Here is a 144,179-nt window from a genome sequence, read left to right on the forward strand (position 1 = left end):
TAAAAGAAAAATCTCTTTCGTGAGGCAAATTATCATTTCTTCACAGAGCGCAATATTTACCTTGGTCGCACATTGTACCTCGGTTTCAGACTTCACCGATAACACTATTGGCCCGTGGCAATGTTCCCTCTGATTTTCCACGAGTCTGCGCGCTTGCGCGGTCGCTTGGAGAACAACAATTAAAAAATGAAAAAATCATCCCTACGGATTTATTGTGCGCAGCCAAAATTTTCTGTGCGCAGAGACCAGTTTAGCACTGCGCATTTGCGCACGTGCGCAGCTTAGAGGGAACATTGTCGAATACCTATTCAAAACAATAAGAATCTAAACTCGACCATATATCAAGAAACCAGAACACATTGAAGAATGAGAATAAATCAAACGAAACAGAGACGGTACGATAAGAGAGCTTACGTAGCTGAATTAATATGTAACAATACTGTGCCAGTAGTAATTGCAACCATATTGAAAGATCTCGCGGGCCGCGGGTTGAGAACCCCTGGAATAAATGTATAGATAAATCATCTTGCAGAATGCAATGGCTTGAATCATGCCTCATAATTCGAAAATTAGACACGACTTTGTGACTCTACTCAAGTCACCTTCAAAATCTAGTGACTTGACTTTGGTCAAAATGTGCAGTGAGTCGATGAGACTTGTGAAGTTATTGACTTGTCCCAATACTGCCTCCTTGTCTATTACTATTCCCCATGACACGCAAATATTAGTTTGGTCCAAGGCTGTAACCAATTCGCTCCGTTTTTAGCTACAAGTCCTTCTCTGATTTGAGCATTTGACCTAGCATAGAAAATTTGGTTGATAGATGTAACATTACATATCCATTTAGTTGACCCCTAATTGTGCTAAAAATTCCTTATATAAGAGCATTGTGTGCCCGTTATGAAAAGCATTTTGTAAATTCACGCTCACCTGGCTCAGTATTGCCATAGCTAACATGATGATCCCCAGCAACCACAGTCACAGAACTTCCTATAAATTTCTGTTTGACACATTCACCAACAGCCAATGTTGCAGATCCTGAATATAAAAGATCATCTTAATGTGTGACCATTTCAGATGCATAACAATGGAACACGAGAAACTTTGATCATTGCATTTAATAATCTGTTCAGCAGCATGACAACATCATTCACTGAACAGCAATTTCGTGACTTTTTAAGTAAATTTATAGAGACAACGGTACGGCGTTGCCCAAACCCGGAGTCTCTTTGGTACACTTTACAAGCAAATATTTCTAGTTTATATATCTTACATCAGATCTGGGAAAAGTGCCGCCCGCAGTTCTATTCTGAGCGGCTCGCGTTCCCGTTGCTTGGAATTCAAAACATAAAACCTACTTTTTAAATGTGCTGTGTGGAACAAAACCATAGACTGTATAAACTGAGCCCGAACGGAAATTGGATAACTTTGAAGCCCGTTCATTAATATGCCGCGATTATGCAGCTTACGCCCCTCGTAGGCTCGCACACGTGATCCAGATTTAAGACAAAGATACTGTAGCAAATTATGCCGTAATTATCAAACTAATAAATCAGTGCTCGTTTTCAGTATGAGACATCATCATCCGTAAAGGATGAACGGCCATGTCAAAAAAAAGAAAGCCGAGAGCTGATATTCAAAGACGGTATAGGGAACACTAATCATCTGTCTCATGGATTCAGGGGCGAACCCATCCGTCCAGTTTGTGCCGAGCAGGTTACCGTGCATAAGGAGTATAATTTAAGTCTGTCTCATGACAAAAATACAAAGAGAGACACCTGGCCAAGGAACGTATAATTTCAAAAGAACTTTTGAAGCTTCGTTCAACAAGGCGATTTCACCAAACCGCAACTATTCGGAAGGTAGCGATCAAGACCATAAGCTTTGTAGTATCTCAAATGCCCTTCAATGTCCTAATATACCGTAAATTTCCATGTAGAATGCTCAAAATTTTAACGATTTTTTGCCTTAAAATAGGGAGGTGCGTATTATATTATAGGGGTAGAACAAGCTTGGGGAAAAGTCTCACTCAATAAAATAACTTGAAATCACACCTTTCTTCGTGTTTGTTTCCAATCGCGCATCACTTTCAGCCATTGAGCCCAGTAATTCGTATTATCAGTGTAACGCGTTGCCAATTAGCAAGAAGCGTGTTGCCAATTAACGAGCAGCACAGCACGCGGTCTCCTGCTGAGTCGTTTTGCCGTTTGTACGCTCGCGAAATTAGGTCATTGAGCACGGGCGTTGCTGCACGCGCGCGTGGCAATCCTCGCTAGTTAATCACGTCCACGACAGGCCTTGAAAATCGATATACAACAGGCCATGTACGCTAGATATAATTGCTGGCCTAATCAGTCGCATCTCCAACAGACCCGGTGCGCACGACATAACCGTTGGCCTGAGCAATCACATATGTTATAGGCCTCGTGCGCAAGATGTCGTGTCGCTGGCCTAAACTATCGCTGCGCCGGCCTCGCAAGCTTTGGCTGCTATATCCACTATCGTTTACAGACAATCCCGTTAATTGCATAATGATTAGCGATGGTTATGTCATGATTGTTGAACACTGAAGTGACATCGCAAAACAAAACGACATCGTATGCTAAAACACAGCTATTCGCGTACTGCGAATGCAGGGTGCGTACAATACATAGGTACAACCTTTTTCCTTGAATTTGCATGCTATTTTAAGGGTGCGTATTATACATGGGGGCGTACTATATTCGGAAAATTACGGTAATACGGGGATTAGAACAGAATTCAAAAATTATCATGCTTAACTGTTATGTTCGTGTATTTACGTTAGTATCGTTTCACTCTATTTGGTATAGGACTAGTAATTAGCGCCAATCATTATTTCCTCGTGTGCCTTGCGTTGTATTTATACCCTGTGTTCTGTTAACTCGTGGTCTTTCGTTTAACTGCACTCTGGATCGTGTCGCCTGTATTAAAGCTATTCTGCTGATAATATACTGATTTCGTATTGCAACCTCGTCGTACTGAGTTATTGTTCAAACAAGATCAAGAACATAACAATTGATGTCAGAAGTGGGATTCGAACCCACGCCTCCATTCGGACAGTGCGCAAACTTTCGACGCGTTGACTAAGAAGTTGTCTACACACTTCAAGGACTCAATTCACGTGCAAGCTGCCAGGTACGAATTTTACAATTGCAAAATGCAACCGGGACAATCGTACGCCGATTGGATCGCAACTCTACGTGGAATCTCAGGATTGCAACTTCACATGTTCAAGAGAAGGCTGTGATCAGAGCTCCGTTGATGAGCTAATGTGCGATCTCATTATTAAAGAAACGCCGCACGCGGATGTGAGACGGCATGGTCTAACACAAACCAATCCATCCCTTGACGACGTTCTTAAAGTAGCCGCAACACACGTGAGAACGCTGGAAACCGATAGGGTTATCCAGGGCGAGAGCAGCAGTAAAGACACTTCTATCGTCAACAAGATGACGGGAAGTTATCAGAAGGGAAAAAACCTTCCAAATCCAGCCAAGGCAACTTCCCGGAAAGACTGAAATCCTGCAGCCGCTGTTTCATCGATCACCAGAGAAAAGACTGTCAATATCGACATGCAGTATGTCAGAAATGTGCTCGTGAAGGTCATATCAAACCTGTGTGCATGTCAACCAAACCTAGTATCACGCAACAGGTCACATCCGTCAATTTCTGCTCAGTGCCGCTCCTCTCCTTCAACATCGATCAACTATATCGACGCGTAGGAAACCAGCTCTGGATCAACTCCAGCATCAACGGCATTCCGTTGCCGACACAGTGGGACACTGGTGCACCCTACGCCATGGTGGGATTGAGTGGGTACAAAACTTTGGGCTCTCCGAAACTCTCAGCATATTGCTCTTTCGTAGCGTACGGCGACAAGCCACTGAAAGTGAAAGGTATTTGCACTGTAACCGTGCAGGTGGGTTGCGAAGTTCGAGTTGGCTTAAAATTGGTGGTTCTCGACGAACACCGCGGGCAAAACATTGTTGGTTTCGATTGGAGCGATGCTTTCTCCATGACCGCTAAGGGAACGTCTGCTTTGGATGCAATTTCCTCTCAGATGGTCAAGTCGCAATCATGTAATACTATCGACATTTCTGATTCGAACGACAAATTGGTATCTTTTCAGTCCAAATTTCCCTCCGTTTTCTCTAATGTATTAGGACGATGCACCAAGACAAAGGTGACAATTCACTCGAAACATAATGCCAAGCCCATATCTCACAAGCCACGTCCTTTGCCTTTCGCAAGGCAAATCGCTGTTCAAACCGAATTGGATAGATTAGTCAAGGTATTCTCGAACCAATCAATTACAGTGATTGGGCAGCACCAATTGTTTCCGTCACTAAATCAAATGGATCGCAGTACGCATTTGTGGTGACTTCAAAGTATTGAATCAACAAATTCAGATAGATCAACATCCCCTGCCCTCCTTGGATGAAATTCTTCACAAGTTACAGGGTGGTTGTATTTTCTCGAAAATTGATCTTGCCGATGCTTATTTTCAGCTAGAATTAGATGATGATGCGAAGAATTTGTGTGTCATCAACACGCAATTCGGTCTATTCCGTTCTCGACGCATGTGTTTCGGAGTCGCATCTAGTCCCGCAAATTTTCAACGCTGTATTGATGCCATGATCGCCGGCTTACCGGGTGTTGCTAGTTTTATCGATGACATAATCGTTACTGGCATTGATGAACGCGATCATTTTCGCAACTTATCGCTACTCTTTGAGCGCCTCACCGAATACGGTTTCACCGTCAACTTCGCTAAATGTGAATTTTTCAAAAGTAGTATCGAGTACCTTGGTCACATAATCGACAAGGACGGCAAACGCCCGTCTCACAAATCCGTTGAAGCAATCAAACAGTTGCCTAAACCCCAGGATGTTCGCCAGCTACAGGCATTCCTGGGCAAAGTCAATTATTACCGCGCGTTTATTCCTAATTTCACGAATAAAGCCGCTGCCTTGTACCGACTTCAACAAAAGACGCGAGATTCATTTGGAATACGGAATGTGACGCAGCCTTTCGCATTCTCAAAAACGACGTAATCGATGCTACGCAGTTAGCTCATGATGTAAACAAGCATCTCATTTTGTCAACGGATGCTTCTCAATTCGGAATCGGCGCTGTCCTCTTTATCGAGCGCGATGGCGAAGTGAGACCGATCGCGCACGCATCGAAAACGCTTTCCGATTCGCAAAAATCCTACTCTCAAATCGAGAAGGAAGCTCTGTCAATCATTTACGGAGTCACTAGATTTCGTCAATTCTTGTACGGCAGAAAATTTACGCTCGTAACGGACCACAAACCGCTTTTAGCTATTTTCTCGCCAGACAAGAAGATTCCCGTAATTACAGCGCAACGCTCACAACGATGGGCACTAACGCTCATGGCTTACCAATACGATATTCGCTATACACCGACTAATCAGCACGGAAACGCCGACGGTTTATCTCGCCTAACAAAGGGTCCAGACCCTGAGTTTGACGAACTGGAAATTCGTGAAAACGCGGAGATCGTTCACGCTATTAATATGTCATTCGATGGCTTACCGTTAACTCGCAATGAAATTCGCGACGCGACGCTGTAGGACAAGGGTCGGCAACCTACGGGCGCGGGCCGGATCGGGCCCGCCAAGCGAAATCGCCCGGCCCGCGACATGATAATTAGTTATCACAAGAATACGGCCCGCCGTTTCATAATGAGTTTCAATCTGCAGTGCAGCACTGCATGAAAAAAATGCGGCATTGCTACGATATAATAGTAGCCCAGAGATGCCACTGAGATATTTTGGAAAAACCCAGATTTGGACGTTGAAAAAACCCAGAAAAACCCAGATCCTATATTTCACTCAAATTGCTATGATATAGCTGTAAAACAGTGACTGAGAGTCATCAATGACAGTGACGGACATAGAAGAAGTTTTAGCCCTTTATATTGGAATCCCAACTGTTCATTTTCATACTATACATTTTGCTCAGTTAAATGAGAAAATCCATCGAAACACGGTGTTTTTCTCTCGACACATTGCTACGGGGCATTCGGTATGGGGGGTCAATACGTAGATTATTATATATTCGTAACAATGCTAATCCCCATCTATGATGAGGATGATTTTAGGGTAGTTCTAGTGAATGTGAGCTGACCAGATAGATTAAAAATAGCTTTCGATTCATTAAACCTGGGACAAGCACTTTTATCTGGAATGTTTAGTCGAAAAAGAAACTGCCAAATCAATGAAATCATGGAATTAAGTGTACATTTGAATTCAACAAACTCCTCTCCCTCTGAATAACTTGCCCGGGTGCACAAACTGTTTCTTTGAGTGTCCCTGTCGAAAGTGAATATACTCTGATGTCAACATGGTAAATTAGTTAGATCAACATTTGGTCTTTCCATGTTCATTAATTGGATACTTTACAGCAGTTACATACTATTTCCTGACACACTCGAATTTGTTGCAGCGCTAGCATTCAAGTCCTAAATCGTTTCGAATTGCAAGACAAATGCTCCAGAGTTGCAGTGTGAAAATGACTTTCTGCGACCTAGTAGTCAGTATTCAATGAAGCTCTCTCATCACGCCAAGACCTCTCATTCTAATATTAAATGGGTCTCTTTAGACTCTGCCGTTTCAATCACAGTAGAATCCGTCGACATTATATGATCTTACTAAGCTAATAATAAATTTTGCGCCGTAAAATTGACCTGACAAATATGATGTTGAAAAAAAACCAGATTTCAAGCACAAAAACCCAGAAACCCAGGTGATGCTCGAAAAACCCAGATCTGGGTGGAAAAACCCAGGAGTGGCATCTCTGTAGTAGCCTACATCGTATTAGTCTAGTGTTACGCCATAAAACGAAGGCCATAAAACGAAGGTGGTTGAAGTAGGAGATAGACTAGACTGGGTCAGTGCTTATCAATCGGGTGTATCTCGCAACCGAAGGTGTTCCATACTTTTTTTAAGGGTTTACCACTTTAATGGGGTGTGACAATAAAAGTGTCCTTCCTTTGCTTCAAAAACGTTTGGAACATCTCAGACGCAATCTCAAACTGTTCAATTAGAGCTAACTAGCCTCCGTATGTTAGTTAGCCTTTCTATAGCTTAATTTTCCAGAAGGCATTGTGTGCAATACAACAAACCTGAATAGTGTTTTGGCCACAATGGTGAAAACTGTTAATATTATTTTTGTCTCATTAACAGAATCAGTTACGCCAGATATTACTAGAAGCAGAGAATCAATATGGCGATGTCATGTAGGCCTATATCTGTCATGTTCGCGCATTAAGTCGAGCAGCTATGCTTACACGAGTGTATGAACTGAGAAATGAAATAGCAACTTTCCTCGAAAACACAAATATCGCCAACTCATAATATTGTACTCGAAAATGGGTATCTCATCTTGCTTTCCTGGTACATTTAACGTCACATCTGAACAAATAGAATTTGCAACTCTCAGGGGGAAAACAACTAAATACATGAGATGTTGAGGCGTATTCGAAACAAATCTGTGACTGTGGAAATGCCAACAGTACAAAGAAAATCATGCTGACTTTCCTCTACTGGAGGAGAGTAAACCTAGTACCAGATCTATACATTTGTAACTGTGATACGAAACTTAACTACTGAATATTCACCCGCTTTTCCGACATTCCTTCTCTACAAAATGAATTCTGACTATTCAGTACTCCGTTTAATGTGGACGCCAATACCATTGCCTGAAAATTTCAAATGGGCCTTTCTGAAATGCGATGCAGTCGAATTGAATGGCAAATTTCATACAAAGAGCATATCGCTGCATGACTTTGACAAAGAGTAATACATTCTTGAAATTGGTCTTTATCCCAGCTTGACCAACAATGCTGAAGAAATTGCATCGATTTTTGGAAGCACGTACGCATGTGAACAATAGTTTTGAACAATGAAATTCACGAAGAGCAAGCTAAGATCACGTGTTTCGGACGTCCATTTTGAATAGGGTCTGATTCTTGTTTCATCTGACTTGTTACCAAAAGTTGAAAACCTTTCCCAAAGCAAGCTGCGTCAAATGTCACATTTTATTTTGTGTTGCTAAAGTGTAAATTCACGTGTCTTCTCATTGGTATGATTGAGATTGCAGCAATGTAGGATAATATAACGAAGTGACCGTAAAATATAATACTAAGAAAAATTCCGGCCCGCCAAAAAGTTGTACACCCGAAATTTGGCGCGCGATTAGCAAAAGGTTGCCGACCCCTGCTGTAGGACAAAACCATGAAACTAGTAAAATTATCTGTCACTCATGGTAATTGGAATCCAAAGACGCACATTGATGATTTTTCTTGGTTTTCGACTCGCAAACATTCGCTTTCTCTGCACGAAGACATAGTCATGCTCAATATTGATGGTTTTCAGCGCGTAGTAATTTCGCAGTCACTTCGCTCACGAGTCTTGTCGTTGTTGCACGAAGGACATTGGGGTATCGTGAAAATGAAGTAGATGGCTCGACGTTACATCGCATGGCCTTCCATTAATCGCGACATTGAAAATCTCGTTAAGAGTTGCGACGCTTGCCGTAAGGTAATGAAAGCGCCTGATCGTCAGTATCGCGAATGGCCTAAAACTTCTGAAAGCTTTGAACGAATTCACTTGGATTTCGCAGGTCCAATAAACAAAATGTTTCTTGTCGTCGTCGATGCGCATTCGAAATATCCTTTCGTTAAAGTAAAGAATGTCGGATCTACCACAACCTTGTGTGTAGTCAACGCTTTGCGGGAAGTCTTCTCTATTGAAGGCTTGCCCGTAACAATTGTTACGGATGGCAGGCCGCAATTCACATCGAATGAATTCGATGCGTTCTGTTCTAATTTGGCAATCAGCCATATCGTATCACCGTCTTTTCACCCTGCCTCGAACGGGGAAGCGGAGCGATTCGTCCAGACTTTGAAAGCTGGATTGATAAAAAATTGCGACGGGGGAAAAGATCTCAACTTTGCGCTCCAAACACTCCTAGCTACGTACCGATGTGCACCGCACCCGGGCATAGACTGGAAAACGCCTGCCGAGATTTTACATGGTCGACAGCCGCGCAATTTGCCAAGTTTGTGCTCGCCCTTCGATAAATCGAAACCCGTTGCGCCTAGACAATCAGTCACTCATTTCGAGATTGGTTCCTCGGTTTACGCTCGCAGTTACCGAAGCGGACCAAAGTGGGTTGCTGGCGTGGTGACGGAAATACTGGGGCGTGTTGTGTACATTATAAAAACAGATCATACTGGGTATTGGAGAAGGCACAAAAACCAACTCCAACCACGCTTGATTTCAGCTGGCAATGATACAGCCACACAGGAAGTTGCTCAGCCTCAACAGTCCCAAGCTGAGCAACCATTGGTCAGTAATGGGGCACAACGTCCTGCAGCTAGTTCTGCTCGTACGTCGGGTAGACGTTACCCCGTTAGAAATAGAAAACAAACAGATTTCTATCGGCCGACGTGAATCCCCTTGTACCCTTTAACTTAAAGGGGAGGACTGTTATGTTCGTGTATTTACGTTGGTATCGTTTCACTCTATTTTGTATAGGACTAGTAATTAGCGCCAATCATTATTTCCTCGTGTGCCTTGCGTTGTATTTATACCCTGTGTTCTGTTGTCTCGTGGTCTTTGGTTTATCTGCACTCTGGATCGTGTCGCCTGTATTAAAGTTATTCTGCTGATAATATACTGATTTTGTATTGCAACCTCGTCGTATTGAGTTATTGTTCAAACAAGATCAAGAACATAACACGAATTATCACGGGAAATAAATGGATTATTGTTTTCAGCTAATTAACCATCATTTTCTCACGATCTAAAATTCTAATACCAACGCATCCACCGAGCACCATTTATTAACAATGTAATTCACTGCTTTCACACTTGAAAATTTACCCTAACATTTTGACTCGGCCCGTCACCGTATATCCTGTTTCTCATTGGAATAATTGCCCACCCCTTTCTTACATAATATATATAGTTGTTGTTTGCAATCCGGAAATAACCTCCCCTGCTTCGTAAGAATGTAATGTAATATTCGAAATCAAGTGTCACTGTAATGCAGTGGTTCTTAACCCTTTTTCCTCCAGCGCCCCCTTTCAAAGATCATCGTGCTCCAGCGCCTCCTAACTTCATATTGTAAGGGATGTGATAAAGACAATGAGTAAGAGGGAGGACTGTAACAGCACTTCGTCAACCCCCTAAAAACGATTGCCTTGCGCACCCATAGCGTGATAAACCAAACTTCTGAGGGCTTCGCCCCCAAGAACCCCGCCCGTAGCATGATTTTGATGGTCAGCAAAGTTTGTGTGGCCTGGTCGCCCTATAAGGTGCCAAAATTTTCTATAATGCATGAATGGATAGGTGGTAGTTACATATAGAAGCCGCTATAAACTTTTTATCCTCTCAGCCCACGAAATCAGATTTACCAGTAGCGCTGAGTAAGATGTTGTATGGGAAACTAAAGGGCACGTAATTATTAATTAAACATATTCGGGCGTGCCCGTTGGTACAATTAATTCGTTACCACGGACGTAACAGGACTTCGTCATCCCCCCCCCCCTAAATAAAAAACGTTGGTCTTGGGCCCCCATCGGGTGATAAACCAAACTTCCGGGGGGCCAGCCCCAAGAAAAGTTTCAATAATTAATGATTGAATTGGTCAATATGATCGGGGATTGCATGTATATTGATATCAATTTTTATGCTCTCTCTTCTCACGTAAACGGATTTACCGGTAGAGCTGAGTGATGTGTGATTGAAACGGTAAGACCCCTCTATAATAAATATACATCTTCGGGCGTATACCCCTTGACAGGAACGAAACGGCACTTTGTCGGGCCCGCCGAAAAACTTGGGTCTTGGGATCTCATAGAGTGATAAACCGACCGCCCCCCATCACGTTGTTCGCTTTTGCCACGAAATCAGCTGTACTGTTTAGCGAGCTGGTGCGAAGCGCGAAAACTTTCAATAATTCATGATAAAATCGGTCAGTAAGATCGGGAATTGCATATATATTGCTATCAATTCCTTGCCCTCTCTGCTCACGTTACCAGATTTACCGGTAGAGCTGAGTGAGGTGCAATGTTCCCTCTAAGCTGCGCACGTGTACAGTGCTGACACGGCCTCTGCGCACAGAAAATCTACGTTGCGCACAACAAATCCGAAGTTATGACCTTTTTTTAGTCGTTACGCACTGTTGTCCAAGGGTCTGCGCAGTGAGTTGTTGAGTGTGCGCAGACTCATCAAAACGTAGAGCGAATATTTTGAGGTATCTTGGAAACTGTAGGGCCCGTAACTGATAATCAAACATATTCTGGCGGGCGAACTCGTTGGTGTGACTTCGTTATATGATGTTATTTCGTGACCTCCTGTCTGATATATCAAAAAATATAGAATCGCCCAACACGATTATCTATGTTCTAGATATCCCTGTCGCCCAATCGTACTAAACTAAAAGACGCACACGATTTCAAATTGGTATTTCTTCACTGGCATATAATTTTTCCCTGCCAGATGGAATTCCTATTCTGGGGTTCAGATTGCCAAGACAGGAACATTCGGTGCCAGTCATTTAGGCGCCCATGGACAACTAAACCTATATGTCTTTGGTAGGCTATATATAACGAAGTTCTCGGTGTTAATTTTCTCTGAATACTCATTAAGGATATGTCCTACCACCACACCATGTACTGCGAAGCCATTTTTCTCTAGCGCCCCCATACCGCCCCCTGAGCCCAGCGCCCCCTATTTCGCCCCCTTCAAATTCGCCAGCGCCCCTTGGGGGGCGCTGGGGGCAAGGTTAAGAACGACTGCTCTAAAGGAATCTGCATAAACGGCGTAAGGAGCAGAAATTCAACACGATTCATGTTAGCAATTGACCGCTGGCTAACAATCTGCAAACATAAGACTATAACTCGAGATATTGTGTATAGCCTAACCGGAAAGGTCAACGAGTTCAGACACAAACGCCATTGTTATCTCATAGATTGGACATGTCATATTGGATCCAACACATGATTTTAAATTTGAAGAAGTAAGACGAAAGCAGCCTCGAAATTTCGGTCTCGGAACAACATAGGAGATTTTGACCCTGAAACTGGAGACTGTGACATAGGCTAACACAAATTGCTCTCTGTCTAGAAGTCTGCTGCTAAATCGGCATTGGAAAATATATTACCGAATAAATACGTGAATGAAAGCTGTAAACTTAGTACACTACATGACATCATCGAGAAGTAGCCTCATGACCCTTTTCGGTATGGTACTGTCAAAATTAATACGAACAGCTTGTTCGGAACAGACCAACACCGAATTTTGCATAAAATCTACTGAGGAAAAGGCTGATCAAGGGATCAGCTGTTAGCCGTCATCGAAAACGAAATAGCTTTCGCGCGTGACTGTAGATAACTGAGGTTTACCTTAGTTATTTATAGCATGACAGGGGATTGTAAGCAAATGGCTTGAAGACCACAATTTCACGGTGAAATTGACATTGGAGAATATAAAATAAAAGTAAATACTTGAATGCGAAACGAGAATGTTAGTAAGCTGTTTCATGATACCATCGTCTCATCACCTCTTAGTATGGAACACAGTTAACTTTAGCACGGACACACCGGCTTTTGCGTGAAATACGTAATGCGTTAGGTAGGTCAAGTGGGCACACATATGCAGAGGTGGTCAAAGTAGTCACCGTCGCTACTCAAGTAGAAGTAGAAGTAACGCCGGAATTTCTACTCTAGTAGAAGTAGGAGTGATGGTTCACAAGTAAGTAAGTAAGTAGGTATTCTAAGCTTATTTTTGCCTACAAAACTGAAAATTGCCAAGTAGAAGTAGAAGTAGTCTAAAATCATAACTACTTAAAAAGTAGTGTGAGTAGGCAAAATCTACTTCAAGTACTTCAAAAATTAGAAGTACTTCGTTGACATACCACCTCTGCACATATCTACCATACTCGACCTCGATAACGAAATTACGTATAAAAGAGTTCAGTGACAAACTTAAAACTTGGTACAGCGTTCGATACTAACATTAAGACATACCGTGTCAAATGTCATGACCGATCTCGGTATGGAACATCGTCAAAATCAATGGACACCAATACCGGCTTTTGAGTAAAATGTGTTTGCGATAAATGACGGATCAGCACACACTCAATTTCAGAAACGGAATTACTGCCCTAATCTTGAAGGACCAACCCTGAAACTTGGGGCAATGTTAAATACCACCATCACGACATAACATACCAAGTTTCAAGAGTTATCATCGTCTTTGAGGTACAGAACTTCAATATACAATTGAATAGTATATTCATATTAAAATGAACCCGAATATTTTCGGCTGGCACTCGTCAGGGGTAATCGTCAGCAACTAGTAGAGAATTCGAAAGAACAGCGTATATCAACAATCGTAACACAAAATATGACGTCACCAGCACGAAATGTCGAATACGAGAGCGTTCAATGTACTATTTTTAGATGATACACGAACTCTTTTTGTTGACACAGCCTTGGCTGGTGTATTTTGATAAAAGTCGACTCCAAGGCGCACAAATGAAAGTGTGAGCGACCCTTTCCGAGTATGCGAAATCTGTCGTCTCGATAATTTTTCGCACAGGCGGGATTATCCAACAAGTGTTTGCCAATTCTGCAATTGGAACATTCGGTGCCAGTCATTTAGGCGCCCATGGACAACTAAACCTATATGTCTTTGGTAGGCTATATAACGAAGTTCTCGGTGTTAATTTTCTCTGAATACTCATTAAGGATATGTCCTACCACCACATCATGTACTGCGAAGCCATTTTTCTCTAGTGCCCCCTGAGCCCAGCGCCTCCTATTTCGCCCCCTTCAAATTCGTCATTTAAGCTATGTTGCCCCATCTGCTCGGTAATTTTATGAATATGAATTTAAGTAATCTAGAATATTCCATGCTAGAGTATTCCTAAATGTCCGGAATTTATTGAAATCGTATTCCAGGTTATTTCTATGTTGTCAGCTTCCACCTCCACCCGACTGTTCTATGTCGCGAAAATTCTCAGCTCGTCAAAAATGCTGTGTACAACGCCCTTATGATGTGCAGATTATTGTGTATAGTAACTTCCAAGATAAATGGCAATAGGGTTTGGTTTATTTATTCTATTGCAGGGGTTCTTAAAGTGTTGAGCGTGGAAGTGGGGAGGAGCTGTTTGAAGACGAGGCGTTACAACCAAGACCGTAACTGTCGCACCTCAACCCCCAAGTCGGAGGGGGCTCGAACTTATTTTGTAAATCAACATAAACATATTTGGGAAGATTTGTGCTATATAGCTTATGCGTTGCAACTACGTGCAGTTTAAACCTCAAGAGAATTTCAGATGCACCCAGGGTCTCTGTGACTTCTTTCCAAGTCCTCGCGAGTCGCAACCCTTGATTGTGTTGAATTGCGTCCGAATCGTTCGCAGCGACTCACATGCAGAACATCGACTGAGAACTAACTACAGATCTCTCAGTACGCCTAAATCACCTGATCTGCTATGCGCTCGGCTAGCTCCAATTTAGTGCACACCTATACATAGTCGATTTCGATGAGGCAGCTACTACCCTGATGATTGTGTGACAAGCCTAGACCGTCAATGCATAAGGATATCTTTCCCTGCAAGTCCTCGTCGAGATTGTTGGCAAAGCGACGAAAGATAATGATTTTATGAAATCAACATGCATATTTCGGCATTGTGGCCCGAGTTGTCACTAGGTATCTTGAGGTACATTAATGTATCACTTCACGGAAATGTAGGATTGAAATTACCAATAAGACGACACCTATGACGTCATAGATTCCTGTTCACGTTCGCGTTCACATACAGGACTTTTCAAAAAGATTCACGTTCATATACGAAAAAGAAATTCTCATGGGTTTGAACCATCCCTATTCACTACCCAGGTTTCGAATAAGCTTCGATAAAACATAAGTTTGCGTTCGACAGGGCTGTGGAGTCGTAGTTGGAGTTCGGCTAATTTTGGCTTAATGGAGTTGGAGTCTCTTTTTAACAAGACTTGGAATCAAAGTCGTGAACACTGAACATTGTAGTGGTTGGAGTTGGAGCCGTGGAAAAAATACTGACTGGACTCGGAGTTTGTGAAAATGACCCTGACTCCGACTTTAGATTTTTAAAAATACCTAGTATACGATTTTCATGTACCATCAATCACTGTTATTAGTAACGATATAGATAAAATTGGAAATTATTTGCAAATTGCAACTCAGTTGCATAAAGGAAGAAAATCGCAATATGCATCTTCGCGATGCAGTCACAAATTGATGCATTTTTTGGAATAAAACCAGCATGATACTGTGACAGAATAGATACATCGTCTGGTTTTGTAAGATAGATGTGTAAATATAACCAAACGCTGCTTTACACTTGACAAAATTAAAAATATTCGTAGTGTAGCTAAGCTGCTTTGTTCGAACAAATGATTAAGAAAGTCTGCATTTCCCAGTCTATGAATACTTGAGTATGTGCAGTTAGACTAGACATATGCTATTTCACTACTTCCTAAATTTCGTTTCTGACCAATGTTTATTAGTAGTGAGAGTGTGTGTGCTTGTATAATTAGTATAGTGTGTAATGATAAAATTAGTAAGTTACATGTATTAGTTTCAGACTCTAACACAAGAGCTACTATTCGATTGTTGTATCTACATTTTAATTATACAGGATTGGATATGTGTCATGTTTGAATGATTCATACATATTAGGATATTAGAGAGTCCATCTAATAAAAACTTATAAAATATGAAAAAATGAATGATATTTTGAAAGGCATTCTTTCATGTTAATTGCATGGTCAATAATTCGAGCTCGGCCAAAATGAAACAATTTTGCATGCCATCATTAAACATATGTTTGCATATGTTAAATGTTTGATGTTAATGGGTATATGATAGTCCTTTGAACGTCACTGTGGCATATAATTTTTGAAGTAAATTGGTAATACTGTTGGAGTGGGAGTTCTCTTAAGAAAACAGTCGGAGCCGGAGTCGGTACGTTCAACGACTCAAGAGTCGGTATATTGAAAATGTGCGGAGTCGGTATAATGAAAATGTCTGGATTAGGAGCTGGAATCCGTGGTAAAATTTACCGACTTCACAGCCCTGAACGCGTGCCTTGTTAAAGTGACTGTCCTGTCAATCAATCATAACACATATACGCAAATTACCCACAGTCATGAACGTACTTTTGCACTTATATGAATGTATAATCAACTTCATGGTCACTACACCACCCTGATTTTAAATAAGGTTATTGCAACACCTCCGTATTTTCCAACGGCATGTAGGGCATTCTTCTTTCGTAGACTAATCGCATTTCTCTTGCTCACCGGCGGAATCTTGCATCGCGGCCTCGGACTTGGTCGAATCTCCTCCAGTTGCGATCGAACCGTTCGAAGCAGAATCGTGAAGAGACACGCCTTGCGGTTGGCAATCAACTGCCGCCAATTCGGCAGCAGATTTTTGCGAGAGAGAACTTTCTTTCCCAGTATCGGCGTGTTCTATTGGCACATCTGACTTGACGCTACTCGCGTATTTTAGAGAAAGCGCGGGTTCTTCCGCATGTTTACCGGGTACGGAATGGTTGAACACCGATTTTTGCGACGGAGAACGTTCGACTACGGCAGAATCGTGTTCTATATGTACCTGTGACTTGACGCTGGTCGTGGATTTCAGCGTGAGCGCGGTTTTTAACGCATCTTTACCGGACTCGGAACGGTTCTCAGCCGAGGCTGATTTCTTGACCTGAGACGCCGGAACGGAGACGTACGTCCAAACGGATTCACGAGAAGATCTAACCTGAGCTTCTTGACACTTGTCTTCGACAGCATCATATTCCCCGTCGTCCAAGTACCATTCGCTCATTGCTATTTCCCTGCTCTCGTTCATGGCCAGACATTCCGGTTCACTCCCGTCGTCGCTGACGTGATGCGCTTCAAACAGCTGCGACTGTGATGCTTCCTGCCTCGAACTTTTACCACTGTTATTAACATCGTGCCCTGATTTTGACGTTACGGTAACCTGCCGGATTTCGCGCGCAGTTTCTGGAATCAAGCTTTCCTTCTCTCCGACTGTCGAATCGTCGAGACCGTTTTCAACCGCCTGCTCCGATGCTTCGTCGTGATATTCCTGCGCGTATACTTTGCTGAAAGCGGACAATGCGGGTATAAAGTAAGAGGTGGTCAAAGTATAAGTAGAAATAATGCCGAGAAACTCTTCTCAATTACAATTAGGAATAGCTGTTTAAAGGATACGTCAAGACTATTTTGAGTGGAAGGTGAAAATGAAAGGGCCTGAAAAAGGAATCAAGTGTATACACTACGGTCTATAACTCACGTTTGAACATGCAATGGTCAATAATGTAGTACTTCTATTATTTTGTAGTACCCAAGTATGGGTATTGCCTACTTGTTCAACACAATCGGCAGGTTATGTTTAAAAATAATTCCACTTCGTAATAACTGAATATATATTAGAAAATTGCACCTATAATATGACGTGTCATTATAATTCTTTTGTAATAGTCGAGAAGATGCCCATTACAATTTCGAAAAAGCCACCCAAAATCAGCTGCTAGTAATAAGTATGCTACTTGAAACTACTTACTCTTCGAAACTCTTTTTCTACTTCAGAGTAGCAACACTGGGGTTACATGTGAACCAAAAATCAATTTAAAACAAACGTGTCTACAACACGGCTCTTGTTTAAGACATGTTTTTTATTGTTTTTTTTTTATGTTTTTCAGCCATGACGTCACAAATATTCAATTGTGGCGTCACAGTGGGTTGACATTGACAATTGAAAATATAGGGTAAATATCGCTCCTTCGACGAAAAGAGCTTCCAACCACTGTCATAAACAGACCAAAAATATCTTAAACAAGGACTGCATCGTTATGCAGCATTTTTACCGTCGGCGGTCTTCATCATCAGAACACCAATTCCGTACCAATGATCTATACCAGGGGCCGCCAACTCAAAACGGGTCGTGGGCCGCAAAAATGCAATATCGACACAAAATAGATGCCACCCTTTTAGCGAACGCGTATTCATAGGTCAGTACAACTCAATGCTCTCTAACATGAGCGACGGGCAAAGCTACTACAAAAGAAGTAATCTTTTGATGAAGAAATGCAAATATTCTACAACAAAAATATCACTATCACCAATTTCATTTTATTTTGAACTATGAGCTGCGTATAATAACTGACATTACACATTAACGCTTTTCGGTGACGATCGTGTGGGTTCGCCCTAAGCGTCTCGGCCTTGGAAATTTCTGGAACATTACGCGTCACGGCAATATGCCTATACATATCAGCTGACTCTCCCTTGATGGAATGCTGTTGCCATCGCCGAAGACGTTTCAGTTAGTGAGGAGTATGGACGTTGGGCACATGAGAATAGCTTAGTTTCATACTACAAGAGCAATATTTTTAAACTGAAATCAATTTCAGCATTTCAAAATGCTTGACTTATCGTTTTCCTGAAATTTGAATTGAGATCGTGGACCGCAAAATACGACGTTGCGGGCCACATGCAGCCCGCGGTCTGCGTGTTGGTGACCCCTGATCTATACCTACGTGCTGTACATATTGTACCGACGACGATTTCGAGGGTTCCAGCCACCCCATATCGAATATATTGGGTGCAAAGCGGCCGTGGGCTCATACCACAGGTTTTGTCTGAAGTATTTGCATTATGGTATTATTAGACAACGTTTGAAAACAAATGTTGTTTTTAAAATGCATTTGCTTTAAACAGTTATAAAGCATCGTTCGTTTTAAATGCAACCGGAAGCAAAACTGCCTACTTTGATCATCTCTGATTAAAACTATAACCATATCAATGAATAGCTGCTTGAAAATCTCTCAATAACGGTGGTAAGCCAACTGCACAAAGATGCTGAAACTGCTGTTGAGGCAAATCCTATATCGATTACATAGAGTGCGAGTTCATCCAGTCAGATTATGCGAGCCACTTTTAAAAGACAACTGCTAGCGAACGACCCCCCAGAATTATGTTGCCATTTGCGTCTTCATGGCTATGGGAATATGGAGTTTCTGTTATGACTGAAATTAAAAGCTGTGCACGAGAGAGACTTTTCAATTAAAATCGACGAACAAATGAGGCGTGTTAGTCAACAATACGGCCTCGTTTCAGTCGTATATCCTGGACGTTGGTATAAATAAAAAAACATCGCAAAAACACATGGAAATAGTTTTTTTCGAGCAACTTTTCTTGTGTTGGCTACCACAAGCTGAAAAGGTTTGGGAACCACTGGTTTGGAATCTAAACTTTTTATGCATAAAATTGGCCGCGAGAAAAGGAGTTCTGGGAGCACTTAACTCTGTATACTGATTTGTAGAACGCTGTGCAAAGGATTGCGTTAATCTTTCAATCATTGGAATTGACAATAATCAGCTATGAAAATCTTGCAGATTTTAAAGATCACAAATATTCAAAGATATAGAGAAGTCGAAACAACAGGATGGAACGTCCCCGCGAGAATATCAGGGCAAGCTTACTTTTTCCTAAATATCAGTACCAAAGCGATCATGACCAAGAGAACAAAGATTCCAACAAGAAGGCCACCCAGGGCCGCGCTCGACATTTCCGCACCAGAACCTGAAATATAAATGAAGGATAATAACATGGCAGAGCAGAACATGAATTTCCAGAACGTGGCCTGGATATTATTCCATGATGATTGAATGTAAAGATAAAAGATAATTTAAGACAAACGGTTCAACCTATTTCCGAACCAAGTGCTGTGTTAGCCTCCGTATAGTTGACTGTGAGCCCGTTGTAAGTGACGATGTCCGTAGAGTCGTTGGCAATGCTGTGTTGACTGCAGCAGACTTGGATCAAATCAAATAGACACGTCATCATTTGGAAATTATTCATTCATCAGGGAGACATCGCTGACCTTCACAAACGGATACGATTTTTCTTGCAGTGCCGTTCATATTTAAAATTTGAGGGGTCAAAATCCATACACATGGCATGACAATCTTCAATCAACAGAAAATCAAGGGTGTCAAAATAACGGCTCAAGAGGTAATGTGATGAAAAATTCTCACCGCCTGCTTCTGTTAATTTCAGAGTTGTAGCTTGCGATGGCGATGAGGTAATGGAGACAGCAGTTGGTTCTACGACGGACTGTGAATTCATTATGGGGATAGCAGTTGGTTCTGCGATGGAATGCGTATTAGTTACGGGAGAAGCGGTTGGTTCTTCAGTGGATTGCGAAGTGGTCACATGCACATCAATCGGTTGCGCAGTAGTCGCGGGACCAGCAACTGGCTCTAAGGTGGATTGCAGTTTAGTTACAGGAACAGTAATTGGTACTGCAGTAGATTGCGTATTAGCTACAGGAGAAGTGGTTGGTTCTGCAGTGGATTGCGAAGTGGTCCCATGTACATTTGTCGATTGCGCAGTGGATTGCGGAGTAGTTACTGAACCAGTAACTGGCTCTAACGTAGATTGTAGTGTAGTTACAGCAACAGTAGTTGGTGCTGCAGTGAATTGCGGAGTGGTTACAGGATCAGTAGTTGTTTCTGCAGTGGATTGCAATGTTGTCGTGAAATCAGTTGTTGGTTCTGCAGTGGATTGTAATGTCGTCACGGCAGCAGCAGTTGATTCTGCTTCCGTCGTCAAGGCAGCAGTAGTAGTTGGAGGAACTAAAAATCAAAAAAGTCATAATTATAGAGGGGCTGTTGGCGCGATTCATTACTAAATTGCAATACTGCACCGTACTACCGTTCTTCTGCTTACATGAAGACTAAAAAGCCACCCCAAAACAAGTTACTTACCGACGACGCATTTATAATTAAATGTGAGATACTCATCCACCTCAGGGGCGCAAGGAGTGCCAAAAATTGCGTTAGTAGCAGTAACGGAACACTCTTTCTTTCCTCGACAAATTGACTTCAAAATAGAATCAGGATTGGAAGAGATGCAAGTGGTGTTGACTGCGTTGCCACTACACCTAAAATTTAATTGGTTGTTAGGTCGATTTTTCTTTACCTAAACAACGGAATATTTTGACCTAAGAAAATTCTGGCGGACCGGCGGACTTTCAAAAATTGACATCAATAAAAACTCTAAGCAATCGTTTTTTCGCAAGTATATGGTGCTAGAGCGTGACGTTTTGAGGGTTTTGATCGTAATTCATGATGGCATTCATGTGAATTTACGGTAGTGGGTCTATTTCAAGTCGACCACTGAGAGTCGTGTTTAGTCTTTCGCCGCAGATAAACCGACTACGCCAACTCAAATGATATTCTTCTCTTCGACAATATTGATGGAAGAAACGTTTGGTGTACAACCAAGTATCACCTTTCCACGGAATAAAGACAAACGACCTGCAAACGGCCTCAACCAACTCTAGGAATATACCGTTCTCTTTCAATTGAGATTACATTTAAACTTATTTCAGTAATTAAATTACAGTTATTATAATTTATTTTTTATCGTATTTTTGCGAGGGCGGTGGTCCCGATAATAGAATCAATATACATAGCATTAAATTGCGCCACGCGCGAAGAAAAATTTCAAGTATCATAAATCTGCTTAAAAATATTATTGTTGATGTTGATTTACGAAAAATTTCTCAGCCTACTGGAAGCCTTCAAAATTATGGATATTTACGCATATTCTAGGATTTCCTCCCGGAGACAGTATTACCAATTTATTTCGAAAATTATATCCCACAGTGACTGTTAAATGATTATATCATAACTAGAGAATTTTTTTTACATAAAAAAAACGAAAGATTTTTACCTGAAAAAATTTAATTTTGAATAAATTTTGACCTTACGTAGCTCTTACGTGTACGAGTTAGCAACCAATACAGAGATGTAACTTACTAATTTTCTCATTACACCTTCTTACTACTAATAGACATTGGTCAGAAACGAAATTTAGGAAGTAGTCAAATAGCATGTCCAAGGTCGACTTCAGAATTCCGATACCTAATTGTTGGAGGTTTCCCTAGGCTCTTCCTCGCCACTTCATCTGCGTTAGCAGTGCCTTACAAAAAGCCTATAGAGGTGGGCCGTGCTGTAAGTCGGCAGTTAAGGAAAATAATGAACACTATCGGCCTGCTGCAAATGACCATAGTAGTCGACAAACACCATAAATACCACAAACAAACAAACAAAAGCATCTCTATAACTTACACCAGGGGTGGCCAACCTTCGGCCGTAGAAGGAAATTTTGTGCGGCCGTGGACACGTAATTCAATTAGTACGTGTTGGCGGTCGTCGACATGCAATTTGAATTTACGAATTGACTCTCAATTTCTTGAGCAATTTTAATTTTTACTGATTCCAAATTCGCAGTTCCACAAGCATTTAGCATCAGTCAGCGGCCCAGACAAACGCTGCTGATTGCAATAGGAAATGGTCTACAAGTTATTGAATAAATAGTACTTCAGACATGATTTTTATTTGCTCCAAAATCCAGGGAAACCACATTGTAATATAACAACTTTATAGAACGTATTAATCATCTATGGCAGCGGTTCTCAACCTTTTTTGACACGCGCCCCCCTTTGGCGATGGTCAAAAAAATCGCGCCCCCCTGACATTGATCGTCATGTCAAAAAGAGCACATCATCTAATACAGAGATGGGCAACCTTCTTGCTAATCATGGCCGATTTCTATTACTTATGTAGCCGAGAAGGCCGCATTCCAGGGCATAGCCGCAATGAACGATCTGGACGCAAAATACCTATGGTAAACTGTCCATATCCATTCCTGGTGAACTCTGGACTATTCTACTTTTCACAACGGCCTATTGTACGAAAATTTTGCAGAGCCGCTAATGAATTGTTATTTTTTGAGGATTCTTATTCCTGCTCCAAGTAAGAAGGGCGCTACTGCATTAAAATCGAAAAATGAAGTCTTGTTGAATTGCGCGGAGCCCGAAGAAAATTTCAAGATTAAATAAAATCTCTCGAAAATTTGGGAGTGAGTTCGTAATTGCAATTTGCATGTATACGGCTGCCAACACATACTAATTGAATTAGGCGTCGACGGCCGTACAAATTCCCTTCTACGGCCGCATGCTGCCGTACGGGCTGCCCACCCCTGATCTAATAGTATACACGAGGTATATCTTATACCAATTTTTGAATCCGCATTTCAGTTGTTTAGTCTTTTACATTGCTGACAAACTTCCCCAAACTTCTTCGAAAATAACAAACAAAAACATTGAAAAGGACATCAATTAATTTCAAGGTAGGTTGCACTGAGACTAATCCTGATTCTGGTAGTGACTACAGAGAGAACGGCGTCGTTCTGTCCTGCCACGCTAAATTAGATCAGTTTTGGAAATGAGTTAAATTGTGTTCATTTATAGCCAAATTGAGGGCGAAACCGGGCGACCTATATTGCATCTAAGTCTGTATTAGGCAGTGCAGTTTGTCAGCTATCAACAACAGCTACCTAGCGCACAGAGATTTAGGCTACTGCCAAAGCTATCAAGTAATGAATGACTTGCACGTAGAAATTTCTCTAAATCTTCAAAGAGTATCAAAAATTTGCTCAAATGAAGTTGAAGTCAGCCTATACTCCGTTGAGCGCGACTGCTGGAGTTTGAGTTTGGCAAGCTTTGTAGAATACGAATTAAGTTTAATCTTCAATAATCGTCTCTTCAGAATGGTTGTGAATCACATGTCTAGTCCCAATTTATACAGACATTTACAAAATTGACAAAAATTTCTCGCGCCCAAAAGGGGGGGTGCGCCTCTCAGATTGAGAACCCCTGATCTATGGGATCTTTCACCATCAGCAAAAACAAAACTCTTTTTGCAGTAGTGCGACAAAGCGTATTGCCGTAGGCTATTACTAGGCCAAGTGAAGACAATGATCAATAATCAGGAGATTGTATCCGATCAAGACACACACAATGATATGAAATGGTTCAGAAGATTTATGGATATGACGAAGATATGTCATCATTATTATCAACCAACAGGTTACATGACATATACCTCAAACATCCCATTGTTCATTGGCGCGAGTTCACTACGGTTCATATAAATGCCCTATGATGATGCGGATCCGCTAAAATTCGATAATATAATGACTCAGCATTCGTAATTCGCCTTGTAGAGGTATAGAGGAGTCTTGAAAAGCAAATATAATAACGCATTGCGAAGAAAACAGCCACAACGTCGTCAGACCTACATCGGCTCGACAAAAGATACCTTGCAGGGGTCTCCAACACGCGGCCCGCGGGCCGCATGCGGCCCGCGAGGTCCTATTTTGCGGCCCGCGACCTGATTTGAACAAATTTCAGAAAAACGCTTAGTAAATCATTTTTAAACGCTGAAAATTATTTCAATTGAAACATAATGTTGTTGTTGTTCGAAGTAAGCCATTACACTGTGCCCAATATCACTATTCCTTACTAGTTGATACGGCTTCGACATGGTAATATCATTGCATGGATGAAGAATTTGCTGGTACGAATGGGCATAATATTGCCTTGATGTGCAATGGCCCACCACTGCCAAGACCGAGACGCGTGAAAAACGACTTCGGGCTCTCCAAAAGACCATGTTTTACGAGGAGATAGTTGTTTAGCAAGTAGGCCTACCGTGTCTAGCTAATCCAAATATTGATTCTTTAATCCAGGGGTGGCCAATCTGCGGTAGTAGAAGGGAAATTATGCGGCTGTCGACACTTTTGATAACAACCCTACGTTTTCTAAGATAGCCCCTGCATCAGCTCTATCGGTGAATCTGATCACATTGGCCGAGAAAGGATAAATATTTTATAGTAATATGTGAAACCATACGAATATTGACGAAATTCACTAATAAACATGAAAAATTTTTCGCGCTTCGCGCGACTACAGACCGGGGTGTCCTGTGGCTATTACAACATAACTACTAACGATTTCGGTCCGCATAGTAAGCCGATGTGCATAAATTGATTAGTTCGGAGTGTACCGGCAATGGACATGGACAGTTTAACGTGGGCATTTTGCCCCAGCTAGTTTATCACGACTATAACAACCGGTATGCGGCCGCAGGCTACATGAGTAATCGAAAAGCGGCCATGAAGAGCAAAAATGTGGGCCACCCCTGTTTTAGCGGCTACAGAGTGTCAGGTATCGTGTACAGCTCATAGTTCAAAATATAACGAAATTGGAAATTGATGATCATGATACTTTTGTTGTATTTGTGTTTGTTCAATAAAATATTATTTCTTTTGTGGTGACTATAACCGTCGCCCATGTTAGAGAGCACAGCATTGTAATAACGAAGAGTTATCAGATGTGGTTGCTGAACTGCTTTGCCTACTTTTATATCGATATTGATGTCCTGCGGCCCGCGGCATCTCGGCATTCGGAAAAGTGGCCCGCGAGCCATTTTGAGTTGGCGACCCCTGCATGGTATCGATATTAACGTGGGAAATATATTGTACTGTATTTTACCTGTGCTTCAGTTCATTTTTTCTTCATGGTGCCCGATTTCAGCCTTAAAAGTATTTTATTTGCTAATATATCACCATCGTTTTAACGAGACTATTTTAATTTCGTTGACTCATTTCCAGCAAATCAGTGTCAAATTAATTTTTCCTTCAGCAATTTCATCATCTCAAATCTATTATAGGTCAGTATCAAGATGAAAAGCCTTGAAAAATGCATCACTTTCCCTTCAGGCATGCCTGGAAGCAGGAACACGTTGTTTGGTCATATCGAAGTGTCGAAATTTGCCACCGTAAATACTATAAATTCAAAAATGGTCGAAATTTCAATTTAGGATTGGCCTTTACTGGTTGGAATTGACTGAAATTTGGTGTGTAGCGTGTGTAGTAAAAAAATGTGTAGCATTTTTTTGGGCAACCTGGCAATTATATCACTAAGCGAGTGAAATTTGGAAAAGAAAATATTTTTGAACAGCCCCAATGTCACGTCCACGGCAGGTCATTTCGCGCCATAGATCAGGAAGACAATGTGCATTTGAAAACTGCGTTGTGATATGGGCATTGCCATGTCTGCTCCACTCTTTGATTTATCAACGTATTCCACAATCCAAGATTTCAAGTCGGGTACATAAAATTCGCGAGTGATATTGGTCGCCTGCGTGACAGTACCTTAAATTTGAGGATTTTGAGAAGATTGGTCTGAGCCGCTAATTTCAAAGACAGCATTGTCTTTACCTCTCAAATACATGCTTATACTGCCACAAGAATGATTATTCTGGCCATGATGAAAATTTGCTATAAGTCGTTGCAATATTGATCGATTCAGTACAAAAACAAATATTCGGTAAAAAGACATATCTTATACCCAATAGAGCCATATATGGGGAGCGAGCCATAGGTACCTGACCACACTGCTATCATCGTAGCATGATTTTCATATAAACGGAAATAAAAAATGAGTCACCATGAACATGAAATACAAAATGTGATAAATCTCCAATCGTAGGACTATTATGAGTAGTTTCTCGACTAAGATATAGCTGAATATACTAGCACTGTCGTTTTAAGTCAACAGAAATCACATCCACATCGATAAAAAAGTCATGTATGAATTGCGCTGATGAGTAGCGCGTCTACATATTTTCCAATTTCAAATAAAATCATCCAAGACCGTTTTCCAAGGACCACTCTGATTTTAATATACTCATCTAATTATATACTTTAAGATAAAAGTAAATTAGGACATTTTTAGGTACGACACGATGTCCAACTATCACTTTGAATATGTCCTATCAATGCGCGTAAATTGCGATTATCAGCCGCGCCTATGTACCATTTTCAAAGTTAATTTAGCAATACCCCGGACAGTTTCCCGCGGACAAATATGGTTTTAATATACTCCAATGATCATAAACGTTGATATAAAAGTAAATTCAAATAATTCTAGGTCCGAGACGATGTCCAACTATCACTTTGAATTTGGCCTATCAATACGCATAAATTGCAATTACCAGCCGCGCCTATGTACCATTTTCAAAGTTCATTTAGCAATACCCTGGACACTTTCCCGAGGACCAATCTGGTTTTAATATACTCCAATGATCATAAACGTTGATATAAAAGTCAATTGAAACAATTCGAGGTCCGACACGATGTCCAATTATCTCTTTGAATTTGGCCTATCAATACGCGTAAATTGCGATTACTAGCCGCGCCTATGTACCATTTTCAAAGTTCATTAAGCAACACCCCGAACAATTCACAATCCTTCGATCATATACAAACAGTAGAATTCAGGCAAAGCAAAACAAAGTGGTTTTAATAAAGAAAACACAAAATTTAAAGAACCGATTCCGACGCAAATCAGTTCTCGGAAGCACGTGCTTGACATTCCTCATGCCTAAATGGAATTACATAGATGAACCATAGGTTGATTGAATATAATACATGTGACTTCACATTACCTCTCGTAGTTCAGAAATATGTTCCCAAAGTGTTCCCTATATTGGTCGCAACTCTTTTCGTCATGGGGGAAGTCAGTTGGGAGACCTCTCAAAAGACGCTCCGCAAACTGTGTAATATTGAGATAGTGTGGAAATTAATTTCGTTGTACACTTCATATCATTAGATTACTTTCAACACCAATACTCCACAATTGAATCCATCCTGTTGTTGCTCGTGGTGATAAATGTTCGTTTGCAAAGAATGGCGATGTGCAGTGTAGAGGTTGAGAAAGTTCCTGATAAAACGAAAATAGTTTAAATGGTAAATTTATATTGTATAATAAATGTACACCAAATGACCATATTTCATGATTATCTTTATTTTATACGTCAATACGTCAACTAACCTGAAGTTTTTCATAATATTCTCTTCATAATTTTCTTCATGGTCCATGGGATCGTAAATTGTTATTTTACCGCAATCAAAATCAATTCCCTATTAAATGCAATAACATATTGTTCGATGTAGGCCTACACTATGCAGGTCACAAGACAAATTCAATGCACAATGCTCATACCAAGAATATCCAATGGTTTCCATGGACATGCAGTAACGTGATCAATGGACGTGGACGTTTCAACATGCGATCGATCTGCAGCATACAGACAGAATCGCGTTATGGCATTTGCAGCATTTTATACGTGATACTCCAATCACCACATACCAAAGACTTGTGATGACATGCTTGAAATTGGCCTCTGAACCACCATTCAGTTGCGTATTGACACGACACAGATTGGTAGCAACCCTGCCGAACAAATGTGCATATGCAGTTTTCAAAATGCTATTTATAATATAATTGTACTCACATTTGCGAGGGTGGATGTAAAAATCGACATGGTGGAGTCCATGATCTGTGAGAAATGTGCAAACAACATATCAATGAGTATCCGATGACAACAGCTACTAATTAGCTTGCTGTCAGCATTTAAAACCTGATCATCCAGCCATCCGTGACTCTTTAGTGTGAGCATGGACTTCGTGTTGATGGTTTGTCCATTTACTACCAACTCGGGTCTGCTTTTATGAGTCGAACGCCAGAGCTCATAGATATCTACAATTTGTACAATTAATGCTTAACTCGGTGATGTAAACGTAGTGTGTAACTCGGTGATGTAAACGTGACGTGTAACTCGCTTCCTAAAGTAAATATGACTGACCTGTAAATTTGAACGCGCCAGGTAAATCCTTTTCAGAAGAAGTGTGAGCAGAGTCAAGAGTTCCACCGATTTGCTTGCTTTGGCCACGAAATTTGACTTCAGTTTTTGTACTCATTTTTCCGTATATAGATTTTCGGTTTTGGGTTCTCTTTTTGAATTTGCCCTCCAGAATCATATTTTTCGACTTCGAAGCAGCCATGTGGTGCGAATCGTTTTGCTTTCATTTGCGAGATGGTCGTCCATTGTGATGGATATAGTCCGCAAATATCTCCTCCGAGCGGTGAACCTCTCTTTGATATATTTCAACAAATTTATCCAGCCTTACACTTTTGCAATTCAAATAGGTATTTTTGAGCACTTTGAAATGTTGTTCGATCACTCCCTGTGTTGTATTGTTTTTGTACATTGTATTGATACCCTCTTGCGACGACAATTTGGTGTAGCGAGCAGTAGCTGCAATGTACGGGTCTGACTTCTTTCCCATCTCCTCCCCATGGCGGCCCAAATCCCCGATCATCAGATTTGATGTTGCGGCGATTCTGCTGAGTACCGTTTTCACAATCGTCTCACAAAAACTAGGCGAGAATTATGGTTTTTTGCCTGAAGAAGTAAAAGCATTTTGGTCCTGTAACGACTTTTGGTGTGCGGAATGCTTTTTCATTAGGGTATGATATCTTATGAAAACGGCGATCTGCTTTCTTGCCTGTAATCAATGGTTTTCAGACTGAGTTGAAATATTGTGTCATCTACATCCGATGCGCATTCTGCCTCATTAGGTGGACCTACTTGCAAGCACGAGCTGGAGCAGATAGCTCCATGGCGTTTGTGCAGGATGTTAAAATGATTTTTAACAGAATCCTCCAAATATGGGCAGAGCAACACCTCAAAAATGCTATGAACCATGTTATCCAACTCGCTGAGTGTCTTGCAGACAAAGAGACTATGAATCCAGCACATCGCCGTGAAGCACAGTTTTGCGTCATAATGCTTACGACAGAAGATTTTTGCTGCTTTCATGGAATGACTTAAGTAGTTGTGTACAATTGTCTTCTTGAAATCCTTTGCCGATGCAACTCCGGTAACGATGCGGAAACACCGTTCGTAATATTGCCATCTTGTTTCGGAGCAGAACTGAGATAATGCAGCATTCCACAATACTTTACTCCCGTCAATTATCAACATGGCCGGAAAGACTGGTAATGAATTTTTACACGTATATTGAATAAATCGATTGAGAAATCGACTAATTGTCCCTGTATCATGCAAGGGAGTTATGTGCGATACGATCGGCATCGTTGGCCCTCCTGGATAGGGATTCCTTACCAGCATGGTATAATTCTGGAATTTACCCTCATCGTCTTCCTTATTTCGAGTAATGCCCCCGGTTGCATCAAGATATAATGAATCGTAAGGTGCAATGTCTTGGTATATTTTTATTTGATTTTCACTAAGGAGTGTCGCTTGTCGAGGCTTTCCGGACCAAAATCAAATGAAATGATATCCTTCGTTGCGATAACGAATTTGAAAAAGGTCCATGTTCACCATCCAGTTTTGCAGAAAGTCTCAGTTAAAATTAATTTGTATTTCATATTGCGCAACACTCCTTGCGTTGGGACAAAAGAATGACATCCATGAATCCTCCCAGTGTCACTCAAAGATCCGTAGAGATTCCTAAAAACCTTCGATGCCGAATTGGATGCCAAGTCATAAGCCAATTTTTCGCCGAGTTGTTTGCCGACTCGTCGACTCCGAACGCACGATTTATCATGATTCCTATTACCACTCATGATTAGCCGACAATCTACGTCATTCAATGACGAATAAATTAGTATCTCCCAGACAACTTCACAGCCACAGCAGGTTTTGTGAGCGCAGTATATAGCTACATGTCCTTCATAGTAACTAGCAGACCAAATATTTAATTCCATAACATCTTCCGGTCGCCGAAGATAGATTTTTCGGATGCACGGAACGCAACAATCATAAATTTCGGTAGCTCTTTGAGAGAAATAAGTTACATAACCAGATTCCTTAGCGAATTGATGATCCTGCCTGTTCTTGACAAGCATTTGCCAATCTCCGACAGGGATGTGGAACCTCTCCTGGATTTCTACTGCACTCGATCGCTGTGGTGTAATTTCGGTTTTGAAATAGCCTGCTGCCTGGAGAGCGCTGGTACGAATCCACGGAATTTCCTGGCACGGTGAGCCAGCCAGCCAGGGTCCTTCCTTTCATTGTCTTCGGTTGGTGGCGAAAATCGCACGTTCGAATGTGTTGACTGATGGCTATTGGGTGGTACTTCGGCGGTGCTGATCCTTCGCGACGGCGTGTCCGTTTTTTGTTCAGGTTTATTGGTGCCTTGGTAGCTACACTCGTACGTGCTACTGTTTTCGGTTGTGTTGCGAGTCCACGGAACTGTCGGATTTAGTGAGGCAGGGCCCTTTTCCGCGACGCTATCAGTAACGTCATTGGCTGGTTTCGAAAATTGTACTTCGAAATTCGTGGTCGACTGGGGACTAGTACATGGTACTCTGCGATGTTGCACGTGTCATTCCTTCTCGGCGCCGTGTCCGTTTTTTGCGCGAGTACATTTGGACCTTGGAAACTACTATCGTACAAGCTATTGATTTTGATGATGCCACGATCCTGGTCACGCGCAATTTCCCAATCATCATTAAATTTCACATCGTTCTCTGTACACATTAGGTGGCATCTGTTCCACTGTTTGCCCCTCCTGGCTTATATTTATTAGAACGTACTTACAGTGCCTTGACAAAACTTTTGACTCACGGCAGATACCTACTTAACATAGCCGGACGTGGAGATTTCAGATTGTTCTTATAAAACATCTAACCATATATATTGATGAGGATGCAACATCTTCATATGTCTTGTTGTTTATTATTGTAATATGTGCAGAAAACCTTTCGCTTAATGATTTAGATGTGCGGTGGCGGTGGGTAGGTCGGGACACGCTGGTACTTTATTCGTTGCCCAGGTGGCGGTAGCTCAAAAAAGTTTGGGAACCACTGCCCAAAATAAGAGCTATTTTGCGCATAAATATAAAAGTGGGTGTGGTTAGGGAGGGGGGTTCCCACAAGACTTGAACTTCAAGATTTTAACACCTGTTACTACACACCTCAAACATATTGGTGAGGAAATTTATTGGTGACAATATAGTTCACAGATTTTCATAAGTTTCCCTTACTAATAGTATTTTTTTATTGATGTCGCGATAACCCGACCTCGCTCGTCGCGACCCATGCATATTGAAAGGTTTCAAATGCTAAACAGCACCGAAAGTGAAACATAAATGACTTCATTCGAACCACGAGTGTGATTTTAGATTGCAAACACGAGCAGGTATATTACTTTTAGTGCTGTACTTGGAAAAGCCTATTCGCTATTGTATTAGAAAGAATCATTCTTTGTATGTGTAATATTTGAAGAGCTTCTTGGCGGTACAGAACTTCAATATACAATAAAATAAGTAGATTGATATTAAAATGAAAATATTCGGGCTCATTTCAATATGAATATCAGTGGCGGCTCGTCCTATAGGGCAACTGGGGCATTGCCCCACCTAAAATTCTGTTCAATAACAGTTCTTTACCATTTAGAGACGCACAGCAATCTATATATACCGAAATCACAGCAAAAATCGTATTCTTCTTGTCCTTTCGCTTGTAAATGCCCATATATAGCGAAGTCTGCGAAAATCGAATTCTCTTCCCCGTGTTTTCGCTTTGCGAATGCCTAGCCGGGGCATGCCCCGGTAGCGCTCATAACAAGCTTTCACTGTCTATTCTCTCAAAGCCGCGCACAATAAAGAAACAGTGATTTACTCTCTCCTGTTCATAAAATTACCGAGCAACCGGGGCAACATAGCCTAGTCGCCCTTAAGGTGTGATGTAACAATCGTATCTATATCTGAACTCGGTTACCGTCATATGCGTTTAGTTGACCTTTGCTGGTATAGGTCGATTTTGATGGTGTTTCACACCATGGTAATTCTTGAAACTTGGTTTGTCATGTCGTGATGGTAGTATTTAACACTGTCCCAAGTTACAGGGTTTCTACTTAAAGTTTAGGATAGTAATTCCGTTTCCGAAGTTGAGTGTGTGCTGACCGTCATGTATCGCAAACAGATTTTACTCAAAAGCCGGTATTGGTATCCATTGATTTTGACGATGTTCCATACCGAGATCGGTCATGACATTTGGTACGGTAAGTCTTAATGTTAGTATCGAACGCTGTACCAAGTTTCAAGTTTGTCACTGTACTGTGTTTGTGGTAATTTCGTTTCCTAAGTCGAGTGAGAGCTGACTCGTCATTTATCGCAAACATATTTTACGCAAAGCCGGTATTGGTCTCCATTGATTTTAACGATGCTCCTTACCTAGATCCGTCATGAGCTTTTGCATGGTATGTCTTGATTTTAGTATCGAACGCTGTGCCTAGTCTCAAGGTTGGCACTCAATGATTAGGGCAGCAATTTCGTTATTAAGGTCGAGTATGGTAGAGATGTGCGCTGATCTGACACTTAGCCCACCTAACGCATTGCGGATTTCACGCAAAAGCCGGTGTATCTGTGTTAACGCTAACTGTGTTCCATACTGAGATAGGTGATGAGATGATGATATCATGAAACAGTTTACTAACATCCTCGGTTTGCATTAAAATTTTTACTTTTATTTTATATTCTCCAATGTCAATTTCACCGTGAAATTCTGGCCTTCAGGCCACTTGCTTACAATTACAACCCCTGTCAAGCGCGATAGCTGTTTCGTTTTCGATGGCGGCTAAGAGCTGATCGCTTGATCAGCCTATTCCTCAGTAAATTTTACGCAAAATTCGGTGTTGGTCTGTTCGTATTAATTTTGACAGTGTACCATACCGAAAACGGTCATGAGGCTATTTCTCGATGATTTCATGTAACAGTGTACCAAGTTTTCGGCTTTCATCCACGTATTTATTCGGTAATATATTTTCCCAAGGCGATTTTGCAGCAGACATATAGACACTATAGACCGTAAGCCGTATGTGTCGTGTGACAGTCTCCAGCCTCAAGGCCAAAATCTCCTATGCTGTACCGGGACCGAATTTCCGAGGCCGCTATCCGTAGTTCTTCAGAATTATGTTTTGGATTCAATATGACATGTCCAATCTATGAGATAACAATTGCGTATGTGTCCGAACTCGTTGACCTTTCCAGTTAGGCTTACGCAATCTCTCGAGTTATAGTCATTTCCATTGCTGCAGATAATTAGTCAGGTATACAGTGCGAACATGAACCGTGTCGAATCTTTGTTCCGTACGCCGTTCACGAAGTTACCACACTTCAAGTCACAGCTCACCGGCAGACCTCTCGCGGCACATACGTTAAAATCACTGTTGTCGGGAAGTTCGTGTTACCGTACGTAGTCCGTACCACCACGTTACTTGTTTACGTTGGAAAACGCCATTGTGACGTCATCTTGATAAAAAGTCGCTTGCAGCCCTTGCCCCACCACCCGATATTGTCACGAGCCGCCACTGATGAATATATACTGTTCAATTATATGTGTAATAGTATTTATATTTATAAAATTTATATACTGAAGTAGCGTAAAGGTAACATGGTTAATATGCATACAAGATATGCGGAAACTAGAAATCGACAAGTTTACGTGTCAGTTTCACTGCGGTCGTTGTCCCGAATACTTCAATGACTTCTTTACCTCTGAATCAAAAGCGCACAAGTACAACACACGCGCGTCCATGTCGTCCAAATATCATATGATCGACCGAAAAGATCATCGCTCTATCAAATATGCCGGACGTGATGTGTGGAACTTTGAAAATGGTACATAGGCGCGGCTGATAATGGCAATTTACGCGTATTGATGGGCCAAATTAGTTGGACATCGTGTCGGACCTAGAATTGTTTGAATTTACTTTTATATCAAAGTTGATGATCATTGGAGTTTGTTAAAACCTGATTGGTCCTCGGGAAACTGTCCGGGGTATTGCTAAAAGAACTTTGAAAATGGTACATAGGCGCAACTGGTAATCGCAATTCACGCGTGTTGATAGGCCAAATTCAAAGTGATAGTTGAACATCGTGTCGGACCTAAAAATGTCCTAATTTACTTTTATATCCATGTTTATGATCATTGGAGTCTATTGAAACCAGATTGGTCATTGGGAAACTGTCCAGGGTATTGCTAAATGAACTTTGAAAATGGTACATAATAATGGCAACTTACGCGTATTGATAGGCCAAATTCAAAGTGATAGTTGGACATCGTGTCGGACCTAGAATTGTTTGAATTTACTTTTATATCAACGTTTATGATCATTGGAGTATATTAAAACAAGATTGGTCCTCGGGAAACTGTCTGGGGTATTGCTAAATGAACTTTGAAAATGGTACATGGGCGCGGCTGATAATGGCAATTTACGCGTATTGATGGGCCAAATTCAAAGTGATAGTTGGACATCGTGTCGGACCTAGAATTGTTTGAATTTACTTTTATATCAACGTTGATGATCATTGGAGTATGTTAAAACCAGATTGGTCATCGGGAAACTGTCCAGGGTATTGCTAAATGAACTTTGAAAATGGTACATAGGCGCGGCTGGTAATAGCAATTTACGCGTATTGATAGGCCAAATTCAAAGTGATAGTTGGACATCATGACGGACCTAGAATTGTTTGAATTTACTTTTATATCAACGTTTATGATCATTGGAGTATATTAAAACAAGATTGGTCCTCGGGAAACTGTCCGGGGTATTGCTAAATGAACTTTGAAAATGGTACATAGGCACGGCTGATATTGGCAATTTACGCGTATTGATAGGCCAAATTCAAAGTGATAGTTGGACATCGTGTCGGACCTAGAATTGTTTGAATTTACTTTCATATCAACGTTGATGATCATTGGAGTATGTTAAACAAGATTGGTCCTCGGGAAACTGTCCGGGGTATTGCTAAATGTACTTTGAAAATGGTACACAGGTACATAGCCGCGGCTGGTAATCGCAATTTACGCGTATTGATAGGTCAAATTCAAAGTGATAGTTAGACATCGTGTCGTACCTAAAAATGTCCTAATTTACTTTTATCTTAAAGTATATAATTAGATGAGTATATTAGAATCAGAGTGGTCCTTGGAAAACGGTCCTGGATGATTTTATTTGAAATAGGAAAATATGTAGACGCGCTACTCATCAGTGCAATTCATGCATGACTTTTTTTTATCGATGTGTATTTGATTCCTGTTGACTTAAAACGACAGTGCTAGTATATTCAGCTATATCTTAATCGAGGAACTACTTATAATAGTCCTACTATTGTAGATTTAGCACATTTTGTATTTTCATGTTCATGGTGAATCATTTTTTATTTCCGTTTATATGAAAATCGTGCTACGATGATAGCAGTCTGACCACTGCATAGCAGAGATGAGCGGATTTGAAATTTCTATGTCCTAATCCAATCCAAATCCGAACCTTCAAATCCAAATCCTAATCCATAACTTGTTCATATTTAAGTCCATGTCCAATCCTAATCCGATTCCAACTGGAAATTCAGAAAAAATATTAATTTATGCAATGGAGGGATTCGAAAATTTTCTTTCACAACCAACGATTCACTTGATTCAAGATAACTTAGTAACCATAAGTACATTAATAACTGATCTGAATAAAGTTTGTCGCCATTCGCCACACGACATTTCAATCTCCCAGAAAATAGTTCAATCCAATCCAAATCCTAATCCGTTCTGAAAAAAATGTCTAATCCAAATCCAATCCAAATCCGACAAAATTTCACAAATCCTGTTTTTTCAAAACCTAGTCCTAATCCATGCTCATCTCTGCTGCATAGGTAGTCGGCGTCGGCAGTCGCTGCCACGAATGCATCCCGACTACAGCCCCGGCGAAGCGGAACTAAGCAGAATGGTCGATACTATTCCATGTTAACATTCGATAATGTGGTGGTTGGCAATACTGAGCCATATAAACAGACATACCATGCCGTATCGCCTACATGAGGAGTTTTCACAGCATGGAATCAAGTGGGCAAAACAGAACTTGTCAACCGATGTTGCATAAACAGATGAGCTTCTAAGCACCGTAGGTATATTGTTATACTCACCACTTATTTCCACGATTTCTTCCCCACAAAGCCCACGTGATGTATATAACGTCACTTCCATTGCAACTTTTTGTCGACACAGTCTCGTCAAGGCATGCGTCTAAAACTTCCACCATACCGAAACAATTTTTTATGATAAGTCGACGCTTAGCCGCTTTGCTGGAGAAGTCGGTCGTAAGATTAACACTGTATGCCGTGTACCATATTCTACCGTTACCGCACAAGGCGATGCATTGCCTTCGTAACTTGATAGAAGCCGGTGAATAGCGGCAAGTCAAAGAAGACAAATCATCAACCGATTTTGTTGCTAGGATACGATAGTGACATCATATTGTACAGTAAAGAATTGCTAATAAACTAATATCGATGATGATGAAAGAGATATCGACACTCCACGGAACTATGATAACTAGCTGGTTCCAGGGATGCCACTGAGATATTTCGAAAAAACGCAGATGTGAACGCTAAATGAACCCAGAAAACCCCAGATCCGATATTCCACTCAAATTGCTATGGTCATGGTCATTGGTCATAGCCATTCTAAGATAGGCGTTACACTCCATTGTGAACTATGGCGGAACAGCAACACCTAGTGGTCGCAAGGTATCGCGAGGCAGTTTCATACAACTTAGCGGTGTTTGCCTATAGCTTGCCTACTGCCGGAGATTTGTCATTAATGTTTACGATGGGCCCTGTGGATATAAAGCTGTATCAGCTGTATCACCCTGTGGATATAAAGCTGTATCAGCTGTATCAGCTGTATCAGCTGTATCACCCTGTGGATATAAAGCTGTATCAGCTGTATCAGCTGTATCACCCTGTGGATATAAAGCTGTATCAGCTGTATCACCCTGTGGATATAAAGCTGTATCAGCTGTATCACCCTGTATCAGCTGTATCACGTCTATACTATGTCTGGGATGCGCGAAATAGTCTAGTAGTCCATCACACATTTAGTGAGTCAGCTCTTCTTGCGTAAACGCGCGAAGCAAGAGAAATTTATATATTTCATGATTGAGTTGGTCAATATATGATCGCGAATTGCATATAGATTGCTATCAATTTTTTTCCTCTCTCTACTCACGTAATCTGATTTAGGCTACCGACCGGTAGAGCTGAGTGAGTGTGTTTGAAAAGGTATAAGGACCCCTCGTATAATAATTAATTAAACATCTCCGTGTTTATACCCGTTGGTAGGAACGAAAAAGCACTTCGTCAGGCTCCCCAAAAAAACTTGAGTCTTGGGCTCCTAGGGTCATAAACAGAGGTGATCATGATCAGTAACGAAGTACTTCTACTTTTTCGAAGTACTCAAGTAGTTTTCCTCTACTTCTGGCACTTACTCAAGTAGATCTGATTTTCGCTACTTCTACTTCGTAATATTTTGTGATTTACTTACTTATTTTTCGCTATTTTCAGTTTGTCAAGTAGAAGTAGTTCAATCCTCCAAGCAGGAAGATAGCCTGAGCAATTTCGGGCTGTTTCACGGAGTATCAACATTTTATTTTCATAAAAGTTGAGTAAAGCCCAGAATTTTCGTCGCGCTTCGCGCGCAGTGTGTCAGGATTGTCCAGTATAATTTCACGATATTATCGGTGAATATAATTAAAGTAGCGGCTTGGCGTGGTTCCGTTCACACCACATTGTCGCGCTTCGCCCATATGAAATAGTTCATCACAGTATATATGGCTCATCATAACGTTTTGGGGGGTTTGGGATGCGATGCGGCAGTTGTATACGACCCTACTTATAGCAAGGCAACAAGACGATTTGTGCGATGATGAAGTATATATAGACCAAGATTCACTCACTCAACAATGATCACTCATATAACACCTGGCCATCATGTTCGAACAGATATCACAAGTATCTAGTATCATATCTAGACTGCTTTCAAACCTGCATTTAAATTTGATAATCCCAACTACTCCTGTGACAGCTTTATATCCACAGGGTGATACAGCTGATACAGCTTTATATCCACAGGGTGATACAGCTGATACAGCTGAAACAGCTGATACAGCTGATACAGCTGATACAGCTTTATATCCACAGGGTGATACAGCTGATACAGCTGATACAGCTGATACAGCTTTATATCCACAGGGTGATACAGCTGATACAGCTGACACAGCTTTATATCCACTGGGTGATACAGCTGATACAGCTGATACAGCTGATACAGCTTTATATCCACTGGGTGATACAGCTGATACAGCTGATACAGCTGATACAGCTTTATATCCACAGGGCCTTTACGATGGATATATCAGATGAGGAGCGTATGGAATTGTTTTGTAACGTGAGTACTGAGTATATGCGTTAACTAGCAACAATGTGAAGGCATCGTTTGCTAAAATATTGTAAATTTGTTGTCTTTACAACGACTATTGATACCGTATGGCGTACACCAGTACCGATAATACCAACTGTTACCCTTTGGTTGGTTTGGTGCTCTTGCTATAGCTGCTGGCCATTATATTTTGATTCGTCTCATATTATCTGTTCCTTAGGGATTTTTGTACCTTTCTCATTGAGCTTATTGACCGTGGAAGGATGCAACTACCTACATTCGCCGAACATTTTCGATTTTAGGACGAAGAGGAAATTTGTATAGAGGACCCAAGGTCTGGTCTTTCTGCGAAAGCACTGCAATTCCACTTTGCAATGTCGTTGACGTCTTGGTTGGCTTCGATAAGACCTACTGTCGAAAAGCCTTGGATGAAGCTAAAAAATATGGATATTGAGTTACCATCCGTTCTCCAAGACCTAATTCTCGAAGATGTGTTCTGTGTTGCTGAGTGCCATACGAAGAAACTGATGATGCTCGAGCACTCGAGGAAACTTTAAAAGCACTATTCGAATAGTTTGGTTTAGGAGACGCCTATTAAACGCGTTTTAAAGGAATGCTGCCCGACTATCATCCAGCAATAGCTTTCTTGGAAGAAAAGCAAGTGCCGTCGGGAGATTGGTTCAACGGCCGATGATGAAAAGGTATGTATGTACCAGGGCTTTGGAGCAGCCGTAAATTTAAACTCCTCCAGCTCCGGCTCCGGAGCTCTCTTCTATTATACATTAGCTCCGGCTCCCGCTCCGGAGCCGCATTATAACCACTGCTCCGGCTCCAGCTCCGGCTCCGGCTATGAAATTATCGAATGGTCCTGTCTATATCAGGGGTGGCCCGCGAGAGGATTTTGCGTGGCCCGCGAGGTAATGGCCTATTATATTATCGAAAATGAATTGTTCAGATTGTGAACTTGCAATGCCAACCCAAAATTACAATTCTGGCTGCGACACTTGGGATGTTGATGACTAAAATATCAGCTCCGACGCATTGGCAGATCCAGGGTCCAGTCACATTTTCAGTAAATCGTCGTACATTACAATAAACTAAAATAGTAGCGAAATTTTTCTTCACGCTTCGCGTGTTTAATTGTCACACGATTTCTTGCTTGGTAGCCTACCCCCTACTGAAAATGAAAAAAAAAACACGCCTAATTTACCCGATTGAGTCTAACTGTATTCGCAATTACGGAAGAAAGTCTTTTCGCGTTTGCGCTCGCATAAAATCGTCGACGGTAAAATGTAGGCACAAAATTATTGTCGCATATTATCGGAGACCTTCGATATCGATGTGTCCAGATGCCGAATAGTCGTGTCCTTGCAAACTGAGCCTAGCGGGTGGTAGACAATAGACCCGCAATACTCACCTAGTTTATTTATAAATCTAGAAAATTTTAGCCGCCTGGCGTGGCTAGTGGACCGCGCACTCGTTCGTCAATTGCATGTGCCCCTTTAGCCGAAAAGATTGGCCATTCCTGGTCTATATAGATTACTAATCTACTAATAGGTTAGTTATCTATAGTAATCTAGAGTCCGTCAGCCGTCAGTCTAATGCAGCTGATCTAAATCGAAAGAAAAGACGAGGAGGACTGGATGCGTAGTTGGCAGAAGCAGACTGACAGCGTCAAAACGAACTACACAATGAAAATGTTATCGTGCTTTTCTCCCACTGCATTCTCAATCTTTCGATACAGTAGACATGTCGCTCGGTGCGTCTTCGGATCTGATTCGTGGCTGTGGTGCGAAGCTTATCAAGGCATTAGCCTGACTGTGACTATATAATGTTCAAAATAGTAACATGTGAAAACCAAATGTAGTTTACACCGGTGTTGCACCATCGAAGTATCTTGTACTGCTGTACTGATGAGTGATAACTAGGGCGATATTTTTTGACATGTCAAAGTTGTAGCGTTAGGTCTAAAAATAGTCAAAATTGTTCGCAAACTCAATATTTTCTGGCAACCTACATTTCGTTTGTATCGTAGATGTTTATACACACTATCGGCGAACCTATGTTGATTCTTGAAATACCGCAATATCCTAACTGAAGCTAGACTGTACTACAACAAATTTAAATTATTTCTACCATGCGTGATGTAGCTTGGAATTCTTCCTAGGTCCAGATTTTATAAAAATATAGTTTTTTCATGTAAAAATGTGTCAGTTTTTCAGTCAAAAAATTTTTTCAGGCGAAACTACTTTGTAAGGAAAGACAGTCCCAACCAGAATCAAGGTAAGTACCGTAATTTTCCATGTATAATGCGCAAAATTTTACCGATTTTTTGCCCTAAAATAGGGGGTGCGTATTATACATGGGTACAGCAAGCCTTGAAAAAAAATCCCTCGATCAAAAACTTGAAATCACACCTTTCTTCATGTTTGTTTAAATCGCGCATCACCTCTAGCCATTGGGCCCCGTAATTCGTATTATAGAGTGTAACGCGCTGCCAAATATAGCGCGTTGTTGCCAATTAACGAAAAGCGTGTTTCTAATTAACATGAGTCGTCTGCAAAGCACGCGATCTCTTGCTGAGCTGGTTTGCAGTTTGTACGCGAGCGAAATCAGGTCGCTGATTGCTACAAGCGTGCACGGCAATCCTTGTTGAATGTTAATTCATCGCGTCAGCGACAGGCCTTAACATTCTCATACACAAGAGGCTATGTGTGCAATCGCTTGCGTGATCAGTCGCATCTCCAACAGGACTGGTGCGCTCTACATAAGCGTTGGCCTGAGCAATCGCATCTGTAATTGTAGTAGGCCATGTGCGTAAGATGTCGTGTGTCGCTAGCCTGAACTATCGCGTCGCCAACCTCTCAGGCTGTGGCTTCTATCTACACTCGTTTAGAGACAATGCCGTTAATTGTATTTTGATTAGCGATCATAATGTCATGATTGTTCGACAGTGACATCGCAAAACAGAACAACATCGTGTACCAAAACGCAACTATTCATGTACTGCGAATGTAGGGTGCGTACTATACATGGGTACAGATTTTTTCCCAGAATATACACGTCATTTTAAGGGTGCCTATTATACGTGGGGGCACACTATATTCGGAAAATTACGGTAGTACAATTCTATCATCATTCATCATGTGTGAAGACACCTAATTTGCATGCAATGAGGTAAAAATATAGTTTTCTGGGGTAAAAAAAGTCGCCCTAGTGATAGCACATGAAACGCAATCAAAAGTATTTAACAAATTTTGGAGATCAAAGGGATTTTTTCACACTTTTCTGCACGGCTATATTTTTGTTATTGGACATTAATGCAGAAACCGAAGGATTTCTCGTTGTTTACCAAGATATGCCTCAAGAGGATCTTGATTGATCCGGCCAGGCAGCACATATCCCGCCTCACTCTGGAGTACCAATTTGATCACGGCTACAATGGAGAGAGTTGCGATCTGCAGTCCTTCTCTTGTGGCATTGGACAGAAGCATCATCTCTCTATTGACTTTGCCTGCAAGTGGCCGAGAAGCTGCAGAATGTTTCCAGCTTTCCATATAAGTAAGAAAGTCAGTTGAGAGCCAGGACAGGCATTCATCGTCAATGCTTCTGTAAGGCGTCCTAGACTCTTTGAAGAGTCTTCCTTTGAAGCCGGCGTTCACATAATCGAACCACTTATCCATTGTTAGTAGAAACCGACCGAGGTCAGTGTAGCCCGATTTCTCCATTGCAGAACCTAGTGATTAAATAATGTGCAATAAGTTAGTTCCTCATTTATATAAAATAAATAGTTTCACATACCTACAGTATGAGACAAAACCTGAGCAGCCAATCTTACATTCATTTTTTGCGACGGGTTTGGGTCTACATGTGCCTCAGACAGCTTTGGGTAATTGCGCAATTCACCTCGTGCTAAATCATCCTGTTTGAACCAAAAGCATGCGAATTCATGATAGTCACAGAAATGTTATGCCAAACTTTGAATATTTAAATCTAATTTAATCACAGATTATTGATTCCCTTGTACCATAGTATAGTGGCATGAAACTATAAAATTGATCCCTACTCTGACCATCTGCTTAATCGGATCCATATATATACGTCCGTTATTCCAAAGACATTTCTTCTTATTGTGCAGATTGTTTCTTGTAATTTTCAGCAAATGAGGTGGATCAGGAACAAAGTATATAAATCTGCATCAGAAAAGGACTCCAATGATTAGGCAAAGTTTTTGCACTGCATTGGAAGCAACAACCTGTCCGGGTGAATTGGGTTTTTCATCCTATAAGGCACGTCTGAGTTATCGTCTGGAGATGCAACAAGGTTGATTACCGCCCTGTTAGCAGCAAGACCATCAACTGTTGAATACATCCAAGACATGATATCTGGACAAAAATGAAATGACAGGGCATCCAGCTCATACTTACAAACAATTCCAACTATAATGGCAGAAGTTCTGTACTGAATTTCGACGAATAGGTCAGACAGTATAAAAAAGATATCTGATGAGTCAACGTTGGCAGTAGGGTAGAAGGCCACTACACCGTCCAATCCATTGTTAGTCATTCCTGAAAGCATACAAGTTATGACTGCTATGAGCAATTGAGCATGTCTAAAATGAGCACTGGTGCTCACCTCTCGCATAAACAGCAAGGATATGATTAGCCACTTTACTTGCATTTTTTGAAATGTCATTATAGACCTCATTATCGAAGTCCACATAACCGATTATATCGTCGGTGAAAGATCGATAGACAAGCTCCTCTGAAAAATTTGATGAACTTGTAAACTAATGTGAATATTTTAAAAAAGAAAATGCATAATATCATTAAATCAAAAATATAGCTTTGATTGATAATTCATCAATTGCAATAATCATGAATTTGTCATATTCTTTTTGTAGATTTGCTTACTGATTCGGCTATTTCATCAGCGAATTTCTTCTGAAAGTCAATGTTACACGACCCGAAATATTGATTTCTTCTCAAACAGAGAGTCTTTTTTGATGGGAAGACAATTATTTGAGACATGAATGTCTGATGCTTCAAAATGTTTTTCACAAAGGTATGCTTTGCCAGAGCCGACTTTGTTTTTGAAGTCAGTGTTGTAGCGGACTTTGAAAATAACTTGAAGTAAGGATATTATTGTTATTTTTATAATAGTATCATATGGTAAAAAAACTGTAGGCGCTAATCATTACTTTCTTCCTTCTGGCATGTTTTAAACTTTTGAGACTATTACAAATAATGAAAAAATGATAGTATACAAAATCACTGCAAAAATACTATATTGTAAATGAATTTATCCGTGTAATGTTGTAATATTTCATTATTTCTCACTGCTGATCTAAATTTGCAACATGCGGTATCCCTTCGTGCCGGATGACCAACCCTACCCGTTCGAATATAAGACAAGATGATTAAATATGCAAAGAACATCGAATAAAACATGAAAACACATAGTATATTAACTCGATCCGCACACTCACTCACCTGCTTAAATTTATTGGCCCATTCTTTAGTACTAACTCCAAACCGTGGTTCATCACCAGTTGGAACAAGGTATAGACGAATTCCGCTAGCAGCAGCACTAGAGCATTGCGGAATAGAGCAATACTTCCCACTCGTTAGCTTACTACTTCCCGGTTTTGCAGCCATTTGTTTTTTCGTGGCTTGAAATACCTAGGAACAGCGCTTTTTTCTCAATATTTAGCGATATCTAGTGATTTTTAATACCCGTTTTAGCGATTTTCTTCCATCCGGAGTTGGCAACACCGAAGGTAACTAACCGACAGTGCTATGTGTTATGTAACTCAAACGCGTTCTTTCAGTTCGCTCTCTGATGAGTGATGACCCAGTCTTCCGCTATGCTAACGCAAAATGAGTTTGAGCACTGAGTGCCGGTAACGTTTCTTGGATATGGATGGGCTGGATTCGCATTTTTTACCTTTGTGATCCACCGCCGGACGTCATGTCCGTCAACGTGGATACGAATACGGTTCCTTATGACCCTTCACCCGAGAACGTCCCATGACTGTGTTTATGGGTCTGGTAAATTTTCAAAATAACTTCTGACTGGGTATAAACCTTAGAAAATCAAACCTCGCCCGAATCCAAGTAGCCTTCTGCTAATGTATGCTACTCAAATGAAATACTTGAAACTTCAATTGAATAGTACGTTTGATATTTCACCATCACCATAGTGATTTTATTAAAGTGTATGCAAGGAGATTACCTGTTAAAACCACTTGCTTGGTTGTCTGGTGTCTTTTGAAATGACTGAGACTGAGCTCTTGGTTGGCCTCTAATTTATATACTGTAGGGTTACCATATGTCCTCTTTGAAGCGGATTTTTCCTCCTTTTTTTTACTTTGTTCAAAGTGTCCTCGGAAGATGCCTAATGTCCTCTTTTTTGAGATTTATTCCTCTGTCTTGAGAATTTTGGTTAAATATAGGGCAAAATTTGACTGAGATGCAGTAAATTAGCACAAAAGTAATGCTCCTGCGGGTCCGATTAGTGGACAAACTTCCAACTTCTTGCATTTCGTGATATAAAATCGTTATTACTACCAAATCGTTACGTATTTGGTGCACTGGTAGGCCAGAGTGGAATCGGTGGTAACGTCAGCAGAACTTTCTGTTTAATTACCTGTACCTAATTCTTCTATGCAGAGAAGCTCTCATCACGCAGGATTTATTTAAAAAAATTAACCGTGATTCCATAGGGGCTGGCACGAAAGCCTGTACATGGACCAGCGTGTGAGGACCATCACTGATAAAGCCAGATCTGAATGTGCCAATGGTATATCGGTTATTCTCTAATGGCGTATTGCGATGCGTCACAGCGAGTCTGCGACTGTGAGATCAGTTGGCCAAACATGCGTGGAGCATCCTGCAGAGCCTATTTGTCGAGATCAAACAGAAAAACCTGCGTATCAAAGAGGAGGAGTGCGAATTCCTGACTTAACACAGACGCAAAGACATCAGCAAACCGAGATCCAGGTCATGGTTGAAAGTGACGGGTCAGAGGCTAGGGTTTTAGTCTGAGGCAAAGTATAGTCAGCATTGCTACTCGGTCAGAAGTAGAATTGATGCCATGAGTTTCAAGTATAAAAGTACCGTAGCTGTGTACAAGACAAGTAGGAAATGAATGTAGGTAAGTTCCAGCTAAGTAGTTTGATGAGTATGTTTGGTCCGAGGTGGACTGATGACGCTACAAATAGGGTGATTTTCAAACATTTTTGTCATTCTTCCACTATCATGCATTGGGCTGTTTCCGCAAGGTGATATGATTACTTCATTCTCTAAAGTGCTACAAACCAATCCCTCAACTACTTTCTACTTCACATAAGTGTAATATATAAGTTGTTTGTTGTCGAAAACTGTTTAGTGGAAGTAGTTTGAAAATATAACCGCATGAATAAGTGGTGCAAGTAAAAATGACCAATTTTGAGTGATGTTAAAAAGGTACTGACCAGCTCTGGTTGTTGTCGACCATTTCAGGTTTATAAATCAAGGCCCAGATTTTATTTTGAGTCATGTCGCTGAAATAAGATTGTTGGCATACTGAAAGGATGGGAGAGCCAGTGCCTGCTGTCACTGACACCGTAACATATTTTTCAAGTTATCACAGCTCATTTCTGTTATTAAAAAATGTATATATGCTGAAAATGACAGCTGCAAACAATGTCTCCGTGTTTTTGATACCCGCATTCTGATTTTGTAATGCGACATGAGACTGTACGGTGTACTCAATGAATCAAACTATATTGCAGCTGTCGTATCAAAACATGTCGTGTTACTATTTCAGGAGACCATCTCGAAATTCATGGCCGTCATGATGAACGGGTATCAGGACCATTTGCTGCCTTTGACTGCTGCGCCCAGTATTAGCATCACGAATCCCGATTCACTCTTCGACATGCAGGGTGAGTTGGTTGGGCCGTTATTCAGCCTGGTATCAATATTATCCGCTCCCAACGAGCGCCGAACACAGCTTTATAACTTACTGTTCCGGTACGTCAATAAAAAGGTTTAGTGACTCCATTCTTCATAAAATGCCCTGCCTTCTCGTCTACAGATCTTTGCCACGATCAGAACCAGTGATTCCCAACCGCGGCTCTCAGAGCCGCATGGGGTTCCAAGGTAGCCTTCTTGTGGCTCTGATTGGCCTCTAAATATCCCACAAAAATATAATAGACGGCAGTTGCTGTTTGTTTTTATGAATAGTGATAGTCAGTTTCTCTACATGAATTCTTAAATGAGGGATATTAGCTATATATATACACTGGCGTAGCAGCATGTGCTGCCGCCCCTGGCTCTCGACTAAAATGCCGCCCCCCTCCCCTAAGTAGACAGCAGCAAATTTCGACATAGATTCATGTTCAAGCAACCTTGTCAATAAAAATAATTACAAACAATATGCCGCGTCCCAGCCTCACCGTCCCAACGTTAATAAGGCCAAAAATAATGAAGACAAGAAATACGATGGTATTGTGCAAATAGAAAATCAATAGCCGCCTCAAAGCAAGATCAGCGATAATATCCTAAACTCCAAGTGTTTGAACGTAGTCTCTTTTTATAGACAGAATGGATAGAGCTGATAGCCGACAATCATTCATGGTAGAACGTAAATAAGACTTAATCAGTTTGAGCTTTGAGAAGCTCGCCTCACACAGCTTGCAATTGAAACACCAATGGTCAGATAAAGTTTCAGACACGGGCATAAATATGGTGTCAAATCAAGTAGCTTTGCATTAACTAACCACTGTAAAACATCAAACGCTGTTGCACTACGATCAAACGTGATTTCACTGCTCCGCACCAGCCTCTTAACCCTTTCAAAATCTCAAATTGAATAACTTCATATGATCATATCTTAATTTGTGTTCGTCCTAGAGGCCTCATATTGGTTTGTACGAAAAGCTAGCAATCTTCTGATTTATATGATCCCTAATTCGAAGGTATAAGGCAAGACAATTTTCGCAGCTAACTCCAAAAAGTCCACCTCGTTGTCATAAGTGCTTCTAAAATCGCTGGTGAATAAATTGTGACTTTCGCTTTGCAGCTGCGCGTGGGAATTCAAAAATCCAAACATATCATTTAAGTGGTGTATGTCGGTAAGCCTAGTTTCAGCTTCAAGTTTAAATCTGTCCGAAGCTTGAAACATGCATCATCTAACTCCTTCCACAAAACTGAGGCAAGCATCTTCTGATTGTTCGCCAGGCATTCTCCTTTTTCTGCGAACTCTCCATACAATCGGCATTGACGGCTGTTTCGGAGTGGTTCCATCGCCATGTTAACATATTAATTCGTGTTTTCGGAATCAGCGCGACACTAGCTTTCGATTGAGACATGTTTGATCAAATTTCAGCTCACGGGACGACAGCTATAGGACTACCAAAACGCTTCTTTTAGCTGGCTGTGTACAGACTACACTGTGCCGAGCGAGATAACATAATGGTGATGCGTCCGGCTTCATGATCGGTAGCTCGTGGGTTCGATCCCCGGCCGGGTAAGACCAAAGACTCGAAAACTGGTATCCGCGGTTGTCCCCGCTAGGCGCTAAGCAATCACAGAGGGAAAAAACTGGGGTGCAGACTAGATGACCTTATTATAAAAAAATGTCCGTATCGCATCTCCGTCGTCAAAGCATCTCGATGGTGCAGGCGAAAAAGAATGCCATACCATATCTCTCTCTCACTGTGAAGCCACATTTTGCCGCCCCCTTGGAGCCTGCCACCCCTGGCGCAGAGCCAGAACCGCCAAGTGGCTGCTACACCACTGTATATATATCCAAAGCCATCCAATATGGCGGCTTCTGAAAATCGGGAAATATAATTCTTGCAGACTAGGGTCAAACGTATGGATGAATACCTGTCAGACAATGATATATCTTGAGTTCTGCTGGTCATGGACCTTTATATATCGTCTCTGTGAAGAGTAAATTTCGACACATTTTACTAACATCAAAATAACGGATCATGGTTGAGTATAAATCCTACTAAGTCCAATATTAGTCAGAGTATAATCCCATGCAAACTTGTACATCAAGTGCTGAAATGTATGAAGAGCTATCACATAACGACATTAGTATGTTGTAGTAATGATATGCATTTTCAGTTTCTTTTAATGTATAGCACGTACCAATCTACGTCTATCAATGCTAAAATACCCTGTACAGAATCTATGTAAGTCTATGTGCATGCTTTTGAATTAGCGGAATGATGGTGAGATCTGGAGGTAGGCTGGCTTTCTTAAAATTTTCGTTACAAGTAGCCTATCCGAGTGTTTTCATGCGGCTCCATTCATTCTCTGAAGTTTCAATTCTGACATACAAAAAGGTTGGGAAAGACTGATCAGAACGGTATGAATCCTTTGCATAGAATAAATGAAAATATTGCGATACTACCTTTACTGTCACAAGAGGTTTGATGTGTGACGATTTGTGCACAAATTTGACAGTACAGCACTTTGTTTTCTGCAGGCTTCAGTCATAGGCAAGACAGGTCATCGCACCGCTTCTTCCAAATGATGATGGGCACACAACTCTTCGCCGCTTTCGTCGAGGGCCTGTCGTTTGCGTCATTTTCCTGCAGCTCTGTGGACAAAAGCACGGGAAAGCGGCCAGCCTGGTGTTTTTTGATGAGTGTATCGACCGGCTGGGCGGTGAATATATCCACAACGTCAGGCTAATCGACAGCGACGATACACTTCCCAGGTACTGTGCTGGGTTGTTCATTGGGTGTGGTCAAAGATGTAGACGTTAGGCGTAATTGTACCGTTGACAGTCAACTCCTGACTAGGTATCACCTCAGGTATTTACACGACGAGGTAGTGGATGCGTTCTTTGCATGCTAATTTGTGTTTTTATTATTTCAGTGAAAGAACAATCATGATTTTGCCGCCAGACGATAAAGGCTCTCCCAACAGCGAAGGTCACTCGTACACTACTTTCCCGCAACTTCGTCAAGAACTCCTTTCCCTGACTGACGGTGACTCCGTTAACAACAAACATGGTACACCATGGAATTACCTGCCGAAAAAACGGGCGTCTCAGTAATTTGTCGTTGGCAAGCGAACTAAGCAGGAATTGAAGACGTTGGTGAAGGTATTTATTGGAGATGTTCATTGTGTACGAATCAATTTTTTGTAGACTCGTTTTGCACCCGGGGTAATTACTGAAATAGAAAAATGTTATCATTTTTAACAGACAAGATCCTGATTCAACATTGTAAAGCAGTGGTTCCCAACCTTTTCCCACCCACGTACCATTTCGAGGTTTTATGCAGTGTTCACGTACCACCTACCCTACACACGTTACGCGCGCCGAAGGCGGTCAAAATTGTTTCTACCGTGTTTCGCTGCCGAAGGCAGCGAAACAGAAAATAACCTGCCCGTTTTAGGGCGCTGTCGCGTAGGATCAGTTCTCGATAGAACTGGACTGGAATATTTGTTGCAAGTAACGACCGATATCTAACTGACCGTTAAAGAGTCCAGACACAGTGGGTTTCCGTAGCTTGTATTGCGAGTAGGATTAACTAACTGGTCTATAACGTATCGTTAAAATATACGCTGGCAATTACTCTAAATCAGTGGTTCTCAACCTTTTTTGACACGCGCCCCCCTTGGAGATGGTCAAAAAATTCGCGCCCCCCCTGACCCCCTTGCATTTATCGTCATGTCAAAAAGAGCACATCATCTAATGCAGAGGTGGGCAACGTTTTTGATAATCATGGCCGCAATTCGATTTCTTATGTAGCGTAAGGCCGCATTCCAGGGCATAGCCGCAATGAACGATCTGGACGCAAAATACCTATGGTAAACTGTCCATATCCATTCCCGGTGAACTCCGGACATCTACTTTTCACAATGGCCTATTGTACGCACCGAAATCGCGAGTGGTAATGTTATGAATAGTTGCCGGGAGGTGCATATTGTCGCGCGGCGCGCGAAAATTTTTCAGGGCCGCGAACGAATTGTTATTTCTTGCCAGTTCCCATTCCTGCTCAGATTAAGAAGGGCGCTACTGCATTAAAATCGAAAAATGAAGTCTTGTGGAATTGCGCAGAGGGCGAAGAAAATTTCAAGATTAATTAAAATCTCTCGAAAATGCGGGAGTGAATTCGTAATTGCAATTTGCATGTCTACGGCCGCCAACACATACTAATTGAAATAGGCGTCGACGGCCGCTCCAATTCCCCTCTACGGCCGCAGGCTGCCCACCCCTGATCTAATAGTATACATAAGGTCTATCTTACGCCAATTTTGAATCTGCATTCCAGTTGTTGAGTCTTTTACATTGCTGACAAATTTCTCCAAACTTGTTTGAAAATAACAAAAAAACATTGAACAAGACATCCATTAATTAATTTCATGGCAGGTCACCCCGAGACTAATCCTGATGCTGGTAGTGAGTACAGAGAGCAAGGCGTCGTTCCGTCCTGCCAGGCTAAATTTGATCAGTTTTGGAAATTAATTAAATTGTATTGATTTAGAGTAGCCTAATTGAGGGCGAAACCGGGCAACCTATGTTGCATCTAAGTCTGTCTTAGGCAGTGCAGTTCGCAAGCTACTAACAAGAGCTGCCCGGCGCGACAAGCTTTAGGCTACTGTCAAAGCTATGAAGCAATAAATGACTTACACGTGGGAATTGCTCTCTATATCTCCAAAGAATTTCAAAAACTTGCTCAAATGAAGTTGAAATCAGACTATACTCCGTTGAGCGCGGTTGCTATAGTTTGTATTTTGCAAACTTTCTTGAATATGGAATAAATTTCATCTTCATTAATCGTCTTCTCATAATGGATGTGAAACACATGATCAGACACGTACAATTTATACTGACTTTGTCAATTTCTCGCGCCCCCCCCTATACTGACTTCGTCAATTTTTCGCGCCCCCCCTGAGAGCCTCCCGCGCCCCCCAAGGGGGGCGCGCCCCCCAGGTTGAGAACCCCTGCTCTAAATGGAAGATATTACGTTAATGCAATGCTACACGAAATGCGACACAAAATCCCTGTTTACTGTACGACGTCTGTCTCTGAAAAGGGCGAAAACGTGGTCGTCGCTTCTCTCGAGTTATGAGTTAAGTAGAGCATGACAGAGCCACTCACGCTGAGAGAATCACCGTGACATAGCCGGCCCTGTGGCGAATAGTGAATGTCAGAAGAATGCAGTTATCTATGAGCCATAAAAATTGAGGAATGGTGGTGATCAGCGTATGAAAGACTAGTAATAGGCAAAATGCAAAGGAATGAAATCAAGAACAAATAAAAGCATGCATTACGACGCGAGCGCGCGGCTGGTTCCGCCCGAGGACGGTCTTCCGTCAGGCTGATGTGGACTGCAGCGCCTCGTGGAGGAGTGTATGATGTAGTGAGCTGCAACCATCGAATTTGTACCTATAACGCGATCTGCAAGTGCGGGGTTTATGCCCGTAGCTCAAGCAATTTGTGCAAATCGACCTTTCTTCCACGTACGTTTTTCGAGCGATCGGAGTCTTTTCCCTGAAGACATCACATCTGTAGAGCGGATGGTCGTTGTCGCAGAGGGTACATGGCAGTGAGGTACTTTTTTCTGCCGCAAGTCGTCCACGGTCGTTTAAATCGGAAGAATCGACGCACGTTGCATGTACATTAACGCGGTTTCGGTTCGACGGCATACTGTACACAAGTCGGGCGAGAGGAGTTCTTGCCGCATCTGCTTCACATTGCACGAAATCGACGAATTCTTCGAATGTCGGCTCAATGCCTTTTCTCAGTGTTCCGTGGTGCTTACCCATGAACCGTCGTAGAAAGGGAACAGGATAACGACCCAATATCTGTTCGAGGACGCCAATCGCGTTGACTTGTATCGTTGCATTACATTGTGCGAAGACGTAGCTGGCCGCCCGAAGCTGATCGGATGCCGCTATAAGAGCCCGAGCATTATCGGTATCAATCGGTTTTCTCTTAGTTAGTTGCTCAATGAAAGCGGGAACAACGTATGAATCGCGACCATAATTAGTGAATAGGATTTTGCGAGCGTGTATGTACGCCTGCTCGCTTTGGTGGCTGGCGCGGCATCCCGCGAGAGCGGCTTTTGCTTCGCCAGTACAGTACGATATGAGTTTGCTCAGTTTAATTCTAGCAGGATGCCTTTCGCTCGAGCCGACATCCTGGGGCTGGAAAGAATTATCGAATTCGTTCATAAAGCGGTGGTAATCTAACGGGTTGCCATCGAAGGGGGATATTGAAATTGTTTGTAGGTCGAGGCTACGTTTCATGGAACCTAGCATATTGTTCAGTGGATTTACACAATTCATTTGATTATAAGGTGAGGCCGAAATGTAGGGGCTAGGATTATCTGGTTGGCGAAAGCCAGTGACATTGGGAGGTCTAGCATAGATGGATGGGACACAGTGTAGTTCATCATGATCCCGTAAAGGGATTCTGCGGTCTACGGGCCTAGCCGGCCCAGTAGGGACATCCGCACTGACAGGACGATGCATTTGGGGATATGAAATTTGTTCTCGACTACCAGCTCGGCCGCCGAGATTGGGTTCGAAAGGGTTGGCGATTAAAGGTTCATTACGATTAGCGGCAGGGGCCGGACTTGGACCAAGGTTTTCGGGACATACTGGTCTGGCAGATAGCGTAGTTATCATGGATTGGGTTTCCGGCGGCTCGATCGTGGGTCTGCGAGACCCACTCCCTCGGGCGGTCGAAGCATTCCACGTAACGAAACTCTGGCCGAAGGTTGCGGGCACACGCACATGTAAAGGTTCGGTACTCACGGGGTCGTTTTCCGCGGGGGGCGTGTCTAGGTCTCGCGGGGCGAGAGAGCCACTGTAGGACGAACGTATATTGGTAAGTTTCAGTTCTGCGGTAGCTTGAATAAGTTTCCTCTTTTCTTCAAACTCGGCTTTTATTCTCGCTTCTTCAAGCTTGTGTCTTGCTTGTCTCTCCTCTGCTTCGAGTTTCACTTCCTCGATCTTGAGTTCGGCATTGACGCGGTCTCTCGCGACGGAGCTTCTTGAGCTGGAGACCACGCTACTTAACGTTCGTCTACTTCGAGCTGGACTGAAAAGGTTATTGAGGTCGGCACTTGTCGCAGAGCTCACGTGGTCTTCCTGGTATTCTTCGTAAACGCGTCTGGCTTCGCGTTGACCTTGGGTGATGACTTGGTCCAGCCTGTCTATTCGGTGAAGGCTTGGACTGTCCATGTTTTGCGTTTGCACTGCTCGTTTCAGTCTCCTCAAGGTGTCTTTCAGTTTAAAGGTTAGTTCGTCTAGCGCACACTTACACTTGACGACATGCATGGGCGATGGTGCATTTTCGATGGAGATGTGGAAAGCGTTCATAGCCGCGTCGTATTCGGCGTTGGAATCTTGTATAACTCTGTCAACATAAGGCTGACTTAGCACCGTATTGGAATGCTGCTGGCTGAGCACCTCTGCTTTGGCTGCTGGCATCGTCGGCTGCGTATCGACGGGCTGCTGGCTGAGCACCTCTGCTTCGGCTGCTGGCAGTGATGTATTGAAATGCTGCTGGCTGAGCACCTGTGCGTCGGCTGCTGGCATCGTCGGCTGCGTATCGACGGGCTGCTGGCTGAGCACCTCTGCTTCGGCTGCTGGCAGTGATGTATTGAAATCCTGCTGGCTGAGCACCTCTGCTCCGGCTGCTGGCAGTGATGTATCCATATCGACGTCAGTCGGCACTCGTATATTTTACCTCTTATGTCGCGTAGGATCAGTTCTCGATAGAACTGGACTGGAATATTTGTTGCAAGTAACGACCGATATCTAACTGACTGTTAAAGAGTCCAGACACAGTGGGTTTCCGTAGCTTGTATTGCGAGTAGGATTAACTAACTGGTCTATAACGTATCGTTAAAATATACGCTGGCAATTACTCTAAATTGAAGATATTACGTTAATGCAATGCTACACGAAATGCGACACAAAATCCCTGTTTACTGTACGACGTCTGTCTCTGAAAAGGGCGAAAACGTGGTCGTCGCTTCTCTCGAGTTATGAGTTAAGTAGAGCATGACAGAGCCACTCACGCTGAGAGAATCCACCGTGACAGGCGTAGTATATGATTTCTGCAGCATTCGGAATTTTTGTGGTCAAATATAATAAAAGAGAGTTTGGTTAGGTAAGAATAGCCTACCAATGCTTTACGACTAGATCTCTTCCCTGTAAACCCTTACCCACGACGACCACCTTACCGCAACGTCAACGGCGGCTTCAAAAAACTCAAAATCAACCCCACCTGAACTAATAACTCCCTTCGGTCAAAAAAACACAGACTTAACTTGCGCACCACCTGAAAGACCTTCGCGTACCACTAGTGGTACGCGTACCGCAGGTTGGGAACCACTGCTGTAAAGGTCTGTTAGTTGAGTAACCCTTAGATCAGTTGTTCGTAACCGATGTTCCATTGAACTCTATTCGTTCTATGAGTCAATCTCGGGGGTTCCCTGGAGGACAGGACACACACTCAACAATACATATGATTTGACATGATGATATGGTCGTATTGGCCATCATTGAGGGGATTAGGCCCAATCATTAGTCAGATTGTGACTATAGTGGTAGTACATCGTGTGCAGTGGCGTACACAAGGGAGGTTGGGTTTCCAAATCGAAATCCAGTCCTTCATTTCCAATTTTATATCTAATATTTACAAGGTCATTTGTAATTCGTTTTGAACGAACAATGCGATGACACTCCCAAGGTGAAGGTTCTCATTTCTGAACCGTTATCTGAATGGGAACAGTAGAAGTAGGACTGACTGTCAATAAGTCTGCAATAATGTTGTTGTTTTGTGTGAAAATTACATTTTATTTGGTCTCGTTTTTCTACCACTCAGTTCATTTTGTGCACCAGTAATGTATTAAATATGTACAGCTTGCACATTACCGTGAGTGTTCCGTGGGTTAGTAAAAGTTAAGAACCCACTGGTATAGACGATAACTACATGACCATCTCTGCGGGCATGGCTGCTTTTCGCCCCTGACGCCGCCACCACTTACTGGAAATCTTTCCCTTCTCAGCAAGCCAAAACGAGCTGTAAAAACTCCAAGATGTGGGCTTGGCTGCTGTTCTCGCATTCGTTCGGCGTCTGGTTCGGATGCCTGCTCGACTATTCCCGGTGGTACCATTCGAAGGCGTCCATCCTGCGGTACGGTCTCAACGTCTTAAGACTTCTCGAGCGAATGAAATGCATCTCGCTGCCGGACAAAACCTCGTACCGCATCCTGATGCACTTATGCTGCCTGCACAACTAACCGGTGCTGGCGATGAAGGTATTTCAGTTTTTGAGAGACTCGGGCACGCAGTTCAGCGCGGTCACGTACGGTCTTTACAACAAGGCGTTGTTGGAGTTCGCGTGGCCTTCCACGGATAGAGACGGGTGAGTTTTCTTATGACTCGGAACTGTTGATGACGGCCGGAGTTGCCGTTTAGCCATCGTCATATGGCCAAATTCTTGAAATCAGGCTGTATTTTTAAACATTTGGACATGAAAAATAGTGTGTATCGACCAAACTATATTTGCCCACAAAATAACTCTGGCTCGTATCCTTTTTATGGTGGTGACCCAATTTCCTGTTCAATAATTTTCCACGGACCTTTAAATTTGGTAAGGTGCTTACCGACATAAAGGAAAAAACGCGACAACCTGCACCTAGAGAAGTGGCGGGCAACATACGGCCCGGGGACAGTTTTCCGTCTTACATGATAATGTAGCCCGTGGCCCAAGTCTTCCGAGATACTTGCTTACATAGGTCACATATTAGTGAATGTATGTTATTAGACACAATTACACAGGTATGCGCACCGCGCAGCGAGCGTAGGCGTAAGTTCAGCGAAGCGAGAAGACTTGCATTAATGCATTACCGGCATTTACGATGTACTCAACCCTAATGTCATTTGTGGTAACATGGTGTTTGTCGAATGCAATGGTCATTTACACTAAGCCGATATTTCTTATTTTTGATTCCTTAACCGTCGACTTGTAGCACACTTCTAGGCTTTTGTAAGACACCGCATATGCCAGAGGTCACCAACATAAAAGTGTTCGCGGGCCACTTTCAAATTTCGTAGAGGCCGCGGGCTGCATGAATTCAATATCGAGATAAAATATGCCACACAGTTGAACAACCATGCTATCTCGTCACCTACTAAATCCTAATGAATTGATATCTTGGTAAATTTGTGGTACCGGGCTTATCAAACGCCTTGAAATCTTAATTAAGGATTGCACCGTGTGTTGATTGATCAGAGAGAAGCAGGCGTGGTGAAACCTGCATGACAATGCTGTTCTCAAATCCACATTGTCTTCGTCATTATCGTTACATTGCTGTCGTTAAAATATATTGATTATATACGATTTTTTCCTTGTATATGTGGATAAATGGGTGAATAATGTATCGATTGAGTAATCCGGCCCACCAAGTAGGCTACTTAATTTTCCTATATCCGGCCCGCCGACTGAAGAAGTTGCCCGCCCCTGACCTAGAGAGACTTTCCGCCAGCCAGCATGTCAGCAACCTATTCAAGGCCAATTTGTGAAGCTGATTACCTGATACATATACCAATGAGAGAGTCGGACTGCGTGTTTGTGGTGAAACCCTCTGCCATGTGTGCGATGGAATTAGTTGATCAGAAGCGGGCACTCAATGCTTGTTTGAAAGAAGACATCATAGCACGTAATTTTTCCAACTAAGTGTACGTTGTTGACCCTATAAGGAAGTAACCAAAACTTGTCCATTTTTACAACAAGGTTATCTTGTCTTCTTGATTATATACACGCTCGGTTGCCCTACTCTGGTCTAACTTCGTGCCGTAGTTGGTTATGCGTTGAAATTCTGCGTCCAACGATGTATTACTTGTAGGTTTCGCGTCCTGTTGAAGTCGTATTTTACATTTTTGAGAAGTGAAGCAAAATTTTTCGGGAAACCCTGTCGGTGCTGGCCGGTTTAAACGACGCGTCATTCTTAGGTACATGCTCTGGCGGAAACTTGAAAATGTGTTTTACGCCACCGTTATTTTGCGACGTTTGGTACGGAAGAAGAACGGATCGGTTTCGGAGCAGTCCGACCTGCGTAGCGACTCGTCGAGCATGAAAAGCTTGGAGCAACCACAGCGGAACGTTGTCGATACCAAGTCCAGCGATCAGTTTGAAGAGTACAAGGATCTGGCGACGCCGCTGTCCGAGGCGCTTCCACAGCCTGGTAATTCGTAGTTTTGAAGATATCGATGTGCTGTTTTAGTTTGTCATCTGTTGGTATTTGAAGAGCTTCTTGCAGGTACAAACCTTTAATATACAATTGAATGGTATATTCATAATGAAATAAACCCGAATATTTTCGACTGATACTCGTCAGGGGTAAATTATCTGCAACTGGTAGAGAATCGGAAAGAACTTTGTATATCAACAATCGTATCACAAAATATGATGTCTTCTGCATGAAATTTCAAATAATTTAGGTGAAGATATCTCTGAAGATCTCGCCAAATGTCATGCCAGTGACGTCATATTTGGTGGTACGATTGTTGATATACAATGTTCTTTCCAATTCTCTACTACTAATTGCTGACGATTGCCCCTGACGAATGTCAGCTGAAAATATTCGGACTCATTTCAATACGAATATACTTCTAATTAAGACAAACAAAGTTCATTATCACGGACCGTCTAATTGTAACGATGAAAGAGTCGAACAATATAATCCGTACCTTATTACCTTTTATCAGAGCTTATCGGGCAAGGTGACGGCCCACGTGTGGACTCTGCCTCGAAAAATACAGAAGACGGGGCTGTCGAGTCCAACCCGGACACAGTGAGCGACGTGTCGGAGATTAGCGGCGTCGAGAACGTGCCAGTTGAAGAGGATGCTCCTAAAATGCCAAGAAGTCATAGCAACAGCATCGTAAGGGCGCTGGTTGCGAACGACGGTAAAGGTGAGTGGGATAGTAGCAAAAGACTGGCTCGAACACGATTAGAATGTGCGACCTCCTCAACTGTTTTGTGACTGTGGATTATTTTACGTCTTGTTGATGTTCCGTGACCCACCTTGTGACATTTCCTGCTCATGGTGTAGCAAACAAAGCCATCGGCCCATTAAAAACTTTCTGCGAATTTTGGGAAGCTGGTGACTAAAATAGACGGCCATCACTGTCGCCTGGTCTAGTTGGAAGCCGACACAAATCTTGTAGATAAGGAACGGTTAAAAGTACCGACTTTATACCATGTAAGCTCTGAGGTCGTGACTTATTCCTTGAAAATGACTGTTCTAATCAATGGGGTCCGACTTTAACCCCCATTGTATGTAAACTGCAAGTATCATAATAGTAAGTGTCCTAATAGTGAGCGTCATAACAATGAGGCATTCAAAGTAGAGTGTCATATTAGCAGGTTATTCAAAATAACCCAGCCTAACCCTAACCTGACACCTATCTCCGACACATGCTAAACTGAGCCTTAATGGAACCCTAACCTCGTCTCTAATGCAATATAACCTGAACTTATCCCTGATCCTAACCCGAAGCCAAAAGAAACTCGCTATATCACCGAGATGCTCTGGCTGTAGCCACCATCTCGCTGTTTCGTGTATTCTTTACGTCGGTCGTGTCGATGAGCTATCCCATTTTTTCAAACATCCAGATGAAAATGGAGGCGGAGACGCGACCTCGAAAAGGTCTCAAAATTTCTCGTCGTGAGTCAAAGAAATCTCTCGTGAAGCTGGTGATCGAACGCAAGGACATTACGGACCTGGCTCTTGACCCGTTATCGCCCCCGGCGCACCCTGAAGTCAACGTGCAGGAACTCGTTCATGCCAACGGTAAGTGGATATAGTTCAGTTCAAGTAGATGATTGATACAAGGCAGGAATGTGTCTTTTACATCTGCTGTATCAAGGCGTGATTCAATATCGTCACATCTGAAGGCTGTTCCGGGTTTTGAGTGTAAATCCCCAGTTTTTGTATGCTTATCGTTCTATCTGTATCATGTGAAAATTTTTAAATAAGTTTTCTGTTCGAGTGGGAGCCCAGTTCGCAAAAGTCATCGATCTGAGTCCTGTACTAATTTGACCAATACTCTTTGGTCGAATAGGGCACTGCTCAAGTACAATATTTATCTACTGTTGGCTTGTGGAATCCAGTCGAAAACTGCATTATACCGATATTTCCAGAAGAAATACTCAATACCGCGATTGTGTTTGTCAAAACGCTTGCAAGGAACGTTGAAAACAGTAAAATTTCTCTCCTATCGCCTATGAATAAAATAGACGAAGCTGCGAAAGGCTGTTCGAAGGCCTATTTGAACGGATTGAAACGTATCATATTGCAACTTCCAATGATCCCTGCCGTGTCGTAATGGATTTCAGAATTGTAAAAATCGCTTTTCTCGTTCTATTCAGAAGTCAAAAAGAAAGAGCCAATTCTGAAAGAAGAATCTGTTTCATATAAGGTCGGCAGCGGGATTTCCGTGGAAAAATGCATCTCCCTCGACGATATGTCTCCCTACAAGGTTGGTATCGATTGTTTCTGTCTTCCAAGCAGATTCGCGGCCCTTGCTTTTTACCCCACGCTGATATATTGTACCTAATCGATTTTGATTACGGAATATTTGTATTTTGTTAACCTACTCGTACCACTGTCTTACGGGTAGTTCTGAAACTCATTTTTCTGTGTGTGTTGTTCCAAAAAATTTCCACCACATATTTTCCAACCATGTCTTTGTAAATAGAGTATGAGTCTCGAATGCTGAATTAAAACTTGTGTGTGAATTGCTCAATTGTAATGCTTTGGCGACCGTCAATTTGTGCCTGTAAATTGACTTGGAAGTGTTTGATTTAGGGGTACATTAATGTATGAATGGGCCCATGTAGACCTGTTTTAACGTTTTCCTGTTACTTTAATATCAGGAGTCTCATTGTAACTTACAGGAGGAACGAAAATTAAATCAACCAGACAGTCTGACCAGCACACCTTCGAATTCCGCCAAGAAGCGACCCGGGTATTTGACAAGGTATTGAACGGATTCAGAATGATTGTAATTGAAACTGAATGAATTGAATATTGAATGATTCGGCCTTGCAATGTTTAAATCAGAATTTTCAATTATGTATCAATTCCTTTTGATTACCCACTGCGTATGCCCTTGGTGATTTATGAATTATGATGGCGGGCATCCTGCAATTTACTAACCATATATCTCAGGTTGGCATAGTTCAATGTTAGTTTCTAGCCGACGGTTCGGACAATATTGCTTTGAACAGCTTCTTTGAGGTTCAGAACTTCAATATACAATTGAATAGTATATTCATATTGAAATGAACCCGAATATTTTCGGCTGACACTCGTCAAGGGTAATCGTCAGCAACTAGTAGAGAATTCGGTGCCATATGCCATATGATGAAAGTTATGTTTGAGTTCGCACTGTACGAAATTTCTACTAACCACTAAAGGTAACTGCCTTAAATTCTAAAGTGACGAACCAATTTCTATGAACTATGTGCCGTTCAATTTGGAAATCATTTTGAAATCATCTTGTATACTAAACATAGCATTAGATTCGTGGCATTCGTAATGCATCATACCATAGCGTTGTAGCGTATAACACTGCCGGACAAGTGTCGTATTTTGGATCATGCAAATCTGCAATTAAGCATAAAAATGGCTCGATCAATTTACATGTCTTAGATTTGTAATTGGAAATTTTCCGTCACATCAATCTCAGGTCGTTTTCTTTCGCACCCGGCTCCACGCTATCCGAAAGCGTCATCAGCTCGGGGTCGAAGCTGAACAGCTTGTTGAAGGCGACCACGTTCGGCGTCGCGAGCAAAGCAAAAAAGCTCGCCACCAATCTCGCGAAAGACTTCAACGAAACGGTCCAGACCAACCTCTCCTACTATACTCCTGAAAAGGTTTGTTATTAGATTGTAAAGCAGGGGTGGTTAGTCAATAAAGCATTACTGTTCTTCGCAGTACTCAAGCAGGGTTGTAACCGTGTCACCAGGTTCCGAGTCACAAATCAATCTTACTGTTATAGTTTTGACTTGATTCGAGTCATTTTAAATTCACCAGTGAGTCAAGTCCGAGGCAATGAATACTGGGTTGAGTCTGAGTCGTAGTGTTGTGACTCGAGTCCAATTCATTGTGTTCACTGTTCAGTTTTGAGATCAATACAGTTCAGCCTACTTTTTTCAACTCTGCTCGAGTGATATAGATAGAATGGATCGCACTCATAATATAGTAATTTTCCTCAGTCCTAACAGTTTCTGGGCCTATTTTCCAAGAATGAGGACTGATAGACGAACTACCAATAATGTGATGACTTGACTACCGTATTAGTTACAATTGAATGTCTGTCTTGGCCGTTCGTGAGTCGAATCATGACTCATTCATAACAAGCCTGCTCGAAAGGCTATATTTTTGACTACTTTCATTAGTACTTGAACAGATTTTTCTTTTGGAAAAAGTTAGCACCACTGCGCTATACGTCAGAAATAGTCATTGAAATGACATGAAATAACACGGTAAAGGAATATAATTCAAAGACCGCACATCTTTGTAGAGTCATGAGCCATTTTGTCGTAATCGTGAAGATGTTCAAGTGATTTCGAAAGTAGCCGATGTGATGATATGCTAAGTTTTACTACCCTCCAAGCAAATCTACATTTTCAAACTGCTTATTCGGGTGCATTACAGACTTTTCATGTTCTCCATTCAAGTAGTGTTGACTTGTCTTGGAAATTGCTATTTCCGATTATAGGCTAATTGAGTAAAAATGAAAACTCACCACTTGGTACAACTTGACAAGCATTTGTTATTCTGTTTTAATTGGATTACAGTCCGTTCCATTACCCCGTCGTTTTAAGCAACTCCTTCATGCCTATTTTCAGTTCAAAGGCTCGCTGGGCTCGATTTCCGAAATCGGGCAAGACAACTCAAGGTCTAGACGCGACGATAACGATTACAGCGGAAGTCAATCCAGTCTGCAGAGTTACAACGAGAAGACAAGTTCAAGAAGTACAGGTACACTATGTTGGAAGAATCTCCCCTATTTTTAGTGATTAGCCTACAGCCTACATGAACGACAGCATTATTTACTTATGAATGTGAGATCAGACAAGGGCATGGTCTTGGTATCATTGGCCTGCTATTTTTGTTTCAAGTGAATTAAAGTACGACGCAATACATTACTGCATAACACAAACGCAGTATAGGCTGTGGCGTCGCAAGTAATGAATGAAATTTACTTTTAAGCCAGCCGTTTTCAGGTACAAGAAGTGGCCCTACTTCTCAGAAGTTGAATTACTGTGAAAACGTGTGTCTTAATCAATATTACTGAATTAGCGAAAATTCGGAAATAAAATATTTGAAGTTTGAATTCAAATGAAATGGAAGAATGATTCAAGTTCAATACACATCAAATCAGAGCTCATCCTTGTACGCAAGAGAATGGCAAATGTCTGTACCACAGCTTGACTCGTTTCACATTATACAGCTCTCCTGTGGAATTTGATTAGAATTAGATTGAATGATTGTGACTTCTCACGGTGGGCTTTACTATGACAACGTCTCTCGCATAATCGAATCTCTCTCTTTCCAGCGTCATCACGTATGAACCCATCAAATTTCAGAACGCTGAATTCGGCGCGGCCGACTCTGGCCATGTCTTCGACGTCTCTCAACTCGAAAGCCGTCGTGGAGATGGAGGTGTCGATGAGCAGCTGTTCGAAATGCACGCGATGCAAATGTCTGGTTTACGACGAGGAAATCATGGCCGGCTGGATGGCCGACGAGTCGAACCTCAATACTCAGTGAGATGCTTTGATGGCGAATATAGCGGTTGGCTTCGTATTTGTGGATGCAGTGTGGTCTGGCTACCATATAACTATGTCCATTTTATTCGGGCTGTTTGGTAGTTTAGGCTTGTTTTAGAAATCGATTCTTACACTGAAAATGTCCACATTTGAACCAAAGTCCGCCAGCTGAGTAGCTCTGCGATTTTGCGTATGTGGGTTTTCAGTGCAATAAAGTAATGAAAAATAATTGCTCCTGTGAGTGGTATCCCGCTTTGATATACATAATACAAGGCTATGATAGTAGCGACAACCTTGTACTTTCGAGACATGTGTGCTTTTTAAGTATGGTGAGATGCAGTTGAATACCATTATTCCAGATAAATCCTAGCAAATATTTTGGTCATTGACAATTTTGGCATTGGTAACAGCATTTCCATTTTTTGCAGCTGCCCCTTTTGCAATCGACTCTTTGTACCGCAATTGAACGTTTGTCTAATGGTAAGATTTTCTTTTTTCAAAAATAGTTATCATTTTTATATTTATTTTATGTTGCCTTAGGACTGCAGGAATCGTACCGACGTGGTTTCAGAAGATTCGATTTCCCATCACGAGTTATCTGTACCCGACAGGAGAAGCGTTATTTCAAATAATCGCGATGTATGTCGTTTTTCAAAGTGCCGTCATAATTTTTAGAACTTGTTTGAATGCATCGCTAATATGACACCCTGGATGGGTCTTACTGGATGCTGTCGTCCGTACTTTCAGAGCTTTCAAGAACTGGACCCTGTCTCGGTGCCGTATCTGAGCCCGCTCGTTCTGCGTAAGGAGCTGGAGAGTCTGCTCGAAAACGAAGGAATGGCCATTCTCGGAGAGCCCGAATTTGTAGACAATCATCCGATCGTGTATTGGAATTTCGTAAGTCGGCAGTTTTGTTGTTGATGGCCCGTTTTGAAGATTGCAATAGTCATGAAGTTTGATCGCTTGATTTTTGAACCTGCAATCCCTGTTCTGGTTTGTGTTTTATGTATGCCGGGGCTTGTAATATTTTAATGAATGTACATGCTCGTGTTTTCTGCTTGCTCCAACGCTCACACGAGTTCCTACATTTCTTTATCGCCGTCATTTGCAGGTATGGTATTTCCGGCGGCTCGATCTACAAAGCAATCTCTACAACCTCATCTTGGATTCCAAGCACGTGAACAATGCCGCGAGACCCGGCCGGGAGCAATCCAACAAATATACCGACAGGGTCTCGATAACCACCATGTGGGACAATGTCAGCATTCATGATCCGAAGCTGAAGGCTCCGTTGTACTCGGCGTATTTGCAATGTGAGTGACGCTCTACTCTAGCGTACAATAGAATAGCATATTCTAATTTCATATTGGAATGAACGCGAATGTTTGTGGCTGAAACTCGTCAGGGTTAAGCGTCAGCAACGTACCACATCACACATTTGATACAGTCCTATAAAATTCTGGTGCATCAAAATGACCTGTGCATCAGCAACAGTGTTATAAGAACAAATCCATCAAAACCTGGGTTTCAAGCAAAATAAATATTATAATGGAAATGTACTTCAAATCAGTGTAATATCTACTGTATGAGTGGGGTGTGTGTCATGACCTCCAGCAATCCCCCGAGACTGGCTGTGCGAAGCCAGGTTAAGAGACCTAGAAATTTTATATTTCAATATTTTCATTTTTGTTGTCCCGAAACGTCGTATTGTAGAGTTCAGTGTTTCGTAAACACGAAAATAGTTTTACCTCTGGTTATCCTGCCCAATTTAATTATCACACTTTACTAGCTGTGGATGTCCATTTCCACTATACTGTGATGTGCTGCACAATTAAATGAACGTACTCGCGTTCTTTTTCATTAGTAGCCGCTATCCGGCTAAAACAAATCCATGACAACCGGACTCAAATTGCAGATGCGAAAAGTACGCTTTCCGAGACTGGAGCCCGTTCTGTTCTGTATTTTAGGAACCTGAGCTTTGTTGATATCCAATTTAATTGTTCTGTCGAAATGGTGGCTAAATTGCAAAAAGTCGTCAAACTTTAGAAGATAACTCAGACTGATATTGTTATGCGGCTGTACATCGATAGCAACGTAATGCCAGGAATCCGAGCTTTCCAGCGATATCTGAACGAGCCTTGTGGGGCTCTTGGCTCGATTATAATGACTCTTCTACAAATGGTGCCTACTCAGCAATTCCAGTTTTCAAATAATACTATAATCCCCATAGCAACTATACAGCATTATTGGTGTATTTATGATCCTGGTGTGTGTGTGAGACAATATTTCGACACAACAACACTGTCTGAATGGCTTCCGATTCCATTTTTCCACTACAATTCTGACATCGGAATGCGTTTTCAGCCCAATCGCGACCGTCTGCCGTCGAGTGCGATTATCCTGCGGAACTGTTCGATGCAATCCGAAACAGCGTCATGACTGACGACGTCAAGACTCCGATTCTGACGTTGCTGAACGAATATTCTAACAGCACGCGATTGCCGAGGCGGGGCGTGTATCGCGAAATCCTATTCTTCATCATTGTGGCGCTCGGGAAAGATTCAATTGACATTGGTGAGTGTAGGCCCTTATTACTGTGAACTGTTATAAATTGTTACTAGTTGTCAGTTAATCATTTATCGAATTAGCGTATAATTCGTCTTCTGTGATGTTTCCGAGTTCTTGGCTGAAAGTAATCTGTCCTACAAACTTTTGTGCTTCGTCTGCTTCTAATTCCCATTCCTTGTTTTACTGCTTGGGCTTATTTCCCCATCGTATTGAAATAATGTACATGACTACGCCATTCAGTTGTAAACGTGCTGCATATCACCAGTCAATTTTAGGCAGGGATATCTAGAACTTCTCTAGTACTTCTAAATATCCCTGGTTGTAGGGGATTTCGTGTAGTTGGTGTCAGTGTGTTGACAAAATATTAATGATTGAATCTCGCGTGTATATCTTATCTGGATTACAAGAAATTTAATAACGTACCATTTCCCCTGGACCCCCCAAAATTCAGCCTCAAATTGGGCATTGTGACAGAGTTTCGCTTTGTGACACAACAATGCTGTCTGGCAAACGAAACTGCAGCTCAGGAGCAAGAGCATGGGCAGAATAAAATTTATATTTTCGTAATCAGTACAACAACAGCTTTCCATTGACACCCGTTTTATCAAATTTAACGCTCGGCAAGCCAGTCAAAATGGCCGTAATTGCCTTTGGTCAAATGGAAAGTATGATGGGAACCCAAATGCAGCGAGCTGTAATATCTCGCTGTGTTCACACCATAGGACACCATGGTACATTGGTCGCGTAGATGCATATTGCAAGTTAGGAGGAGGCCATTTCCTATTGACTTCTAAAAATCTGTCATACTGTAACCAAACCTGCTTTTTTTGAACTTGAGTCCTTTTCACATCTTTTAATTTATACTTCCAATTGAATTAGACCTGGCAGAGCTTTGAAATCGCAATCGCTAATTGCAATTGAGTTGAAATTTATGACGTTACTCCACTGACTTCTTTGCTCTCTGACCATACAGAGGCATACGATCAAGCCTACAAGAACGCTTACGATGAACTCACAGTCAGCGAATTGGAGATGACCGCGAATTGCGATAAACCGCCGAGTCATCATGCCAGCGACTGCAGGACATTGTTCGGCGAACTGGACCTGCCCGGTATCCGATGAACGGCCGGCGATGTCCGTTGGAATTAACGTGCACTTAACTTGATTCGTCGTACGGTGCTTGATCTGATTTAGTATCCATTCTATTTTGACGGTAGCGTTTTGTTGGCTTATGCACACCTTTGTCATTATGAACTTGACAATGCCTGTGGCCGGTTTGTTGGTTTCTGGTGTTATTATACCTGCAGATTAGGAGTCAGGGTACTATGAGTGATTTAGCGTTAATTGTTTTGACAGAAGGTCACAACCTGAAACAAGTGAACCAATCATGATATTTAGTATCTATGACGAATAGCTTGTAATGGACAGCTTCACTCTGTCACATTTTGACATTGTTCAAGTGATTTTGGCTCTTGAGGTACAATCATGAAAATTTACTCCCAAGCTCTCAAAATTAACAATGTCCGAAAGTGAACGTTGGGAAGCCTATTTTACTCGACTGGTGGCATCAATATATAATCATTCAAAGCCTATTGTGATGTGGTACTAAAATTATTCGCTCCAACAACACAATCAACATGGTTAGCAAAGTACTTGGATACCTCCCAAAAGTAGACGTACTCAGATACTGACTCGCCACATCTACTTCTAAATAAGTCTTCCTGTCAATACCTCATAGTGTTAATTTTATGACTTGGTTCATTAATATCGTCTTCTGTAGTTCATGGCTGATGAAATAGATCAGCTCGCTCTATTATGACAAAAGGCGATAAAATATTTGATACAATCAACAACTCCGAACTCTGATCAGCCTGACGCTGTCAACTAACATGCAGCTGTGTACGCATTATGTAACAACACTCACGCTGAACAAGATTTTTTATTGTCATTAAATGCTAATATTCAGTGTTACTTGGAAACGCAAATTAATATAAGCAATTTCATGTCTATTACAGTATACATTCCAAACTACACTGACACTACCTGCATGATTATAAGCATATTTATCAGTTACATCGCTACTCACACGTCCACAAAGAAATGAATGGCTATGATATATTTACAGTCCTAAGTTATTGGTTTAATTAACAAGATTTGTTTTCCTTGAATTGGAAGATGATACTTGTACAGAGTGAGTAAATTGGGATGCTAACTGATGAATAATTCGTTGAGTCTATTAGTATTTGGTTGAAGCTGTAGAGCGTGCACCACACACAAGATTATAGTATATTGATCGGTTACAACGCTACTCAGACCGAGTTATGTAATGAAAGCGATTGATAAATTTACAGTCCTAAATTATTGGGTGAACAAGATTTATTTTCCGGTATGAACTGGAAGATGAAATTTGTATGGAGAAAGTAAATCAGGATGCTAACTGATGAATTAATTCATCGAGTCCATTATTTGGGTGAAGCCGTACAACGTGCACGCTGTAATGGAGCTGTGCTGATATCTGAATTTATTAACTACGATAGCTCTCTTCGAAATAGAAGTAACTTAATCCTATTTTTCAACGAAAAGTCTGCCGCCGACGTCAGCCAATGATCGCGTATCTTCTCAGTGGCGTTTTGAGTCGAGCACCCACCAGGCATCTCGATCACATTTTTGATCTGTAAAACGGCATTTCTTAAAAGATGAAGGACTGACTGCTCACTACACCACGACTTGTAAGCTAGTGATGAGTTGCTGCTACCCTGAAATTTGAATACATTGACTCTTGTTGATCAGCAACCATCTTCATAGAGATAGCGTTCGATTTTGAAAGAAGTTGTCAGTCTATACCAGGGGGTTGCCAGACATAGGCGCCGAGTTACGGGGTGGCGCAGCCACCCCATGACACATTTATGGGGTGGCGGCCACCCCATACAATTAGATTAAACGCCCGCCGTCTGCGATTCTAAATCATCAGCACTGTCAATTAGCGAGTCCGTGATAGCGCGTTAATGCCAACTATCTAGCAATAACCGATACGCGCGCGAATAATTGAATACGCAACTTCGTCGGCGACGACGAACTAGTGCTTATAACCAGTGTTGCCACTCTAGGTTCCCGAAAAAACACAAGATTATGTCGTGAAAAAACACTAGATTGGCGAAAAAAACACTAGATTAGTAAATTGCAGGGAAAATTTGCCCTTGCCAAGTAATCATGATGACCAAGGTACAAATCTACAGGTAAGAAGTGTTCCACTCATGAATTCAATACATATGAATGATATACTGCATGATTATTCAACGAAAATCAATGAAACAAATTCAACAGCGCAAAAAAAAATCAAATTTGTCGCTTTCGAATTGTGCGGCATCATAAAAATTATCTTTCGATTGTACACCATCTATCAAACATAAATATCTTTTGTGGGGCATCTTGCTCGCTACCGCACATCTTCAAAAAACAATGGGGAGGTTTCCGTGTGCAGCATACTTCAATCCCACGATCGAATGCAGTGGAATGTGGCAATGCCAAGAGATTCGTCATGAGCTCTCCCAGTAAATGGAATTTTGATTCACCGAATCCATTGTACACAGATTTCAATTTTTGCAAACATTCTGTGTGAGAGCACTGACTGATAAACTGCAGCTCATTTTGCGATCTTGCCACAGTTCAAGTTCATCATATAATATCACAGCTAGGGAAATTGCGCATAGCTAGAGGAATTATTGATTTTACTATTCTTCTTCTTCTTACTATTCTTCGGCCTGCTTACATTTTTCAATATTTATTAATGACGCGAGACTCGAATTGAACAATGCTTAATTAGCACTCCATCAATGCAGCTGGCGGGATGATCCACGGGAATCCCGAAAAATCGTAATAAAACTGTCCGTCTGCCTCGGCAAATGTAAATCTTGCCCGAATATGCAGACTGAGTTCAACAAGAAACGACAGAGCATCAGAGCGAAATCGCTCTACATTTTTTCAGAGACTTTCGCTCATAAGTACGGATTCACAGCGCACCCTGTTACGTAATAATTGCGTGTTACTGCACCACCACATAGAATTGTTGAAAACAAACACAGCCAGAGGTACCAAATCGCCTCATTAGCGATAAATTTAGCGTATAATTAAGTCGTCTAACGTTAGAATATTCATCATTCGCATAATTGCAGAAAAACACTAGATTAGCAAAATTTGGCGAAAAAAAACACTAGAACACTAGGACGACCGAAAAAACACTAGATCTAGTGTTAAAACACTAGGAGTGGCACCACTGCTTATAACGCTTGCGCTGAGAAACACCATCTTCTCTCTCGACCAGAGGAGCGAATTCACGTTCTCTTCTCTTAGTTAGATAGTATTTGCGCCCATATTCGTTTACAAAATAATTCTCGAGTTAGCTCCATGATAGTGTATTTAATTGGAGGATTGGAGCGCGAAATAGGACAGTGTGTTTGTGTATGCATGCGAATTGAAAGTCATTCCTGCGCAAAGTGCGCATGTTCATTACTTTAACAAAGCTTTGCATCCCCTTCAAGCGTGAGGTTGTCATAACAACTGGGCAAAATAGCCCCAGTACCACGGTAACTAAATTAATTTTTGAAAATTGCACTTATTTGTGGTGTCATCACCCTTTTGCGTTGATCAAGAAGATGCAACATGCAATGTTTACAGTTGTCACATGGCATCAATTTCTAAAACTAAGTGACCCTCAACCAAATCTACTTCATGTAACGAATTTCTTGACCGCTTTTCAGAAATTCATTTCTACTTCCACTTGAAGTACTTTGGACATGTCCTGGAAGTAATTAGTGCTACTTGTACTGGAGTATAAATTAAGGCATTACTTCTACTCGGTTCCCAACAATGACCACGTTGACCACGTCTGGGTATAGGATGACCGATCTTGTCACTGCGTTTGAGCTGCTCTTAGAGTTATATGATAGTTACTTCCCTTAGTTCGCTAAATATCGCACATATGTGACATCAACTATTTATCAAAATCGAGTGTGATTTGCCAAATCCACTTCAATCGCAGTTGCGAAGTAGTGCTGATAAAAATCGGCATTGTATAAGGCAACAATAAAGTGCACTGATTTGCTCAGTCTTTACGGCAGGTTCTCCCAAAAGATACTTCCGATGTGTTCAGCGACATTTGTTTTATAGCAGCATGCCAGCACCCAAACCAGCAGACAGTATATCCTGATCCTTGCGGGTCCCGGCTGCTTCAGCCATATCTTCCATCCAAAATCAGGCTCCACAACAGACAAATAGTACTGCTTGAACTAACAAATACTCTTACCAGAATATAAGCCAATCGCTTTACTTCAAATGCATAAATTTAAGTACATATATGATCAGCCAGGTTGGAATCCCGGTACGTTTAGCGCAATATCTTTGGTGTGCCAAGACGGTTCTCAGCGTCACACCTGTGTGCAGTCAGTAGAATCTTTGGTGTGCACGAGACACCGATTCCATATTGGATGATCAGAGTTGAGTACCGTAATACGACTACGTTACCGATGGATTTCTGCGTAATTCTGACGATATCATTCTATGTGCTTTGTACAGGATTGACATCTAGCATAGGTAAATCTCTGATGACTTCTACAACAAATTGCCGAAACGTTTACAACCAGAAATCAACAGTACACTATGCGATATTTAGCACTGAAGCAGGTGCGCGAGAAAGTAGCTTGCTAACCAATTTGTTGTTGCTATGCGTATCTAGTCACGTGATCGAAGTCCTGCAAAAGGCCTATTACTGATTGGCCGCGCGCGGGCGCGCGTTTGTAATCATAATTCATGTCTGTCTTTCGTGTTCTAGAATTGTGCCGTGTTACTGCTCACAGTGCTCAGTCCAGTGACGAATGCCGGGAGCGCGGCAATCAATGACATAATTTCGCAATCGTCGTGAGACGAATCTCGCTAATTGGTCGCGGCCCGCGAAACACTGATAATACGAGTTGTTGAATTGCAACTGAATATTAGCGTCAGAATGGTCATTTCAAAAGGAGGGGGTTTCGGCACCCCCTGGCTACGCGCCTGCCGCCACCCCATGCAAAAATAAAAGTCGGCGCCTATGAGACCTGTTCCATGTTCGAACCGCATATACAGCAAAGTATCGTTTTAAAGATCCACAAAACAGAATATAAAAATCACAAATTTATTCACTCACAACGAAGCGGTGATCAAATAATAACTATTGTGTGGTGAATCTCCATCTGGGGCAACGTGATGCATTTAGCCTGAAATAACGTCAAAGCAGTGCAGAGCACCCCCTTTAAGTGGGCGGGTAAAAACTAAACGATGTTACGGCCGGGCATTATTCCTTGAAAAAATTAAAACCACTTTAGTAATTGGGCCATATCAGGGATATCTAAAACTTTTAGATATCCCTGGCCATATTCCTAGTGATTTCAATCAAATGAGCTCCGCCTTTAGGTGATTCCAGTTGATGGGAAGGTGTTTCTGGTGTCACGTGTGCGCCATCGTTCGCCCGGATTTGAACAGGATCTGCGCTACCACGATTTTAATTGTGAAGTTCATTGTTACACACTATTCACCATTGCCATATATGATGTTCACTCAAGCTCGGTTCGAGAGTTCAATTGCACAGATATCACCTTGTGTTTAGCTGCACTCGGATAGATTTTACCAATTATTCCATTTATTGTAGGGTTACCATATTTTGGAAATCTGAAAAGTGGACACTTTTTCAGAATTTTCAGATTTACAAAATCGGAGGAGAATTCTCAAAAAATGGTAAATTTTTCCCACTCTCACTCAGCACCCAAAATACAGTTTTTACCTTCACAATGTCAGGTGGTTGACTGAAAAAGGTCAACTCTCTCGCTCAGCACCCAAAATACAGTTTTGGTTGACTAAAAAAAAAGTTCAACTTTCCACTCAGCTTCCGAAATATACGCCGGAGCGTCACTTCAGTGCTGGGCAGAGGTGGTCAGTAACGAAGTACTTCTACTTTTTGAAATACTTGAAGTCGATTTTGCCTACTCACACTACTTTTTAAGTAGTTATGATTCTAGACTACTTCTACTTCTACTTAAGTAGAAATTTCAGCGTTACTTCTACTTCTACTTGAGTAGCAACGGTGAATAGGCTACTTTGACCATCTCTGGTGCTGGGTGCTGATTTACGGCATCTCGGTCGAATTTTGCTTGAGATATGACCAAAATTCTTAAAAAAGGGGGCAAAATCTCAAAAAAAGAAGACAAAAGGGCGTCCTCCACGGACACTTTCAAAAACGTCAAAAAAGAGGACAAATCCTCTTAAAAGAGAGCGAATGGTAACCCTAATTTATCGTAAGGCAAAAACGATGTCAATACAATACGCTAGCAAATCGTCTAAATGTGATCTAATGCATTGTTTATTTGTTTTGAAATCAAGTTAAAAAAAACGCTGGGGAAAATACATGTGCATTTGTGCAATCGTTAGAGAGCCGCAATCAATGGCTCCAAGGTGGGTGTCTGATTCCATAGACTACTTCAAGTCGCTTCGACACCTTCCTATCTTTTCATTGTATCGCATTTTGTGGTGTATTGAACTGATAAAAATTGCTAATAAACCAATGATGATGATCATGAAAGTGCCACATTTTGGCTACCCCTGGCTTATACTTTTTCTATACCCTGTCTTTATTACTATGGTAGTCACCGAGTTAATAACTCACTGCATAAAATCTCAAGCTCAGCCCCAAGGCCTCTTGCAATCTTTTTGACTCCTCTCATTTTCGCTTCATTCAACATATGCTTCTCATATCCGTATGCCAGCGTCAGTTTCTTTGAAGCTTTCACAAGACGATTAATATCGCCGAGTGGAGCACAAAATTCAATTTCGCATCTGAGAGATCCAACCTGTGGTGGGAGACAGACTTCAAGATGTTCGATTGACATGAGATTTGTAGATTATTACCTTCTTTGCCTGACCAGCGTCAAGTACACTTTGTATGTCAAAGTCATTAGAAATGTAGAACACCCACTGAATATCGACATGAACATCAAACCCAGAGATCTCATTCCTGTGCCGCAAAATGTCTTCGTATTCCCCAGTGGAAATCTTTCCATCTACGGCAATACTCAGGAACGCAACCTTCAACGAAAAAAATTTAAGTATCGAGAATTCGATGCGAAATGGAAACTGACCTGATATTTTTCGACTGATTCTCTGATCAAAGACCAATCGATGTTTTCCTCTAGTGTGCAATCAAGCAATAGCTCGCTCATCTGAACGGGATATTAGTTGGAGAGACGGAGGCTTTGACTATAATTGCGATCCCGATTCACACCAAGAGACTACAAGTCAACAAAACTGACCTTTTTTATACTTGTCCCTGATACCTGTCGTAAATCATCTTGTGTCACGTAAAGAAGGTCATCCGGTATCTGGACGGATTTTGGTACAAATAGTTTTGAAAAGTATACCAAACGAGCGAGCCAATAGACTTCGTCGAAAGCGAATTTCGATTCCTGTAAATACAAACAAAATAAGTTTTTTTTACGTGATAATCAACAAATTCTCATACGTTTGGTCCACATTTCGATATCAGAAGTACAAAATTTGACAGTGAATATTTAAATTTATTTAACATCACAAATGATACGCAAGCGTATTTGAATTGTTATCGGTTAGGATAAAAATGCTTCTGATGTTTCACCTTTATGTGGAAACGTCCTTTGAACTGATTTTTACCATCATCTATTTTGATGAGGTGATCCGTCTTCGTCAGTTTGATGTGACGGGACATGAAAGGTTCCGCTGAAGGACTTGACTTCGGCAGAGCTCGCGTTAATCGAATGACCTGCATCAGAAGACCATGGTCAGGATTGGCGGCGTGGGGGCACGTTGCATATTTATTTTCGTAGGGTTTCAACCAAGTCGCAAGGATCCGAGTTTAATTCACATGTCAATCTCACTTTTGTAGTTTTGACTCGAGTCAAGTCAAGTCAAGTTATTTTCAATTCACCACCGAGTCAAGTTCGAGTCCAAGTCAGTGAGTAGAGGGTCGAGTCCGAGTCATTATGGTCACTGTTCAGTTTTCATTTCAAACCGGTTCAACCCACTTTTTTAAAACTGGACTCGAGTGATATAGAATGGATCGCATTCATAATAGAGTAATTTTCCTCAGTCTTAACAGTTTCTGGTACTATTTTCCAAGTATCAGGTCTGTTAGACGAAATACCAATAATTCGGGGACTGTACTATTTTTCGAAGTTACAATGAAATGTCTATCTTCGCCGACCTAGTCTCGAGTCGTATGACTTGCTTAGAGTCATGCACAATGACTCGAGTACAAGTCGAGTCAATACACGAATTGACTCGAGTCGAGTCATTATACGCATTTGAAAAAATCACTCGAGTCAAGTCGTGTCACCAAAACATCGTGACTCGAGTCATTATAACCCTGTATTTTCGTTCTCTCTCACTCTCCTTTCATCGCCGCAGTTGTGGCAGACACATCAAACTCACTTTCCAGTCCAAATGCCGCGATTCATCAGCACGAATGCCGAGAAACGAACCAAACGCTTCTGCTGAGAATTTGTTCTCTTGCATATCTAGATGGTCAATCTGAAATCAAAACATTGTCAGTGTCTCGACGGTGATCTACTGGCACGTATATAGGGAAGTCATTGTTATGTGATGTTGGGTGCTTTTTAGGTTTTAGCGATTATACTTTGAACACACGTAAGATATGTGTATGTGTTGTGTGTATGAGGCTGTGAATTGATGCAATACATGACTGCAGCGTCATTCACTGCTGATATATGCTATGTAGGTATTCGAATATAAGATGGCTCCAGGGAGTAACTTTCTAAGAGCACTGTGGGTCCCAGAAGACATTCGTCTTGGGTGAAAGTGCGATCATTGCTGGAAAAGATGCGTGACGAACTATACGAAGATGGAAAGTCAATGTAAAAGTAGATCTCCGGTTTATCATTATTGTTATTATTTCTCAAATTTCTTATTTGATTCACCACATTTACTGACGTCTACCCCCTATTGGAGTCTGTCTATGAGATTTAAGGGAAGTATAGTTACCAATTTTACATGACAATTGCCAAAGACATCTATGTATCCAATATACGCGTATGAAGTGACATTCAAGTCAGGTTAGGTTAAGACTCACTTGAACTTGACCCTCCAAACATTTTGTGATAGTCGACAAAATGTCATCGTCGATATTGCAGAAACTCAAATCCAAATATTTAAGGCGACCAATCCTATTTATCAGCGTTCCAATGGCGTGAGCTTTATCACGACTCAAGTCAATATCGGATACATCGATTGCAGAAAGCTGTTTCGATAGGTCGTCGTTGTCCGATTCAAAAATTGCGGAGTATAAGTCCATGCGAACAAAGTTATCCTTTGCCTTCTCGAGTTGTGAAAGAATTGATCGGGACAGAATTTCTTGTTTCTTCTCTGGATCGGGTACTGTGACGTAAAACACAAAATCAGCAAATTGAATTGATGTTGACCCAAGTACGCTAATGAACGATAATAAACCTTGTTTGCGATATGTTGCGAACTGCAACCAAACAATGTTCAGGTGATTGTTTGCTAAACCAATTCACATGATAGAGTCGACCAGTTTCTCAGCTCACTTGTCAGCTATAGGCTAACAGATAATTAGCTAGGATTGGGTGCATTCGAATCCGAGCTGAACATCGATCGATTGCAGATTCTATTGGTCGAGTAGCAAGTAGCAAGAGTCTTTTATTTTATTTACGTATATATTAAACTGTATATGCCAATCCACTGTGACGTCACTAAAAGCGATTCATGGCGGCATGGCTTACAAAACAATACTTTGTTGCGCCGATAGCAGACGATATATATAAACGTACGACCTTGATAGCTTTCACACCCCATTTAACGTCCACTTGTATGAATATTACTATATTAATTACACGAGCTTTCGGAGCTCTGCTCCTTCATCAGGTGTTAAAGCGATGACACCTGTGATGAAGGAGCAGAGCTCCGAAAGCTCGTGTAACTAATAAAGTTATATTCATACAAGTGGACGTTAAATAGGGTGTGAATGCTATCAAGGTCTTATGTTTACAAAACAATAAAATATTGCTTTGAACCAGGACCCCGTTTTAAACGAGTTTGTTTTAAATTGATATTTGCTTTAAATTCAAACTTAACCGCGACCAGTGCCAAATGACAAACTGCATGCTAGATTTTTGATGTTGTATTTTATCAAGTTGGGGGTTATGTCGCCTGGTTCTAAAGACAAAAAGACTCATATTATGAGGGTTAAAGTTGTTGTTGTTACTACTTCAGACTAATTTCTAATTCGCGCCATCTAAAAGATCTTTTCCTCAAAAACTGTTAAAATAGAAGGTAATTAGTATCAAAATACGCTAAAATACTTCAAGTAGACAAAAGTAAATTGTTACTGACCACCTCCGACGGCAAGCTATAGCCTATATCAGTAGACGCGTTGCTCCAAAAATTAATGCACTGGGAGAGATATTAACTGACCTCTGTGAAACTCGTTCTGTGGTTTCGAAAAGACGATTCCGGTAACGAATCTCCGAATCACAGACCAGCGGCCCACGTGGAGATTTTCGTCGTTGATGCGAGAGAACTCAGCCAAATCTCTTCCTGCCACAGAACTGGCTGTTAGAAATTCTCGAAAACTTTGACAGCAGAATGAGAAGGTAAAGAAACCATCGATCAAACGACTCAGCCTGTTGTACCCATGCACTTGCGTCATCAAATCTTGAACGTCTTCTGCGGAGAGTCCATTTCGCTTCAAGTCCTTTTCCTTGAATACGACTCTTCCTCTGGCCATACCACGATGTGACATCGCTTTCAATTTGTCGATTATCGTTAAAATTTGCTCACCATTTCGAATGTTTCCTGCGCTCGGGATAATATGTATTATCCGGCTGTAAAATTCTGTGACTGTAGTGGGGGGAGGCCCGGTTGTGTCCCTCCCCATCACGATTGCTGTTAGAATCAGGAAAACTGGCACTGAAACTAGATCCAGTATTAGAGGTGACATAGCTTCAATTTTTTTCCAGAGTGCTTCCCCATTATTTTCGAGTAGAGAATTGAAAAGCCTTCGCGTATTGTCAGTAGTAAAACCGATCAGCGTGATGATTCTCTCGGGTTGAGCCGCGGCAGGTAACTCGGAGACCTTGAATTCTCGCGAAGCTATGAAGATCTTAACGCGAGGAAGAATATTGCGAGCCAAGATGCTGTACATGATCGTGCCGGGACTAGCTTCGTCAAACATTCCTATTTTTTGGACACTGGTATTATCGAAATTCCAGGTGGTTTGATCAAGACCGTCAAAAATAATTATTGCTGCAGATTGATTGGCGACTAGCCACTCAAAAACCTGATTTTCCTCAGATTCGCTTTCGTAAATACCGCTAAATAGAAATTTAGCCGGTTTGACCAATTTCTCCACTTGGAGATCCTTCAGTTTGACATAATGAACCATTTTACGTTTTGGTCGCTCGTGAGTTTTGTCATTCAGAGCGTCGAGCGCTTGTCGGGCTAATCTTTGAGTGAGAATCGTTTTCCCAGAACCAGCCGATGCGACGATAGCGGTGACACCGATTTGGCCATTTGTATGAAATTCTTCTCTCTGCCACAGCGATGTCATCAAATCTTTGATACTGGTCACTTCATCGTTGTTCCGTCGCTGATGTTCAAACCAGGTTTCGTCTGACAATTGATCTTCTGTATATTTCAAGTCATAATGACCTCTGAAATAGTCGCAGCTTCTAATTTCCAGCATCTGGGGGTAAACCGCAAAGTCTGGTTCATGAAGCTCTGCCTTTCTAAAGTCTTCAAGAATAGAAACCGACGTAATGCTCCTGGTATTGTCATTAACAATATTGATCATATCTGCATATTTCATTTCTGCAACAAAGAAAAGAAATCTTGTAAATAGGTACACTTCGATGAGCATTGCACTTTCCCTATTTGCCGAGGAAATGCCAACTCAAAACATTGATCAACTGCGCGAGAATTAGTTTGAAAAACAGATCATTTGCGTGATACATGCCCATGGCGTTGACTTGAATGACGAATATAGTTCAGGTTCAGCTGAGTAACACATATATGCATTCGAATGAAGAATGAGTTGACCAGTACGTTTTTTGTGGTTAGGAGGAGTGCCTCTCACTCCGCATCAACAAATAAACTTTATTAATATACCAAGTTTGTATGGGATTGATAATTTAATTCAATTGTAAACCGGTATCCCAAAAGCACCAGGACCGCAGACGCGGGTAGAAATTGACAGAGAGAGAGAAGAGAAAGAATCAACAACCCCGTTTTTTCTCCTCTATGCTATCCGTTGATGCTGAGCTCCGAGCAGGATTAGAGTCTGGAGGGTACGGTATACAGTTGTATTTATGTAGAACATTGGTCTGAGGGAGTGAAATCACATGAAAGGGGGCGCGGAGCTCCGGTCAACAGCATATGTTTTGCGCTCTGCGCGATTTACCTCCAATTCATAGTTATCGCTGTGTATAGTTCGAATTTCATATTTGAGAATTCCTTCACCAACAGTCATAACCTTCCATGCCATCAAACTACCCGCTGGGATTGCTAGCATCTTGGTTGCATTTTGCGATATGACGATAAGAGGCGCGCGAAATTTTTCACTATCATAAAGGGGGCGTGTCTAAAAAGTAGATTATATAGATTCTTGGTATATGTATATGACATGACTTTGCGCCAAAATAAATAGATTGTTAAAATGTCGCCCAAACAGAACTGAACACATGAACAGATCATCGCTATAAATGGTCTAATACTATAGTTCACAATCAAAAGGTTTGAATCTGGCCCGCGACCCAAGTTGAGTTTGACACCTGGTTCCTGTGTACCTGTACACCTATGGAGTCAAATTTCGGAAGCATGAAATGTCTGATTATGATTGGGGAGGTGTAATTATTCAATTCGATCAACACATAATCGCATAATGATATATTAAATTGAGAAACTTTCTTATAATAAACTAAGGATTTTCTACTTACACCAGTTCAACCTTATCAAATATACTCTTTTTGCTATGAAAAGCTCGATAAAAATGAGAAAAATCTCTGACATTAATGCAATAAATTCCATATATCGATGCTTTTAAGGTAATTAGTTAAATAAGTAATAGTGCAATTCTATCCTTCTTGTAATTGCATTGCAATTGTATCCTTTTGCATACGTCTTATCTCTGCAAGAGTGGGATTTTCAGTGATGGAATAGGTTGGATGTCAATGATCCCATGAGTGTTTGCTTTTTCAAAGGCCCCTGAATCTTTTTTGTTCGTGGAAGAGTGCGCGACAGCAACCTACTCATTTTGTAAAATTTGTGTAAATAAAAACTTGATTAGAAGAATATAAATGTCGACTAATGCGCGAATAATAAGTTAATACAGCTGTAATATTAACAATTGTATCGCAGTCGTGTGATGTTTTGAAACGATGAAAATATTAATAAACCTGATTGCCTGATTGATAAGGTGGTATAATAACAATGATGAAATACCTCACACTTTTGGGAAAAGAGGTTGGCGACTTTTATTGAAAATATTTTGGGGGTTTGCGAATAAAGAACGTTACCAACTTTGGAGTTGACTAGAACTGAGAAGTAGTGAAATATCAATAAACAGTGACTGTAGAATTTTGAAACTATATATGTTGCAGTACGTGGAATACCCTATCCACGATATAACGAAGCAGAATTGCATGTGTAATGCTATAAATTTGCAAACCACCTTTGCCTTGATGACTTGCTGTGCGGAAGACCTTTTCGGCAATCTGGTCGCATGTCACCGGATTATCTGTGATACGTGATGGATGATGGACCTGTTTTATCTCTTCCGTTTCAAGAGCTTGAGTTGATGCCTGTTCGGTTGGTTTATGAATGTTCTGTTGCAATTTCCGTGAAATCTTGTCCCATCGGTTCTGTCCTCCAGTCCCCGCGGAGCTACTGAAAACTCGATTGAACTGTTCGCCTTCATGCAATGTTGCCGATCCTAAAGTATAATAGTATTACGTATATAGTGGGCATCATTAGTTTAAATACTGAGAATATTAAGAACGTTATTGATGCGGTTACTTGACACTGTCTATGATACCAGAGTTTTGTTTGTTTGTTTGTTTATTGAACAATTTTTTGAGTTTTATCTCCTGTTCAGATTATTCGACACGGTAATGAATGTTGTAATGTTCATAACTTTCATGATTTTGGTACGCTTAACGAACGACTTTCATCCATGCATCCATTCGATTCATCATCATCGATATTTTTCCATGCGTCGTCGTCACTGTTTTTGCCGCCGAATTTCGAAGCACGACTTCACTTGATTCATCTGGGCTTTTAGTACGACACCACATTCGTAGGGAGGTCAGCGATGAGGAGCCCAGATAAACCCCGACACATAGAAACGTGGCAGACCCGAGACTCGAACCAACAACCATTGGTGTCGTGATAGTGTCGCGTAGCACACGGTGCCTCATTCGCTTGGCTAAGACACCAGGGTTCCAACGGTCGAATGAGTTTCTTTCATCTTACGTTTAAAATGGTGAAATCACATTGCAATAATCGCGATATTATATAATAGTTGATATCGAGACGCACCTGGGTGAAAATGAACACCAAGTTGCCAACAAGCATTGTGATCATCATCTGAAAAAAATAACTTAAGTAACAATAACTATACCAATCTGAAATCTTTCAAAACAGGCAAAATATCATTTATCGCAACGAGTTCTCACCACATAACACTTCCAACTCGGTATCGTAATCGGCTGACATCGTTTGAGCCTTTTCTAATTCCTCTTCAAGTAACATTTCCATCTGGCGCCAATATATCAGCGTCAGCTTCTTTGAATTTTTGACAATAGAAATGACTTCTTCGAATGAAAGACGATATAACCAGTCAACCACACATCTGATGTATTCGATCTATCAAGAATGATATATTTTAAATTACGCAAGTGGTAGTGAATATTGCTATTATTACATCCATTTCCTGACAAGCTTCCAAGATACTTTGTACCCCTTCCACATTTCTAACATGGAACATCCAATGAATATTAACGAGAACTCCTAAACCAGAAATTTCATCCCGATGTTCTAAAATATTCCTGTAATCTTTAGTAGATATTTTTCCATCCACAACCATATCCAGCGATTCGACCTTGAACGAAAAGGAATTTGAATACCTCACATGCATTCTGTGAACTGCAAAATCAGACCTGATGTTTCTTGACATAATCGGCAATCCACGACCAGTCGATGTTTATTTCTCCACTGCAATTAAGTATTAACTTGTCCACCTAAATATGATATTCTTTCATTTGACAAGATCACGGTTTCATGATGGTGATGGAACAATGATGACGACAATTTTTGCCATATATATTTTATGCAGTTCTGGCTTGTAGCAAAATTTAGCTCCATAATTGTTAAATTTTAAACCCGTTAAATCAATTTTGTTTTAGGAACAACATCATAAGAAAGAAGTTTAAAATTAGCTTGCTTTACTTATTGGTTGAGTCAGCTTGTGCTGCTAAGCGTTTGTCGTGAATACACGTGCTAATAGAGCGAGATCTTGAACCTATGTTTTCATACAGTGAAAGAATTAACTATGTAACTATATGTTTGATGCGATGGCATATGGCAATTGCTGTGAACCTGGTGCCAAATTGTCCTTGGACGCCAAAGCTCAAACGTGTAGTTGCGATACAGTGTTTCCCTTTCAATCAACCAAATTTAAAATGAATATGACAAAGAGCAGGAATTCACATCTCTCACACAATCTCAGAATGGGACGAAGAGTCGAATTTCTAACCACTCCTGTAGAGGAAACAACCATACTATTGTGTTTTCCATTGTTCGCATTCAAAGGCAATTGCTAATGTAAATAAATGCTGCCATCTTTATTAACATGATTTAGATTCTGACAATTCGAATTGGCTTGAGTTCAGTTCAGCAACACTACGAGTATGAGATGATATTTTTTTACATTTGATTGCCATGATTGCCATACTTACAAGGAATAGAAAGAGCAACAAAGAGCCAAATATCGAAGAAATAACTGCAACATCACGCACTAGGCCGAGGTGGATAGCAGTTTAAGAGACCGCAACTGCAACCGCAACTATAGTCGTTCGGCATTGGCATCCTCCTATAGGATAGGCATTGGATCCTCCTATAGGATAGGCATCGTTCGGCATTGGCATCCTCCTATAGATATATCTGTTCAGTGTTCACATATCGCATTGTGTCTTATCTCATTGTACATTGTGTGTGTCTTGTTCAGATAAAAATATATTCTGACGATTATCTCATCTTATGATTGGTAAGGTATCGTATTTGGAAGGCAATAAATTAGGTGACCATTAACTATTCTGTATACCAGGCCGATTGTCGATTGTCTTAATATATGATTCCGTATCTGCCGACTTGTAGCACGGTCCACTTCCAAGCTATTTTAAATGACGCAACTTGCGGGGATCAGGTGGCGGGTATAGGATCCTAGACAAACCTCCAACACTTGGGTAGGGATTTTGGGGTCGACCTCCCTCGGATTCGAACCCGCAACCCACTGGTGTTGCAGTCGTGAATCATACTACTGCGCTATCTCGTCACTTGACCATTGACTGTGATATATACACTAGGGCTCTTCAAAAATGACTTTTTTCCTCAAATCGCACTGGCTACTTGATAAAATTGTTCGGTCACCTAATTTAAGCCTACACACCAAATTTGGTTCAATTCCAACCAGTAGCCGCATTGCTACAGGAGAAGAAATTTTCTATTTATTATATAAAAATAAATAACAAAAAATTAGAAAATTTTCTGATCACCCCATGAAAGTGTTAGGTTGTCTATAGAAACGATGTTCACCAAATTTGGTTTATTTATAATCCAAATTATCCGACGGCAATAACTCCGCTTCCACTGGTTCGAATTGAACCTAATTTGGTGAGCATCGTTTCTATAGACAACCTACACTTTCATGGGGGTGAACAGAAATTTTCGAATTTTTTGTTTTATATTTTTATATAATAAATAGAAACTTTCTTCTCCTGTAGCAATGCGGCCACTGGTTGGAATTGAACCAAATTTGGTGTGTAGGCTTAAATTAGGTAACCCAACAATTTTATCAAGTAGCCAGTGCGATTTGAGGAAAAAAGTCATTTTTGAAGAGCCCTAATATACACCTACAACTGTTATCGAATACCAAGCAAATGCCGTCATCTATATTGGTTATTAAAATCATTCCCAATCACCTTGTGTAGCAAGTTCATCTCAGATATCCGTCGTAGTTCATCATGCGGGATATTGATTTCAATGGTTTTTGGCTCAAAAAATGTTTCGAAAAACGACGCGATGGTAAATCGGTCATTGTTGGAAAACCATTCGAATACCAGTGTTGCTTTCTGTAAAAGTAGACATGCGTGAGTAGTGATTACAACAAGGCAAGTTTTTGCAACATTTGTTTACAAATTCCGACAGCTTTCTAAATACTCAGAAGTTATGTAATATGGTCTTTTAAGCTTTTTGGAGGAATCTTATATTGCAACTTTCTGCAAGTGTTTTCGAATTTTTCATGCAACTAACTTTTTACTGGAAATATTTGGCACTATATGTAAATAGATCGCTTGATTATTTCGCTGTCGCTCAAATTTGATATCATTTCTGATTCGACGTACATTCAGGCTCGGCCGCTGAAAATTATTATATTTTCACTAGGTCAATTTTTTCGGGCTATTGAGTTTTGCTACGGTGTCTTGGATACGGAACGATTCGAGTATCTCATACCCTAATAATTTCAAGGAAATTGTCCATTAATTTAACTTTGAGTGCAACTTTTGTGAAAATTAAATGCAACTTTCGACGGATTTGACTGCAACCAAAACTTGTCCCAGTGATGACGCAACACGTATACGGCTCTTCCGTTGTTCTATGTTTGTATTAGAAGTGGACCAAGTTGTAAATAGTCAAGAGTACGGTGTCCTGAAAGCATTACGGCATTTGTCCGTTGAGGGTGAGATCTGTTAGTTACGCAATGTTTATGGTCTGTGCTATAAAAAGATATGGAGATGACTTGAAGGTTTTTAATTTATAGCAATTTATTCACCTGTAAAAGAGGAAGGAACGAATAATATTTATTGGCGAGTGTGATATAGGTATTCTGACTCATCACAGTTCACCATAGAGCGATAACCTTATAGGGTTGCATTTAAAACAAACGCCGTTTTAAAACAATTTGTTTAAAAGATGTTTTAAACAGTGTTTAAACAAATGCCTTTTTGAGAAGATCAATTTTTTTTCAAACGTAGTCTAATTATACCATAATTGTGTATAGACGTCCGAAAAAAACATGAGCCTACGGACGATATGCACCCAAAATAGTCGACGTATAGGATGTCGGGTGGCTGGAACATTCGAAATCGCCGTCGGTTCAACAGATTTTGCACGTAGATATATATCATTGGTACGGAATGGGTGTTCTGATGATGATGATCGACGACCGTAAAGATGCTGGATAACGATGTAGTAGTCCTGGTCAAAGATATTTTTGATCTGTTTATGACAGTGATCTGTATGCTTTTCGTCGAATGAGCCATATTTACCCTATATTTTCAATTGCCAATGCTAATCCACTGTGACGTCACAATTAAATGTACGTGACGTCACGGCTAAAAACAAGCAAACAAAACAATAAAAACATGATTTAAACAAAGGCATTGTTTTAAACATGTTTGTTTTAAATTGATTTTTGTTTTAAATGCAACTCTAGATAACCTGTTTCTATTTTCCCGATGCCTAAATATGTATTTGATGTCTCACGGCGATATCGAAATGTCCAAAAATCCCCTTTCCACTAATGTTGATTGCATCTCCTCTGTTCGTCAACTCCACGTCATGGTTGGATGTCATCGTGAGTTTGAGAACCTGAATATTTGTCATATCAAGTTGCTGAAGATTACAGAATTTCGCATAATAATTATTCTTTTCATTTGGTTCAAAATAGAACACAATAGCGATAAAATGATAGGACAGGAAGGATTCAAAACGACTCGTTAAATTCAATCCATCAAATCGCAACCTCAACCCGCGATAGTTACAATAGGAGGGTAACTCGGTCAACAGCTTGCAACTTGCGGGGATCAGGTGGCGGGTATAGGATCCTAGACAAACCTCCAACACTTGGGTAGGGATTTTGGGGTCGACCTCCCTCGGACTCGAACCCGCAACCCACTGGTATTGCAGTCGTGGATCATACTACTGCGCTATGTCGTCACTTGACCATTGACTGAGATATATACATTTCTCGACGTCGACCTTATCGTCACCATACAAAATCGTACTGCCATGTCATTAGCCTACTACTTACAAAGCACGAAAATTTGCTCTGCTTATTATATTACAGAAGATATCAGAAAATGAAATTTCACCAAGAAAATTCAAAGTCAATTCTAACCTGAATGCGATCTTTCAGATATTTTGCGATGACCTGTAAGCCGTGATCGTCGAAACGGCAATCGCATAAATTCAAATATTCGAGCTCTGTACTTCTTGCAATCAGTGATCCGATGATATGAGCTTCATCGCGACTTATTGAGATTCCAGACACATCAATCACGGAGAGATACTTTGTAGTGTCGTCGTTGTCTGATTCGTAAATCACGGTATATATTGCCATGCGGGTGGAACTATCGTCCGTGGTCTCGAGGTGTGAAAGAAAAGATTGGGAAAGAACTTCTTGTTTCTTGCTCTGATCGGACACTATAATGCGACAAACGAGTTCAATTGATGTAATTGCTAAAGTAGAATAGACTGTCTAGCCAACATAGTGAAAACCATGCCTCAGTTTTGGAAGCCTATGTGGAAACCTCTATATCCATTGTGCCACCAAATGTGGCGAGTAGGAATATACTTGCCACGCAGCTTTGGGTCAAAATTATACAACGGGTTATTTAAAAGTTTCCCTTAGGTGCTATTAGTTAGCTGATTGAAGGTTGCTTTTAAATCTACCTACACGCCAAATTCAGCTCATAGTTCGGACTGGAATTAACAAAACATTGGCAAATTGAAAATAGCAACATCTACAGTGGCTACTTGCAAAATAACATCGTGACTTGTTACATAGCATTTGTTATCTTCGGAAGTACCTGCGATCAAGTTTCAATTCAGACATTGCAACATAGGCATAGAACTTATGACTTCTGTTTTCAGGAAATTAACCAACTTCACTGGAAAAACATGTTACAGCAGTTGCGGGATAACTAACTATTAAAACGCTTTTGTAGTTCGCAAATTCGGCATGACAACCGTGCAGCGAAAAGAAACTTACAATCAGGTAAAATGAAGAAGTAAGTAGGCTACATTCTTCACGTAACGATTAATGCCTGAATATATCTTTTATTGCATTAATTGAATGCATATATTGATTGAAATCATAACAAAGATTATGGCCCTCATTTCATAGTGCGTTATGATATTCCGTCACCATGTACAAGTTTTTTATTACTCTCTAACGAGCATTACTGCATGAGGTGACTTAGTGTAAGAAAATATGTGACCTTTATGAAGCCCGTAGGTCGATTTGGAGAAGACTATTCCTGCTACGAATCTTCGAACCACAGACCGGCGGCTATTGTGGAGATCCTCGTTAGAGAATCGACAGAATACGTCGAATTCCATTTCTGCTACATAACTCGCTGCAAGAAATTCCTGCATACTTTGATGACAGAAGAAGAATTTGAAATCGCCTGCCATCAAATGGCGGCTGAGAAGTTTCTTGTTCGGAACTTTCGTCATTAAATCTCGAACTTCCACCCTGGAAAGTCCAAACCGCTCCAAGTCTGTCTTAACGAATACTACTCTTCCTTTCTCCGTGCCCTGAAATGCCATCGCTTTCAATTTGTTGATTATCCCCAAAATATTATCGCGTTCTCGGATGTTTTCTACGCTTTCAAGATTTGATATGATCCGGCTGTACAGTTCTGTGACTGTAGTAGGAGGAGGTCTGCTTGGGTCTCGCCCCATCACAATTGCCGTTAGAATCAGGAAGACTGGCACAGATACCAATTGGAGTAAACGCGGTGACATAATTTCAATTTTTGCCCAGAGTCGAGCACCATTATCTCCGAGTATAAAGATGAATAGACTTCGTGCGTCTTCTAGAGAGAGACCGTTTAGCTCGATGATACCCTTGGGTCGGGCCAATGCCGGCAACTCGGAGACCTTGAATTCACGCGAAGCAATTACAATTTTAACATGACGCAGAATATTGCGAGCTAGTATGTTGTACATGATCGTTGAGGTGTTAGTTTTGTCATACTTTTTCATTTTGCGGAGAGTGTTTTGATCAAACTCCCATCTGGCTTGATCAAGACCATCAAAAATTAAAATTGCTTCTGTTTGATTTTTAACCAACCATTCGAAAGCCTGGTCTTGCTCAGCTTCACTGTTGTAGAGACCGCCAAATAGAAATGTGGATGGTTTGATAGACTTCTCTTCCTGGATATCCTTCAATTCAACATAATGGACCATTCTATGTTTGCGAAACAGCTTGTTTTCATTTCCAGAAGAAACATCAAGTGCTTGTCGAGCAATTCTTTTAGTGAGAGTGGTTTTTCCTGAACCCGCTGATGCGACAATAGCGATAAAGCCAACTTCGTCATCTGCAACTAATGTCGTTTCCGGCCATATAGTCGCCATGAAGTTTTTGACTTCTATCACTTTATCTTTGTTTTCTTGTTGTTGCCGAAACCCAACTTTCTCAGTTATTAATTGGTTTTGGGCATCTTCATCTTGAGATCCGCCAACGCTAGAGCTATCTTCTGTTAATTCCAATCCATGACATCCTTTGTAATAGTTGTTGACGTCAACCTTCAGCATCTGAGGATGAACTACAAAATCAGGCTCATGAAGCTTTTCATCCTCGAAATCTTCAAGTATGCGGTCTGAGGTCATCTTCATGGTATTTTTATTGACAGTCTTTATCAGATCTTCATCATTGATTTCTGTTACAGAGATATTAGAATGCTATAATTAATGAATGCGAACATATTTATCACCTGTTTTATGGCATCTGATGACAGAACGGATTCTATATTGTTTTATTCCAATCTTATTAAGACTGAGTCAGGATAGCCAGGTGTTATTGATTCTCATTTGGTTTCAACAATGTGGCAAATATGGCGCAACAATTATAGTTTACAATGTAGCAGATTAACGAAGTCACGAATATTATAATTGCTATGTGCTTCATAAATAGAATCAACAGTTAACAAACAATTCATCGTCAATTCTACAACCCCGCAACATTCTGAAGCATGACCGCTAATTCATTGTTTTATTCACAGCCGCACGTTGATTATACTTCTATGGCATATTAGGTGAGTAAGATTACGATGACCATTGTCCAAAAATGAATACACTGTTGTCCGTAATCATCATTATTGACTAATTGTAGTGATGGAAGCACCACTAAATGATAACGGCCGTGGTAGCGGTGTGGTGCGACTGTAAATATCAAGTCTTGAATGATATATCGTATGGAGTTATTTTACCTGGGTAAATACATTTTGGAAGAGTTTACAGTCTGCACTACACTCATTAAATGAGTTTGGTAATTCAACCGTGCTCCATGCAATAGCAGCAAGCTATATTTGAATATGATTAGCAAAATAACTCAACAATGACCTGACATCACAGAACCGTTATGACCTCACCATGACCATCGTCTAGGCCAGGGGTGTCAAACATATGGCCCGCAGGCCGCATCCGGCCCGCCCGGAAACTTCATCCGACCCTCGAAGCTATTCTGAGTAGATTGAAACATGCGTGTATTATCCAGCACATTTCTAACAAATGTTGAGATTTTTATTAAGAAATACTTCCATTGAATAGCCCTTCAAGATAGCACATGTCGAGTACGTTCATAGGCCCCATTGTAACCACCCGACTGCGGTGTTGTGGTTTCTAGTCACCATTAGGAGCAGTCGCTGGCATTGACACCCAATTCCGAGAAGGCAAGAATTCGTTTCACTGACCAAAAACTAGTTATTCACAGAAGCGAAAGCGCCAAGAACCGTGATATGCAAGTTACATGGAAAATATAATAGAGGTCTAAAGCCTCGAGAGAAACCTGAATCGCAATATAATAATATGAAGCAAATTCCAACGTCCGCGTTTATAGTTAAATATTTTGCATTCCTCCCAACGCATACGCAGTGTTGATGCCAATATATCACTGAAACGAAGGGAACATAGAAGTATGCCAACTTATATCATCGTTAGAGCCACTGTTTTTTCGGTCTATAACTTTTCAGCCGCGAAATCATCGTATTATTGTCAATTCCACTGTTTGCGAATAAAAGTTGCAGCTAGAATAGAACCCCCATGATCCGCAATATAATGTAATATACTATTGTGTAGATACGCTGGTTAATGAAGTATTCAAATGAAAAATAAGAGCATGGATTTTGAGGAATTTTGGTGCGGCCCGCGAGTGGTCTGAAGTGCTTAATCCGGCCCGCGACATCAGTTGAGTTTGACACCCCTGGCCTAGGCCAACACGGCGTTAGGAGGCGTAAAAGTCTGATCAAAATCCGTCCCACGTTAAGTAAAAGAACGCTCAGCAGGTGAAAAATTATCCGAATATACTCACTTTCATTTGCAGGACTTCCACCTTGGTTGATAGTGAGCTCATTTATCACGCTGGCAATAACGTTGTTGTCAATCTTCTGATCATCTTTGACCGCTGTCGTGGTGCCTAACGTGCAGAACAACGTTGTAAAACGTGAGTATGTTTACAGAGCCAAGCTGCACCCAAATCACCTTTCCACTGACCTAGTTATTAGATATAAATGTGGGGTGGGTTTTGTGTCATTTTGTGCACAATATGGGCAGTCGGTACCATCACCATAAATGCAGTCAGCGCACAAAATCCAGATCTATACTTCAAATCCAAATTGTATGGTGTTTTCCCCCGGCGTCATTCCAAAATACTAATCCAAAGAAAAATGAACTCACATGTGTCGGTAGGGGATTTCTCGCTGAAAAGTTTTTCGGTTGTTCAAGATTTCTGCGCCGTTTCTAGACCGCCAAATTGAATACTAGGAAGTCTGATACAGCATCAATTCGGGTCCGTCTCTGCCCCAATGGCGGATATTAATCAAACGCGCGGTATATGCCACCTTCAATAATTTGGACTCGTATAGGTCCATGGCTGTAATCTCGTGTATGCACGTGGTGCGAATGCTTTGCATCGATAATTGTGAACACAGAGGGGCTTGAAATCAGGAGCATGATAATAAAGGTAAGGCCTTGTGGGTGTTGCGTTCGAATTACGATAGGTTTGGTGAGTTGAAAGCGAAAGGCTTGTGTATTTCCACCCGTGTACCACCCTTGTTACACGGGTGTGAATGGATGGCATCGAAACCAGAATCTATCTCTGACTTATACCGAGGTATAAATCGAGTACAACAGCTTAATCCAAATTATGCATGTGTAGGAACGTATGAAGATATGCACGTAGGAACGTAGAATTTAGGACCGTGATTTAATTCTGACTTAGCTTCTGTTTTCGTATACCACCCTTTTCGGGGGTACGTGCATGGTGCATGTGTATGTCGACTATGTAGGCTATGTCGATGAGAAATCACCTCTTTTGAGCATAGGCCTACCAATGTGCAGCGTGCAATGCTATTGTATGTATGCAAAAAGACTTCACGGAAATGAGCAAACTGAGACGATGGAAATCACGAAAATGCCACGAAACTTTCATTAAATCCGTCAAATCGAACATTTGACCAATTGACCAAATATAATCAGAAGATATATGCGAAGGGAGGTTTTTGTAGGTTGCGGCATGAAATCTGTTTTATTAGTCTTTCATTATTTCGGAAGTGGTTAATACGAGCGAACTGGGGCAACGTAAAGGAGAACGTGCATTTTGCGGGTCTTTCATTGCAACACCATGCTCTATTAAACTGAACTTTGTTCGTCATACTGAGAGTGTTCCAAATTGTGATTCGAAATCAACGTCTTATCTTGAGGCCGCCTCTTTATCCTATCAAGCCGCTTCGCCTGGTGAATACTTAGAGTCGGCATCGCTGCGAAATAGTCCACATTGTAGAGATGGCCAACGTGCACAAAGTAGACTGATCCCCTTTTCAGTTCTTTAGGGTGTGAATACATACTCTTTTCGTTAAGAGTATAGGGAATGACTGGGGTGCGCTGCCGCTGCCTAATTCGTGGGTACCCAACCTTTTCTACACTTCGGCCCCTTAATGGCCCCTTAAGCCTCTTGATAAAGTTAGGAAGGGTTACTATAATTAATAAAACTGACGTTTAAACAGTAAAAGGTAATCAGAATGATAAACTGCTATAAATACAATCCACAACGTAAATGATACTGTAATAATTAGCTATTACATCTTCAGTATAATGTACTGGTTGAGCTTGTTTTTACTCTGAAAATGTCTTAAATGCTGGTTTCGCGATATAAAAGGCAGGTCGCACGTCATACTGAATGTCCAAGACACTGCGCTGCGTTGTCTTCAGAAGCGAAAGCATGCATTTTCTTTTGTTATAGTTAAGTAGACTTACTAGAGATGATAATTTCCTATTTTTCTATGCCCCACCTGAAAATGCCCACAGGTTCGGAGTCCCTGGTCGTAATGCTAATTGACCAAATCTTACTCGAAATTAACTAACTTGAGAAATTTTCAGACCGTTCAATATTGACTTCCACTTGAAGTGGTTTTGACATGTCTTGGAAATTGATACTTCTATTTTTACTACACGAGTAGCCACGCAGACTATACAGCATATACACATGCGGGGTCACCTCTGCATATCAGTCAACAATACGTTGCATAATAGTATGACTAATCTCACATGATTCCATAATAAAATCGCAACACAGTGAGGCTTTCGAATTGAAAGCGATACAATTTCATTCGTATCAATAACCAACCTTCGGTTTTGTCTTTATCCACGACCGTTGCTCTCCCGGGTGTTTCGTCAGGGGATCGTCGGCCTTCTAGTTTTATAAAAATACGATATCACTAACGAATCAATCATTTGGTGTCAGCATTACTTACCGAGATCTATACTGTCTTGCACTATGAGTTTCATTTTTCCACCATCTTCTACGTCGGCGAATTCCAAACCAACAAAATCGTCAAACTTCTTCACGTAATACTGAATAGTGATTGGGCGGTTTCGAATTTCATTTTCGAATACTTTCTCCACCTCAGCCTTGATTTCGGATTTGTCAATCACATCTATGACCTTATTTGTTTTGCAAGTAACGAGCAGCTTCATAACGTTGAGTAGTACTATGAAGGAACGTTTACATTGGTGACCCTCGAATGCTGAACGTAGAACTGTGTGTGTAATAAAACGATTTTGTGGCCGCAACTGCTGAGTTCAGACAATAGAGCCAGTGTCCACAACTATGGCTTAACACAACGCTTCGATTAATCGAATCCAAGTCGAGAGATAATTCGAATTACGTAGTAAGAGTCGATTATTTTGAATAACGAATTTATCCGTTCCTGACAAAAAAAAAAGTTTTTTGTTACCGAGAAATATACTTTCAATTCTCTCCTCCTATCGCAGGAGCCTTGAAACCTCGATTTATCGTAACGTACCGGACCAGGGTACGATTAATATTGGAAACGACATTTCCGCGAGCAACCCGCAGCATGGTCATTGGTCACAGAGCGTAATGAAATTGTAATGGTCAAGAAGTGAAAAATTAATTTTGATGACTTGCAACTGGCACTGATTTCCTTCTGGGCCCGTAAGTCATTCTTATTGTTATGATGTTGTAAATAACGATACTCCAACAACGTAGGACCAGGCTGTAGCGAATGGATCAGGAGACCGGCCTACAGCCTATAGAAACGTCACACCTCGAAAACCAAACATCGAAAATTGTTTGGCACGCGAGTTGGTAATAATTTGAGAGAATTCATAAATTGTTACGGCATTGCACACAAAATATTTCAAAACAATAGCGATGGTGCGAGCCCCTGAAGATTATCATTCGTGTGAACACGAACATTTTGTAATGTGCCTTGTGAACGCGAACGTGAACACGAACCTAGGATGTGACGTGAACTCATATTGTTAATTCCAACTTCACATTTCTGTAAAGTAATATCCTGATATACACGATACCAAGCAATGACTCAGGCCACAATATGTCACAATGTTCATCAAGCATAGGCCCATACATGCGGACTTTTTAGGCATCACGAAATGTATCATCTGGAACAATCAAATTCTATAATTATTTCCTAAAATCAATGGCATCCGTCTTTTGCCAACAATTTCGCTGAGGACTTGCAAGGAACAATAAGCTTACGCCTTTACGGTCTTGGCTAAACGGCACAATGTAGTGTGTAGTCTTAAGGCGCAACTGATACTGTTTAAATCCATATTACGTTCGAAGTTATAATATGGCATTCCTCTGCTGGGGGAAGGGGCTGCTAGCTCACTCAAGCCACTGCAAAAACTACAACATTAGGTTTTTGTATCATAGCCAGAGTCACAAGGGGGGCAGGTTGTGCGTCCAACCAATCACTGCTCGAAAGATTCGGTGTTCTACAGATATAAGATATGCGTAAACGAGAAATTTGAACAGCTTCTTGGAGGTACAAAACTTCAATATACAATTGAATTGTGCGAGAGCGTTCAATGTACTATTTTTAGATGATACACAAACTCTTTTTGATGACACAGTCTTGACTGGTGTATTTTGATAAAAGTCGACTCCAAGTCACAGAAGGCCTAAAAAGGCTATAAGCGCCACTGAAAATGCCTTGAATTAGTAATAATAATAATAATTCTCGTCATCTAACCATCATAAGGCCGACAGGAAAGATCGTCGCTCTATCAAAGTATCAAACATGCAGGTCCTGACTTGTGGAACAGTATCTCGTCGGCTACCCAACAGTCATCGAGCATGTCCACATTCAAGTCATAATACAAGCAATTTCTACTGAATAAATACTAGTTAGTACTTCAGTTTACCGGGCCACGACTTGACATATCGATCTCGCCTTCCGTCACATGCCATCTCATTTTATCGCTTGTGTTATTGTGTTATCCTATTTTAATTTTCATTCAGTGTGCAATGTGCATGTGCATTGTGCATGTCTGCTCTGTACATTGCCTAGGCTCGGGTGGGTGTCTGATTTCAAAAACTACGTTTCGAAACCTTCCATTCTTTTATTGCATCGCAGTCTTGTGGTGTTTTGAATTGAGGAAAATTCTTAATAAACTGAACTGAACACTAGGGCTACAGCGATATTGCTCAGGGTGAAAGACCGGTTTCTATATACTCTCTACAGATAGTATCTCAAAATCAAGTTCTAGCTAACACACTAGTCGGACGGATTTGGTTTCCATGACAACATAAACATATAAAATCAAGATAGATTAGGGTTGCCATACGTCCGGAATTTCCCGAACATGTCCGGAATTTCACTGTTCAAACTAGCGTCCGGGAGGAATTTCTAAAATATGCCAAATGTCCGGAATTTTGAAGACTTGACGCAGGCTCATAATTTTTTTCGTAAATCAGATTCAAAACAATATTTTTTGGGAATATTTATGTTGATGCATGATATTTTTCTTCGCACTGCGCGCGATTTACTATTACATTTATTGAATTTAATATGGTGTCTACCACCCTCGCAAAAACTGAAATAAAATATAAATAAAAACAACCTTCATCACTGGAATAAGCCTAATTGTAATCGCAATTATAGGAGAACGGTATATTTCTAGATATCGTTAAGGCCGTTTAAATGCTTTATTCAAAGATAGTGGTTCCAAACGCGGGGGGGGGAGGGTCGTTTGCCTTTATTCTGGGGTTTTCGAATATGTTGAACGTAATCAGATTACAAAATAGCCCGTGAATAAGTCTGGGCAAAGGTGCTGACTTCTTTTAGTAATCAGCTCTTCAAATTTTGATCTGGGGGGGGGGCAAAATTATTTCGTAAATTAGCATAAATTATATAGTATTTTTTGAAAATTTATGCAGCTTTTTCAAAAAAAAAATTCGCGCTCCGCGCCATTTCTCGTAGCCGGATATCTTGATTATTGGGTACTCTTCACCCAAGAAAAAATACGCAAGATTTATAAAAATGGGCATATCGGCGTTGGCTATTACCGCACCACGTCACACCGAGATATAAAGTTTTGGGAAATTTAACATGCGACTCCAAGAGGTGTGCCAGAACGATCGGCAGCGAGAAAACCTTGGCCGAAAAGTACTGCGCTTATGCCGATACATATAAGTTTAATTGTCCTTAGGCGCCTAAATGACTGGTGCTGAATGTTCCTGTCTTGGCAATCTGAACCTTACAAGACAAATACCATCCCGCACGGAAAAATTATATGTCAGTGAAGAAATACCAATTTCAAATCGTGTGCGTGCTATAGTTTAGCGGTACGTTTATGCGATTCAGCATTTTTTAATATTGCGGAGGTCACGAAATAACAATGTAACGAAGTCATACCAACGGGTCCGCCAGCCCGAAAATGTTTAATTATTATTAACGGGCGTTACAGTTTCCAAGACACCTCTTTCAGCTCTACCGGCAAATCTGATTACGCGAGCAGAGAGGACAAGAAATTGATAGCAATATATATGCAATTCTCGATCTTATTGACCGATATTATTATCGATCATTGAAAATTTTCGCGCTTGGCGCGTGCTCACTAAATAGTACTACTAATTACGTGGTAAAAGCGAACTACGTGATGGAGGGGGGAGAGTCGGTTTATCACGGGAGCCCAAGACCCAAGTTCTTTTGGGGCCTGACGAAGTGCTGTTTCGTCCCTTCATACAGGTATACGCCCGGATATGTTTAATTATTATTATTATTGAGTGGTCCTACCTTTTCAAACCCACCTCATTCCGCTCTACCGGTAAATCTTAATACGTGAGCAGAGAGAGGATTAAAATTGATAGCAATATATATGCAATTCTCGATCATATTGACCCATTCAATCTTAAATTATACGAATTTTTCACGCTTCGCGCCGTTAGACGAGACAATGTTACTCACACTTAATCTAGCTAGATGATAAGTAGCCGAAATAGCGTAGAGCCTGAGGGGGTCTGGGGGGCGAAGCCCACCATAAGTCCGGTTATCACCCTATGAGGGGCCCAAGACCAACGTTTGGGGGGGGGGGTGACGAAGTGCTGTTACGGCCCCGCCTCCACCCACTATCTGTGATCATCTGGGCGGAGAGTAGTATCTATATATAGTAATATATGGAACAACAAATATCATTGACAGAATTCATTCATATAGAAACCAGATTCATATAACAAACACCCCCCCCCCCCCGCCCCCCCAGAAGTTGCATCGATGACCCTATAGTGTGTTTATTTGGGCGGGAAGGGGCTGAAAACATGTGCTTTCGGTCCCGGTTACACAACACACAGCCACATACTCCTGAACCGGATCGTGACCACCTCTGGTCTATGAGCAAAGCTTTGCTAGTGTGACGTCATCACTAATTCTGAAGTCCACTAGTGGGCGCTAAAAAGTGTCCGGAATTTGGGTTGCAGAAATATGGTAACCCTAACATAGATCCCTATACGTTCGGTAGATTTTTTACATTACATATTCTTCATAATCATTTCGTCGATGTCAATAATTGATTGGTTGAATAAGCACAATTCGCTACCACCGACATGTAATGATCCTGTTGTTGTGGTATGAAAATAAAACATAGGCTAAAACAAGGGAAGCACCTATATATCTGACTTGCACTATTGATATTCCCAAAGAGTGACATAACCAAGACTTATTTAGTGTGTCTTCATCTTTACTATACGTCATTGTTTACCGCTCCTCCCCAATTTTGTTCCGCTCCTTCATCCTGTCAACACCTATGCTATGAAACTTAATGACAAACAGCAGCTAGCCGCTCCGCAATCTAACGACTCTACACGTATATAAGCTCAATGCATGGTAATCATTAATGTAATGTACGTATTGCATTAATTTCAAATTTTCTCCAGCAATCACTATACGGGAAGAATATAATCATATAGTAAAAGATATGGGTGGCCTTACACTTCAGACTGCCGTAGACTTCGCTTTCACTAAATCGACGCTAGCTTCTGCTCTCCATTGAGGATAGCTATATCGTGTAATTGTAAGCGAAAGTAAATTCAATATAGTGAAGCTTCCTAAGAGTAGGGGAGATGTGGTACCGATGGATCAAAAATTAGAAAATGATCGCTGGCCCCAAAATGTTCAGCCGAAAACAGCAGGTCTTTTGCTGGTTCAGCACTTTGATATAAGCTCTACCTATCGCGCACATATACACGAATATCCGTATTTTCAAAAAATATTTATGGACGTTCAAAATTTGTTGTTCGAACGTGCCATCGGTCCCCACCCGGTGGGTCCAATGGCACACGACCCGGGGACCTAGGACACATATACCCTAAATGCCTCAGATGTGACAACTGTTCTTGCTCAGTATTATAATCTGAGCTATAGTAAGCCAAAGAAGAATGTTTGATCGCAACCGTCAAGAAATAGAATATATATTAACTCAAATGTTGTCATAAAATCACGTTTCGATTTAGGCTCGGATTTATAAATTTGAGGGTACATACATATTGCCCGAAAATCGACAGTGTGACTTCCAAACACCTCGTTATAGCGATAAAACATCATATGCAATTATTACATAAAGATTTTCTGTACGTAGGCATGTTTCATTTGTTTTATGATTAGTATGCTTGATTATTTTGCTTGATTTGGCTATGGTATCATCGGTCCCCACCCTACGAATTTTATATATGAATCGAAAAAATTCCACTCAAGGAAAATACTGAAAAAAATAATAGGTGCCATTATATAGCCTGATACAAGCCCTGCACTTCACAATAAAAATGATTGCTGGTTTGTTCGTGTTGAAGGTTACAAAGAAAAATGTATATGTCGATATAAATTTACTTTACACCCCCCAAAACAAAAAACATCTGTGAGAGACCCCATAGCTCGCGCACGTCGAATTTTTTTGTATGTGAGGAAAGATTTTGCCAGCAAGCAATTGTAGACAAGTTCACGGAGTGTAATCATGGAATTATCATAGAGAATTTCCAAAGTATTTTCGGTCCCAGTGATCCATCGGTACCACATCTCCCCTATATGATCACTTTATTGATCTTAAGCCAATATTTGTAAAGGTTATTGTTCACGTCTCGAATTGTCCGAGTACAAATAAATCCGCTAGCAATTTATCGTGCAATAACACCGGTCAACACATATTTTAGGCAGACAAAGTAAGAGTGGTCTTTAGGGTTCCGAAGGGCACTGATTCCGAATATGACCTTGGTTTTTTTTTCAAATTGGCTCTGGTTCTGGAGGGCTATTTTGACTATAATCTCATATTTTCGCCGTATGGGCTACATAAAAAAACGGCGCAATCGTATAGTAAAGTTTACCCACTAAAGACTGTTTTAAATCCAAATTATAGCAACATCATTATATTTTGAGGTATTAAATTTATCATAGTTGGAGACTTTCACGGATATCATGTACATAACTAAACTCCAATCATATATATACGTATCTACCTAACTACACAAATAACGTTGCATTAATTAAATCAGTTTTATGACAACTACCTATTGTAAATTCGAAATAATCAGTTTGACCATAATTCATCGAAAAAAATGTTTTTCGCATGATTTTCGCTTGTATGCAAGTTAGTGCAGTCACTCGAAACGTTCCAGTAATAGTCTGCCATAAAAAAGTTCATCTCAAACCCCAAGCTCTTTCCTCTGTTATTTCGATGTCTTGGTGGAACATTCCCCTTGCTCTTCACTCTAACCACCGAGATGATCAGGAAATATACCAAGATGACTGAACATGATATGAACTTTAATGCTCATGTGTGCTCAAAGTTTTCCATGTGCAGATTTCAATTCGGGGATCAACAGTTTGTAGTTGGGTGCTTTGTAATATTCCAAAAAGTTTTATTTACTAGATCCTAGATGGAATTCCATGCAGTGAGGTCCATCAAAGATACCAGTTTTAAGCATCTCGTTTGATAGGGATACTGGGTAGTAGGTAGGGCTGGGCAAAATGATTCGAGTACTCGAATCTGAATCGAGTATTAATTTTAATGATTCGAGTCGAGTAGTAAAAGACGATTTTTTCGAGTACTGAAATTATACGCTACTCGCAATTGAAAGTTAATTTACTAACGAGAATTATAGTTTTGATACTATTTTCCACTGAGGAAACCTGGAAACCTTGATTAGCCGCGTTCCAGCATGCGAGACATAGTACAAAGCTACGAACGTTACTGGAAATAACACGTTTGCGAAGTCATGATCATCCCACAACATTGTCAACAAGTGCAATGAAACCGGTAGGGTCGAAAAAATATCAAATTATCTTTGACATGACGGATAACAGGCATTTTATTCTTTGTGTCGGCATAAAAGGTACATACTTGAACTTTGACGTAGTAGAATCTGGTGTGATGTCATAATGAGTGATACTCGAATACTCGACTCGACTCGAAGCATAATACGTGATTCAGAATCGAATCACTCAGGTACTCGATTTTGCCCAGCCCTAGTAGTAGGTATTCCCACTTTGTTGGCTCAGCAGAAAATTTTCCATATAAATGTCAAAAGATATGAGACAAATATGAGTATTGTAGTTAAGCTTTGCAAGGAAATATTTGATTAGCTCTATAATCCTCTTTCATCTTGGTAGGATGACCAATTGGTAAAGGAAAAAAAATATAGGCTATTTCTTTCCTGTAAAAGTACAATTTTCAGGCTTGAAAGACTGTTTTTTTGACAAACAAAGATCTCGCATCAGACCACGTTAATATTTATTGAATAACTGAGGACGATATGAGGTTTGTTCATAGTCAATTACCTATTTATGCGCAGTATAAAAGTTAAAAATCTATGATATCCTTCCTACCAGGTGAAATGGGGGTAAATATTTGGTCTTCTTAGGGGTATACGTATCTTCTAAACTAGAATCAATAGGCAAAACTAATGTGATATTCGCAACCAGCAGCCTTGAGATCCCCAGAAACGACGCTTAGATTTTCTGCCAATTTTTATCATTTTGTTGACCAGTGTAATCGATCGTACTCGTAAGGAGGTCAAATACGTCCAAGGGGAACTCGGCCTAATGTAGCCAAGACTCTCTGTTCGACACGACGGGTACGGCACGCCGATATGTTATTGTTTGTCGAGAACATTAATGACGATGTGAATTGTCGAGGCCTGTTTCGGTGAAATTACACTACCCTGATCACTTGACCAACATTCTATTGTTAAAATTGTGCACTCAGATTGCGTGCTAAGATTGCTGCAATATCTTGTTTGCATATATAATTGGCACTGCGTGCATGTTTACTAAGCATCAAGTATTTACCGACCTAAATCACATTTTGCTTGCTTTTCATGAAGTGCATCTGATTTTCATTATAGTCATAATAGGTCACAGTGTCGAAGCACTCTCGCCAAAAATGAAACAACCGGTTATGGCGGTGATGCTGGTAAAACTTGACAAACAAGGACGCACCTTCGGTATATTTTCTTGCTGAGGAAGACGGCTAAACCGTATTCGTTAAAGATATGAAACGGCAACCTCGACCTCGCTGTAACGATAGCATAAAATCGTTATATAGTAGTATCGAGCCGTGCGTGCATTCACCAAGCCTTGCTCTGTTTTTTATTTATTTATTCTTGGTTAATTGCTGTATTTACTAATTATTTACCTTTCTATAGGCGTAATCAGTAACTAGTATCAATGGCGTTAGTTTAAGATTGTTGCCAGAAGAAATTGGTAATAATCGTTTCATAAACTGACTTTATTATTAGGCCTACTACTGTTGTATAATTGCTATACGTAAGTAGCTAAGTACAACGTAAATAGGTTACAGATCGCTAGCGGGTATACGGTATACATATATTCGCACGCGCATATTTTTGTTCGGTTGTTCGTTTGTTAATGTATTATCAATTCCGGCTGCAGCTGCTGTTGCGTTATGGAAGCTACAATATCTTCAGTAGAAAGCTGATTTAGCTGGACTAATAACTTGCACAGCACACGTACAAATTTTTTTATGCGACTCAGCTATAGACTCTCAGAAGGTTGCAAATCACGACTCTTACTCCTACCGACGGTTCATTCAGGTTGTAATAGCGACTCCTGCTCCAGAGCTCACGGCTCTAGCACACTTGAAATTGACTATCCAATTCGCAGTTATATAAACAAATACGTACTATGACAGCATCGCAGTTTCTCATGAAGGCTCTTATGCTTGAGCAAATGAGCAATCTGAATTGATGTAACGCACATGATCGTCAGTCATTGGCGATATTTACGCGTGTAATTGATTTGAAATCCAATTCACAACACCTCGACCGTACAAAATCATCACATATTGCCGATGAAACATCTGTTAATCATATAGCTGAGAAAGTACTGTGCCCAAATACTATTATCATTATTGAAAGAACGGGAGTGTCGCCTATCGCCGTTTCCGGTCTTGTGCGCCATGCGATATAAAGTTTTTCAACATAATTACAATGACTGTAATAAGGATTACTTACGTTCAGGGTATACACTTTCACAGTTAATAGTATAAGTCACGTTGCGTACATATAAAAGCTTGCTTCGTGAATTGATGAACTCGACGACCGATGGCGATAATCGACAAGGGATCGCCACCCCCATGGCGTTGTGCCCCGATTTTCTGAGGTCACGGAGACGAATATTTCCTACCACTGACTATTACGAAAATGTCAATTAACCGGATGCTATCGGAGGCTATTTTCTCGAGAATGAAAGTCCCTTTTTCAAAATAGGAAAAAACGTCATATGAGGAATGCGAATCTGGCAAACTAGGTATCAGATCAGTTGAAGAGTCATTTTAAAGCGTCACTACTATAACGGAAGTATGGTGCCTGACCACCACTATGAAGATTAAAGGGTCGGTTCTCGGTGGCATAGTAATCAATAGGATGGGAATTTCTCCTTACAGGTAAACTACCGGTGAGCCGGTAATGCTATGTGTCAACAGTGGACGGACACTCACGTTCGGCTCTGTATTTTGCGTGATGCGGATTCCTCGTACTGCTACTTGACTACATCGATGGATATAGATGGACATCATTTCAAAAGACCTGCATACGCTGATATTTATATTATAGTATAGTATGATAGGCTATAGTATTGATAGAAGAGTGGTTCTCAAACGGTGGTACTAATACCACTAGTCACTGGTGATACTCGACAGGTTTTTAAGTGGTATTTAGTTGTATTTAGTCTACAATTTGATGCCATTTCAGTAGCTAAAACCACTGCTAATGTATCATGTATGTAGTGGTTACTTCAGATAACTAACGTTAATAATATTGCGTCAGACCGGATTACCAACAAAGAAGACTGAAACTGGTGGGATTGACTAGCTATAGGCTACTAGGGTATAGGGTTGCCATACGTCCGGAATTTCCCGGACATGTCCGGAATTTCACTGTTAAACTGCGTCCGGGAAGAATTTCTAAAATATGCCTAAATGTCCGGAATTTTGAAGGCTTGAAGTAAGCTCATATCTTTTTTTTTTCGTAAATTAACCTAAACAAGACTATTTTTGGGCAGATTTTTGCTACATGAAAGTTTTCTTCGCGCTGCGCGCGATTTAGTATCATATATATTGGTTTTAATATGGGGACTACCGCCCTCGCAAAAACTGCGATCAAAAAATAAATAAAAAATAACATTCATTTACAAAAAGAAGTCTAATTGTAATCGCAATTACAAAGATAGCGGTATTCATAGAGTCGTCGTTATGTCGTTTGGATGCTTTATTCAAAGATGTTGGCTTAAAACCTGGGGGTAGTTTGCATTTATTCTGGGGTTCGCGAAGATGTTGAACGTAATTAGCTTCCAAAATTGGCTGTGAGTAAGTCTGGGCAAATGTGCCGACCTTTAATTAGTAATCAGCTCATCAAATTTTGAGCTGGGTCACGGCACATTTTCAAATAGGAAATGGATTCGCGCCATAAAAGGTTGGCAAACACCGGATGTGCGGTGTTTATAGCTCAGTGGTGAAGTGTACACCCGCATTAGACTGATAAATAATCTTATCGGCGTGACATTAACATGACTTAACGATGTACAATTACGCCCCTTGCATTTTCGAAGTCATCATCCTACATCAGCTCTATTCTACCGTTGACTCTGATTATGTGAACGGAGAGAGCATTAAAATTATACAGTAATATATGGAAAAGCCAATATTATTGACACAATTCATTCAAATCATTTAACGACCAGATGCATATAGTAAACCCCCAGAAGTTGCATCCAATTCCTTACGATGGGCCCAAGAACAGTGTTTATTTGGGTGGGATGGGGCTGCAATATGTAACTACTGCCCAGGTTACAACATACAATACACAACCACATACTCCTGAACCGGATCGCGACCACCTCTAGTCGATAGACAAAGCGTTGCTGGTGTGACGTCATATCGATCGACAATGCGCTCTCACCTCATTTTGAAATCCGCTAGTGGGCGCTGAAGAGCGTCCGGAATTTGTAAAACAAAAATATGGTAACCCTATACTAGGGACAATATACTAATTAATCAGTATAGTAAGCAGGTTAAAAGTATCCATGCAGAAACGAAACTGCAATCCAGAGTAGCCTACATAAAGTATCCAATCCATTCACCGCAATAGAATACAGGCGGTATTTTTCGTGGTTTGTGTGAAAATCCTTTCATACGCGGACAGTCCGGCCACGTAATCCAGCATGTGAAAAGGTCACCTTGATCCGAACGAAGCAGAAAGTTAATCTAGCTAGATCCCTGTCTTGGCAGCGGAGTGTGAACAAATGATCTCGGTCTTGATGATACTCTCGACCACGGAAGAGCAATATATATATATATATATAAGGCCCATGGGTCGGACTCGGGCCGCGACGGAATTTTGAGCGGCCCGTAGACAGTCCTCGGCCTTACATGACCATGTGGTCCGCGGCAACAGTCTGCCACAATCACCCACTACTTGCATACTACGTCAAATTATAATAGCTGTCACAGACAGGGCCGTAACAGCCGCACCCCAAACCCATAATGTGTGGGCGACCTCGAAAGGGGTCCAAAATTATTTCGCAAATACACATAAATTAGAGAGTATTTTTAGTGGAATTATTAAACTTCATTTAACGGCCATTACCACGCCACGACACCCTCAGACTTATGAACTTCTGACCAACATGTGACTCTGCGAAATGCGATGTCAAAAACAAAGGCGGCGAGAAAACCTCGGGTGAAGATTGATTTATTCACAAAATTCAGTAATGAATTTGAAAATATCTTCGTGCACTGCGTGATCATGAAATACACAGGCACCATACACATACTGTGTGAATTGATGGCAGTGAAGTCGTGTCTTCAAGTTAGTAGGCGATAAATTTGGAGTCTGGAGGGGCGATAACCCCGGACGTTTGGTTAATTAATTACTCTATGAGAGCCCAAGACAAATTGGGGGCTGACGAAGTGCTTTTTCGGTCCTGCTGACACAGTCACACTATCCATCACTCGAAACTATGGCAGTGTTGGGATCACTCGAGTCATGACTTGACTCTAGTAAACTTTTTCGTATGACTTGACTTGACTCGAGTTACTTTGCAAAAATGACTTGACTTGACTCGGCGCTTCAGAAATGTGGATTGACTCGTGACTAGGGCTGGGCAAAATCGAGTACCTGTGTGATTCGATTCTGAATCACGTAATATGCTTCGAGTCGAGTCGAGTAATCGAGTATCACTCGTTATGAGGTCATAAAAGAATGTAATACGTCAAAGTTCAAATATGTACCCATTGTACCGTTTATGCCCCCACAAGGAATATAATGCCTTTTATCCATCTCATAAATGATAATTTGGTGTTTTTTCGACCATACCGATTTCGTTCCACTTGGTGACAATGCTGTGGGATAATCATGACTTCGGAAATGTGCTACGTCCAGTAACCTTCGTAGCTTCGTACCATATGTTTCGTATGCTACGATATCGCCAATCAACGTTTCAAGGCTTCACCAGTGAAAATTAGTATCGAAACTATAATTATCGTTGATAAATTAACTTTCCGTGGCGAGAAGCTTATAATTTCAGTACTCGAAAAAATCGTATTTTACTACTCGACTCGAATCATTAAAATTAATACTCGATTCAGATTCGAGTACTCGAATCATTGTGCCCAGCCCTACTCGTGACTCGTAGCAAAATTTACGAGTCAATTTCAAGTCATCAAGTAAACGGTGTCGATTAAATCGCTGTATCTTGTTTATGTTCGGATTATTCGCGATACGCTGGCGTGACTTCTGAGAGAAACCAGTCATACACTGATTGTACCTTTCACTGATCCCCCTTGTTACATCACAAATAAATTGACCGAAAACGAAATGACTACAGCATACGTTCATGTGCTAGCAGTAGAATAATCTAATAGCAACGTATATGTTTCTTGGACGGCTCTGTGCTTACATCGCGCAGTGCCCACCTTAACCAATCATCCCCTTGTATGATTTGATTCGAACGATTATTGTTTATGCGTTTATATTCTCACGGATGTGTAGATGGGTAGTGTATTATGCGATATCAATTTGTTTCAACTTCTCGACGCTTCGTATTCGATCCTCTATTTTGGCTCACGTATTTTATTAGCTGCTCTACGTTTGTGTGAGCCATACAACGGCTCTTTGTATATATATTTGACTTTATACTTGGTATTTAATTCAAGTTATATGACCAATACGTATGTCTTACACACATCCAGCAAAATGTAATGACTTTGAATCATCACTCATACTTCGAAAATTCAATTTGACCTGAATTGTGACTTGACTCGTGACCTGACTTGACTTGATTCGACTTGATTGGAGTCACCTCCAAAAAGCGAGTGACTTGACTTGACTCGAGTCACCTTGGAAAATCGATTGACTTGACTTGAATCGAGTCGAAATGTGCAATGACTCGAAATGACTCGTGACTCGAAGGTAGTGACTTGATCCCAACACTGAACTATGGTACCCCAGATGATGATAACTGAGAAATAGGCCTACACCAATATGATATATGCACCAGCCAGTGGTTCTCAAAATTTTTACAACACGCTCCCTTTATGATAGTGAAAAAAATTCGCGCCCACTTATCGTGATATCACAAAATAATAAAAAGTGTAAACAGAATGCTAGCAACCCCAACGGTTAGTTTGATGGCATGGAAGGTTTTGGCTGTTGACGATAGAGTTCTCGAAAATGAAATTCGGACTACACTCAGAGCAATAACCAGAATACAGAGGTGAATCACTTTAGGGACTTTCAGAAATTTTCTGCCAAGTTTGATATCTCGTCAGCACCCTTTACAATTTACTCCGAGAAGATGCCCTGTGATTTACAGCTTGAGGTAATTGATCTGTGACCCTGCCCTGAAAGAGAGCGTCCAATCTGAAAGCACTGAATGAAGCCAAGCTGGGCAATCTGAAAATGATGGCTATCAAACTATTGTTTAGTTCGGGTCTACATTTGCGAGCAAACATTTTCGACCATGAACATTAACTACAAGACAATCTAACTCAGGGGTGGGCAAACTTTTGAGCTCGCGAGCCGCATTCAATATCTGAATCCATTCGTGGGTCGAACTATATAAAATTGGGCTTACGAACCAAAACGCGATATTGGTATTTGATTTTATAATGAGAACAAGGAGATAATATATATGCTTATTTAAAAGAATCTAAACATTGCTTTGATGATATCGTACACGCGTCAGAAACAGTGGCGAGATTTCATATAGGCTGGTCGACCTCAATAACCAATTTGTCAAAACTATAGAGATGAAAGTAGGTTGTCCCGATTCTTAGAACAGGATTGAAATTCAAATCTGTGAGCAGCGATCCGTTCATAGATTTGCTAATTCCACTTTTGGATCAGTTCCAGGACACACAATGCTGACAGCATCATAACCATGTTAGCTTCAAACACGCTTCTACTATGTGTAGATAAAATATAAATACCCTAATTCTGCGCATACACAGAATGAATCTACCTAAGGCATCGCGAGTCGTTTTTTAAAAGCACACCACTAAAATAATAAAAATTGGATTGGCCAATCTGAAATCACACTAGTGATCCGAATTATGTCAATCTCGTTTAGGATTTATGTGATGTTGTTTAGCAGTTGAAACCTTTTAACCTGCGGGGGCCTTGAGATCGGGATGTCGCGCCAGAAATGAATGAGAAAAATGATATAGGAAGTATTCACCTTAGTACAGTGGTTCTCAAACTTAAGACACGCCACCCCACCCCTTATGATGGTAAAAGAGTTCGCGCCCCCCTTATCGTCATATCTCAAAACGCAACCGATGCTAGCAAACCTAACGGATAGTTATATTGCATGGAAGGATACGACTGTGGATGACAGATTTTTAAATACGAAGTTCAGACTAAAATATAGAGTAAAATTTTTTTCAGTTGAGCTCAGCTTTGCGCCCATCTTCAGACGCTTTCACACCCCTCCAAGGGGATGCGCCCCCAGTTTGAGAGCCACTGCCTTAGAATTATCATGGTGAAATATACTAAGAAAAATTTAATCAAGTCCCAGCATTATTTCGATTTTTAGTACGCATTTTATCAATATTTTTAAGAATTTTATTTGAACTCTCGCGGGACGCTCAGAACGGTGTGGAGGGCCGCATGCGGCCCGCGGGCCGTAGTTTGCCCACCCCTGATCTGACTGATGTTCACGTGTAGTCTTTACTAATCGACAAATGTCGGTACATCAGACAATACATGCAACCAGAGTTCAAAGAACTTGTGGACAACGTTGATAAAACCACAGATGACTCATTGACTTCAACAGCTTTCAAGTATATTACGTTGATAAATTCATTGAATACTGATTTTGGTCTTTATGTTTTATGCTTCAAGTTAAATACAATTTATTCCTATTATAGATGGATATATATGCGATTATTGTATCGCTAAGGAAATCCGGCCTGTCAAGTAGCCTACTTTATTTTCCCATATCAGACTCACAAAATGACCGCCCCTGTCCAGCCAAGACTCAGAATCGACTATAATTGAGCGTGGACACGATCTCTGACGTGTTGTGAGAATAATGTCATTTCCTGGATAAAGAAAGCTTGTGACGAAGAAACAGTTGCATATATTATTAAATTAAAATGTGTTTTTATGCGGACAATGGGTGTTATGGTATAGCAATAACGCAAATAACTATACCGGCAAATATGAGTAAAATAAATCATTCGAAAAGTAAGTGGTGCGTGATGTAGTTTCAAAAAATATCATGGACGTCAGTTTACACAAAGGCCGCGAGTAGATTTAAGCTAACGTGCTGGTCATTATATAGTAATCAGCACGGCAATACAAAATATGCTTAACATACAGCAATTAATCAGAACGTATTAGCAATTGTGATAGAGCGGAATGCTAATATTGTATGCGGCCGTTTGCAGGCTTTAGCCTAGGGGTGCGCGAGTATTCGGAACCGGTAATTTCGTCCCTGGGTGTTTCCAAGCTAGGAGACAGCAAGACATATAACTTTCCTGGCGACATGCGACTCCGCGAAGTGCACTGCTAAAATGATCGACGGCGATAAAATCTTGCTATTAAATAACCGCCACATGTCGGCCGAAACGTTCGCTATTGATATGTCCCGACGTCAAAATGACTGGCGCCGAATAGCCCTGTGAGTATATAGTAGATCGGTGAAAAGGTTATAATACAGTGGTTCTCATCCGCTGTTGTACGGAACACTAGGGATTCCAGGAGCCAATCTCAAATGTTCCGCGGAGGCCAAGACAGACACTCAACTCATACATTGATTTGTGATGAGGCGCCCGTCTTGGACATATTTAGAAGCGGGCAATTAGGCCCGATCAATGGTTGTAACTGTTGCGATGGTATGCCGTGTGCAGTGGCATGTTCAGGAGACGTTGAGATTCGAAATCTTAACCGCGACCTTCTGAAATTACAAATCGATCTTCAATAAAGCTCATTTGCAATTAAGCAAGTGGTATCACGCGATTGCGTTTAGACCGAACATTACGGTGACACTTTCCACGGTGAAACCTCACACCTTTGAACTGGTATCTGAATCGGAACAGCAGAAGCCACACTGATTTACAATACATATTCATAATAATGTTTTCGCTTAGGGTGAAAAATACATTTAAATAGGTTCGTTTTTTAACACTCTGTTGATGTACAGTTTATTTCGTGTACCAGTAATCTATTAGATGACTATTTATAGTTGTACATTGTTTCAGATTTTTGTTTTTATGATTCAGAGAAAATTTGGAGCTCCGCGAAGCCTTGCAGAATAGCGTAAGTATTCCGCTCAACATTATAGGTTAAGAACCACTGGATTATGTATGGAGTATACGAGATTTCAATGTCTGATCAATGATAGACTGAGAGTTAATTTCTCGCAAGCGAACCCATGTCTTTTAATGTAAAACATTGTGATTCGGTAAATTCTTTACGTACATACTTATTACCACATGGATTTGCAACCCGAGATTTGACCGTCCGATCATGATCATTAGTTTCACGTATACCTCCTCCTGTGCCGTGTTAAAGGGTAATATGACATCAGCAAACATTATTGAAGCATCATTATTAGCACTTCGATTTGAAAAACCAGATTCGTATGTCTTACTTATAGTTTATTGGAAATTGACCCATGTTGGCACAATCCAACCGTGTATTGTGCAGATGTAAGGAAATAGATTACTAATGCAATCGTTTACAATAATCAAAACTAACAACTGGTACAATTTTACAAATCAATCGTTTGTAACAACTAAGGCTAACGATGAAACAACAATTTCGGTATTGATACGTTGAACACCGGGTTCAATGCTTCATCGTCCGAATTAGTGACGAATAACTGAAACGCATACACAGTGTCAGTATATCGCCCGGTTGATTAATGCTTGATCCCTTTCGCACTATCCAACGCGCGCACTGTAAAATATTAGATGATCTACACAAAACTCTCCTCGTCACATAAAAAACTTGGGCGATGTTTGCTAGACACATCCTATTCAACTAGATTTGTGTTATATGCAAAACGCATAATATCAAAGAACTCGAAAACGTACACCGAAATGTGGTAAATATGTTTTGTGGTCATGTTCAATATAGTAATTTTTATACGAAAATTTGTCATTTCTCTGTACCAAGATATTTATTCCCGCAATGCCCAAGCCACCAATGTCTTGCTCGGTAATATGAATTTGAGCTGTAAGTGAGTCGCTTTTGACGGACGTGCAAGTACAGCAGCTCTGATTTATCGAGCACAAGGGACAATAGCATCAATCCGTTATTAAATTCGTATCGAACACTGGACTAATGTAATTTAGTTATTGGTCGAGAAAACACCATCAAGTTTTTTTTTGTGGGATGCATTGGAAAAATTTATTGCGCTGAGCTCGATACAAAATCTGTACATTTGGAAATACAAATACACTATATTTCGATGGGGCCAACACTGCATGCTTTTCTATGTTGGATTGTGAGATGCGTAGATTAATCAGACAGAAAATCGACCTTGGTGATGTCTTTATAGGACAATGTAATCATCGACATAACCTATACCGCAACAATACCTTACTTATGTAATATTAATTCATGGCATGATTGAATTCCCAGCGATTTACCCGCGAGTAGATAACAACGGTTCTGATATATCGGATGCAAGATCCCAGAACAACACTGATTTTTCAACATAGCACACATATTATCCGAAGATATCGCTCATTCCAATTGATCTATTCATAAAGCACGAACAAACGACCGACATAAAGAATAGTTTGTTTTGTTGTTATTTATACGATATTCCACTCAACAGAATACAATCGACGTTTTAATGTGCCATGATATTGATTTGAACCACGCCAAATTCCAGCTACGTTTTACCAACTTGTAGATTATGATATCAATGTTGACCAGCACCGCTTCATCGTGTGGATCTTTTTTCAGCGTCATAGATACCCTTTATAAGAAGCTCAGTAATCAAAATTACTTACACGGAGGTTTATGAAATAGGTGTTTGAGTAACTCTTCGTTCCCGTCAGATCCTTTGATTTTGAAAAAAAACAGGCTAAATGGTAGAATGGTAAACCAAGGTAATGGTCAAATTACCAGCTTGAAATTACAAATCGAAATAGTTGTCATATATGAGTTGTGAGCGAACCAAATAGGAAAAATTTACATTCCCTTCTACAATACATCGTCGATTTCTATTTCATCATGATGACAGAACCATAGTTGTCGCAATAACTAATTCACTTTACTCTATATTCTCATGCTACAAATCCGCAGATTGTTTGTTTATATTTCGCAAACTTTCCGTTACACATTGTAATCGTGCAATTTCAGGCTTAAACATGTCCTACTTATTTCTATCCGATGTATCTGAATATTCAAATAACCCAGCAATGGAATTAGTACTTTGCATACTTCAAATATTCGCGGCAATTTTCCCAAAAGTTGCGTGTTGCTGTACCATGGGTCTATATCAGACGAGGGCATTATGTGGCCGCGACGCTATTCTGACCGACCGTCGATAAGTACCTTGGAATGTAGACTACAAAATATATTTATTGATATTTATGTTCATGTGTGGACAAAAGCTACCGTTGAAACTATATTTACCATATGTCTCTTTTTAAGAGGAATTGTTCTCATTTTTTTAAATAAATTGAAAGTATCCTCTTTTTTGGGAATTTGTCCTCTTTTCTAGAAAAGACTTTACACACCCGACAAGTTGGTATTATTGTTGCAAAATCAAGTCACCCGTAATAATTTCAAGTTCAGTTACAATATCTAAGAAATTGTGAGCCAATTCGTAAATTCGAACTGCATGGTGACTTGACAGCCGACAACTCATGCCAATTGAATATTGGTCAGGCTATCCCTGGCATAGATAGCATCGTATCATATCCTTGATGGGCTAAATGAGTCAGTGCATAGGCGCCGACTTTTATTTTTGCATGGGGTGGCGGCAGGCACGTAGCCTGGGGGACGTCGAACACCCCACCCCTTGAAATGACCATTCTGACTCTAATACTCAGTTGCAATTCAACAAGTCGTATTACCAGTGTTACGCGGGGCCGCGACCGATTAGCGAGATTCGTTTGTACACGCATATCGCATCGCACAATGCAACGCGACGCGGTCTCCCGCTGAGATGATTGCGAAATTAGGTCATTGATTGCTGCGAAATCGGCATTCGTCGCTGGACTGAGCAGGTACACAGCGCGACAATTCTGGAACAGGAAAAACGGACAAGAATGATAATTTCAAAGGCACGCGGCCAATCAATAATTAATTACTTAGTATTGAGTAGCTCGCATCGTGACAATGGGTTTCTGATTAAAACATCGATTTTGACTGCATTGCTGCATTTCCCAATTTACGTTCGCAGGGCATAATTGGATTAATGTTATGGGCGCTGGAATAAATTCCAACGAGCAAGCACACACAATAAAACACTGTTCAACTTTGCGCTGCGAGAATATTTATCACAAAAATGGTTCACAAAATATTTTAAACGCGGCTTGCGGCCCTCATCGATGCAAATAATGCACTTTAATTTGTTGAAGGTGGACGTATATTTGATCGTCAAATCGCGATGGGAGATGGTGCTTCTCAGAGCGCGCGATCAAATCTACGTTTCTAACGATGAGATCGAATTTGTACATCTAATATTGATCGTTAGTTTGCTGAAATCAGCATCAGTGAGCTGTGCGAAATACATAGTAGTGATCAATTTTATCGGACTGTACAATCGGTCGGCAAAGTTGCGCTGATAACGAAATTGCAAACATGCCGCAAACCCGCAATAATTACAAATACAGGGTGCGATAGTCATACCTAAAAAAATACCCAGATTCGGCAATGGCAACGAGCACAATTTGTTCAGACGCGGGCATAAGTTTTATTCAAAAAGATACTTAAACACAAACAATATTACACTCAGAGATAGTTACTGTTTGACGGTAGCAGGCCTGCATGCGGACGCGCTAAATCAAACCACCGCCGATAGTGCACATGAGATATCGATGACCCATTTCGCATACAAGTGATTCTTGCTAATTTGCAGTACGCAGCATCGATAATACGAATTAGTGAATTGGCATTTCAGAAGGACGGGATTTCTAGTTATAAACGAAAAACTCCCTGGCTACGCTCTTGGGGTTTTATGCGGACAACCCGCTGGTTAATATCAGCCCGGGGTATACGGCCTACGTAGGCCCCGATCAGCCAGTCGAATTTGATCGTAAAATGGTGCGCCTTTAATTATCCACGTGTTATTGCAGTAAGAGCAATATGGGCGCATGCCGTGACCTTATCAATAGAAATACATATCCCGATATCCGAAAGGTTTGAAATTCGATCCGCGATACGGTTGCGCTTGATACAGTCCATCCAGCAATAACGTTTATTGGAACATAGAAGGTTCCGGTTCAAACTAATCGAATAAATTCAGAATTTGCGCCACCGAGAATCTCGTGTTGCATCATTTTTTGACAACATAATTCAACACTGTGCACTGCACAATGCGCAGTATTAATAACAAATCAAACACTGTCAAGTGACACCGAGCGAATACGAGTGTGTAATGCAGACAAGCATTAGTAGCCTACAGATGATAGCAAACGAGAAAGCGCGCATCTAATCGGTAATTCCTCAACTTGCGTACAGCACAATGTTGTTCCAATTCTGACATCCCGACAATTGTTTGCTCATTATACCGACGTTTGAGCTATATATTGTGGCATTTCCTGATAAAAGATGGCAAAGCCTTAGTTAGAGTAATGAATATGCGCACTCCGAGCAGGAATGACTTTCAATTCGCAGGCATACACAAACACACTGTCCTATTCAGAGGTGGTCAGTAACGAAGTACTTCTACTTTTTCGAATTACTCAAGTAGTTTTCCTGTACTTCTGGTACTTACTCAAGTAGATCTTATTTCGCTACTTTGAGTTTGTCAAGTAGAAGTAGTTCAATCTTCCAATCAGGAAGATAGCCTGAGAAATTGCGGGGCTGTTTTCACGGAGTATCAACATTTAATTTTCATAAAAGTTGAGTAAAGCCAAGAATTTTCGTCCCGCTTCTCGCGCAGTGGATACGGAGTGACCAGGATGATTTCACGAAAGTATCATTGCCACATTGTCGCCCTTCGCCCATATGAAATAATTCATCACAGTATATATGGCTCATCATAACCTTTGAAAGTGATGTTTCGCAATCTAGCATTTAATTGTCATATCGTCATCTAACATGTCCATGGCGTTTCCTAATCTGGAAATGTGAACTCTGACTTTTTTTGAGTTTTAGAGCTGTTTCAGCATACCTCCTTTAAAACTTTCTGGACTAAAGACTTGAAATACATGTTCCACTTTTAGAAGTAGTATCTATATTTCACTTTTAATTCCCAGTATCTTATATTTTGAGTTATAATTAATATCAGTTATTTTGTCATGATAACATACATGTTGAAGAATAAAAGCAAGTGTAGTTATGCCTTTAATTTACGGAAATAAAGCTACACAATATGGCATTTTTGCGGTCCACCATATTTTTTATTAACGTTTACTAATCACGCAAAGTGCTCACACCGTATCCCATACAACTTCTCCGTATTGCTCTTCGACTAAACTACGGGCCTTATAATATTGGGGATGGCGCCGTACCATGCTATTTTCTAAAACGTGTTGTTCGAGAAAACAGAGGATTAGTATCGCATTTCCATATCAATACTATCATGATGTGGATGAATGCTTATGCTATCGACAATTGGATACCTGTTGGTATGCATCAATATGAATCAAGCTCGTCACCTTTCGCATAGCTCAATTTGCATCTTTTTACCATCCATGTGAGGGAAGTAGGACCGTTTTCACAACGACTTACTTACTTGAGTACTTTTAAAGTCAGTCAGCCAAGCCTCCAATCAAAGAGACTATCACGGAACCAACTCAAGAATTATTTTATAAATGAATATGGGCGCAAATACAATTTAACTAATCGTGAATTCGCTCGTCTGGTCGAGAGAGAAGATGAAGTTTCTCAGCGCAAACGTGTCGAAATCGACGTCGTAAACGAGGTTGCTCCGATTGTCTGATTACTAACCATGGATTACAATTTATTGGGGCGTTTTAAGCACTAGTTCGACGTCACCAACGAAGCAGCGTATTCAATTATTCGCCCGCGTATCGATTAATGGCATTTACGCGCTATCACGGACTCGCTAATTGACAGCGCTGATGATTTGAATTCACAGACGGCGGGCGTTAAATGTTATTGTATGGGGTAGCCGCCACCCCATAGATGTTTCAAGGGATGGCTGTGCCACCCCGTAACTCGACGCCTATGAGTCAGTGTATATGCCGCGATAACGCCAAGGACAGAAATACAAATGTCAGATCCCTAATTGCAAACACGGGAACCGGCAACCATATTTTAAACGCAAGATATTTTGTGTCACGAGAATTTTCTAACATTGAATAAATGTTAATTTACGAATAATTTAAGCAAATCATGGCAGTGGCGTAGCAGGCACTTGGCTGTTGTGGCTACGCGCCAGGGGCGGCATACTGTGGGGTGGGGGCGTGAAATGATGCTGGACAATTCACGCAGCACGGAGAGATGGATGACTAATAACGAGCATAATTTGTTACGATCCAGACTGGAATCGGTGGTTGCTTTCGACAATATGTTGCGCGTGACAGCGTTTGATGTTACGCTAAATCAAACCGAATTAATTCGAAGCATCTTTATGCTTGTATCTCAAACTTTATCCTGCCATTAGTGTTTCAAATGCTTAAATGGCAAAGTCGTATTTACGTTCTACCATGAATGATGATCGGCTATATCCAGGCCTGTTTATTTTTGGATATTGGGTTTTATTTTTGGAGATTCTCCAAAAATAAGATTTGAAAACATCCAAAAATAATATTTTTTTGGATGATGATTTTTCAAGTTTTTTCAAGTCAGAGCGATGTAAACAACCAGAAAACTCATAAAAAGACACAAAAATAGCCTGTGTGTTAGGGAAGGGGTCACCGAAACGCTAAAACTAGTTCCACTCATTCCACTCCACGTTTCTGCTGACCTTGCCTTCCCGCCCCTCCGTCTGTGTACTCCTATAAGTTTCACAGTACGGCACGTAGAGAAGACGGGCAGGCAGCTTGAGTGAGGCAAAGGGAACGGCGAAATCAAATACGGCCACCTCTGTCACAACCGCTTCGTCTACACGGGACGGAGCTGATTGGCTACCTCAGACGGCAACAGAACTTGATCCAGGAGATGGAAAGTGCGTGACCCAAGTCTGTTAACGCCCATTGGTTGTCAATGAAGAAGATGGCCTCCGAGTTGACTGGATACCCTACCTAACTCCTTGATGTTATGGACGAGAAAATTCCGGCATGTGCACCTTCGCTGCTGTGGTGATTCCAACTGATCGTTCTCGATCGCATGGTCCCAGAGCTGAGCAGCACCACCGTCACGAAGCTTCAGGGCAATGTTCCCTCTAAGCTGCGCACGTGCGCAAATGCGCAGTGATGACACGGTCTCTGCGCACAGAAAATAGAAGATGCGCACAGAAAATCCGAAGTTATGACCTTTTTTTTAGTCGTTACGCACTGTTGTCCAGGGGTCTGCGCAGTGAGTTGGTGAGTGTGCGCAGACTAGTCAAAAATTAGAGGGAACATTGCTTCAGGGTATTGGCAGTCTAATCGAGGAGCAGCAAGTGCTCCAGCGCCTGGTCGAACGTCTTCGAGCCAGTCCAGGTGAGGACTGGGACAACGACGCACGCCACAAGGAAGGTTTTCTGGTCAGAAGGTGTTGGCCGTTGGGTTGTCAAGTTCAATGAGGCACGCAACTTCGTGGAGGATCAGAGGGTTTCAAGCGCATCACTGACGAGCGCTTGTCAGGAGCAAAGCTTGGAAGATTGAGGAGTTTGGAGAGTTAGCCAACCATCCCTTTTTGAACCCCTAGGCTCAATGTTTCCCACAATTGCGACGGTCGAGGTCTCTAAAATCAAGTTGGACAAGGGATCGGCCGCGCGCCTCTCTCTGATTTTTCTTTAGAGGGCATTCTCCAGGCCAACAACTTGATTTTTTGACAGATGTATTTGAAAGTTATATCAAGATCACTGATGATGTCGATGTGTTAGAGGACTTGAATACATGATCATAACATACGCTCGGTGGAGTTTTCCAGTAGTAATAGGGCTGAAAACACGTTCATTTCTTATTTTTGGTGATTCTCCAAAAATAAAATTTGAAAACATCAAAAACTAAGCTATTTTTGTTATTTTTGGAGAAATCCAAAAATAAACAGGCCTGGATATCAGATCTATCGGTTCCTTTTATAGCAAGAGACCACGTTCAAAACTTGACTGCCCGGAGTTAGATGTGGCGCAGCGAGAAAAAATATTCAGTTGAATGATTTGTCAAAAATAATCATGGACAATGGTATACTAGAGGGGTTGGCAAACTGCGGCTCTCATCCTTTGATTGCGGCTCTTCACTGATTGCGTATTCGTTTCGCCATTTTTCTACAGAGGTTTAACCTGATTACAAATTGATGCCTTTTATCGGGTATTAACAATATGCGTATTGTTTCGCGTTGTTTCTTTCCTTATGGTTTACGCAAGACCTGTAAAATTTAGGAAAAGTTGGCACTATACATGTTTAGAAACATGCAATTGAACTCTCGAATCGAGTTCACAAACGTTACACCAGCCACAATGGATGCCTTATGGTCATTGATAGAGGAAAGGAATCGGTTTATTTTTGTCTTCGATGTTTTTTATGTGACATATACACTGACTCATACACAAATCATTGTGTTCAACAATGAACTTGATAATTAATTACGCCAGCGCAGGTCACAATCAATTTACGGGCTAGCAATGGTGAATACGACTCTTCCATTTGTGTTGTAAAGGCTAGCGATAACTGCAGAGTTTCCTCTCACCACTCCGCCCTGCTTAGACGTCATATCAGCCTGATTTCAAACACCTTGTAGGGCAGGTGGAGACGCACCGTATCACCACAGACTTGGACATTAGAAAATTTTCATCGTTTCCGAATTAAATTGGAATTGGAATTGGAGCTAAACAGTTTTTTTTTCAAATGAGATTAGAATTAGAATTAGAGCTCCACAGCTTTTTCCAAATTAGATTAAAAATAGAATTACTGAATTCGCAAAAACTTTGAAATTGAATGAAATTATGAAAGAGAAATAAACACAGCAAAAATCAAGTTCATATCTAATCACGGTGCATTCCCATAACCATGAGGCTGTTTAATCTCAATACATCAAGCTTGACTCGTTTTTCACGATAGCAGAGGGAAGGGTCACCAACACACGGCCCGCGAGGTCCCATCGTGCTGCCGGTGGTCTAATTTGTTATTTTGGAAGAACGCGAGGTAAACCATTTCGAAATACTGAAATTAATGTCAGTCCCAGATAATTTTTGTTGTTACGAAATAAGCTATTCGCCTGTGGCCAACAACACTATTCCTCGCTAGATGAAACGACTCGATAACTATGCCAGCATGGCTATTTTTCGTCGCAATAACTATAATGATTGTACGTACGGTGTACGACGTACACCGTACAATCATACGTACACTGTACGTAATGTGATGGCGCGTTGGAAGTTGGCACTGGATTGCCCTGAGTCAGAGGGAGATTCTCGCTGCAAATTGCCTCTGACAAAGAGGTATTTTCAGGATAGCAGTAAATTAGAATAGAATTAAAATTAGAGCATAGGGGCATTTCACAAATTAGATTAGAATTAGACTTAGAGCATAAGTACATTTCACAAATTAGATTAGAAGTAGAATTAGAGCATTTAGAAACATTTCACAAATTAGATTAGAATTAGATTACTGAAATTTTGCTCCAATTTAGTGAAATTAGACAACTAGAATTATCCAGTTGTCCAAGTGCGCTCAACACAATCATAATCTTCATTCGATAGCCCACATTTCAATTGTGACGATATAAATTCATGTTTTTGAATTTTTGTGCTGTCGCTCTTTTAAAGCTAAGATTTCCGATATGCGGCTCGCGCATGAAGCCGATCTGCCCATTGCCCACCCCTGGTATAGTAGCCTACGTATGCCATATATTTTAGCGATTGTAGTGACCAATACCTTATATTTCCTGACTTGGGCTTGGCTCGAGCGTACCCGACGATAAGCAAAATCAATTCAATTTTGATATGGCTATTGATCTTGTATCTGCGGCTAATACACTTGCTCTCTATTTTTGTCTTTTATTTTAGGCCTTAGCGCTGAGACGGTGCGGCTTCTTTCTCAAGCAATATATAAACTCTGAGACGCGGCACAGTATTTGTAATAATTTTTATTGAAAAGATTGCTCGAACATGAATTGATTTCGAATTTTGCTACAGTCTGCTTACAGCGGCAGCATATGCTCCTACGCCACCGGACCATGGCAAGTCATTTAAAAAATTATCGCGCGGGCCACTGATAATACCTTCTCGCGGGCTTCGCTAACCCCGATATGGACATATAAACTTATTCACTGCAGTTGAATTTATCAAACTCACTGAGATATTTGTTACAATCACTTTCAATGACTCTCGAATCCGATTAGCGTGATGCAAGTTATCAGGGTGTCCGTACCTCTAACTTGCAACTGTGTACACACATTGCGCTGCATAACTCACCCCAACGTATGAGGATTCGATTGTATAGCGCAAAGAGATTAATATCTAGTTCTCTGTTTCTCAGAAACACGTTTAATAGAAGCAGTCAAATTGATGTCTATTACGATATATATTTAAAGTACACTGACACTACAATACATCACATATTATTATAATCACAACAGCTACTCCAATAGCTACAAAGGCAATATCCTAGTCACACAAATTACACAAAGATGTGAATGGCTATTACGAAATGTTAGCTCTACATCAATTCACATTCCTAAATGTACTGGAACATCAGAGCAAATAAATCATGATCACAACTGAAAGTTTATAAGATTTATCAGGTCCGTTAACGTTTTGCTCTATCCGTACGCTTTATCAGGCCTGTGATGATGGCGCAACCACATCAATTAAGATAGGTCACGTAGAAATGGAAGTAGCTCGATTCCAATTTCAACGAGAACTCTCTGTTGTGAACATCAGGAGTTGATGTAATGTGTGTTCTCAGCGACGTTTTGAGTCGAGCACCCACCAGGCATCTCGATCGGAGCGTTGAACTGAAACGACGATATTTCATGAGAAGAGAAACTCATCATAGCAAGCCTTCTTGTAAGCTGTCGGTGGCTGGTGAGTTACTCCCAACATGGATATTAAACAAATTATTGAGCCTTGCTGTTGAATGTCACGCAACGTCAGCGAGATAACATTCGATATATAAAAGACGGCTTTATTGCAGTTTCAAAAATATGATGTTGCTGCATAAATATCAAGATAATTACTCACTGTTTAAAACATCAAGCTGAGTACCAAGACGTCTTGAAATCTCTTTGACTACGCTCATCTTTTGTTCACTTAACATATGCTTGCGATATTCGTATACCAGTGTCAGTTTCTTCGAAGCATCGATGAGACGACGAATGTCATCGAGTGAAGTACAAAATTCAATTTTGCATCTGACGGTTTCAATCTGCGGTGTGTGGAGATCTTCAAATATTTGAATGATACCACTAAATGCGGTGAATACAACCTTCTTTTGTTTACAAACTTCAAGTATACTTGGTATATCATATGCAGTGGAAGCGTAAAACACCCAATGAATATCGAAGGGAACACCAAGCCCAGAAATTTTATTCCTGTGCCGCAAAATTTCCTGGTATTCGTGAGTGGAAATCCTTCCAGCCAGAGCAATATTCAGGAATGTGACCTTCAATGAAAACACATTCAAATATCAATATCGAGAATACGTGAAATAACAGAGAATCTGACCTGATATTTCTTGACTGACTCTCTGATCAAGGACCAATCAACGTTTTCCTCTTGCGTGCAATCAAGCAATATCTCGCTCATCTGAATGGGATATTAGTTTGAGAGATGAAGGCTTCGACTATAATATGTGATCCCGATTGTCACTTTAGGATACTACAAGTCAATAAAACTGACCTTTTCTATATTTGTCCGTGATACCTGCCGTAAATCATTCTGTGTGACGTAAAGAAGGTCATTGGGTGTCTGGACGACTTCTGGCTCGAAAAGTTTCAAAAAAGACAACAAACGAGCGAGCCAATAGACTCTGTCAAAAGCGAATTTTGATTCCTGTCAAAGCAAACAAATGCAGTTTGTTACGTGCCACTCGAAAGATCTCTTCCGCTTTGCATTTATTAATTTTCCAGTGACCGTAACAGTCTGTTTAACATCTCAAATCATATATTTCGCAACGATACAAATATTGGGTTCGGACAGAAATGTTCCTGATGCCTCACCTGTATGTGAAAACGTCCTTTGAACTGTTTTCTGTCATCATGTATCTTGATGATGTGACCCTTTTTCGACAGAGTGATGTAGCGGGACATGAAAAGTCTCGTTAAAGAAGACGTCTTTGGCAGAGCTTGTTTAAATCGAATGACCTGCATCAGAAAATCAGAATCGGGAGATTATTGAGAGAACATGAACCAGTTTGGACGTGCTTTCGGTATTTTTTTATTCTCTCATCATCATCATCAGCTCATAAAACGTACTTTCCAGTCCAAATGCTGCGATTCATTCCGACGTAGTCCAACAAACGAACTAAGCACTTTTAATGAGAAGGTGTTCTCCTCCAAATGAACACGGTCATCCTAAAATGTATAAGTTGTCAGTGTGTCGTCAATCATTAGCAATTGATTTTTCTGTCAATGTAGATACAGACATCTCTCGGATATCATTGGGAGCATTCGTTGCATTCTGAAGCATTGCGGGTTCTTGATATAAGCAATCTGACGTTGAACAACAGGACCGTTATCATAAGGCGTTTTGTCTCAAATACCTGATATGTCTCAGTGCCTGGTTTGATGGCATCGAATACCACGGTGATTTGTAACATATTCTATAAATAGATTTAAATTTATGGTTGGACAGATGGACACACTTATTAGCTCGGAATCCGCGAAAAATAATATAAAACGCCTTAATTCGATAGAAACAAGGTGATATGAATCATAGTCCTGTAGAATTTGGTCTAAAAATGGGTCAACCTAAAAAAAATTCTTATAAAGACGTATTATATACTGCTGGAAAGATAATTTTACCAGTTTTCAATGATCTGTTTTGTCACTTTTTTTACCTTGGGGAAAAAAGTTATGACCAAAAACGTGCCAAATGGTAAAAATTCAAATTAGGAAAAATATTAACATAAAAATATGAACAAAAGGCTATAAACTAATGAATTATCAACAGAAAAAAAGGATATAGATGCAAAAGGAATATATGAAAATAAAGATATAATTATGTATCTGTTTCAGGGAGTAAGAGTGAGCAAGACAGGGGGATGGGGGGGGGGGGTGCAAGTAGAGCTATGGTTGTTCGTTATAACTTCATTTATGGTATTGTTTACTTACTATGGTCTGTTTCATTTACCTTGCTTATTTTTTTAGATAGTGCTTAGTCAAAAAGAAACAGCAATTTGTGTTAAGTGTAGAAACGGCTTTCGGACTGGTGATTCACTGTGTCATTCGGGAGCTTATTTCTGAGTAATAGTACCACACACCCTTTAAACTAGGGTTGCATTTAAAACAAAAATCAATTAAAAACAAACATGTTTAAAACAAGGCCCTAATTAAAAACATGTTGTTTATTTTTTGTTTGTTTTTAAGACATGACATCACGAATATACGATTGTGACGTCATAATGGATTGAAATTGACCATCGAAAATATAGGGTAAATGTAGCCCCTTTGACAAAATGTATGTACTACAACTGTTGAACCGACTATTTTGAGGATTCCACTTCCAACCATCCCATAACGATATACGTCGGCTAAATTTGGTAGTAATTGTCCGTGTGCTCATACAACATGTTTTTGGAAAGTATTTACACAATTATGGCATAATTTTATAACTTGAAAAAATACAATTTTGTATTTCAAAACACCGTTTGTTTTAAATGCGACCCTACTTTGGACATTATAATTGATCATGCTTTGAAACTGAATTGTGAAAAGCTGATCGCAACTTTTCAGACAAATTAAGGAAATGGCCATATTGCGTACACCCACACATCATGCCGTAATTTATTGATAAACCATGCGAGATCCAAGAAACGTTTGTGGTGGCTTTATCGAAAATTGGTATTTCTTCACTGGCAAATAATTTTTCTCTGAGAAATGTTATTTGACCTGTGGGGTTTAGATTGCCATGATAGAATAATTAGACACGAGCCACTTAGGCAGCTATTGATAGTTAGATAGGCTTATATTTATTTCGAAGTTCACGGTCAACATAAGTGCAATCCTTTTCGGCTAAGGTTTTCTCGCAGGCGATATATTGGCACACTTTTCAGAGTACCATATTGGCAAATATACTTCGTATGTTTTCGTGCATCGCGGCGTGGTAATGGTCGATGCCGAAATGCCTATTTTTATTTTCTATAAATCATGCTTTTTTCTGGGGGAAGGGTACTCAATAATCAAAAATTCGGCAACATGAAATCGCGACCAGCGCGAAAAAAATTGAAAGGAGTTGCACAAATTTTCGATAAGTGCTGAATGAATAATTTATGTACATTCACCGACATTCTTTCGGGTCCCCATCGAGATCGCGACACCCCAATTGGACGTTTGGGGTGCGGCAGTTACGGTCCTGGTAAGAGGTCAAAGTCCGGTCGCTGTTTTCTGGTTGAGATTTTACTACTGGAAATATTTTGCGCTTCAATCGCATATGTATATATTAATTGCATGTGGTATATTCGTAGTCAAATCAAGGCTGTAATAGCAGCCATCGGGGAAGGGTTCATACATGTGCTTCGAACCAGATGTACGCAATCCGAATTCCCATCTCTGATTGGCAATACGGGAAATAATTGTATTGGGTTTCGTTTTCGTTCTTTGTGTGACTCGTAAATCAACTGGGAATGTCATGGATATACCCACATTGAATTTGGTACTGCACCAAGTTATTAATTTTAACACGAATGTATTCCAAACAAAGCTCCGCTCCGCAACGACGTTGACTGCCTATGATTTCATAAATGTAGTAGCCTTAACAGCCCCTGAAGCGCGGTAACTGAATATATTTTCGAATATTCTACCAATGGGTATTGTGTCATTATAAACATTTTGCGTTAGCCGAGAAGATACATGTTGCGATGATTCACTGTTGATGATTCATTGTATCTCAGTCGAATTGTATCCTGTATTTAACCAAAATTCTCAAAAAAGAGGACGTTTGGGTGTCCTCCGAGGACACTTTCAAAAACGTCAAAAAAGAGACCAAATTCTCTAAGACAGGGCTGGCCAACCTTTTCAGCCAACGGGCCACATTCGATTGACGAATTATTGCGCGGGCCACTGGCCGCGCGAAGCGCGAAAATTTTTTGAAGTTCATAGGTCAATAATATTGTCATTTAACTTTATTGCGGGCCTGTTGTATATCGCTGGGCTAAGTTTGCGAGGACTGTGCTATTCGGCGCATGGACATATCGATATCGAAAGATGCGACCAACATGCGCAACATGTCGCATATGTTGAACGACACTTTGTCTCGTAATCGCGAATATAGTTAGACTCAATCTGATACATTAGATGTTCTTCCATTTTCACAAAAGGGCAACAATATTAGAAACAAGAAATCGAGTGACAACATGTTGCGCCGAGCTTGTAGAAAATTTTTACCTTTGATAAATCTACCGCAAATTATTCTGCTTTATTGTAGTGTACGAATATATACCAATATGTGAATGGCTGATGGATCTGTCAATGCGTCGGAACTGATATTTTAGTCATCACATCTCAAGTGTTGCGGCCAGACTCATCAAATTTTTGGTTGGCCTTGCAGGTTCACAATCTGTGCAATCCATTTTTGATGATATTAGAAATTTCGGAAATGACCTCGCGGGCCACTTAAAACCTTCTTGCGGGCCACATGTGGCCCGCGGGCCACGGGTTGGCCGGCCCTGCTCTAAGAAGAGGACGGATGGTAACTAGGGATGGTGTGAACGTGAGGTTCACGTTCGCGTTCTGTGTGTAGGTTATGCACTGTGAACCTTTTCATATATTACAGTTTTCACGTCACTATAGCATCTTAAGCTGAAATCTTTGCATTTCAACTTCAGACCACTATATGCATGACGCTAGTAGTTAGTATGATCGGTCGTGACGGGCTATTGTGTCTTATGGGTGCACCCGACCGGTGCCGCGAAAACTCGTCCTGAACCGGTGACCCTTTCAGACCCCCCTTCCACCCGACCGGTGCCTGGGTTTGTATAGGCATCTCTCGACCGGTAACCCTTTTCGGTATAGGGATCACTCAACCGGTGCCTCGAAACTCGTCTTGAACCGGTGACCATTTTCGGTATAGGGATCACTCAACCGGTGCCTCGAAACTCGTCTTGAACCGGTGACCATTTTCGGTATAGGGATCACTCAACCGGTGCCGCGAAACTCGTCTTGAACCGGTGACCATTTTCGGTATAGGGATCACTCAACCGGTGCCTCGAAACTCGTCTTGAACCGGTGACCATTTTCGGTATAGGGATCGCTCAACCGGTGTCGTAGTGGTAATTCGTACTTTCGGGTATATGCATCTCTCGCACGGTGTTGAATATGTATCAAGTAAATAGTCACGTGATTGGCTCTTAGTTAACGTGTATATCCCAAATTATTATATATGACCGATTCGAGTTAATCCCAACGTTTACGGTGAATGTGACTTTAATATATCGTTATTCTTATGGGCGCGGCGATGATTCGTACTTTCGTTGATAGAATGCTAGCGGCATGTCGTACTTTCACCAAAAAGGGTGTGAAATAGTTTGCTAAATCTAGGAATCAGTCGCTTGGTAATTAGTTTACCACGGAGCCGGCGTAGACGGCGATTCCAATACCAAAAATAGCCGCGTTCACATATTAACACTCCAAATAGGTGTGAAATAGTTTGCAAACCCTGCGTTCGCTGACAAGATAATGTCTCAGACATACGCGACTTGATGTTACAGGCATATCGATCACTCACGCGGTGAAATTTTCGTAAGCAGTTTGTCACAGAACTTGATTTCAGCCGTAAAGATTTAATAAGTAACGAATAACAGACCGCCAGTGTCGGTAACTTGAATAGCGACAAATTGTCACTTATTTCCGCTCTAACCCTAATCCTTTGTGAAGTGAACGCTTATTCAAATAGGTGTGAAATAATTTTAAAATCCTACGACACTCACAGGGTAATGCTTCAGACAAAGCGATCCCTCATACCCGCTCACAAGGTAATATTTCCGTAATTAGTTTGTCACAGAGTCGTCGCAGACGGTGATTCGTAAACCAACAATTTGACACTTTCTGGTATGGTCGCTATATATGTTTTTGACACTTTGGAACGTGGTTGACTTTAGTTGTATGATAAGAATCATGCGAATATTCAAGTAATGTATCAATTGACTGAAATGAAACTTACTACACAGCTCAAGTTGATTCGTGTCTGAATGTGTTAATTCGGTACAATTCTAATTAATTTGAGAAATCTTTTTAACGTGATCTTTTGATTCGACCGTAACCTGAATATTACTGACACCGACTTTCAGTCACATTGAATTATTCACACATTCCACGCCGCTGTTTTAACAGTTATAGAATCAATACCAACTATCTCTAACCCGATAATATTCCATCATTTTGGTAATTTACCAACTTTAAATCCATTCGCGGATGTACTAAAGGTAAATCCAAATAATCCAAAATGAAATATTTGGACTTTGACATCGTCTGAATTGAAATAGATTGACAAACATGACTACCAACTTCCCCGCAGTCCCATTTCGATATTATATGCACATTGATTTGAAACAAGTAATGAAACATTGCAACTCTATTCGCAATCCCGCTTTCCGTTTGTCAAAGAGATATTTTAACATCTTACCATACTCAAAAGAATTCTTCACAACATTAACAATTGTTAAAAATCTAGTTTTCACTTACTTGATTATATCACTACAACTCACAAATTTTAATTCATCCTGGCTGTATTCGTATGATCGGTCGTTTTTATTCGATTGTAAAGGTCGTTACTATTCTGAAGACAAAGTATTTACTAATCGGTACATATACGATTTGACTTGGACATATTATATTTTGAGTATACGAGATTTGAATGTCCGAACAATAACTGAGAATTAATTTATCACAATTAAATCCGTATATTACAGCGTAAAAGATATTGGGGTGTCAGCAACTCTGTACGGTCGTAGTTACAACCACATTAACTAATCTACCCAGGCAACTCGTCATGATCATTCCTGAAATCAACACAAACACGACCACTGACTTGAGTTAACCGCGAAACAGCATCAAGTTTTAAATCCGCTTGCAGCTGACGGATTATTCGAATGCATCGATGGAGAATATTATTGAACTCGTCGGTATTGTTACTTCAACAAATTACACCGACTGCGAAAGTTAATATCGAATGATAAGACTTGATCACATATTTGTTGATCACAGACATGACAAAAAAACATTACCGAGATTTTATAAACTAGTCATATTACTCTACACATCTATCAATATCAAAATGCGAGTCATCCAATTTTTCTACTAAAGTAACATTGCACTTTCGGATTCGGATTCGGTATAGTCATACAAATTGTATTAAATCCAACATCAAAACAAAAGGAATTTTTTTTTAGTTTATTGAAATCAAATCATTCGTCTTCGACTTGTGCTTTTCTAGATTGCGCGCAACAATTCGTTACGAATGAGCTGTAACCAAAGTTAAGAATTCTTTGTGTCCACAGATATAGAAGATGAATATAGCTAACACCAATCACGAATCGACGTTTCAGAGTATTTCACGGATGTAATAAACTTGTTAGTGTCGCCTATCTAAAAGTATGCATGCGTTCGATTTCCATACCGACTGTTGCGATGTTTAGGATTCGCTTACAATGACCAAGAGTGAGGATTTAACATCAATGTCGTTACTGGAGGTATTCACAACAGAGAATCGAAACATTACACAGTGTGAAAATATATCTTTGATATCAAAGCACTATCCCAAGTACACGATTAATACTCAACTCCGTTCACACTTTCTATAGAACGTGCTAAATGTAAAATATCACGAGGTTGCACTCTAAGACTTTGATCATTACAAAAGTAAATTGAATATGTTTGCTCGACGCATTCAATTCAACTAGAAATGTCTAGTGCACAACAATCGTAATATTAAGGAAGTACTTGCTACACTGTAATTCACTAAACGTGTTTTGCATTGTTGTTCATTTGTAGCATTGATTGAAATTGTTTTTTGAACCCTCAAATAATAATTCCCGACATGAAACCAAACCGCTGAAAGTCGTTACCAACACAAAGAAACACTTTGTACGATGTTTGCCAAATGTACCCTATGGTTAGGTGTACTAGAATTATTTGCGTAACACATACACCGACAATGTAATCGAAAATTTTTCCGTTGTCATTCGCTAAAGTAAATGTCATCACAATACTCTGTCACTAAAGATCTTACTTGTATCTGATTGAATCACCGATAATTAACTCGCTAAATCAAACCATAAGGAAATTTCACTCACTCATCAGATATGAAACAGCGTCGCTTAATCGGTGTAGATCGTTTTTCTAAATGCAAATCATACCTGACCAACAGAAAACAATTTTCACTCACCTTGTAATGAAACCAAGTGTAGTGGACCTTCGTTCAATATTTTGTTTGTGTCAAATACTTTGCAATAAACACACTGGAGTGGTCGAGCTTTACATCAGCAGACTGTAATCTGTAAATCAAGCTTACATCCGACTTGTAACTGTATCGTTTACCTAACCGAGTTGTATGCACAGTTTGATATTTTTTGTTATTTGGTAATTGCTGAATATACTACTTCGAAATACTCCCTTGAACATAATTTCCATCATCGTAATAATCGAAGTACATTTGTGTCGAATTCGTAACAGCCGACTATGACATGATAAATTTTTGACAAGTTATGCTTGGAAGATTGGTTGTATATCACGAAAAATAATTACCGCTCATATTCATACTGTTATCCATTGTTCGGTATTTTCAAACGAGTAAAATTTATTACTTGAGTTACTCCGCTTAATGCAAATGTAAACACAACCGTCTTTCAACATCGCAAAGACATCGATACAAAGTATACAATCAAACGCAACAAGTTTTACTTTTGTAGGTTGTGTATGGTTATCCTGCATAACTCATTTCTTACCAAAGCCATATGAAATATATTCATGTTACACGAAAATATCCACTCATGCTACAAACCTGTACAATGATTGGTGGTGCTTTCAAACTGTTTCGATACCTCAAGAACTTTATTGTCTGAATGGTTGTTCATGTATCATAATAATCAAGTAATTCAACACAGAACTAGTATTAACAGAAACACCAAAGTTGTTTACACAAAAGTTTGTATGTGTACAGTATACGAATACCATGTGTAAGATTGTACACGGTTTGCATATTTGACTGTGATCACAATATTGGTATGTACTGTACAGTTCACTTACACCGCCGTGCGAATAACCCATGTTACGGTTCCATGTTTGTGTGTCTGTATGTCATGCTTCAGATTAACTCAGAGTCATTGCAATGTGGCTTATTGGTATTGTTATCGGGTGACATTCGATCTACATCAAAACTACCAGCTATGATAATGTCTGTGGATCGATGTTTGTATACCAACACATTGCATGCAATGTCACACACCTCCATTTGCGCGTATACTGGTGTGGGCAAACAAGCGCGATGTATGTCTGGATGGTATTTTTTCGTGGAAACACAGGGTGTGACATGTTTACTTTGAATATTGTTCATTGGTTTATCGATTCAGAGTTGATATCCGGATCCGGTTACATACTTTATCATTTCCGATTTCAAACTGAATGTCGAGACATACATTGACCAATAAAGACACAATATAGCAAACATGCCAGAGGAAAACTCGACCAGGAATTGTTATCGCGATGGGTGACATAAATCCAACCGTTTTCCGACCATATCCGTGTACCAAAGTCGAGGAGGTGTTTTATTCAGACATTTTGACTCTGGAAAATCCAAAGCACGAACCCGGACATCACAGAGCTATCGAGGCCTATTGTCCAATTTTCCAAAACATGCATTTCGGTGTACAAGAGCATATTGTATGTGGTTAACCGATGATATTGATGTGATACGACCGATGGGGTATACTCTGAAACCGGTTGTCTGTGTATATTTCCGTCACTGTTTGTTGTAACAATATACAAAAATATCAAATTGACCGGTGTGGTTGTCAGTTTTCAAAACGAAAATGGTATTGTTACCCAGGGAAAAAATGTATTTCCAAGTGAAAACGGTATTGGTACTCAGAGTTAAATGATAGTTTCCAGACGAAAAGGGATTGTTACCCAGGAGAAAATGATTAGTTACTCTAGGTAAAAGTATTTTTCCAAGTGAAAATGTATTGTTACACTGGGTAAACGCCGGATCTCCAAAGGAAAATGATATTTTTACTCGGCTAAACGACGGACCACCAAGTGAGAATGGTTTGTTGCTCAGGGAAAAAAGGTTTGTTACCCAGGGAAAAATATATTTCCAAGTGAAAAAGGTTTGTTAGCCAGAGAAAAAATATATTTCCAAGGAAAATAATATGTTTAGTCAGGTAAACGATGGACTGGCAAGTGAAAGTGGTAATTTTACATAGGTAAACGTCGTGGGTTCAGTGTCGTTGGTCTTGTTAAAGGTTATCGCTTGACGTTGGTATACTATTACGAGTGTGCAAAGGCTATGCACGTCTTGTACGGAGTATCGCGACAGTGAACATATTTTTGGTGTGACGAAACAAGGTCGTTGTTTACATGTTAATGCATTTCGATTACCGAGTTGCTGTACAACAGAGAGGAGTCTACAGTTAGTTCGTGCTGTATGTCCCGAAGAAAACCACAAGACCGCATGTAAATCTATTAGCACAACTCGATGATGTTGATATAGTGTTACTTGAATTAATTATTACCTATTTACACTACATAAAAATAAAAATTCATGTCGTAGTAAGTTTCTTGAACTCGTACTTGATGAAAACGATTGGCGACAAGTATGCTTTTGTGTTTGAGTGAAAAATAATTATTTAGAGTAGTGACAGTTTGTGACCAACGAATGCAAATCGATCATGGTATTACAATATACGCTTTCGTCAACATAACGACTTGGTGTAGAAATACTTTCACGTTTTTTGAATAACTGGATGCTCGAGACTTGTTACTTGTACGATGTACCGTTGGTGTGCAAACTATAACGACATTTTGTATGATAGTATGTTTTACTAGTGAGGATAACCATATGATGACTCACCACTTTTCGTTAGCAAAGTAGATTGATTTGTGTGTAAGATGTAAGCACCGTAACTAGAAAACATATGCACTCTGTTGTTGGAGTAGCTGATTCATTGCTATGACATGGACATATCCTGAAGCCTTGGTTTGTTGTCTTACGAAAGATGACGCGACCTCGGTGTCGTAAATTGTGTTAACTAAACTCGTATGGATACCACAATTGTGCTGGACTTACACATGGTATTCGTATACTGTACACATACAAACTTTTGTGTAAACAACTTTGGTGTTTCTGTTAATACTAGTTCTGTGTTGAATTACTTGATTATTATGATACATGAACAACCATTCAGACAATAAAGTTCTTGAGGTATCGAAACAGTTTGAAAGCACCACCAATCATTGTACAGGTTTGTAGCATGAGTGAATATTTTCGTGTAACATGAATATATTTCATATGGCTTTGGTAAGAAATGAGTTATGCAGGATAACCATACACAACCTACAAAAGTAAAACTTGTTGCGTTTGATTGTATACTTTGTATCGATGTCTTTGCGATGTTGAAAGACGGTTGTGTTTACATTTGCATTAAGCGGAGTAACTCAAGTAATAAATTTTACTCGTTTGAAAATACCGAACAATGGATAACAGTATGAATATGAGCGGTAATTATTTTTCGTGATATACAACCAATCTTCCAAGCATAACTTGTCAAAAATTTATCATGTCATAGTCGGCTGTTACGAATTCGACACAAATGTACTTCGATTATTACGATGATGGAAATTATGTTCAAGGGAGTATTTCGAAGTAGTATATTCAGCAATTACCAAATAACAAAAAATATCAAACTGTGCATACAACTCGGTTAGGTAAACGATACAGTTACAAGTCGGATGTAAGCTTGATTTACAGATTACAGTCTGCTGATGTAAAGCTCGACCACTCCAGTGTGTTTATTGCAAAGTATTTGACACAAACAAAATATTGAACGAAGGTCCACTACACTTGGTTTCATTACAAGGTGAGTGAAAATTGTTTTCTGTTGGTCAGGTATGATTTGCATTTAGAAAAACGATCTACACCGATTAAGCGACGCTGTTTCATATCTGATGAGTGAGTGAAATTTCCTTATGGTTTGATTTAGCGAGTTAATTATCGGTGATTCAATCAGATACAAGTAAGATCTTTAGTGACAGAGTATTGTGATGACATTTACTTTAGCGAATGACAACGGAAAAATTTTCGATTACATTGTCGGTGTATGTGTTACACAAATAATTCTAGTACACCTAACCATAGGGTACATTTGGCAAACATCGTACAAAGTGTTTCTTTGTGTTGGTAACGACTTTCAGCGGTTTGGTTTCATGTCGGGAATTATTATTTGAGGGTTCAAAAAACAATTTCAATCAATGCTACAAATGAACAACAATGCAAAACACGTTTAGTGAATTACAGTGTAGCAAGTACTTCCTTAATATTACGATTGTTGTGCACTAGACATTTCTAGTTGAATTGAATGCGTCGAGCAAACATATTCAATTTACTTTTGTAATGATCAAAGTCTTAGAGTGCAACCTCGTGATATTTTACATTTAGCACGTTCTATAGAAAGTGTGAACGGAGTTGAGTATTAATCGTGTACTTGGGATAGTGCTTTGATATCAAAGATATATTTTCACACTGTGTAATGTTTCGATTCTCTGTTGTGAATACCTCCAGTAACGACATTGATGTTAAATCCTCACTCTTGGTCATTGTAAGCGAATCCTAAACATCGCAACAGTCGGTATGGAAATCGAACGCATGCATACTTTTAGATAGGCGACACTAACAAGTTTATTACATCCGTGAAATACTCTGAAACGTCGATTCGTGATTGGTGTTAGCTATATTCATCTTCTATATCTGTGGACACAAAGAATTCTTAACTTTGGTTACAGCTCATTCGTAACGAATTGTTGCGCGCAATCTAGAAAAGCACAAGTCGAAGACGAATGATTTGATTTCAATAAACTAAAAAAAAATTCCTTTTGTTTTGATGTTGGATTTAATACAATTTGTATGACTATACCGAATCCGAATCCGAAAGTGCAATGTTACTTTAGTAGAAAAATTGGATGACTCGCATTTTGATATTGATAGATGTGTAGAGTAATATGACTAGTTTATAAAATCTCGGTAATGTTTTTTTGTCATGTCTGTGATCAACAAATATGTGATCAAGTCTTATCATTCGATATTAACTTTCGCAGTCGGTGTAATTTGTTGAAGTAACAATACCGACGAGTTCAATAATATTCTCCATCGATGCATTCGAATAATCCGTCAGCTGCAAGCGGATTTAAAACTTGATGCTGTTTCGCGGTTAACTCAAGTCAGTGGTCGTGTTTGTGTTGATTTCAGGAATGATCATGACGAGTTGCCTGGGTAGATTAGTTAATGTGGTTGTAACTACGACCGTACAGAGTTGCTGACACCCCAATATCTTTTACGCTGTAATATACGGATTTAATTGTGATAAATTAATTCTCAGTTATTGTTCGGACATTCAAATCTCGTATACTCAAAATATAATATGTCCAAGTCAAATCGTATATGTACCGATTAGTAAATACTTTGTCTTCAGAATAGTAACGACCTTTACAATCGAATAAAAACGACCGATCATACGAATACAGCCAGGATGAATTAAAATTTGTGAGTTGTAGTGATATAATCAAGTAAGTGAAAACTAGATTTTTAACAATTGTTAATGTTGTGAAGAATTCTTTTGAGTATGGTAAGATGTTAAAATATCTCTTTGACAAACGGAAAGCGGGATTGCGAATAGAGTTGCAATGTTTCATTACTTGTTTCAAATCAATGTGCATATAATATCGAAATGGGACTGCGGGGAAGTTGGTAGTCATGTTTGTCAATCTATTTCAATTCAGACGATGTCAAAGTCCAAATATTTCATTTTGGATTATTTGGATTTACCTTTAGTACATCCGCGAATGGATTTAAAGTTGGTAAATTACCAAAATGATGGAATATTATCGGGTTAGAGATAGTTGGTATTGATTCTATAACTGTTAAAACAGCGGCGTGGAATGTGTGAATAATTCAATGTGACTGAAAGTCGGTGTCAGTAATATTCAGGTTACGGTCGAATCAAAAGATCACGTTAAAAAGATTTCTCAAATTAATTAGAATTGTACCGAATTAACACATTCAGACACGAATCAACTTGAGCTGTGTAGTAAGTTTCATTTCAGTCAATTGATACATTACTTGAATATTCGCATGATTCTTATCATACAACTAAAGTCAACCACGTTCCAAAGTGTCAAAAACATATATAGCGACCATACCAGAAAGTGTCAAATTGTTGGTTTACGAATCACCGTCTGCGACGACTCTGTGACAAACTAATTACGGAAATATTACCTTGTGAGCGGGTATGAGGGATCGCTTTGTCTGAAGCATTACCCTGTGAGTGTCGTAGGATTTTAAAATTATTTCACACCTATTTGAATAAGCGTTCACTTCACAAAGGATTAGGGTTAGAGCGGAAATAAGTGACAATTTGTCGCTATTCAAGTTACCGACACTGGCGGTCTGTTATTCGTTACTTATTAAATCTTTACGGCTGAAATCAAGTTCTGTGACAAACTGCTTACGAAAATTTCACCGCGTGAGTGATCGATATGCCTGTAACATCAAGTCGCGTATGTCTGAGACATTATCTTGTCAGCGAACGCAGGGTTTGCAAACTATTTCACACCTATTTGGAGTGTTAATATGTGAACGCGGCTATTTTTGGTATTGGAATCGCCGTCTACGCCGGCTCCGTGGTAAACTAATTACCAAGCGACTGATTCCTAGATTTAGCAAACTATTTCACACCCTTTTTGGTGAAAGTACGACATGCCGCTAGCATTCTATCAACGAAAGTACGAATCATCGCCGCGCCCATAAGAATAACGATATATTAAAGTCACATTCACCGTAAACGTTGGGATTAACTCGAATCGGTCATATATAATAATTTGGGATATACACATTAACTAAGAGCCAATCACGTGACTATTTACTTGATACATATTCAACACCGTGCGAGAGATGCATATACCCGAAAGTACGAATTACCACTACGACACCGGTTGAGCGATCCCTATACCGAAAATGGTCACCGGTTCAAGACGAGTTTCGAGGCACCGGTTGAGTGATCCCTATACCGAAAATGGTCACCGGTTCAAGACGAGTTTCGCGGCACCGGTTGAGTGATCCCTATACCGAAAATGGTCAACGGTTCAAGACGAGTTTCGCGGCACCGGTTGAGTGATCCCTATACCGAAAATGGTCACCGGTTCAAGACGAGTTTCGAGGCACCGGTTGAGTGATCCCTATACCGAAAATGGTCACCGGTTCAAGACGAGTTTCGAGGCACCGGTTGAGTGATCCCTATACCGAAAAGGGTTACCGGTCGAGAGATGCCTATACAAACCCAGGCACCGGTCGGGTGGAAGGGGGGTCTGAAAGGGTCACCGGTTCAGGACGAGTTTTCGCGGCACCGGTCGGGTGCACCCATAAGACACAATAGCCCGTCACGACCGATCATACTAACTACTGACGCTGCATGGCAGCATAAAAAATCAACACTAAACGAGCATGTATCTTGCCGATCTCAACGATTTTACACTCGTTATTACGAAGGTTTACACGAAATATTCAGCTTTGCTTTTGTGAATATTTCGTGACTCTCTGCTGTGAGCTTGACCCGCAATCACACAACATCAAGAACCAAATACGCGATATGTAGGGAGTCAACGAATGATGCTTATTCAACCAATCAATGAAATAGATATAAATAATACATCGTTGTATAAACTAAAAAGTCTTGATTTGATATGTCTATTGTATCATTAAAATCAAATCCGTGCGATTGGGGTGTTGGCTACTCTATAACTTGTTTATGGGTAATATCGGTAGCAAGTATAGAAACCAGTTTTACACTCAGCTCAATATATATGAAGCAATTTCAGACGGCGAATGCATTGTCCGGTCTGGCCTAGACCGTTACGGCCTTAGCTTTTATTCCTTATTTGCAAGTCTCGTCGAAATTGCTTGGAAAGCGACGGAAGTTGATTTATGGTATTAATATAGCACTTGATTGCTCCAGTTGATATAATTGGCGAAGTCAGCATGTACTTCAGCATTGTGGCATAATATGGCCTGAGTCGTCGCTAGGTATCGTGTGCATTAGTATATAATTTCACTGAAATGAAGGGTTGAAAATAGTAATATGACGTCACGTGACGTCATAAGGTTCACGTTCGCGTTCACACAGAACCTTTCAAAAAGGTTCGCGTTCACACGAACCTGAACCTTTCAGGGGTTCACACCAGAGTTGGATCAATTACACTATTTCAGTTCAACTACAATTACAATTACAATTACTTTCATGCATGTTTCAATTACATTACAATTACAATTACTCCATGCTAGAAATATCAAATTACAATTACAACTACAATTACTCCTTGCATGCTTCCATTACATTACAATTACAATTACAATTGCTGCTGTTGAACATGTAATTGAATAATCATAAATTCAACCGTGCTCCTTGACAACCGTAGCGTCGTATTTAACAACAATTCAAGTCTAGTTCAGATTGTGTAGTAATTAATGCGTTTATGTGCGTACATAGTATGCTATGTAAGATGTCATTGTGACGTAATATAAGCGTGTTTTGTATGCTCGGTAATTATGACTCACGTAATTGGAAATGTAAAATGTTATTTACCTAATTTCCTATGGGTTAGGATTAAGGATAGGGTGCAGTATGTCGTTGAAAAAAGTATTATAATATATGCACGTGTTGGATTTGCGTATATAGTATATAATTAAAGAAATAATATTATTTTTATCGAGGGACGTAGGAATTAGGATAAGGAGTAAAAACAAAACCGTGCTTTGTCAGATAAGACGTAATATAATATCCAGTGGTCTGGTTAGTTAGCCAGACAAAGTCACGATGCAGCATAGTGATCTGAAATCGTATTGTAGATTGCCAACCCACGGATAGATGCACAAGATGTGAGTTACGGATGAATGCACCGACAAACGTACTGCAGAGCCGGCTAATGGCAGCAAACTTTGTAGTCCTAGAGCTGGCGATCCCAGCGTCCAAATTTGATGCATTTGGTCTTTATCGTAAGCTATTGATGCACTAATTCCGAAAATACAAATTAAAATCTCGTCAGGGCAATGTAACTGCTCCAAAATAGCCGTTTAAGGCCGGCTGTTCTGAAAAGTGAGAGCGCCGCAGCAGCATGACCACAACAATGACCAATTACGCCCAGCGATTGTTCAGAACAATGCCGATTCCCAGATTTTCACGACTATTTTGGGATGGTACCATTGCCTGGAAATATACTTTTATTGCGGAATCAGTGCGACACTAGTTTTCGATTAGGACCATACATATCAAATTTCGACGCTTGGATCGCCAACTATGGGAGTATCAATTCTGCTGCTTTTAGCCGGCTCAGCAGTTCGCTTCTCGGCGTATTCAATCGTGAGTCACGTGTTGCGAATCCATCCGTTGGTTAGTAATCTAAAAATTGTATACAATGGCAGCCGAGGCCAGCATAGCGGTAAAAATATTTAAAAAAATCGCCCGCAAGGGCGCAGTCAAGGGCTTCCGCGAATGGATCCACCAAATTCCTTGTCGTCATTTAAAGAGAATGCATTATAAGTCAATTATTTGGCACTTCTTCGATAGTAGGTAGACATCCAAAAGTGTTCACCATGATCACCAATAAATGTTTCTCATGAACACGAATAAAAATTTATAAACGTCAAAATGAATTGTTTTTTTTTGTGTCTTTGGAGAGACGGATATTAGGGTCGGGTTGGGGGGTATTAGGATTGGGGAAAGAGGGATATTAGGGCTTGGGGGGGGGGATGTTAGGCTTGGGGGTAATTAGGGTTATGGGAGGGGAGATATTAGGGTTTGGGAAAGAGGGATATTAAGGTTTGAGGAAAGGGGGATTGCAGGTGGGTTAGGGTCAAAGTTGAGGTTAGGTATCCCGAGATTAGGAAGGGGGATATTAGGGTTGCGGGAGGGGGGATATTAGGGTTGCAGGAGGGGGGTATTAGGGTTGGAGTTAGGGGGACATTAGGGTTGCGGGAGGGGGGATATTAGGGTTGCAGGAGGGGGGGTATTAGGGTTGGAGTTAGGGGGGTATTAGGGTTGCGGAAGGGGGATATTAGGGTTGGGTTAGGGGGATATTAGGGTTACGGGAGGGAGATATTAGGGTTGTGGGAGAGGGATATTAGGGTTAGGGGGATATTAGGGTTGCGGGAGGGGGGATATTAGGGTTGTGGGAGGGGGCTATTAGGGTTGTGGGAGGGGGATGTTGGGGTTAGGCTATATTAGGGCTGTGAGAGAGGGGATATTAGGGTTGGGTGAAAGGGAGATTGGAGGTGGGTTAACCCCGGGTTGGGGTAATCTAACCCCAACGTTGAACCTAACCCACCTTCAACCCTAATATCCCCCTAACTCCAACCCTAATATCCCACAACCCTAATATCCCTCTCCCGCAACCCTAATACCCCCCTCCCACAACCCTAATATCCCCTCCCGCAACCCTAATATCCCCCCTCCCACAACCCCAATATCCCCCTCTCACAACCCTAATATCTCCCTCCTGCAACCCTAATATCCCCCCTCCCGCAACCCTAATATCCCCCTAACCCAACCCTAATATCCCGCAACCCTAATATCCCCCTAACCCCAACCCTAATATACCCCCTCCCACAACCCTAATACCCCCCCTCATCCAACCCTAATATCCCCCCTCCCACCCTAATACTTCAACCCTAATCTTGGGATACCCTAAACCCAACTTTGACCCTAACCCTCCCCAAACGCAAAAACAATATATTTTGACGTTTATAAGTTTTTGTTCGTGTTCATGGAAAACATTCATTGGTGATCATGGTGAACACTTTTCGATGTCTACCTATACTATCGAAGAAGTGCCAATTATTTTATGTTGTGCTTGTCAGGTCTCAATAGCAATTTAATGTAATTGAAATTGTAATTGAGCAAAATTTTTGTCAAATTACAATTACAATTACACAAAATTAAAATGCTTCAATTACAATTACATTACAATTCCATTGAAAAATGTAATTATTTACATTCAGCTCAATTACAAATTACAATTGATCCAACTCTGGTTCACACCATCCCTAATGGTAACCCTACTCTACATGCGGCATCCATATCAATATAGAGTAGACCTACTATTTATTTAATCCAGGTTATTTCAAGACTCACCTGAATTGGACTATCGTGACAAATTGTCATAGTCGCAACAGTGTCATCGTTGATATCACGGTAAATCAAATCCAACGATTCCAGTCCATCACATCTAGTTATTAGCGTTCCGATGGTATGAACTTCATTACGACTCAACTCCATATCAGAGACATCGATCGCAGAAAGTTGTTTCATCAGATCGTCATTGTCTGATTCGCAAATCGCGTTGTATAATGCCATCCGGGTGAAGCTATCGTTTGCCTGCTCGAGTTTTGACAGGATTGACTGATGAAGAATTTCTTGTTTCTTCTTTGCATCTGGCACTATGGCGTAAAAACATTGTTGTCATAAATGAAGGATTACGAGACCTTAGCAAAAATAACATGAATAATAACTAAAGATGTTCAGAGTGAACAAACTTTTTATGGCCTGTTAATACAAATGGGCACAACGTTTACACACCTTTCAAAATGCCTCAAGTTGGGAAAGTCTTGCCATTAGTTTGAAGCACTAATATTAATTTGGTATATAATTTGAAGAACTAAATCTGGTATATTGTGCTACTACTGTGAGACAACTGCCTTGTCAGGGGGGGGGGGACACACTTCCGTTTCAAAAGTGTTCCGTTCATCAAAATGTAGGAATAATTCTGTCTTAGTGATGTAATTGTATGGTATAGCCCAGGGGGGGGGGGCAATTATTTTTCTACGCGGGCCAAATGAGAAATAGAAAATACGTGGCGGGCTGAGTGAAAATTGTAGCTATATTTTGCAGCATCTTCTAATTTTATTTCTAAATTACATTGTTAATAAATGATGCTCAGTGAATGTGTTAATATTAGGTAATGAGAAACTGACGGCTAATTAAATATTACATCTTTGCCGTCATGATTCGAAACAATGTTAAACATGATACCTTTTCAACTCTATTTAAACCCGTATCCACGTTCTACTATTAAGAATATAAAACAGTGGTTCTCAAGCATTTTTAGGCACGCCCCCCTTTATGAAAGTGAAAGATTTCGCGCTCCCATTATCTTGATATCACAGAATATTAAAAGTACAACCAGAATGCTAGCAATCGCAACGGATAGTTTGATGGCTTAGAAGGTGATGGCTGTTGATGAGAGAATTCTGAAATATCAAGTCGGACAATACATAGAGCAATAACAATGAACCGGGGGATAAATCGCGCACAGCGCGAAAAAATGTTCCATTTAAACTCGGTCTCGTGCCCCCTTCAGATGATTTCACGCGCCTCGGTCCGAGAACCACTGCACTGCAATTTATTAGGGATAGTAGGCCTACAGATCTTATTGTCTTGGTCGCTGCCTTTCGAACAGTGTGGAGCTTAAATAGCCATGATGTTGAGCGAAGCCTGCAGTTTTTCTGAAATTCGTCTGTCTTCGTGTTTTGTCATAAGACCTACTTTAAATAAATTCCTATATTCCGGTGACATGGTCGGCACAGACTAAAACGTGTACCTCTGACTCAAGTATACAAATATTTAGTGCTCTAAACCTTTTTCAATTTCAGCTTTCGACTTCCTTTTTCGACCTGCCCGTTCATTCTTTATGGATGATAGATATGACGTATCAATTAACAGGATTCAAAGTAAACGAATTTCCTGTCCTGTTGATACAGCCTATAGTTTTAGTCTACGCATCAACATTAAAAAAGCAGGTATTATGTTTTGAATTTCAAGCATCCTCTCGCGGGCCGCACAGAATAGCACGGCGGGCCGCACTTTGCCCAGATCTGGATAGCCTATGATATGCGATATGACCCTGGTAATATTTCATTGCTATATTAATTAATCGTGAACCGTTGTCAAATGGCATGTAATTCACCATCTTGCATACTCTTTATCATCATGTCACAAAGATTCGGCTCACCACATACAGTGATGTTCACTTTTGGTGGCAAAGAAGAAGAAATATGCCAAGATGAAGAGAACCTATAGCTCCTTTGACGAAATATCCACGTACTATAGCTGTTGAACCGACTATTTCGAGGGTCCAACCATCTCATATCGTATACGTCGGCTATATCGGGTGGTAATCGTCCGTAGGCCCATACAACATGTTTTTGGAAAGTATTCACACAATTATGTCATAATTATACAACTTGAAAAAACACAATATTTTTAAAGGCCCTTGTTTAAAACAGTTTAAAGTGCAGAGAGTGTTTTTAACAGTGTTTTAAGCAACCATTTGTTTTAAATGCAACCCTATACTTCAATGTCCGCCCTAAAATTGAATGGATCATGCTTTTTCGTAAACGTATCCGGGAGATGAATATGATCCTTCTGCATTGAATCAAGCGAATGCATCGGGATGATTATATTACAGTAAAATATGTTTCATATTTATCGGAACATTTTCGCTGATGTGTCCTCGATACGATCAACAGATCAGATATAGTATTTAAAAACATAGCCGAACTTAGCAGAGTGAGCTTTAACTTGGAAAGTCTGCTAACTGATCTGCACATGGTTATTCCGGTCGCATAGTTTGTTGTATTGTGTAGAAATATCACATATTTAACTATAGCTCCTTGAGGTCTGGTACACAAGACCTTAGTACATGAGCACCATAAATCCCCTTAGACATACATAAATATGCGTTTTACGACTTTCAAAGTCCTTAACGTAACGAAAATACGATAACTTTTCTAGAAAAGTACATCACGAAAAACTATATCAT

General features: G+C 40.6%; 4 protein-coding genes, 2 long non-coding RNA genes and 1 pseudogene across 9 annotated transcripts in view; 2 read left to right on the forward strand and 5 right to left on the reverse strand.

The window, feature by feature from the left end:
- LOC145448226 (uncharacterized) overlaps positions 1–2,690 on the reverse strand; it is a 10,718-nt gene extending 8,028 nt beyond the window's left edge. Inside the window, exons 1-2 of the long non-coding RNA XR_013917833.1 lie at positions 1,509–2,690; positions 931–1,227 (exon numbers count right to left, since the gene is read on the reverse strand). This is a non-coding gene — a long non-coding RNA (uncharacterized LOC145448226). The remainder of the gene's footprint in view (positions 1–930; positions 1,228–1,508) is intronic.
- Positions 2,691–16,260: 13,570 nt separating this feature from the next.
- Positions 16,261–37,099, reverse strand: LOC145448213 (uncharacterized). 2 transcript variants are annotated; one of them, XM_080326570.1, is made up of 5 exons: positions 36,826–37,097; positions 20,889–21,064; positions 20,157–20,756; positions 19,602–19,701; positions 16,261–17,219 (listed from the first exon to the last, which is right to left on the reverse strand). In XM_080326570.1, exons 1-5 carry the CDS (start codon positions 36,939–36,941, stop codon positions 16,382–16,384), a joined length of 1,830 nt encoding a protein of 609 aa, XP_080182696.1. In that variant the 5' UTR covers positions 36,942–37,097; the 3' UTR covers positions 16,261–16,381. The 2 variants fall into 2 exon arrangements, with proteins under 2 accessions (XP_080182696.1, XP_080182694.1); XM_080326568.1 differs by lacking the exon at positions 20,889–21,064 and having other exon boundaries at positions 36,826–37,099.
- LOC145448218 (uncharacterized) lies at positions 26,129–36,819 on the reverse strand. Of its 2 annotated transcripts, XM_080326578.1 has the most exons (8): positions 28,458–36,819; positions 28,332–28,376; positions 28,187–28,270; positions 28,040–28,114; positions 27,869–27,957; positions 27,652–27,757; positions 27,483–27,589; positions 26,129–27,418 (listed from the first exon to the last, which is right to left on the reverse strand). In XM_080326578.1, the coding sequence occupies exons 1-8, from the start codon at positions 28,494–28,496 to the stop codon at positions 27,382–27,384; spliced, it is 582 nt and encodes a 193-aa protein (XP_080182704.1). In that variant the 5' UTR covers positions 28,497–36,819; the 3' UTR covers positions 26,129–27,381. The 2 variants fall into 2 exon arrangements, with proteins under 2 accessions (XP_080182704.1, XP_080182703.1); XM_080326577.1 differs by having other exon boundaries at positions 28,332–36,819.
- Positions 37,100–43,127: 6,028 nt separating the features above from the next.
- LOC145448223 (uncharacterized) lies at positions 43,128–43,901 on the reverse strand. The gene is made up of 3 exons (XM_080326584.1): positions 43,754–43,901; positions 43,374–43,686; positions 43,128–43,311 (listed from the first exon to the last, which is right to left on the reverse strand). The coding sequence occupies exons 2-3, from the start codon at positions 43,682–43,684 to the stop codon at positions 43,128–43,130; spliced, it is 495 nt and encodes a 164-aa protein (XP_080182710.1). The 5' UTR covers positions 43,685–43,686; positions 43,754–43,901.
- LOC145448808 (C-myc promoter-binding protein-like) lies at positions 43,901–67,775 on the forward strand (annotated as a pseudogene). Its single transcript, XR_013918030.1, has 19 exons — positions 43,901–46,125; positions 46,931–47,045; positions 49,604–49,837; positions 49,999–50,227; positions 56,157–56,515; positions 58,105–58,337; positions 58,861–59,067; positions 59,697–59,948; positions 60,527–60,636; positions 61,055–61,137; positions 61,849–62,035; positions 63,014–63,146; positions 63,724–63,934; positions 64,366–64,417; positions 64,478–64,576; positions 64,685–64,834; positions 65,049–65,250; positions 66,302–66,511; positions 67,479–67,775. The product of XR_013918030.1 is annotated as a C-myc promoter-binding protein-like (transcript).
- Positions 54,931–95,131, reverse strand: LOC145448207 (uncharacterized). The gene is made up of 22 exons (XM_080326559.1): positions 93,625–95,131; positions 93,498–93,563; positions 91,185–91,289; positions 88,090–89,535; positions 86,988–87,292; positions 86,354–86,458; positions 84,790–84,939; positions 82,750–82,830; positions 82,515–82,691; positions 82,267–82,456; positions 82,130–82,177; positions 81,264–81,524; positions 78,011–79,405; positions 76,650–76,954; positions 75,992–76,090; positions 75,180–75,323; positions 74,839–74,991; positions 74,668–74,748; positions 74,438–74,614; positions 74,196–74,379; positions 58,843–69,177; positions 54,931–58,420 (listed from the first exon to the last, which is right to left on the reverse strand). The coding sequence occupies exons 1-21, from the start codon at positions 93,845–93,847 to the stop codon at positions 69,125–69,127; spliced, it is 5,748 nt and encodes a 1,915-aa protein (XP_080182685.1). The 5' UTR covers positions 93,848–95,131; the 3' UTR covers positions 54,931–58,420; positions 58,843–69,124.
- On the forward strand, positions 87,288–108,605 carry LOC145448224 (uncharacterized). Its single transcript, XR_013917831.1, has 4 exons — positions 87,288–87,866; positions 89,878–89,910; positions 91,197–91,316; positions 103,592–108,605. It is a non-coding gene; the product is annotated as an uncharacterized LOC145448224 (long non-coding RNA).
- Positions 108,606–144,179: the final 35,574 nt, after the last annotated feature.

The sequence above is a fragment of the Botryllus schlosseri genome, chromosome 10, assembly GCF_051294905.1.
Source record: "Botryllus schlosseri isolate E-star chromosome 10, Bs_hap1, whole genome shotgun sequence".
NCBI classification, from domain to species: Eukaryota; Metazoa; Chordata; class Ascidiacea; order Stolidobranchia; family Styelidae; genus Botryllus; species Botryllus schlosseri.

Bases quoted from the DNA above. Each gene is read 5' to 3' on its own strand.
- LOC145448218 (XM_080326577.1), bottom strand. From the start codon at position 28,496: ATGCTCACACTAAAGAGTCACGGATGGCTGGATGATCAGGTTTTAAAT. The intron at 28,271-28,331 runs GTGAGTACAATT...TTTGTTCGGCAG, and splicing joins TTACATCCACCCTCGCAAAT to GGTTGCTACCAATCTGTGTC. The intron at 27,758-27,868 runs GTTAGTTGACGT...TCGTTTTATCAG, and splicing joins AATATTATGAAAAACTTCAG to GAACTTTCTCAACCTCTACA.
- LOC145448213 (XM_080326570.1), bottom strand. From the start codon at position 36,941: ATGGTGGAAGTTTTAGACGCATGCCTTGACGAGACTGTGTCGACAAAA. The intron at 21,065-36,825 runs GTGAGTATAACA...ATTAAATTTTAG, and splicing joins AGAAATCGTGGAAATAAGTG to GTGTAGTGGCAACGCAGTCA. The intron at 19,702-20,156 runs GTGAGAATTTTT...TTTATATTTCAG, and splicing joins GAAATTAACAGAAGCAGGCG to GTTCTGGTGCGGAAATGTCG.
- LOC145448223 (XM_080326584.1), bottom strand. From the start codon at position 43,684: ATGACTAACAATGGATTGGACGGTGTAGTGGCCTTCTACCCTACTGCC. The intron at 43,312-43,373 runs GTTGTTGCTTCC...TTTCTGATGCAG, and splicing joins AACCCAATTCACCCGGACAG to ATTTATATACTTTGTTCCTG.
- LOC145448207 (XM_080326559.1), bottom strand. From the start codon at position 93,847: ATGAAGCTGCTCGTTACTTGCAAAACAAATAAGGTCATAGATGTGATT. The intron at 86,459-86,987 runs GTTAGAATTGAC...ACAAATATTCAG, and splicing joins ATCTGAAAGATCGCATTCAG to GTTCTCAAACTCACGATGAC. The intron at 69,178-74,195 runs GTGAGTTATTAA...GCCGTTTTACAG, and splicing joins TGAGCTTGAGATTTTATGCA to ATCAAAAATGTGATCGAGAT.